General features: G+C 47.5%; 2 protein-coding genes across 5 annotated transcripts; both read left to right on the top strand.

Annotated features, from left to right (window-relative positions):
* Positions 1-1,345: 1,345 nt before the first annotated feature.
* COG8 (component of oligomeric golgi complex 8) lies at positions 1,346-27,925 on the top strand. Of its 3 annotated transcripts, XM_029608306.1 has the most exons (6): positions 1,638-1,770; positions 2,243-2,365; positions 9,128-9,335; positions 11,116-11,943; positions 12,937-13,105; positions 27,306-27,925. In XM_029608306.1, the coding sequence occupies exons 2-6, from the start codon at positions 2,361-2,363 to the stop codon at positions 27,626-27,628; spliced, it is 1,533 nt and encodes a 510-aa protein (XP_029464166.1). In that variant the 5' UTR covers positions 1,638-1,770; positions 2,243-2,360; the 3' UTR covers positions 27,629-27,925. The 3 variants fall into 3 exon arrangements, with proteins under 3 accessions (XP_029464164.1, XP_029464165.1, XP_029464166.1); XM_029608304.1 differs by lacking the exon at positions 2,243-2,365 and having other exon boundaries at positions 1,346-1,770; XM_029608305.1 differs by lacking the exon at positions 2,243-2,365 and having other exon boundaries at positions 1,346-1,770; positions 27,330-27,925.
* Positions 27,926-28,388: 463 nt separating this feature from the next.
* Positions 28,389-100,543, top strand: PDF (peptide deformylase, mitochondrial). 2 transcript variants are annotated; one of them, XM_029608310.1, is made up of 4 exons: positions 28,389-29,967; positions 41,693-41,855; positions 55,100-55,710; positions 100,072-100,543. In XM_029608310.1, the coding sequence occupies exons 3-4, from the start codon at positions 55,113-55,115 to the stop codon at positions 100,227-100,229; spliced, it is 756 nt and encodes a 251-aa protein (XP_029464170.1). In that variant the 5' UTR covers positions 28,389-29,967; positions 41,693-41,855; positions 55,100-55,112; the 3' UTR covers positions 100,230-100,543. The 2 variants fall into 2 exon arrangements, with proteins under 2 accessions (XP_029464170.1, XP_029464171.1); XM_029608311.1 differs by lacking the exon at positions 41,693-41,855.
* Positions 100,544-109,080: the final 8,537 nt, after the last annotated feature.

Consider the following 109,080-nt stretch of genomic DNA (forward strand, 5'->3'; position numbering starts at 1 on the left):
TTCTCTTATGCGCGTGGCCTTCGGAACAGAATTCCTACTAAAACACTGCGCGGGGTGTGATCAAAGCCCCCTCGGTCCGCTTGGGGATGGACCGGCTACTCTTTATCTATTCTTCACTTCTTCTATTGTTCCCATAATACTCGCCTGCAGGGGTCTTCCGATCGTCATGAAAGCCTTCTTCCCGGATCACCAGCCCAAAGGTCTCAGAGGATCTCCGTGGAATGACCCCCTCAGATACCTGATCACTGAACTCAGCGGTGGCCACTCACCAGGCAAGTCTGGGGGATCACTCCGCCACAAAATCCCCTGGACCAACTGGGGGGCTAAAATAGCGTCCCGGGTACCTCCTGGCTGGCTCGCCAAATGTAACCGTCTCATTTAGTCAGTAAGGAGGTCCAGACAACTGATCCGTAAAGATAGACTTTTATTGCCAGCAAGATGCAGCTAAGACAAAGGCTTAGTACAACTGCATGCCCCTCCCCTTCAGGAGCAGACTCTTATGTACTTTACAGTTCTTATCTTTTACACATGCGTTCTAAGCATTGCTGAGCAAGCATATTCCGGCTGAAGGGGCTACTGACCCCCTCCCTAGACACCCTGGAACTTTCGTGAAACTTCTCCCATGTTCTGCAGGAGAGGCTGCTGGGACTTGCAGTTCTGGAAAGGAATTCGCGAGTCTGCAGTAATACAGCCCATCACATAATACATCCATTGTTCTAATCTAGGTTACAGCAGTGAAAGCTTATCAGAGAATAAGAACAGCAAAGCCAAAAAAATGAAAATGTGCAATGTGCTGACAGAGTTTCTCAATGTCCTAATTACAGCTGTATTGCAGACTGTAAGTAAACCCGTCATGAAGCAGGGAATTCTGGTACATGAAGTCCTTTGTCAGGTTGAAGCCTTCAGACTCCTTCAGAGACACCACCCGTGGCACATAGAGGGAAAATCCCCTCTCCCAGGGTAAATAAAGAACCAAAAAGCCTTGAAAGGAGATTCCTTTCTCGCCACCAGCAACAAATCTAGACCCTGGGGAAAAGAGACATTAAAGAGCTAGCCCGGATTGGTTCCAGTTCCAAAGAAATACGCTAATTTCTTTTATGGCCCCATTGGTGTTAGGACTGCACTTGGAGATAGGGTTACAAAGATCTTACACATCTACTGGAGAGCTCTGAGTGTTATTACTATATAATATATATACGCCTTCCTTTAATAGTGTAAAAACAGATGATTTAAAATACACCAAAATAAAGCCGAAAATAAACACTTTATGGACCAGAGGGCAAAAGACCAGATTTAAACACGAGTATGAAGGCGGGGTCACTGCCATTCCCAGCACAGCGGTCTTGCGCGTCTGACATTGATGACGTTAAAGTGCTGTCGCTGCAGCTCCCAGCATGTGTTGGAAGTTTATGACGTTCACTTCCGGTTGCTGCCACTCAGCATGGCGGCGGTGGACGTGGAAGACGAGAGTATCCTGGCGTCCATCTTCCGGGACAGTTTCCCGGAGAGCTGGCGGGAGCGGCCGGACTTCGCTGCCTACCTGCTGGAGCTAAGCTCGTCTGGCCTGTCCAAGCTGCAACGGGAGCCGGATCGCCTGGCCGAGGAGCGGGCGCAGATCCTACAGCAGACCCGGGACTTGGCCTTCTCCAACTACAAGACCTTCATCCGTACGGCCGAGTGTACCGAGGATATCTACCGCCGCTTCGGCCAGGTGCAGGCCAGCCTGGCCCGCCTGCTTGATAAGCTGCCTGGCTTCCAGGAGAGCTGCAGGTGGGAGCCCGGGCCACTGGTATTGCCGGATATGGGCAGCCTGCCTCTCTCTCTCGGCACTTGTAAATCTCTCTCCTCCCTCCCCCAAGACTTCCCTCAGCCTCTAGCATAATAACATAACAAATGACGGCAGATAAAGTCCATCCAGTCTGCCCATCAAGATGTTTGGATTTATAACTACCTCGCCGTGTAGGTTTCCCCCTTGTCTTCTGTGTAGAGTTATAACTGCCATTCTGTAGGTTGCCCCCTTTCCTTCCGTTTATAATTGTAACTGCTGCTCCATGCAGGTTACCTCCTCATTTTCTGTTTAGGATGGTAACTGCCACTATGTGCAGGTTATTCACTCTGCCCACTGCTGCTCTGTGTATGTTACCTTAATGCTTCATTTTTATCCTCTTGCCACTTAATTGCCAAGTCTTCCACCACTCCTCCAGCTTTCTTAGGTCACTTTTCATTCTCTTTGTTCCTTCAGGGGTGTCTGCTGTGTTGCAGATCTTTGCGTTATCTGCAAAAAGACAAACTTTTCCTTCTAACTCTTCCGTTAAATCGCTCACAAAGATATTGAACAGAATTATCCCCAGAACCGATCCATGAGGTACCAAGTTAATTACTATTTTCTCCTCAGAGTGATTTCCATTTATTGCAATTTACTATCAGTCAACACATTTCTATTTCAGTCCACCAACAGAGATCCCACTCTCTGGCTGCTCATTTTATTCATGAGCCTCAAATACAGGACCATATGAAATGCTTTGCTAAAATTTTAGTAAACCAAGCCTAATGCTCACCTTTGCTCTAATTCTGTAGTCAGTCAATTGAAAAAATCGATCAAATTTATTTGACATTTCTCCAGTAAAACCATGTTGCCTCAGATCATCCAACCCACTGAATTGTTATATAGTTCACTATCCTTGCCTTTAACAGAGGCTCTATTAATTTTCTTACCACACCATCCTGCAGTTACTAACCTCCCATCTCTTAAGATTTTTGTAAAGAGGGACCACATCCACCATTCTCCAGTCCTATGGTACCACTCCCATTTCTAAGGATCTATTGAATAGGCTCTTCAGCTGAGCTGGATATACCTCGTCCAGCCCTCTGGCTTAGTCCACGTTCAGTTTAGCTAGCTGCATGTAAACATATTCTTCTGTAGCCTGCATGGTGTCTACTTCATTCTTATGTGTACCCTTACTAACCAGAAGTGATTCTTCTCTAAGATCCTCTTCAGAGAGGAGGAATCTAGACTGGACAGGTTGGTTAGATCAACTGGGTTATCTGCTTGTCATTTAGTATGCTGTTCTGTATTTTGAAGTGTGGGGCAAGTCAGTACAATGGCTTTATTTTAAATCAGGATTGCTGCAGAAGATTGTTTTACTTGTTTGTTAGTAAAGGGGGTAGTTTATATACAGTCGTGCTGGCAGAATTTGTAAGATGTGTAGCATTTTAAGAACTTGTGTGCAAATCTTAGTGGCATCCTTCCATCAGGGATGACTTGACTACATTGCAAGTCCCAACATCAATGTTTCGAAAGGTTTTCATCAGGAGACCTGCACCAGAGACTGACACTGGTATATGAACGGCAATTTTGAACAAGATTTGTTAAGTACCGTTCTTTATTGACTGACATTTGGGGCATCTAAATTCACATTTTAAAATCTTTTACGTTTGCCTCTCAAATTATACAAATGTTTTGAATGTTTGTTTAATTTGCACTCGTGTTTTGCTCATTAGTTATTTACATTATCACGTGTGTTTGCTTCTTGTAACCTACAGTCTGTTCTAGGTTAAAGCAAATTAGACATAGCACTTTAAAAAAAAAAAAAAAAAAAAAGCAGGAAAAGGTTCAGGGTGAAGAAGACATTTGTCGGCCTCCCAGGGGGTTGCCAGGTCCTGAGGGGACTATCCCTCCTGATTTTTGAGGCAGCTGTGGCCAGGGGTCGAGGGCCCTATTGCCATCTTGTTGCAGCGCTGGGCGTGATACCGGGGAGCCCGGCTCACTCACCCCAGGAGGACCAGGGCCCATAGGCTGCTGGGCAAGTTTGCTTTAAAAAAAAAAAAAAAAGAGAGATCTGTTTTGTTTTCTTGGACTCTCCCTTCCCTCATGGTCACTTTCAGGCTTGTGTCGCTGTTTTTCGCCAGTATTTAAAAGATTTAAATTCCAAAAGGGGAAAGCTTTTTTTCCTTAGTGATGCTGCGGAGGTCAGTGTGTTGTGCGTGCGGTGCGCACGCGACTCTCGAGAGACGGCCTGTGCTCGGCCTGTCTCCTGGGAGGGGAGGGAGCCTCCACGGTCCCTGGTGGGGGTCGTAGTTCATGTCCACACAGTCTCCTGGGCGTTTGGAGACCTGCAGCCTCCTTCTCCCGGTCCATTCCTGCTGAGTGCTGGAACGGGCGCCATTTTGAATTCCCTCATGTTGGCAGCAAGGTCGGCAGTGCTTGCGGCGGGGGAGGGGAGTCTCCCGCCGCCTTTGTCTCCTCGACAAATGGCCCCTGAGGGGGGCAAATCAGTGGGGCTTGGCTCAAAAGTAACAGGAAAACCCCGATGGGGATTCAGATTCCTCTTCTTTCGTCCTCTTTTTCTTCAAATGTTTTATTACATAAGGCCTTTAAGGCCAGGAAAGAAGAGGATGGCTGAAAAATCTTTTTTCTCGGAGCTACTGTCCAAGTCCAGAAAGCGGTCCAAGCTGGCTGAAAGCTCTGAGCCCTCTAAGATGAGACATCCATTAAGGTCAGTGGCAACCCAGAATGATACTGATACTTCTTCAGGGTCTTTGGATCTGGATGATCAGGACTTGCTATCCCAGCCTCCGCGGGGGGGTTGAAGGGGATGCGGACCAGCAGCAGGGTGCTGTGCGTGGGTTTCATGTTGTGGAGGGAGATGACCTGAACATAAGAAAATGACATACTGGGTCGGACCAAGGGTCCATCAAGCCCAGCATCCTGTTTCCAACAGTGGCCAATCCAGGCCATAAGAACCTGGCAAGTACCTAAAAACTTAGTCTATTCCATGTAACCATTGCTAATGGCAGTGGCTATTCTGTAAGTGAACTTAATAGCAGGTAATGGACTTCTCCTCCAAGAACTTATCCAATCCTTTTTTAAACACAGCTATACTAACTGCACTAACCACATTCTGTGGCAACAAATTCCAGAGTTTAATTGTGCGTTGAGTAAAAAAGAACTTTCTTTGATTAGTTTTAAATGTGCCCCATGCTAACTTCATGGAGTGCCCCCTAGTCTTTCTACTATCCGAAAGAGTAAATAACCTGAAGGTGGTCCATCTGTTTAGGAAGGAGGAGCTTGGACCTCTTATTCCCGCTATTTTGGGGGAATTGGACATTGAGGCTCCCCAAGAGGAATCCCATTTGGGATCTACGGATCCGGTGTTAGGCCTGCGTGGTCCACCTACTTCCTTTCCTTTTCATTTCTCGGTCACTGACTTGCTTTTCCGGGAATGGGACACCCCTGATTTACACCCCTGAAGGTTACTAGGGCAATGGACAAGCTATATCCTCTGCTGGAGGATGCTTTGGACCTTCTTCGAGTTCCCAAGGTGGATGCAGCAAGGTCAGCAGTCACTAAGAAGACCACCATCCCAGTTACGGGATCGATGGCCCTCAAGGGCTTGCAGGATCGAAAGCTGGAGCTTCAGCTCAAAAAGATTTTTGAGGTTTCAGCACTTGGAGTCCGAGCTGCGATATGTAGCAGTTTTTTTCTTTGAGAGCTGGCCTTCGGTGGGTGCAACAGCTACAGGCCAACGAATTGCTGTCTGAAGGGGAAGCTCTTCAGGCTGGGCGTCTTGAAGCTGCGATCGCTTACTGTGCAGATCCCCGTTATGACCTATTATGGACTTCTGCCAGGTCCATGGTTTCCGCTCTCTCGGCACGTAGACTGTTGTGGTTAAGAAACTGGTCTGCAGATGTTTCTTCTAAATCCCAGCTGGCGTCTCTGCCTTTTAAGGGCAAGTTACTGTTTGGAAAGGAGCTGGAGGACATGATTCAGTCCCTGGGAGAGAATAAGGTTCACTGGCTGCCTGAAGATAGGCCAAGGGGTTCTTTCTCTTTTAGGTCTTGCTTTCGTTGGGGGTTGATGATCTCGTGCGTCACGATCATCCACTTCCTCCTTTCGGCAAAATACTAACAGGCAGCAGTCCTGGTCTCAGTCCTTTCGTGGACAGTGCTTCACCAGACCTGGAAACACCCAGTCTGCGCAGGGCAATAAGCCTCCACAATGATGTACGGCCGGTCCATTCCTTGGTTCCGGTTGTAGGGGGCAGGCTTTTTTTTTTTTTTTTACAAGGAATGGACCAAGGTGACATCGGACCAGTGGGTCCTTTCCGTGATAAGACACTGTTATGCTTTAGATTTTGCACGTCACCTTCGACATCGGTTTCTAGTCTCCCCATGCGCTTATGAGGCAAAGCGTTGGGCGGTACGGGAGACATTGCAGCACCTTCTTGAGCTCGGAGCAATTACGCCCGTTCCTCCTGCGGAGCAACAAAAGGGCTGATACTCCATTTATTTTGTGGTACCAAAGAAAGAGGAAACCTTCCAACCCATTCTCAACTTAAAGCGGGTCAACAGATGTCTTTGGATTCCCTGCTTCCACATGGAGACGTTGCGGTCCATTATTGCTTTAGTTCGAAAGGGAGAGTTCCTAGTGTCGCTAGATCTGACGGAAGCTTATTTACATATTGGAGTTCAGGCCACCCACCAGAAGTTCCTGAGGTTTTCCGTCCTAGGACATCATTACCAGTTTCGAGCTCTGCCTTTTGGCCTTGCCACCACGCTCAGGATCTTCACCAAGATAATGGTGGTAGTAGCGGCACAGCTGCGAAGGGAAGGCCTGTTGGTGCATCCATATCTGGACGACTGGCTGATTCGAGCAAAATAAGAGGTTTTGATACAGGAACACACTACATTCTAGTTATATTAGATCTCTCCACAGCATTCGACACAGTAAATCACAAAATACTACTCAATAGACTGAAATAAATAGGTCTCGTTAATAAAACAATAAAATGGTTTGAGTCATATCTAAACAATAGATGTTTTCAGGTACAAATCAAAAATACACTCTCGGACAAAGTCACACTGCTAACCGGTGTCCCACAGGGATCGGCCCTGTTGGCAACACTCTTTAACATTTATCTTCTCCCAGTATGTCACCTACTAGCGGGACTTGGAATCACACATTACTTATACACAGACGATATACAGCTACTGCTGCCAATTGTAAACACCATTGAAGAAACAATGAAACTTGCCAATATGTATCTTGAGATAATTAAACAGCTCTTAAATCAGATGGAACTGGTAATAAACCTTGACAAAACAGAATTCTTACACCTTGAACGTAAAAACATACACCACATTCAACCAACACTCACACTTAAAAATAACCAAACCGTTGAGCTAGCAACAAAAGTACGAAATCTAGGAGTAATAATTGACCCTGAGCTAAACATGAAACACATCTCATTGAAAATAAAAGGAAGGATATGTGAAACTAATGATCCTGAGAAGACTAAAACCTCTACTAACGTTAAACAATTTCCACACAGTTCTGCAGGCAATGATATTCACAAGTACAGACTACTGTAACTCACTACTTTTAGGACTACCACAATCTACAATTCGGCCACTACAAATATTACAAAACTCAGCTGCTAGAATTTTGACTGGCAAAAAAAAAAAAAGAACACATTACAGGAATGCTCGCTGATTTACACTGGCTCCCAATTGAACAAAGAATTCAATATAAGGCATTATGCATAATACACAAACTAATCCACGATGAAAAAGCTGACTGGCTTAACACTGCACTGCGTGTACATGTCCCGCAAAGAAACCTAAGATCTGCTAATAAAGCTCTACTAACTGTACCCTCTGTCAAAACAGCACGCCTCACGCAAGTTAGGGAGAGAGTACTGTCACTCGCTGGCCCCATGCTATGGAACACCATGCCACTCGAAATAAGGCTGCAGAGAAATTTCAAAATATTAAAAACCAATATGAAAACCTGGCTATTTAAACAAGCTTTTTATAAAGATAAAGAGAAGGAAAAAAGCAGTTAAGGACGCACCAAAACTAGAAGTTGTTACTTGTAAGCTACAAATGCACATTAATGTTAAATTCAATCCGCCTATGTTCCCAACATACAAGCTTAATTTACACACATAGTTTATTGAAATGAATTGTTACCGCACTATGATGGCACATGATTAATTTGTAATCTATACCACTCACAGTTTCATTGTTGTGACGGTTGTCTAACTTATTTTTTATTTTTTTTTTTAGAAATTGCCATGCTGGGTCAGACCAAGGGTCCATCAAGCCCAGCATCCTGTTTCCAACAGAGGCCAAAACCAGGCCACAAGAACCTGGCAATTACCCAAACACTAAGAAGATCCCATGATACTGATGCAATTAATAGCAGTGGCTATTCCCTAAGTAAAATTGATTAATAGCCATTAATGGACTTCTCCTCCAAGAACTTATCCAAACCTTTTTTGAACCCAGCTACACTAACTGCACTAACCACATCCTCTGGCAACAAATTCCAGAGCTTTATTGTGCGTTGAGTGAAAGAATTTTTTCCGATTAGTCTTAAATGTGCTACTTGCTAACTTCATGGAATGCCCCCTAGTCCTTCTATTATTCGAAAGTGAAAATAACCGAGTCACATCTACTCGTTCAAGACCTCTCATGATCTTAAAGACCTCTATCATATCCCCCCTCAGCTGTCTCTTCTCCAAGCTGAACAGCCCTAATCTCTTCAGCCTTTCCTCATAGGGAAGCTGTTCCATCCCCTTTATCATTTTGGTTGCCCTTCTCTGTACCTTCTCCATCGCAACTATATCTTTTTTGAGATGCGGCGACCAGAATTGTACTACTTAACGACGGTATAGAAAAGTTTTTAAATAAATAAATAATAAAAAATAAAGGGCATCATGCACAAATATCACAAAAGACTGCAAGCCGTCATTGATGCAAAAGGGGGCAATACACGGTGTTAAGAACTAAGGGTATGCAAACTTTTGAACGGGCCATTTCATTTCCCTTGTTGCTATGGTTGGTTTAATGACTGTGCTATTGTGTGATGCATAACAGTTTAATTTGAAACACGTTAAAAATAGCAAATATGACTTGTCTCGCTCATGTTTTCTTAAAATGCAACGCATCTTAAAAATTCTGCCAGATGCATGTAAACTTATGAGCACAACTGTATTTGTGTGCATAGGATAGTCTGTATGTGTAGGACAGTGTGTGTGTGTGTGTGTGTGTGTGTGTGTGTGTGTGTGTGTGTGTGTGTGTGTGTGTGAATGTCTGTGTGACCTGTGGTCTGCCCTGTAAACAGGAGCTTTGTGCAGCAGGCAGAGGAGATAGCCTGCAGTCGCCGGAAGAACAGCCTGACTTTGAATCGGCACACTGAGATTCTTGAAGTTTTGGAGATCCCGCAGCTCATGGATACTTGTGTCCGGAATGGCTACTATGAAGAGGCTCTGGAGTTGGCCACGTATGTGCGACGGCTTGAGAAAAAGCATTCCGGTATTGCAGTCATACAGGTATGCACTACGCGCTGCTATGTACGGAGCATGCAGTTGCAGGTATGCGCACCTAGCTGTCCTTAGTGAGTGGGCATTAGTTGCTGGGAGAGGCTGCTGGGTGATGAATTCCTTGTTACAAAAAAGCAGTTAAGTCTTTTAAATCTAAAGAAGACACTAACTCTCACCCTTATCCTGTCAGTTCACAAAAAAGTAAATGTATAGAAATGCTACAGTACAATCAAACTAGCAATATTCCAAGCACACATGGGATGTAAATAATTAAGCTAATAAGCTATTTGTAAGTAATTGCAAAATGAATAAGCTGTTCTTTCGTATAGCATAACTGTTAATAATTGTAAATTCTAACTGGCTACTATTGTATGAATACACCATGATGCATGCAAACTACTGTAATATGCCTCCTAGTTCTTCCTAGCTTAGTATATAATTAATTTTACTAACCATCCACTGTTATCCACTTTGAAGTGGCTGACTAGCCATGAAAGGGGGAATAAAATTAAATTCTAGCCTTCAGAGGGCAATGGAGCCTCTTGCTGTAGGTGAGCACCATACTGGGCTTTCACTGTGGTAGAGCCCTTGTTTCGGGTGGGTTCTGTACCGGGTATGTAGCTGTAGAGAGCACTATGCCAGGTGTGCAGTGGTGGGGACAGCCAGGGCTGTCTTTGGCAGGAGGGGAACAACAAATCCAGGCAGTTGCCCCAGGCCCCTCATGGCAGCCCCATCTCCAGCAGCAGTATTCCACCCCGCGGTAGTAACAGCATGCTCATCCTCCCTCCTGCTGACAGGAGGTGGGTCTCTTACTTGCTGCCACTGCCTCTGCACATTTTTATGTGTCTGAGTCAGCAGAGGTGGCAGCAGTGAATAAGGAGCGCGGAGTGAGAAGGGGGAGAGAGAACCACTAGTGGGAGCATGGGGAGAGGGAGGAAAAGCACAGGAAGGTGGGGAAAGAGGAATCAATAGGGTGGGGGATAGAAGAGAAAGGCATGAATGTTTTTTTTTTGGGGGGGGGGGGGAGAGGAAGGAATGAGTCGTGTGTGTGTGTGTGGAATATTAAGGGGATCCTGCACTGACAGACTTAACCAGGATCAGCAATGCCTTGAGCACCCTGTGTTTGATACTTCCTGGAAGTGAGACTGCAGTGAAGGATGTCTCCCTGTGGATCACTTGTACAGTACAGCGAAGAGAGACATCCTTACCTTGGAAGTGAGCTGGCCTGACTGTTCCTCAGTCCCAGGCAGACAGCGGCAGACAGGCCCCTTAACTTGGGAGACCTCGGACACAGTATTGTGACAGCAAAATTGGGCATCTTGACAACAACAAGATGAGTGGGCGCCTCATGCTAAGCATCATGGATGCTGAGGAGAGACTTTTGTAAAGGATGCAGTTGCTGGGAATGTGGGAGATGCTAAGGTTTATCACCCTGGGATGTAGGGGATGCTTCCGCTTCCACACCACAGAGATGATAGGAATATGGGTGCCCTTCTCCCCCCCCCCCCCTCCCTCAGTATAGGTGTCGCCCCTTGTCCACCATACCATGAAGGCTGGAGTTGTGTGTGGCCCTCCTGTCAGCCCACACTGTAATGGCTGTTGGGTCCTTCCCTTCTCTCGATTCACCCCTTGATGGCTTTAATTGTGGGTGTACCTCTTTCCCTCAAATCATCATAGTGGGGCCTCCTTCCTCTGCTCCTTTGGTGGGGTTGGAATTGTGGGGGATGCTTCCTGGGGAGGCTAGAAGCTTACTATGCATGTATACAGTAAACTTTGGCTTTGATTACAGAGCATTGTTGGGGAAGTTCGTCAGTCAGCGCAGTTGATGTTGGAGCAGCTGGTGCAGCAGCTTCGCACGGGCCTCCAGCTACCTGCCTGCCTGCGTGTCTTGGGCTACCTGCGGAGGATGGATATCTTCACGGAGGTGGAACTACGTGTGAAGTTCTTGCAGGCACGTGATGCCTGGCTTCGTTCTATCCAGAACTCCATTGCCGAGGATGACCCCTATTTTCACATCATCAAAACAATTGAGACATGTCGCGTTCACCTTTTCGACATCATCACAGAATACCGTGCTCTCTTCTCAGATGAGGACCCCTTGCTGGTGCCGTGTGGTGAGCAGACGCTGAGCGAGGCTGCCATATTCCATGGCTGGGTGCTGCAGAAGGTCACACACTTCCTGCAGGTTTTGGAGTGTGACCTGCAGAAGGGGGTTGGAAGTCGCCTGGACTCACTGCTGGGCCAGTGCATGTACTTCGGCCTGTCGTTTAGCCGTGTGGGAGCTGACTTCCGTGGACAGCTGGCACCCATCTTCCAACGGGTTGCCATGGTTACTTTCCAGAGGGCAGTTCAGGAAGCAGTGGATAAATTCCAGGAGGAAATGAATTCCTATACCCTGATATTGGCCCCTGCTGTTCTGGGCAGCAGCACCATTTCCCCTGTCCCTGTGCCTAGCAGCCAGCCTGGAACCCTTCAGCCACCCATGGCCCTGCTGGATTTCCCCCCCCTCGCCTGCTTCCTAAACAGCATCCTGACTGCATTCAACGACCTCCGGCTTTGCTGCCCTGTGGCACTGGCCCAGGATGTGGCTGTCTCCCTGGAGGAGGCCATTAGCCAGGTACAGACCTATCAGCACCGCACCAGCTCCTCTCCTGCATCCATGCGTGCACACTGTATATACGGACACAGTAAAGGAGGAGAGGAGCATTGGACTTCTTTAATACATGTATCATTGTCTGGGATCAACAGATCCAGAATTCACAGATTTTGTTGTTCATTCTTGGGATATTTATGACATCTTTTGCATTGTTCAGATACATTTACGAATACCGTGAAAGAGCAGAATAGCCCTGAGTACTTGGGATGGAAGGTGCTGAGACTTCTCGGATTTCCTTTATCTGTAAGAGGAGAGTCCAGGCTCAGCCTGCTCACTTGTGACACCCTGATCCTTATTCTGTTTTTAATACTGAAATTTGTTGCATTAAGCAGAGCATTTCTTAACTCCCCCGCTGCTCAGGGAACAGCCCTCCCCACCCCTTTTTTCAGGACAACATTTTCACACTGTTTGATTCTCGCATTGGACTTCTGCTCTTTGGGTGGCTGCGGATGCTGTGAAGGCAGTGTTCACAGCCCCTGGGGGGGGGGGGGGGGGGGGAGTGCCAGCCATTGAACTACAGCAACATTTAGTGGCCTATGTGAGCGAGCCACGGCTTGTGTTCCTATCTAAGGATCATCTCTACAATGGCGGGGCTGAGTTGGGAGAGGTATATAAAAATTGGGAAAAACTTCAGGCAGTTGAGAGAGGGAGGCATATGGCACCATAGCCCAAAAGCTGAAAATGAAAGTAGGGAGAAAGTAGGGATATGCATTTGTTGCTCCATTTGTTTGATTTGTTTCAGCGGTAAGCACAATTTCAATGAATGGATAATGCACGCGCAGAAATGAATGGTGTGTGTATGCGCTGAGTACATATGCACACACCATTCATTTCTGTGCGTGCACTATCCCTATCCATGCCGAAATCAAATGAATGGAGCAACGAATGCACTTGCCTAGAAAGGAATAGGATGAAAAAATGTGACCATTATTGAAGTGTCTCTCACTCATGCAGGTGACCAAGATCATCTTGGCCTTTCACCAGGCAGAGGAGGCTGCCTTCAGCAGCAAGGAGCAGGAGCTCTTCGTCCAGTTCTGCACTGCGTTCCTAGAAGACCTTCTGCCATACCTGAACCGCTGCCTACAGCTTCTCTTTCCTCCTTCTCAGATAGCACAAATCCTTGGTAAGAGAGTAACTGAGGGACCTTCTGCTTTTTCACCATCCTTTCTTTCATTGGGTGAGCAGAGAGTTGGACTGGGGAGAGTGCTAGATGTAGTGTACTTGGATTTCCTTATGGATCCTCATAGGTGACATAAATAAACTGAGCAACATAGGTATAGGCCCGACCATGATTGACTAGACTAGAAACTAGTTGAGTGGGAAGCAACACAGGCTAGTAGTAAATGGAGTAAACTTGGAGAAGAGGGGGGTTGCCAGTGGTGTGCCACAGGGATCTGTCCTCTTTAATATTTTCGTTAGTGATACTGAGGAAGGCCTTTTGGGAAAGGATTGTCTTGTTGCAGCAGTGTAACCATGCAGGAAGGAATAGAAGGCATGAGGAGGGGGTCTAGGAACTGTCTAGAGTCTGGTTGCTAAGATTTAATGCTAAAAAATGGGTTGCAAAAACCAATGGGAGCAGTGTACGTTATCAGGGTTAAATTCTTCTGTGCACAAAAGAAGCGCGGGATCTAGGGGTGATCTTATCTGATGAGCTTAAGATGGCCAAACAGACGAGGGAACGACAAAAGCCAGAAGGATGCTTGGCTGTAGAGTGAGAGGAAAGAAAAAAAAAAAAAAGGTAATATTGCTTTCCCTGTACGTACCCGGATCAGTCCAGACTGACTGGGTTGTGCCTCCCTTCCAGCAGATGGAGTAAGAGAAAAAGCTGAAATGCCACCCCCTCTTAGCCCGATGTGCCACCTGCGATCCTTCTGTATTTCTCTGACTCCAGCAGATGAAGGTGGCAGAACCTGCAGTCCTGATCTTTTTAAAAAAAAAAAAAAAAAAAAGGGTCTTGTTACCTTTCTTTGCCTTTGGCTAAATCAATTAGTGGATAAAGACCAGAGTAGTTTTCCCCCTACGATTCAGAAAATGATCACTAAATTGAGAAGTTGGAAATCTCTGCCCTTATCGCTCCAAGGTCGTATTGCTGTTATCAAAATGGTGCTGGCGCCTCAGTTATTGTATAAATTGTTGATGTTGCCTTTCCTGCTCCTCGTGAAGGATCGATGTAGTCTCTATAGAGAGATCCGTCGTTTTTTATGGCAGGACAAGAGGGCGCGCCTTTCCATGGCTACCTTGATGGGGGCCGCCAGTTGATGGTGGGTATGGGCTCCCGAATTTTTACTTTTATTCTTTAGCTGCCAACTGGCGCTTTTTGGGAGACTGGTTGTTCGATTCTGCTGAATATACTGACCCGGTTCTGATACGCATGATGTGTAACCCAATAGAACCAGGGCTGGTGCTTCACCTTTCTGCAGAGGCCTTTCTACGCTTGCCAATGCGATTTATATTGATTACAACTGTGAGGAAGGTGTGGGGTATTCTTCGTAAGATGCTGGGACTGTCTCCGTATGTATCCCCTCAATACCCAATGCGTGATGGTTCATTGATAGCTAAGTCCTTACTCCCCTTGAATCATTCTTTTAAATTGAGCTCCCATTGGTTACTAGGGGAAATGCTGGACTCCAATTCGGGGGCTTGCTACACTTTTGATAAATGCATAACTTTATTTGATTTCACTCCCCAGCACTTTTTATTGTATGGGTCTGTACGGGCACTGGTGAACGAGCTAGTGCGGGGGATGGCGGGGAAGATCAGTAATGTCCATTATTCTGCTCTCATTACTTGTTTTCAATCCCGCAAGGGATCTCTTTCGTGCCTTTATTCCTTTTCCCACGTGATACAGGACTATACTACGTACCAAAAATTGCTTCCCAAATGGTCTCGTGACTGTCAAGAAGAGCTGGAGGTGCAGGTGCTCAAGAACTCTTATATGTCCATCAATCTGATGACTAATAACGTGGGTCTTCGTGAAATGCAGCAGAGAGTTTTTCATAGGATTGTGTATTCTCCAGCTAGAGCAGCTTGTATGGGCATAGTGGACTCTGCAGTGTGCCTCAAATGCTCTTACCCAGTTGCTTCCCTCATTCACTGCTTATGGGATTGTCCTCGTATCCAGACATTTTGGACTTCCATTCGCCAGTATATGTCACAGCTGTTTGCAACTGCTATCCAGTGGTCATGTTCTTTTTGTCTTCTTAATAATGATGTGGGAGAACAAAGTCTTAACATAGATAATGTTGGTTTGATGGCCAAGGCCTGTCTTATGGCTAAGAAATGTGTATTGGTAAAATGGCTGGATGCAGATTCTCCGACTCTTGAGATGAGGTCATCTCTGATGACGGAAATGTACCTGCTGGAATATGGATCGATGTACAAGCGGTTCTCTCCACGGAAAAAAAGAGTGTTTGAGGAGATTTGGGGTCACTACTATAGATTTTTATCACCTCAAGAACGGCAGCTGGCGCCCTTGGGGAGCTCCTAGATCCCTGCCACTTCTCATGCTGGATAGCCCTAAAGGGGGCGCATGCTAGATTATGTATGTATGGGTCGCAATCTGGTTCCTCACACTGTCCGGAGATTCTCTTGGGGAGGGAGGGGGGGGAGGGGAAGGGGGGTGGTGAGGGTCTGGGTGAGGGTAGTAAATTGGAAAAGTATTTTGTGGGTGACGATGTGTTGTATTATTACTTGGTTGTTTAAGTGTGTTGTTCACCCATTAAACATATTTTGAAGAAAAAAAAAGACAGAGTAGTTTAAACAAAAAAAAGGGCGCTTTGAGCTCTCGGGTCTCCGGAGGTATTTTGTAGTGTAGCTGCTTTCCTTGTCACAATGCCGCGCAGATCGCGGTGTTCAGCCTGCGGGGAACCGGCAGCGTGGCTCTCCAGCGATGGCCTCTGCTCCCGATGCATTCCCAGGGAATTGAAGGCCCTTTTAAGTTCTTAGCGACGGCAGGGGAACGTCCCCTGCGCGATGGCATAGTGCAGGGAGACGTTTGCCGGCTCAGAGGCCTCGGCCTGCTCTGTTCCCGATTTAGTGCAGGAACGGTGGCCATTTTACCTCCTCCAGGCTCTGGCGCGTTGCAAGGATCGGGGGAGGGTAATTTCCACCTCAGCTCTCGCATCCGAATTTGAGCCCTGAGAGGCCTCGAGATCCGGTGCCTGACTCCCCCCCCCCCCCCCCCCCCCCCTCCGCAGTTTCAGCACCCTTTTTCCTCCCAATTTGTGCTTTTGTTGCACAAAGCCTATATGGAGGCAGAGGCTGATTTAGATTTACAGGAGCTTCCTCCAGCAGAGGTCCCTAAGCCTGCTGAGGGTCAGGAAGCTCCTAGGGTCCGAGTGGGTCCAGCGATTCCGGACGTGGTGGTAACTCCTCTCACTGATCTCCAGATCTCACGTCCCAGGATCCTCTTTAACGCGGACACGACTGATGATGTGGACAAATCCGCTCCAGTGGAAGGGGATGATCCGCGGGTGCTCAGATTGTTTCGCAGGGAAGAGCTAGACCCTTTGATCCCTCATGTGCTGTCGGAACTGGGTATTCAGGCTCCGCAGCCAATGGCTGAGCCTTCCTCGGGGGATCCTGTTTTGTCGGGTCTTTGGGCTCCCCCTAGAACTTTTCCTTTTCACCCGATGTTCTTACAGCTCATGACCTGGGAGTGGGACGCGCCAGAGGCTAGTCTGCGGCTCAATAGTGCTAGGGAAAAGATTTACCTGCTCCCGGAGGAGTCGTTAGAGCTGCTTAAGATTTCTTTTTTTTTTTTTTTTTTTTTTTTTGTAATATTTTTATTGAGTTTTTTTTAAACAGGAACAATCAACATAAAAAAAAACACAACATCCATTAATGTAAGACATCCACATCTAGAAAACTTCTTCAGAATACAACCATAACTTAAAGCAGATGCATCACACAATGCGTTAAATGCCCTGAGAATTATTGCCCCTTCCCCTTAGTACCTACCCACCCTCCTTCCCCCCTCCCTCCCCCTAGATTGCATGGTCGGCAAGAACCCAGCAAAACTTAGAACATCGCCAAAGCACGTATGAGCTAGGGCATTACACTGGTGTGCTCGGGTTGGTAGACTGAGCAGTAAGAGAATTGAGCGAGCCACAAACAGACAAAAGTTGGGACATCATATAGAAACCCCCAGAGAACCCCAGTTACTTTACTCAGCAGGGAAGGCCGTGAGGAGTAAATACCAGTACAGTGCCAACCCGCCATCCATACTCTGTTACTCCTTATCTGGAGACGTTGGGGACAGTGAGGGTGTCAAATATTCCAGAAACGGGGCCCAGATTACCTCATTCAACTTGCCCCCACTTATAGTTTGATGTTTAAGACAATACATTTCATGGGTACATAGATTCAGCATCTGGGTAAACCATTGATCCTTAGTCGGTACATCCGCAGCGAGCCAATTGGCAAGAATAACTTTCTTGCCAATCAACGCTGCTTTCAAAAGGAAACGCGGCATACCCGACTGTGCGGTTGACCTCGTTATCTGAGAGGCATTCCCAAACAACCATATGCTCGGATCCAGGGGTAACGAGCATTTCCACAGTTGTGTACAAAACTGTAATACCTTTCCCCAAAAAACCTGTATACCTGGGCAGTCCCAAAAAACATGGTAGTAGGATCCTGGGAGTCGTCCACATTTTCTACAAAGTGGTGAGTCGGAAAGGCCAAATCGGAACGCCTGTTCTGGAGTGATATACCCCTGCCATAAAAATTTGAATTGGGTTTCACGTAAGGTTTCATTAACAGTGATCAATGGAATCTCTGAGGAGCCCTTTAAAAAAACTGGGTAGGTGAGAGTGAATCCTGGCCATAGACTCCATTTATCAAACAAAGCTTGCAGTAAATGGGGCTGGTTACCCCTGGATCTGATCGCCTTGTAGTAGGTAGATATCGAAGGCGGTTTTTTAATAGGTCCAGCAAATAAGTCTAAGAGTGACTGGGTTATGTGCGTGTCCCCCCAATGGGTCTTGTGACTATGTAGGAAGTGCCTAACCTGTAAATAAGCATAAAAGTCAGCTCGGGGAATGGCATACTGAAGCTGAAGGTCAGAAAATGAATAGAGTGCCCCTTGAAGTGGGTGTATGAGTTGGTAAATATATTGGAGACCCCCTCTACTCCATCTCAAAAAAGGGGATATACCCTCTCCCGGTGAGAACCATGGGTTATCTACCAATTGGGATAAAGGAGTGACTCCTAGAGGTTGTTGAAATAAGCGGCACACGCGGGACCATGTGGCTCGACACGTTTTTACTAACAGGTGGTCCTTAATAGGGAGTGGGAGGCGAGCTACCGGCATATGGAGAAGGCCATTCAGAGACCCAACCCCATACCACGCTAGGAAAATCGGAGATGGGATATAAACAGAGGTATGAAATATCCAGTCCCTGATCAAACGTAGATTACAGGCTATGTTATAATAGATTAAATCCGGACACCCCAACCCACCGGCGGCCAACGGCTGTTGCAGCCTCCGAAGAGGGATCCGAGCCTTCCTGCCCCCCCAGAGGAACATTCGGAGTGTTTTGGAAAGAAGGCTAGCATCTGTCATAGAGATGCAGAGAGGCAACATTTGAAGTGTGTACAGCCATTTTGGCAAAATTACCATTTGATAAAGATGTATTCTGCCGGAAAGCGAAATTGGCAAGTTATGCCATCTGCGTAAGGTGTCTTGAGTGTATTTAATTTTAGGGGTGATATTTAACTTATAAATATCCGCCAGGCAAGCCGGGATGTGGACTCCCAAATATTTAAGCTCCCTAGAAGCCCATCTAAGTGGGAATGTTCCCTGCCAGTTTTGCTGAACCGTACCGGTAACATCAAGCGCTTCAGATTTTTCTCTATTTATTTTCAGACCGGCAAATAAGCCAAAGTCCTCCTGCAGAGATAACAGGGGAAGCAGGGAATGTGATGGGTTGGTTAGGAAGACTAAGACGTCGTCGGCAAAGGCCGCTATTTTGAGAGAGTGGCCAGCCATATCAAACCCTCGCACCTCCGTGCTGTCTAGTATCTTGTGAAGGAGCGGATCAATCGAAAGTATGTACAGAAGAGGAGAAAGGGGGCATCCTTGGCGTACCCCCCTCTGTATAAGCACTGGCTCAGAGCAGGTATTATTGACTATTATTTTCGAGGTAGGTGTTTCATACAAAAGCCGAATATAATCAACAAATGCCCCGTCAAACCCATATCTAGACAGCACCGAAAACATATATGGCCAGGCCACCCTGTCAAAGGCCTTCTCAGAATCGAAGCCCACGGCTATCGCCGGCCTATCCTGTTGTTGACAAAAAGCCATAGCCGTGAGCAACTTTAATATATGGCCCGTGGCTTTCCGACCCTTAACGAACCCCACCTGGGATGAAGAAATCAGGTTTGGAAGGATTACATTCAATCGTTCTGCCAGAACCTTAGCAAGAATTTTCAAATCACCATTAAGCAGTGAAATAGGCCGGTACGATTCTGGTTTTTCCACATCCTTTCCAGCTTTAGGGAGGACGATAATATGGGCACTGTTAAAATCTTTAGGAAAGGAGTTCTCTGCTAGTCCCTTAGAGTAGAAATCTGTCAATGGAACAGCAATCTGGGCACCCATCATTTTATAGAAATCATAGGCGAACCCTTCAGGTCCTGGAGATTTACCAAAAGGCATAGAGTCAATGATACGGGTGACTTCATACGTTTGGATAGGGCGATTGAGAAACTCCCTATGAGATCCCGAAAGGCTTGGCAGTGAAATGTCAGAGAAAAAATTTTGTTCAATTTCGAAGGGCGGGACTGGGTCAGCCTTATACAGGGAGGCATAAAACGTACGAAACACTTCACATATATCTGATACCGCAGATACTTTTGTCCCCTGCTTGGTACGCATATGGGCAACAACCGTCCTGGGTCTTTGCGCTCGAATCAGGTTTGCTAAGGGCTTGCCTATTTTGTTCCCAAATCTGAAATAGTTATGCCTAGATACCTGCAAGGCTTTGCTGGCTCGGATATGCAGAGCCGTGTTCAATTGGCTAAGGGCACTAAAATATCGTTTTTTGTTATCTTCCTGTGGGAGTCTCAACCATAGCTTTCTGGCCTGCTTGGACAGGGCATCCAGCCGCAGTATGTCCTGATTAAGCCTTTTGGCGCGGGAGGCTGTGTAACTTATAATTTCGCCCCGTAGGACTGCCTTAGCCGCCTCCCAGTATAACACGGAATCCTCCAAGTGTTGACTATTGTGGCCTTTGTACTCAGACCATTTGTCCCTTAAAAACTGTTGAAAGGCCTGATCCCCCCTAAGCTCTGAAGGAAAGCGCCAAATGACAGAACCCGGCCTGCGGAGGTCCAGGGATAATGAGATGGAAATGGGGGAATGATCCGATATCACTGGAGGTTCGATATCAGATTTGTGAATCCTCGAAAACCCCTCCTCGGCCAGGAGGATATAATCTATCCTGGACAGGGAGTCATGAGGGTGTGAATAAAAGGTGTAGTCCCTCTCAGAGGGATGGAGCGTGCGCCATACATCTAGCACTTTCAAATAGTCGCTAAAAGCTGCCACTCCCTCTCCGCGGGGCTTCCCACCCTGTCCTCGAACTGTGGACCTATCTAAAGTACAGTCAGCCACACAGTTAAAATCACCTGCCACTAGTAATAAACCCACTCTATGAGTCATCACTACATTCTGAAATCGATTGAGATAGCTCTGGGGGTTAGTCGTGGGGACATAAACGTTACATATCGTAACGAGAGTACCTTGCCAAGTCCCAATCACCATAACATAATGGCCTTCTGCATCCACAATAGTGTTATGTAAGATAAACCCAGCGGTTTTACTGATAAGTATGGCTACCCCCGCTTTTCTGTTCTTAACCTCTGCATAAAGGCATGTTTCGACCCAATCCCTCTGAAGCTTAAGACTCTCTTTCGCATTCATATGGGTCTCCTGCAAGCAAACAATATCCCCTCTAAGCCTCTTTAAGTGTGTCAAGACCTTCTTACGTTTGATTGGGGAACCCAGCCCATGCACATTCCAGGACACTAATTTAGCCATGAGTGAGTAGGATTAGACATAGAAATGACCGGTTTAAGAGATAATGACTCAGAGGGTGGAGTCCCAGCTGCCCCACCCTTCTGATCCCATTTAGGTGCCCCCACACGGTGCCCCTTCGCCCTGCCCCGTTCAAATACCAAATGCGTCCCTTGTGATACATCCAGGAGTATACATACACACACAACACTATGAGTCCACAACCATGCAATCCCCCTCCCACCCCCCCATCCCACCCCCAACTTCCCATCCTCCCCCCTCCCTCCAACCTGTATACCCAGCTGCCCCTTAGACTAAAGAAAAATGACTTTACTCCCCCCGTGAGAAGAGTCTAGTCCAGAGGTCACGTAGATAGGGCGCTTGGGTGCCCTGCTCCCCATGTACAGCGTAAAATCCTCTAAACGGAGAGTTCCAGCCAACCGCGTCCTCAGTCCATAAACCGACCCCCACTCCGATATGGACGCAAGTCTGGGCGTCTGTTCCAAAGGGCTGCAGCCCCCTGTGGTAGGACCAGCCGTTTCCCAAAGGAGCCAGGGGATGAAAAGTAACAAGCCTTAGTAAAAATTATGCATGATTCCAATGTCTTAGGCACCAAACAGGAAAAACTCAAACCCAGTGAGGGCACTCTCCTTCAAATGGTGGACAGGAAGTGAGCCGCTGTCTCCGAGTCCGAAAAACTATGTTGCTTGCCCTCGTGCCAAATTCGCAGGACCGCAGGATATTGAAGAGCAAATTTGATCTTGCGGTCAAACAAAGTAGAACAGACCGGTGAGAATTTGCGCCTTTGTTGGGTCACTAAGACCGAGTAATCCTGGGTGATACGGATTTTTTGGCCCTGATACAGAAGCTCCGGGGTCTTCTTATAAGCTAACCAAATCCTTTGTTTAACAGCCGAATTTAAAATTTTGGCTATTGCGATCCTGGGTCGGGTGTCCGAGGGTTTGCGAGCACCCAGCCGGTGCGCTCTCTCCACCCGCAGCTCTCCCTTTAGATCGGGCAGACCCACCGCTTCCGGGAGCCACTCCTCCAAAAAGACGCCCAGGCCTTTTTCATCCACCCCGTCCGGCAGGCCCAAAAAACGCAGGTTATCCCGGCGGAGCCGATTTTCTAGATCGTCGATCTTGTCCCTGCATTCTTTTAGGGCAGTAGCATGCGCGGTAGTGCTAGTTGCGATAGCCGTTTCCCTGTCCTCCAGCCCCGATACGCGTTCCTCCAGTAAGTCGATCCGCGGGCCCAAGACCTCCAGAGTCGCTTTTACTTCCGTCAGATTTTGAGCTATGCCCGCAAGTTTGTCATCGAGTGCTGCGTCAAGGGTTTCTTTTAGTATTTCTACCGTCAACGGCGCTCCTGGCGATTGCCCCGAGTCGGCACCCCCCGCCGCCATCTTGGGGTCTGCGGCCTTACCCTTCTCCTTGTCTCTCTCCCCGTTTTCCCCCTCGGGAAGCCATCGGAGGTGAAGGTTTGTTCATGTAGTGGACAATCGACATGAAAAGAAGGCAGCAGTGGTATTTGTGCCACGCTATAAAGCCGGTATGGAACGATGCCGGTAGATATTGGGGCAGGGCACCCAGAGCTGAGAGAAACACGTCTTCCTCAGCGCATCGCCCCACGTGACCCCGCTTAAGATTTCTAAGGTGGATGCGGCCGTCTCCGCAATCGCCAAGTGCACCACGATCCCGGTGACAGGAGCTGCTGTGCTTAAAGATCTCCAGGACACAAAGCTGGAGGTTCTTCTCGAGGATTTTTGAGGTTTCAGTGCTCGGCATCAGAGTGCCTGTTTGCAGTAGTCTCATGCAGAGGGCAACCCTTAGATGGGTGCAGCAATTGCTCACGGTTTAGGAACTGCCTCTGGCAGTATGGAGGCGGCAGTGTCTTATACTGCGGACGCTGTATGATCTTATCCGTACTTCATCACGTACGATGGCCTTGGCAGTGTCGGCCAAGAGGCTTCTTTGGCTCCGCAATTGGTCCACTGATATCTCCTCCAAGTCTCAGTTGGGTTTTTTCCGGTTCAAAGGAGAGCTTTTATTTGGCGATGAGCTGTAACATCTGATTAAGTCCTTGGGGGACAATAAAGTGTACAAGCTTCCGGAGGACAAGCCTAGAACTTCTAGGATCTTTGGTTCCTCTCGGGGTCGTTTTCGGGGACAGCGCCGTTATCGTCCTTTGCCCCTCAGCAGCTGTCTATGAGGTCCCAGGCTTGGGCTCATTCCTTTCGTGGCCGACGGCCTGCTCGGGATGGGGTCTCTCAACGATCCTCCAGCAACAAGTCTTCCCATTGGAGGTCGTCTCTGTTCTTCGAGGAGTGGGTCAAGATCACTTCGGATCAGTGGGTTCTAAACATCAAAGAAAATGGCTACGCTTTAGATTTTGCTTGCCCACTAAGAGATCTTTTTTTGGTGTCCCCTTGCGGATCTCGAGCAAAGCAGCTGGTGGTGGACCAAACCATGTCTCGGTTGAAAGCCCTGGGAGCCATTGTTCCAGTTCCGCCGGCTGAACACCAGACCGGCAGATACTCCATATATTTCGTGGTTCCCAAGGAGGGCTCCTTCAGCCCCATATTAGATCTGAAAAAAGTGAGCAAGGCACTTTGGGTACCTCGTTTTCGTATGGAGACTTTGAGGTCCGTCATTGCAGCCGTCGACAAAGGAGAATTTTTGGCCTCATTGGATCTGACGGAGGCTTACCTTCCACATAGGGATCCAGGAGCATCATCAGGTTTCTGTGGTTCATGATCAGGGGCGAGCATTACCAGTTCCAGGCACTTCCGTTCAGGTTAGCGATGGCCCCCCGCGTCTTTACCAAGGTGATGGTAATGGTGGCAGTGGCTCTCAGGAGAGAATGGATCTTGGTTCATCCCTATTTGGATGACTGGCTCATTCGAGCGAAGACTGAGGAGCTTTGCGAGTTGGCAGTTCGTTTGGTCTTGAAGCCTCTTCATTCGCTCGGATGGGTCGTCAACTTCTCCAAGAGCCAGTTGATCCCGTCACAAGTGTTGGACTTCTTAGGAGGCCGGTTCGACATGGCTATCGGTAAATTTTTCTCCGGCAGGAGCGGATAGACAAGCTGACACCTCAGATCCAGCGGCTGTTGGACCTATCGATGCCCAAAGTGTGGGACTCCTTGCAAGTTCTTGGCTCTATGGCATCTACTCTGGAATTGGTCCCCTGGGCCTTTGCTCATATGAGAGCTTTGCAGAGGGCATAGCTTTCCCGCTGGGATCCCAAATCTGAAGAGTTCTACTTACTCTCACGGTTGATCATCCTTGTGGCCCCCGGAACTTGGCCGTGGACGGCCCTTTGCGTCTGTCATCTTCCGAATCTACTTCGGCAGGGTCCAATATTTTTCGATCAGGCGGCTCGCTTCTGTCTAGTGGCTTGGCTTATGAAAGGAGACAGTTGAGGAAGAAGGGTTACCCGGATTCGGTTATTTCCACTCTCCTACGGGTGCACAAAACTTCCACTTCGCTCACATATGTTCGGGTCTGGAAGGTTTTCGATTCATGGTGTAGCGGGCTGAAAGTTTCGCCACGGCGAGCCACTATTGGGCAAATTCTAGTCGTCTTACAAGAAGGGTTGAGGAAAGGTTTGGCGTACAGCTCTCTTCGGGTGCAAGTAGCGGCTCTGTGTTCTTTAAGGGGGAACGCTGATGGTACATCCCTTGCGACCCATCCGGATGTGGCACGTTTTTTGAGGGGTGCCAAGCATCTGAATCCTTCGGTTCGTCCAGTCTGTCCTTCTTGGAGTCCGACTCTGGTTCTCCGGGGATTGTGCGGTCCTCCGTTCGAACCCTTCAAGCGGGCCACATTGAAGGACTTAACGCTCAAGGTTGTTTTCCTCGTGGCTATCTGTTCGGCCAGGCGGATATCTGAGATTCAAGTGTTGTCATGCAGAGAATCGTCCTTACGGATTTCGGAGTCTGGGGTATCACTTAGGATAGTACCCTCCTTTTTGTCGTAGGTCGTGTCTGTGGAGTTGCTGGCTTTTCGAGATTTAGATTGGAACTCCCCTCAGGCTCTCGATTTGAGGAAATTGAATGTCAGGTGGGTCCTCCTTCGGTATTTGGAGATGACTAATGATTTTCGATTGTCGGACCATCTTTTTGTCTTATGGAGCGGTCCTACGAAAGGAGTCACGCATCCAAAGCTACCATTGCCCATTGGTTGAAGGAAGCTATAGCTTCGGCATACATGTATCATGGGCAGCCAGTGCCAGATGGTCTAAAAGTTCATTCGATCAGACCTCAAGCGGCATCTTGGGCAGAAAGCCAGTGTGTTTCGCCACAGGAGATTTGCCAAGCAGCTGCTTGGAAATCTTTACACACTTTTTTGCTAAGCATTACCGTTTGGACGTCCAAGCCCCGGATGTCAGTTGTTTTGGCAGCAATGTGCTTCGAGCGGGACTCTCTGGGTCCCCACCCCATTTAGGGCAGCTTGGGTACATCCCAGCAGTCTGGACTGATCTGGGTACGTACAGGGAAAGGAAAATTGGTTCTTGCCTGCTAATTTTCGTTCCTGTAGTACCACGGATCAGTCCAGACACCCGCCCGAGGTATTCTGTTCTGGAGAGTCCGCTCGGTTGTTTTTGATTAGATTCTGCAGGATGTATCGAAGAATACGAAGATATAAAAAATACGCAACGCGAAATGTTCAAGTCAGCATTCCATAGTTCTCATAGTTTATTGTTGAAATAAGTTTTTGGTCTAGCCATTGATTGTTAAATTTTTCTTCATTCTGCTTTGATACTGATTATACTGAAAGATCCAGGTGGCACACCGAGCTAAGGGGGAGGGTGCCTTTCAGCTTTTTCTCTGACTCCATCTGCTGGAAGAGAGGCACAACCCAGCGGTCTGGACTGATCCGTGGTACTGTAAGAACGAAAATAAAACAGGTAAGAACCAGTTTTCCTTTTGTATAGGTCCCTGGTGAGACCTCACTTGGAATTCAGTGTACAATTCTGGAGACTACACCTTCAGAAGGATATAAACAGGATGGAGTTAGTCCACTGGGTGGCTACTAAAATGATCTGTGGTCTTCCTTATAAAGCATATGGGGACAGACTTAAAGGTCTAAACATGTATAACCTGGAGAAGAAAAGAAGGGAAAGGGGAGACAGACATTTGCCTCCAAGGAACACATGTACGGAGGTGGGCCTCTTTCAGTGGAATGGAGGCTCTGGACCCAGAAATATTTCTTTGTAGAATGAGTAGTGGACTCATGGACTGGCCTCCCAGTTGAGGTGGCGGTATGGTTGAGTGTCAAAAAAGCCATTTACGTTCGACACTAAGTACTGTTTAAGACTATACAGAATGAATACATGATTTAAACATTGTTTTGGTTGAGCATTACTAAAGAGCCATTTACATCTGATAAGTGCTTTATAAACTTGTTTAATAAAGATGATTAAAGAAAAAAATACATAAAATGGTATAAAGGGAGGATAGTAGGAGAATGGTAGAAGATTAGATGACAGTGCATTTTGAGGATTCTGTCTAAAGCCCATCGGGGCTGATGCAAAAAAAAAAAAAAAAGCGTTGAAAGCAGGCGCTGAGTGTTCAGCGCGTGCTTTCCTAATGCGCCCCCAGGCACCTCTCCTGGGGGTGCCATGCAATATTTAAATTAGGGGGTGCATTGTCAAGGAGGCGCTAGGGTCGATTGCGCACCCCTAGTGCCTCCTTGACAGTGGGAGCCTGCGAGCAGTCGTCTGTCCATTTTTCCTAATCGGCGCACAGCCGTGGGTTCGGGAAACGGAAGCTTGTTAACTGAGCATCTGTTTCCCGAACCTGACCGCCGACACTTTTTTTTTTTTAAGTTTTTTAAGTTGTACAGAAAAGCAGTATTTTCTGCTTTTCTGTACAACTTTTGGGAGTGCTCAGAAATTAATGTTAATTTCTGAGCACAAAACTGCGTTTTAGACTTTTTCTTTTTTTGCATTTTGACTGATTAACTAATAGCCCCATCAGCATGCATTTGCATGTGATGAGTGCTATTAGTTTCGCCGAGTGTTGGGGAGGAGCTAATCCCCTTGTTGCTTAAGGGGATTAGGTTGCGCCTACACAACCCGCATCCAACTGCAGGTTAAATAGTGTGCTCGGCCCGGTTGTGGGCATAAGACAGCAGCTTGCTTTGGAGCATTGCTTGAACTGATAGCATTCTCTTTTCTATCACCTTTTTATTTCAGCCTTTAAAAAATATTTACTCCGGGGAAGGGGGGTTGAAGAAACTAGCTTTAGCATTTTTTCCTATGTAACTTTTTTTTTTCTGTATTTTACCCATGAACAGCTTTTCTCTTCTCTCCCTTCCCAGGAGTTCCTGCCACCCAGCTGCAGCAGTATGGGAACCTTGGCTACATGGATGTGACTGTAGTGCAGGAGGCTCTGGTTTCTCTTCTGCCACAGAAGGAGACTTTGTTTCTGCCAGAGAGCAGTATCAGTGGGGAGCCAGCAGCTGCCACCCAGGAGAGCTTGCTTTCTTTATCAACAACTGATCCTGAACTGCAAGAAGAACCAGTGGAACTGAAGTGCGAGGAGAAGAGGGAGCAGCAGTGCCTTGCTGACAAGGGGGTACCAGAAAAATACACAGAGCCTGCGGAGACTCTGGAGTGAAGCCCAGTATTAGCCATAACACAGTACATGGATGAACATGCCCATGCTTTTTCTGGGTATCTTACACTGGGCAATGCTGCTCGCTGGATGCAGTCTGTTGAGGCCTGTACAGAGGGAGGGATGGGCACAGGGTTGTGCCTGTGTGTGGATCAGGCCTGTGAGATTAGTTTGGTGGTGGGTGGCTGGATTGGAGAAGCAGAGTTTACATGTTTATTAAGGGGCGAAGTTGCTGTTTAATAATCTCTATATACGTCTTCCCTCTGAATAAAATAAAAACCCTTTAAGTTTTGGATCTTTCAGGTAGTAATGTTATGCTTCTCTAAGTGACTCCATCTTTCAGGGCTTGCCCTGGTAAACTTGTCTCACACATCCATTGACTTGGATTGTCCACTATTTTTTATCCTTACCCTGCTGAGAATGACCTGGCCCTTTCTGGTTTTCAATCATTGTCAGTAGACCATGGTAAGTCTTGGGGAGGGGGAGTTTTGAACTAATTGGTGTGTTTTAGCAGACATTGTCGTGTGAGTGGGCAGACAGATGGACTGAACCAATGTATAACTACTTTTGAAAAGTGCTGATTAATAACTATTTTTGTGTGTTGCCAAAGGGGAAAAGTAGAAGAGTTTTAATGTAATGGAGAACAGTTTTATACATGAAACCAAACTAAAAGAACTGATGGCAATTTAATCCTAGCTTGATGGAGTGAAAAGACTGTCACAATAGTCGTGGCCTGACAGTGGCTGAAGGCGTCAGTTCCCTGCACAGGGCAGGAGAAGAAGCAGCTGCATGTGTGCAGTTCATAATGAAAGACCAGAAAAGCAGGGGATAGGGAAAGAAAAGGGGAATGAGTGAAGAGAAAATTTGTTAAAAATAAGTTGGTTGCTGCACGCTTGAGACCATATACAAATGAGCTGTGAGAAGCTCTGGGCTAATGTGGGTTTGAAGGAAGCTTTGGATGAACTTGTTCCAAGATGGAGTCCTGCAGTAGCTTCTTACTTGCTACTGTGCAGTGCTGACAGTGCTAGCGTTCTGGTCTCCTCTCCTGTCACTGGCTTTTTATTACAGAGAAGAGCATTCCTAAAACTAGTTCCAGCAGGCCGATATAGGGTTTCTTTCCTATATTCGAGCACTACATGCATCCATGCCGTATGTGCATAAGCAGTGTTTCTCAAGCTGGTCCTGGACTAGCCAATGAATATGCATGAGATTAGATTTGCATGCAGTGGAGGCAGTGCATAAGAACATGCCATGCTGGGTCAGAGCAAGGGTCCATCAAGCCCAGCATTTTAGTTTCCAACAGTGGCCAATCCAGGCCATAAGAACCTGGCAAGTACATGGTAGAGATCTTAATTGGCTAAGGACGACTCCTTGACTGGCTTGAGCACTGGAGGGCTGAATGTACTTGAACTCTTTATGAGGTTGTTGGTATCTGATTTGACCCTGCAGTGGGAAAATTTATTAGAATTCTGTGACAAGCATAGACTCTGCATCTGTTCTTGGAGTTGTTGAAATTGTGCAATTGTACAAGGAAAAGAAGTTGTTTGGTTCTTTGCTCTCAACTTAATGGACTTATAAGGTCCTGTGTAACTGCATCTAACGATGGATAAAGGCCACAAGGCTCACCCCCTCTCTGCCCTGTCGCTGATCTGTCTTTACCTTCACATAGTCACAACCCAAGAATCCTCTGTGATTATCCTGTGCTTTATTGGATTCTGTTAGTTTTTATCTCCACTAGGAGGCTGCCCCATGTATCCACAATCTGTATCCCTGCCATGGAGAAATGTTTTCTAACGTTACTCTGATCCTCAGTTGATGTCCTTTTTACCTAGCAACCCCTCTTTCCACTGAACAATGTTTGCTGGTTATGCATTATTTGTATACTCATGGGCAAGACCTTTATCTTCAGGTGCAAACTTTGATTGTGAGCCTGCTGGGGTAGGGAGTACCTACAGTGCCTGAAGTGGCTGGCCGGACATGGAAAGCGGAATACTCGCTATTGCAGGGGCAGCCTAACCAGGAGGTGATGAGAGTGGCTAGGGCACTGTTCTCGGTGTGTGGAACACGCAGGTCACCGAAAGCTGCAGAGCTATGACAATGAGAGGAGCCTGCCGGCCTGTGCTGTGCAGTGAGACGCTTCGCGCTAGGGGGCGCTGCAAGCGCAGAACGTTTCCCAGTACGTCCGGCGCATGACGTCACGGAGACTGCCGGCCTGTGCAGTGCAATGAGGCGCTCCCCGCAGGAACGTCATTCAGACCTGTTTCCCGGCGCAATACATTATCTCTGCGAGCCGTGTTCTGCTTCCTGTTTAGTACCTGAAAATCGTGTGCCGGTTGATTTGGGTGAGTGAGGGCTGAGCCGGGTTCCTTATATACCGCCGATCTCTGACGAGTGATATTCAGCTATGCCTAATCCCTTTGAGACTTTAAAGGCCTCGGTGATACTGCTTGAGGGAGTCTCGACTGACCTCTAACTCAGGAGTTACTGAGTCCTAGCTGATCCCTAACCCTCGGAGTTACTGCTAGGATAATTGCCAACTTTTACACAAACTGGACACTTGAGGAGAAGGGGGGGAGAGATTATGTCCCTCATTTGTATAAATTTTAGATCCTGCCAGTGAACAACCTAAACACTGTATCTGTGTATGCATTAAAGGGCAATAATGACTTGATAGGTAGTATAGGGGCAACAATTTCTCTTCCAGCCTCTCAGGGCAATGAAGGGAGGGCCCTGCCACTTAGCTGCTCCTCATTTCTTATCTCGTGGTTTATTAAGGGGTGGTGGTGAGTGGCACAAACGTTTTCCTGTGTCCTTCTCTCATACACTCTCTCTCATACATAGCATTTTATGTTAAGACCGTTCTGTTTATCGTTTACTGTGTTTAAACTGTTATATGTAAAGCTGGTTGCTAATTTATTGTTTCACTGTAAACCGAGGTGATGTATTGCTATACGTACCTCGGTATAAAAGAATCCATAAATAAATAAATACACATTCATTCTGTCGCACACATACACATTCACTCATATGTGTTCCCTCTCACACTTGATCTCAGAAGATCAGAAGCATGCTGGGCAGTGAAGGGGGGAAAGGGGAGAGCCAGGGCTGTCAGAAGAGGCAAGCAATTGCCCAGGATGCCAAGCCCAGGGGGCATTAATGCACCTCATCAGGGGGCTAGTCACTATTGCTGTATACCACCAATGTAGTGGCGCAGTTGGCTAGTCATTTCATCCAAGGAGACACTAACTGCCCATCCTACCAACCAATTTACTTACATTGCCCGGGGCACTGGGTATCCCAGCAATAGGCCTGAGGGAAGCATTGAGATAATGGGCTGGGGGGTTCAGGGCAGGGGAAGCTGGGCAGGGAAAGGGCCAGGAAAAGGGTACAGGCATGAGGAAAGTGGGGAAGGGGGTTGCTGCAGTACATTCTATGTTTTTAACACCAGGCAAATTCCAAATTGCTAAGAGGCAAGGCATAGGTCCAGAGTGAGACCTGAGGGAGGAAGGTACACCCTATAGAGCAATTTCCCAGACAGCTTCCGCTGTTGGCTGGACTGAGCAAGAGACCCTGTGACCCATTTCCTCCCTCCATGCCCCCCCTCTGTTTCTCAACCCTACCATGCTCCCCATGTTCCCTCTCCGCACCATGTACCTCTGTATAATTGTTCTCAACCTTCTCCTCTGTGCCTGTATCTGTCTCAGCTGGCTCACTTCAACCCCTCTCTCGGGTCCTAGCCCAGCATGCTGTGAGAGGGGAGAAGGATTTGAGACTAAGAGGGTCATTGCTACAGAAATCTGTGGAGCCATTGGTTGCTGAGGGCTCTGCTAGTGCCCCATCTCCTCTTCCTATGCTGTCCAGCATAAGAAAAGAGGTGGGGTTAGGAATACAACGCAGGCTCTGACCCTGCCTTTCTCGCCCTGTAACTAGGAGACCATGGGAGAGAGGAGGAACATCCTGCAAAACTGGACTTTTAGTGTCCAGTCGATTCTTCTAACTGGACACCACACAGTATGCCTGAAAACTTGGCTGTCTGGTCCAAAACTGGGCAGCTGGTAACCCTAGTTACTGCGTCCCAGCTAACCCTGGAGACAATGAACCCCAGATGACCCCTAACCCCTGGAGACAATGAACCCCAGTTGATCTCTAATCCTTGTGAGACACTGGACCCTAACTGACCACTGCCATTAGCAATGGTTACATGGAATAGACTTAGTTTTTGGGTACTTGCCAGGTTCTTATGGCCTGGATTGGCCACTGTTGGAAACAGGATGCTGGGCTTGATGGACCCTTGGTCTGACCCAGTATGGCATTTTCTTATGTTCTTATGTTCTATTTTTATTTATTTATTTTTATATACTGATATTTGTGGGACACCATACCGGTTCACATAGTTTACATAAATAGCAAAAATTGGTTAAAATATATCAATTACGAATATAAAATATAATCACATAATACATAAAATACACATCCATAAAATAGAACAGATTCCCAAGAGACTCTGGGCCCCAGTTGACACTTGACTCCAAGGGGTTAATAAACATGTGAATAAAGGTGAGTCAATAAATGTAATGTATTTGGATGTGCAGAAGGTATTTGACAAAGTCCCTCATGAGAGGCTTTGAAAACAATTAATTAAAAATCATGGGATGTGAGGCAATGTACTTTTGTGGCTTGCAAACTGGTAAAAAGACAGAAACAGAGTAGGATTAAATGGTCAGTTTTCTCAGTGGAGAGGAGAAAACAGTGGAGTGCTTCAGAGATCTGTATTTGGACTGGTGGTTTTTAACCCACCAACAACAGACCTCTAACCAAACCAAAACAGAACCTGATCCCCCAAACAGGTAATTTATCACCCAAGAATGCCAAACCAACATTAACACAACATTCATCTACTTACTACCACAACATTAACACATTCATCTACAACATGAATACCTACCTGGACTTTCTCACCTGCTACTATTCAATCTGTCTTTAGCTAATCAGATTTGTAACCTAATCCGTTTTGTTATCAATGAAACACATATGTAAACTGTCATAGATTGTATAAAACATGTAAACTGTTGTGATGGCAATACCGAACGACGGGATATAAAACCCAACAAATAAATAAATAATATATTTATAAATGATCTGGTAAGGGGAATGACAAGTGAGGTGATCAAATTTGCAGACGATATCACAAGTGGATAGTGATAAATTGCAGGAGTACCTTGCGAGACTGGAAGATTGGGCATCCGAATGGCAGATGAAATTTAATGTGGACAAGTGCAAGATGCATTTAGGGAAAAATAACCCATGTTGTAGTTACATGATGTTAGGTTTCATGTTAGGAGTTACCATCCAGGAAAAAGATCTAGGCGTCATAGTGGACAATACATTGAAATCGTCAGCTCAGTGTGCTGCAGTGGTCAGAAAAGCAGAATGTTCCTGTTCATACCCCAGATCAGTCCAGGCAAGTGGGTTTTGCATCCCTACCAGCAGATGGAGGCAGAGAATAAAAACTTTTCAGGCATTGCTACATAACAGAGAATGTCATCTGCAGTATCTCAGTATTGACCTGTACCCAATCCAAGATGATTATTCTAACAAACAACCCCAAATCATCTCTGGGCAAGCAGAGAATACAGTTGGAGTCCCCTGTAACCAGGACCTCTTGTGCAACAGTCAGGAAACTATAAACTTATATATACCATTAACAGAAGCGAGGAAGTCTTTTGCAAAGAGGGGGCGGGTCTCTGGACTGATCTGTGGTACTAGGAATTATTAGGAAGGGAATGGTGAATAAAACAGAGAATGTCATAATGCCTCTTTTCCGTCGATAGCAGGGCTGAATTAGCCATGCTGTCATGGGAGCTGTCTTCAGGTCCCGGGAAGCGGAGCTTCCCCAAAGCAGAGGTTAGAGTTTTCTCCCTCTGTGGTTGTGCGTGGATTCCCGCACAGGAAAGTAACAGATTCTCCTCAGTCTGTTTTTCCGCACATGGGATCGCATGTGGAGCTTCTGTTCTCTTCAGAAGATTTTTTCTTTACAGAATAGGATGTCTAAAAAACAGGGCAGGCAACCAGGGTTCAAACCCTGTATATGTGGCAAAATCATGTCCATAACAGATGGACATGATTTATGCTACAGGTGCCTAGGTCCGGACCATAAACAGAGCGACTGCCCACATTGTGGAAGAATGTCGCCGAGGGCCCAGCGGCAGCGGGCCCAGATGATTCAAGATTTAAAATCGGGAAAAGAGGGCTCTTACGCGCCCCCTCCCCCCCCATCTGACACACATTCCTTGCCAGGACCGGCGAAGAAACATGCCCCATCAACAAAAACAGCGGCCTCGGTGGAACCCAGAATCTCCAGGCCTGGAGAAAAGGTGAGATCCACCAGGAAAGAAAAGGAAGCCCGCTCAAAAATCTTGGGACAGGGCAGAAATATACATCCAAGCCCCTCGGCGCAGAGCGGAGACAAATTAACTCCCACACTTGTGCTGCGACCTTCGAATTAAAAAACGGCCGAAGCAGTGTCGGGAGTATCGACACCAACACAAGAAGTGCGGACGCACTCGGTGCCGAAGCCAGGATCCTCGACTCTGATGCACAAATCAACGAAGCATAGTGTCTCGAAGCAGACGCATGAAGTGTCACTAATGACGCATAAAGAGTCGGGATTGACGCAGGAGCCGAGACTGATGCACAAAGAGTCGAGATCGCATGCGGCAGCCAAGACGACGCATTCGATGTCGACATCGATGCAAGGTATGTCAGTGGACATACACCAGACACCTAAGTCGACTCTTTCGACGCAACAGCCAAAGCACTCATAAAAGAAAACATACGACGCATAGGGTATCTTCACCGATGCAAAGCAACCTTACGACTCCACAGAGTCCACCGGTACCATCAGAACCAAGTTCTAAGCATAGACGGCTTCACGTTTCCCATAAACACAAAGATTCAACGGAGCCTATAGTTGATATACTGACTCGCCCCTTTTATGCACAGAGTCCCATTTCATCGGGAACAAGACAAACTGACACATCCAGCTTGTCTTCAGAGGCGGAAGTGATACATTTGCCAACCTCGCCTACATCATCTTGGAGTCAATCTGACAGTTCATTAAGATCTCATTCCCATTTGGCACCCGCCAACAACCAATCTCTCTAGAGCAGTGGTTCTCAACCTTTCTAATGCCGTGACCCCGCAATACAGTTCCTCATGTTGCGGTGACCCCTCGCCCCGCCCTCGCCCCGTGAGGGTGGGGTGAGGGCGGGGCTTTGGTCATATAGGGGCGGGGTTATGGATGGGGTTGGATTTTAGTGCACACTTATCATTTAATTATGACATTTATAATGTGAATGTAACTCAACTCACCATAGGTTCTCACATGCATGGCACACTGACCCATGATCGTCACGGGGCTAGATGTAAAAGTACAGTTTGTATCCACAGGAACCCCCCTGACCCACAATAATGGATGTAAAGCAGAATTATGACATTCCCCATACAACTCACCCTACAAAAAAGATATTCTGGTTTTAGTGACATCTCAGTAACAGCAACTCAAACTCCTTCTATTTCCAGGCTCAATAGCCCTACTTATGAAAAGACAGCAGTTTACCACCAATGCATGTCCTCTGAGAAAACACAACAAATAAGACCGATACAAACGCTTACATGCTAGCAAAATATCTCATCTCGGTAACAGACACAGAACCGACCTAACATACTCCCAGGATCTGTAGTAATGCACATAAACTAATCCGCACACAGTTACACCTGTATTATGGAATACACTCAAACAGGAGCAACCCTATCTATGAAAAGGCAACACTACAAATATTAAATCAGGTCCTAAAAACCAATACACCTCTTATTAGGAAAACAGAACTAGCAAGCAGCTATAGATCCCCACACAGAAATAATTGTAAAACTATACTAATAAGCAGAATAAATGTTTCAAAACATCTATGAACATCCAACAATTAAAAACGCATAAAAACTATTAAACATTCTCCAAACACCAATAAAATATTTAAAAAAAGCAGACATCACACAATTAAAATGGCAGTCAAGAAATATAAACTTAAAAAGCCACCTTTACTTACCCCCTCCAGCAGCTCTCCTACTCCCCTTCCCTGCAGGCCGTGGCACTCACCAGAAGCAGCAGTAGAAGCTAAGCTCTATACTTATGGTCCTCTTCCTTAGTGCCCATGTCTCTCACACACACACACCATACCAGTCATGCCCCCATGACCAGTTTCTGTCTCTCACACACCAATCATCTCCCAAACAGTCTTTGGCACACACACACCAGTCACCTTCCTGAACAGTTTCTCTCATGCCATACACACACACACACACACACAGGCTTCCCACTCCCGTGTTCTACTTACATATACGGGCTTCTCACTCTCATAATCACTTTCTCACACACACACACACCAGTCACCTTCCTGAACAGTTTCTCTCATGCCATACACACACACACACACACACACACACACAGGCTTCCCACTCCCGTGTTCTACTTACATATATGGGCTTCTCACTCTCATAATCACTTTCTCTGTCTCTCTCTCTCTCACACACACACACACACACTCACTCACTCACCAGTCTCTCACTCCCATGCTTGTTCTCTCCACATGCACAGGCTTCTCATTCCCATAATCACTTTCTCTCTGTTACACACACACCAGTCTCTCTCATTTCCATGCTCACTCTGCACGTGCACAGGCTTCTCATTCCCTGAATCACATTTTCTCTCATTCACACACACACACACCAGTCTTTTTCTCTCACACACACCATCACCTTACCAAGCAGTCTCTCTCTCTCATGCATGCACACTCACCCTGGTTTCTCACTCCCATGCTTTCTTTCACCCCCACAACACCAGGCTTCTTACGCCCATGCTTTCTCACATACCCAGACTTCTCCCTTCCATGCTTTTTCTCTCTCTCACACACACACATCAGTCACCTCCCTGACTGATGTCTCACACTCTCACATACACATCAGTCATCTCCCTGAGCAATCACTTTCATTGTCTCTCACATACACACACACATCAGCTCTCTGACCAGTCAATCACACACAGGCTGGCTGGCTGCTTCTCTCTCTTTCTCTCACTCACTTCCTCTTCTCCCCCGAGCACAAATGGGAGCTGCAGCAGCCTCCACTGGCCAAGAAAGAAGAATCCATCGGCCGCGGGAGGCTCGTGCTGCTCTCTCCTTTCTCCATTACCGGCTGCTTCAACTGCTCGGGGGCCGATGCTGCAGCCGCCGCTGCTACTTTTTCGCGCGGCGCGGCTCTCTCTCCTTCCCGCGCACCACGATTCACTTCCTGTTCCGGGTCACGGGAGGGGCAGGCGCAGGAAGAAGAAAGGCCCAGCCGCGGGTGCAGGGCTTCTTCTAGCGCCGCTGCCGTTCCCGCTGGGCTTGAACGTGCTGACAGCCCGGCGGCAACGGCAGCGGGAGAGACCGGGAGCGCGCGACCCCTGCGTTTTGGGCGTTCGACCCCCGCCGGGGGTGAGTTGTATGGGGAATGTCATAATTCTGCTTTACATCCATTATTGTGGGTCAGGGGGGTTCCTGTGGATACAAACTGTACTTTTACATCTAGCCCCGTGACGATCATGGGTCAGTGTGCCATGCATGTGAGAACCTATGGTGAGTTGAGTTACATTCACATTATAAATGTCATAATTAAATGATAAGTGTGCACTAAAATCCAACCCCATCCATAACCCCGCCCCCATATGACCAAAGCCCCGCCCTCACCCCACCCTCACGGGGCGAGGGGTCACCGCAACATGAGGAACTGTATTGCGGGGTCACGGCATTAGAAAGGTTGAGAACCACTGCTCTATGGGATTTCCATCTGACCTGCCAGATCAACCTCAGGAGCTGTACTCACACCTGAAGACCTATCTTACCCCAGGTTTTTGGACAAGATGGGAGCAATTCTACATTAGAGACCCAAAAAATCCCTGATCCCAGAGCGGAGACTTTGGGTCTCCTAAAAATCTTTGACGCTCCAAACGAACCAATCTCACTTCCTCCACAGGCAGTTCTTGACAAAGTGCGGGAGAAATCTTGGGAAACCCCTTTTTCCATACCAGCTGTGGCCAGAAAAACAGATCTCAAATACAAAATGCAGAAAACATCTTGTTATTTGACACCACAACTACCACACACATCTATTGTGGTAGAGTTGGAGATGCAGTGGGCTAAGAAGTCCAAATTACATGCATCTGCCCCACCTGGTCACAACAATAAGTGCTTAGATGACTTCTCAAAAAAGATATATCAGAACACCATGCTCACTGGTAGATTACAGCACCACCAATTCTATAAAGTGCAATAACTTTATGAGTGTATTCAAGCAACCAAAGGCATGCTGGTGTCTGCAGCAGACTCTGTACCAAGCCCTCTTCAGGACATGGAGGAGTGTACCAGGCATTTGCTTAGTTCCATTTACGAAGGATTCGAGACAACATCGAGGGCTTCTGCTACAGTGATCACAGCCCGACGTATGGCATGGCTTAAAGCCAGCACCATACGGGAAGATCTTCATGAGAAGCTAGCTAATCTCCCATGCACGGACGACAGCCTTTTCAGCGAACGTTTTCAAGAAACAGTAACAAAATTAAAGGATCAGGCAGTTGCTGTTCAATCTCTTACAGGTCCATCTCAATACGTAGCCTCACGGTGCAATTTCGGACCCTCACGTTGGCTCCAATACCCACGCCAACCATATAGATCTTATCAATTGTACAGGGCCATTAATTACCTTCAGCAGCAACAACAACAGTTGAGCAGACGGAGGAAACCAAGAGCTCAACGCCTGCAATCTCAACAGTCAACAACAACAGCAAAAACTTCACAATCTTTTTAAGTTTTGTGCCACCACCTCCACATCAAACGCCCCCCGGAAGAATTACAGCTCGTTTTCAAGCATGAACAGAGATAACATCAGATCGCTGGGTCCTGGACATTGTACAAAGAGGTTACCAATTACAGTTCATAAACCCCCCCCCCCCCCCCCCCCCCCTCTTACTGCCTCACCCATCGGAGCAGACAATCAAAATGTCTCATCCCCAACTCGAACAAGAGATCATCTCGCTCAAACAACAGGGAGCGATCCATCATATTTCAGAAGGAACCCTCATCAAGGGTTTTTACTCTCCATATTTCCTCATTCCAAAGAAATCCGGTGGCCTTCGCCAAATCTTAGATCTTTGCGAGCTCAACAAATGTCTCAGCAAAGAAAAGTTCAAGATGTTACCCCTCAAATCAATCCTGCTTCTCCTGCAACGGAAATACTGGATGTGCTCAATAGATTTGAAGGATGCCTACACACACATTCCTATCCATCCATCTTCTTGGAGATATCTGTGCTTCCAATACAAGAAGCAGAGATATCAATACAAGGTTCTTCCCTTCGGCCTATCGGCAGCCCCGAGAGTTTTCACCAAATGTATGGTGGTGGTGGTGGTGGCATATCTCAGAAAGAAGGACATGCGTATCTTTCCATACCTGGACAACTGGCTTATAGTAGCCTCGACCCTTGCTACACTAACAGATCACCTTCATCAGGTAATCGAATGCTTGGATAAGTTGGGCCTAGTAATAAATTTTCAGAAGTCAATGTTGAATCTGACACAGATTCTACAATTCATAGGAGCGCTATTGGACACTATTCGTTGCAGAGTGTTCCTTCCGGAAGACAGAAAACAAAAGATGCAACGGCTTCTTCATGACCTGCCCACTATGCACAGGCTGACGGCATGACAAATACTCAGAATTTTGGGTCATATGGCGGCAGCCATATATACTGTTCCCAATACCAGACTACACATGCGTCGACTGCAATGGGTTCTAAAACGGCAATGGAAGCAACATTTGCAACCATTAACACGTCTCTTCCTCACCTTCGAGATGATGAAGGATGCATAATGGTGGCTCAAGGACTCCATTCTCTCCGAGGGAATGTTGTTCAGTCTTCCTCCACACAATGCAGTCCTCACCACAGATGCCCCTTGCAAGGATTGGGGGGGCACATCTGGACCTCTTAGAAACGCAAGGACTGTGGTCTACACAAGAACAGAACTTACAAATAAACTTGCTAGAGCTCAGAGCGATCCGACTTGCTCTGAAAACGTTTCAAAATCACCTAAGAGGCCGACAACTGATGATCTACACGGACAATCAAGTAGCCTTGTTTTACATAAACAAACAAGGAGGGTCCGGTTCATGGTCCCTCTGCAAAGAAGCTCTTCAGATATTTCAACACGCACATCAACATTCGATTCAACTACAGGCAACTTACCTTCCCGGAGTGATGAACACCAGGGCAGACAGACTGAGCCGAATATTCCACCCCCACGAGTGGTCGCTCAATCAGGAAGTAGCTCACAACATATTCAGCATATAGGGGCTCCCAACCATGGATCTATTTGCCACAGAAGAAAACACACAAGTTCCATGCTTCTGCTCAATATGGCCCAGCCAAATAAGAATAGCGCAGGATGCGTTTCAGATAAATTGGACAGAACACTTGATGTATGCTTTTCCTCCCATTCCTCTCATCACAAGGACAATAAAGAAATGTATTGCGGACTCAGCTCAACTCATATTTGTAGCTCCAGCCTGGCCCAGACAACCATGGTACAGCTACCTGTTGCAATTCTCAATCGAAGACCTGATAACCTTACCGGACAGACCGGATCTTCTCTTACAGCACGAAGGAACACTCATTCGCCCTCTTCATTCGTCCCTTCATTTAACAGCCTGGAGATTGAACGGTTCCTTTTATCAGAACAAGGAATCTCAATTGCAGCACAGGATGTAATATTACAGTCCAGAAAACCATCGACCAGAAGGAATTACAGTTTTAAATGGAAACGTTACTCATTCTGGTGCACATCCAAGGATATTTCACCTATAGACTGTTCATCGGAGTTATTCTTGGACTATCTTCATACCCTCTATACATCGGGATTAGCGATGTGCATCTTAGTGCCATAGCAGCATGCCACAGACCGCTAAATGGTCAATCGATTTCCACGCACCCTTTACTATCTCGTTTCCTTAAAGGACTTGCTCATATTAGACCTCCAGTCACTAAACCGCCAGTGCCATGGAATCTAAATGCAGTTTTGGAACAGCTCATGCATTCTCCCTTTGAACCTATGGACTCCTCATAAAATACCTCACATGGAAGGTAGTTTTCCTGGTGGCAGTTAACATCAGCTCTCCGAGTTAGTGAGCTACAAGCTTTGGTTCATTACTCGCCGTATCTGCAGTTTTATCACCACAAAGCAGTACTCTGCACACATCCAGCCTTTCTCCCAAAGGTAGTCTCACAGTTCCATTTGAACCAGTCAATAGAACTGCCCACATACTTTCCCAAACCGCATCACAATGATAGAGAACACTTACTTCACACATAGGACTGCAAGAGAGCTCTTGCCTATTATAAGGAGAGGACACAATCGGATACCCGTGCTTCACAGTTTTTATCTTTCAATCCAAATTTCCTGGGTCTTCCGGTAACTAAAAGGACTATATCCAGCTGGATTACCCAATGCATTCAATTCTGCTACGAAAAGCGAAACTTGCCGCTAACTTCTCACCCAAACGCTCACCAAGTAAGAACTGTGGCTACCTCGATTGCGCATCTACGTCAGGTCCAACCTGTGGACATTTGCAAGGCAGCTGCGTGGTCCTCATTACATACTTTCACATCCCACTACTGTCTAGACCAACAGTCAAGTGAGGACGCCAAACTGGTCAGAGCAGTCCTCACATCGTTAACGACAGAACTAGGTAGACAACCACCACATTCAGATCACGCATAACCGACAAATTACTAACAGAGTGTGATCGGGAGCTTGGGACTCCCAATGGAGCATGGCTAATTCAGCCCTGCTGTTGACGGGAAAAAGCAAGTTTGCTTACCGTAAACGGTATTTCCGTAGATAGCAGGATGAATTAGCCATGCTGACCCACCCTCCTCCCTGGTTAGTCGACTTTTCAATTCTAACAAAATGCTTAATTACAGAATGAGAAGAATCTGTTACTTTCCTGCACGGGAACCCACATGCAGCTGCAGAGGGAGAAAACTCTAACCTCTGCTTGGGGAAGCTCCGCCTCCCGGGACCTGAAGACAGCTCCCATGACAGCATAGCTAATTCATCCTGCTATCTACGGAAACACCATTTATGGTAAGCAAACTTGCTTGTATCACTCCATGGTGAGACCTCACCTTGAGTATAGTGTTCAATTCTGATTACTGCATCTCAAAAAATATATAGTTGTAGTAGAGAAGGTACAGAGAAGGGCGGCCAAAATGAGGAAGGGGATGGAATGGCTCCCCTATGAGGAAAGGCTAAAGAGGTTAGGGCTGTTCAACTTGGAGAGGAGATGGCTGAGGGAGGATATGATGAAGGTCTTGAAAATCATGAGAGGACTAGAATGGGTATATGTGTTCACTGTTTCAGATAATAGAAGGACTAGGAGGCACTCCATGAAGTTAGAAAGAAGCACATTTAAAACAAATCAGAGAAACTTCTTTTTCACTGAACACACAATTAAGCTCTGGAATTCTTTGCCAGAGGATGTGGTTAAGGCAGTTAGTTTAGCTGGGTTTAGAAAAGGTTTGGACAAGTTCCTGGGCAGTCAAGTTCCTTCAGTCAACTTGACTAATAGCAATTTATGGAACCATAAATTGCTATTAGTCAAGTTGACTGAAGGAATAGCCATTTTTTTAGCATCCAGTCAGATGAATCCAGAACAAGTGGGTTATGCACCTCTACCAGCAGATGGAGACTGAGCAAGCTGATGTCACAGTATATATATACCCCTTCAGTGACCTCAGCCCGCCAGTATTCTCCGTCTCCAGCAGATGGTGGACATGCATCTCCCCACTGGGGATTGCTTCATTATAAAGAAAGGAGAATTCAGGAAATAAATTTGCTGTGCTCTCCTGCAGTGATACCAAATGGTCCCTCCTCCAGTTCAGAATTCCTGAGATGATTTCCGTGGTCCCTCAAATGAGTGCCTTGGTCCAGTAGCTGGTTTTCAGCCCTTTGGACTTAACTGCTTGAGTAGCTGAAAGGCAGCAGGTGCAGGCAGCCAACCGCGACGGTGACAGCACATGCCCTCTTCCCCTGCAGCCGAAAACTGTCTCTGTACTCAGCCAGGTACGGCTGAGTTCTGGTAAGTTTAAAAAAAAAAAAAAAAAGTAAACTTACAGAGACTTGGTAGGAGGTCTTTTGTAGTGTAGGGCTTCCTCCTCTCTCTGTCTCCGTGTTCAGCACGTCAGTCTGATGTTTGTCGTGCTTCGTGGGCAGCCTGGCAAGTTTAACAGCCTCCTCAGACTAGGCCCCGCTCCGAGGCTTTTCGCTGAGTGGTAGGCTGCAACGGCTTTTCACGTGCTATTTAAGAATGCCCTCTACAATATTGTCGGTCCGGCATGTGTGTGTAGTTGGTGTCCAGATTGTGCACTCTGTTTTTGGGCGCACAGCCAGGCCTTGTAGTCTGTGCATCCATGTTAAGTGCCCTTTCCTTCTGTGCACAAGTAGTACTGTGCGCTTAGCCTTTTCTGTGCTTAATGTTTTGGCGCTTAGGGGTTTGTGCCTAAGTGTTGGTCGCATAAATTTTGAGCACCAAGATGAGCATGTAAAAAATTTTAAAAAACCATCCAGACACACGCTTCCGGCTGTGGCTCAGCTCACTGTCTGCCATAATGGCATCTGTACCTAAGAAGACTAAGCAAGTTTCTCTTTGCAGATTTATGCCAGCGCTGTTTGGAGGCTCAGGGAGAATTGTGTTTCTCTGATTTCACTAAGCCTGGTTCTTCCCAGCCAGATGTGAGTTTGGGTAAAGACAACTCAGGTGGGGCGCCTGATTTTGGAACTCCCCTAACTAGTTCCTCAGCAGGGGAAGTACTCCTCAGGCTCCTGGACTGGATCCCTCTACTCCTTCATGGATAGAATTTTTCCAGGGGCTGCAAATCCTTTTCTTTAGGTGCAGTCCTCAGCCTTGTCCAATGCGCCTCGGGCAGAGGCGCAAGTAGGAATCTTGCCTGAACCTTCTAGTCAGCACTGGAGTACTCCTAGAGCAGCAGCGGAACCTCTCGATATAGTTCCGGATGGCACAGATGATGACACTTATCCTGCCTCACTTGTGGAGGGTGAAGTTCCTCTTGGATTAGAACTGTCTAGAACTATGTTATGGTTCTTTTATAGAGATTATCTGCCAGCTTTGATTCCCAGACCTTGAAAATGCTTGGAGTTCCTGGGTCTGATTCAGTGTCTGAGCCAAAGAGAAATTCCATTTTGGATTCCTTTGCGTAAAGTCTCTTGTTTTTTCCCTGTGATGGAGGCCATTCAAGAATTGATTGATCTTGAGGATCACTTCAAAGGGGCTTAGGTTTTTGGAAGGCCTATACCCTCTGGATCCAGTGGTAAGAGAGTGTCTACATTTTCCGAAGGTAGATGCATTTGTGTGAGCGGTCTCCATGCGGATCTCTATTCCCGTGGAAGGAGTGGCCTTGAAGGATGCTCATGATATAAAATTGAGTCTATCCTTAAGCAAGCATTTGAAGCAGTAGCAATGACTTTGCAGATCGCTTCTTCTTGTTCCTTGGTGGCTCACTCTTGTTTGCTTCTCTCCCAGGAGGTCAATGACTCTGGGGTAAATTCCAGGGTAGTTATGGAACCAGCTGCTGCCTTTTTGACAGATGTGAGATGTGATTTGGTCCGCACTTCAGCCAGAGGGTTGGTTTCAATAGTAGCGGCCAGGTGTCAATTATAGTTGAGAAATTGGTTGGCTGATGTGACCTCCAAAGCTAATTTCACCAAATTTGCCCTTTCACGGCTCACTTTTGTTTGGTAGCAAGTTGGAGAAACTGGCCAGTAAGTGGGGTGAATCTCCGGTTCTTTATTTGCTGGAAGATAAGCAGATGCAGCGCTCCCTTAACAGGAGAGTTCATGCTAAAAGATCCAAGCATTTTTGGCCATATAGAGGAGTGACGTTTCAGAGGACTCGACCTTTCAGTAGGTCTCAGTCTTTTCGTCCCTGACAACCTAGAAGAGTTGTAGGCTTGGGTAGTGGATCCTCCCTATGAAGTTTTGCCGGTCCACCTCTGGGAACAGGAGGTAGGAGAATGCCTCTCTCTCTTTTATCAGAGGTGGATCAAAATCACATCGGATCAATGGGTTCTAGAAGTGATATGAGAAGGATATGCGATGGATTTTCATAGTGTTCCTCGGAACATGTTCATAGAGTCTCCCTGCCACTCCCTGCAGAAGAAGCGGACAGTGGAGAGTACATTGGCAAGGCTCCTCAATCTGAGGGCTGTGGCCCCAGTGCTCACATCTCAAGAAAATATGGGACAATATTCCATTTATTTTGTTGTGCCAAAGAAGGAGGGCTCTTTTTGTCCCATCCTGGACCTCAAAGGTATCAACCATCAGCTCAGTGTGCTGCAGCAGTCAAAAAAGCAAACAATGTTAGGAATTATTAGGAAGGGAATGGTTAATAAAATGAAAAATGTCATAATGCCTCTATATCGCTCCATGGTGAGACCGCACCTGGAATACTGTGTACAATTCTGGTTGCCGCATCTCAAAAAAGATATAGTTGCGATGGAGAAGGTACAAAGGGCAGCTCCGTACCCATGAACATCAACAGAGGCGGCGACCTTGATATGTATAAAATAAAAAGTTCAAGTGGGTCGGACAAGCAGCCAGGGAGAAGGGATTTTAAGAGAAAAGGAAAAGAAAAAGATAGAAAAATTAAAAAAACAAAAAAGTGATTGTTTCCAGAAATAATAAAAGAATAATAGACGGGGGTGAACAAAAAGGATAACTGCAAATCGGTTATCCTTAAACGACACCCTCGTACAAATACCACCGGACAAGGTTTTCCCTTACAATAGAGAACAGTTGGAGTATTAATTGCATCAGTGGCATGGGATGATCTTAGTGTTTGGGTAATTGCCAGGTTCTTGTGGCCTGGTTTGGCCTCTGTTGGAAACAGGATGCTGGGCTTGATGGACGCTTGGTCTGACCCAGCATGGCAATTTCTTATGTTCTTATGTTCTTATTTGTGAGTTAGGCATTTTCGCATGGAAACTTTGCACTCGATGGAAATGGCTGTGCATTCCGGGGAATTTCTGACCTCTCTGGATCTGTCCGAGGCGTATCTTCTCATGCCCATCTGTCTGGAACATCAATGCTACCTGTGTTTCGCAGTTCTGGGATGCCACTTTCAGTTGCATCTCAAAAAAGATATAGTTGCGATGGAGAAGGTACAGAGAAGGGCGACCATAATGATTAATTAATTAATTAATTTAATTAACGTGTTTTGTATACCGTCATTCGGTTTCGCCATCAGAACGGTTTACAGTGGTCGTGACATAAGATTGGTTACAAACTTCGCAGCAAAAATCCTACAGAAAGAGGTTTTAGGGTTTGCGTGTTAGTTTGTTACATATAAAATTATTACTAATTATTAACAATCTTCTATGACAGCAATGTTAATAACATATGATTGTGTTGGTACATATAAGAGAAAAACACTGTTATATATAGGCTGGGGGTAATGAGTGAGGTTAGTTGTACATTATCTTAGGTTTTTCATTTGTGGGAGTTATTGATCAAGGGATGTGGCGTTTTTCTTGTGTTGGGTTGCGTGGTTGATTGGTGGTCTGGTTGATTGAGTGAGTTTGAGTAGGCTTTGGTGAAAAGCCAGGTTTTCAAGTCTTTTTTGAAAGTTTTGATAATTGGTTGATTTCTTATATCAAATGGTATTGAATTCCATATAGTGGGGCTTGCGATGGATAGGGCTCTTTCGTGGGTTGTGTCCAGTTGAGTGGTTCTGGCGTGAGGGATTTTGAGGAAGCATTTGTTTGTTGAGCGCAGGTTCCCTTTTGGAGCATGGATTCCGATGGATTTGCTTAGCCAGTTGTTTTGATGTCCTTGGATTATTTTATGCAGGATGATTAAGGGGATGATAAAGGGGATGGAACAGCTCCCCTATGAGGAAAGACTAAAGAGATTAGGACTGTTCAGCTTGGAGAAGAGACGGCTGAGGGGGGGATATGATAGAGGTGTTTAAAATCATGAGAGATCTAGAACGGGTAAATGTGATTTGGTTATTTACTCTTTCGGATAATAGAAGGACTAGGGGGCACTCCATGAAGTCAGCATGTGGCACATTTAAAACTAATTGGAGAAAGTTCTTTTTCACTCAAGGCACAATTAAACTCTGGAATTTGTTGCCAGGGGATGTGGTTAGTGCACTTAGTGTAGCTGGGTTTAAAAAATGATTGGATAAGTTCTTGGAGGAGAAGTCCATTACATGCTATTAATTAAGTTGACTTAGAAAATAGCCACTGCTATTATTAGCAACAGTAGCATGGAATAGACTTAGTTTTTGGGTACTTGCCAGGTTCTTATGGTCTGGATTGGCCACTGTTGGAAACAGGATGCTGGGCTTGATGGACCCTTGGTCTGACCCAGTATGGCATTGTTATGACCGTGGGCTGCGGCCGTCCACAACCAACCCAACTCATGACATATGCTGCCCTGCTCTCCTCTCCGGGCGAACTCGCAGCTGTAGCTAGCCACTGCTGCTGCATGCCATCTGCCTCCCGAGACTTCCCATGGCGGCTGGGACGCCACCGACCTCCATGCCTCCTCCGGGCCTTCCTAGGCGTGCGCATGCGCCACCGAGTCTCTCTTTAAAGATGCTATGGCGGGAACCTCAGGGGCATCCCCGATTGATGACATCACTAACTGGGATTCATAAGCACCTCCCTTGGCCTACGCTAATCGACTTGGCAACGAGTTCCTTCGCTTACTGGTGCTTGTTCCTGTCTCCTGAGACATTGGTGCCCAACTCGGATTTCTACCTGCGGTTCTGGACTCTGGCTCAGGTACCTGCTCCTCGGGGGCCTGTGTGCGTTTCCTTGGGAAACTTGTCTCCAGACTTCCCTGCTCCTCGTGGTGGTCCTTGCACCTATCCAGAGGTCCTGCCTGTTGGCCTCCGTCTCTTCACCAGCGACTTGCTCTGCACTTCCCCACTCCTCGGGGCAGTGCCTATGTCTCTACACCAGTGACCTGCATACACTTCCCCGCTCCACGGGGCAGTGCCTATGTCTCTACCTGAGTGACTTGCTCCCGCTTCCCCGCTCCTCGGGGCAGCCTACGTCACTATTGCCAAGACTGACTCTGCAATTCCCCGCTCCTTGGGGCAGCCTCTATGTCATCATACCAGAGACTTTGTTATTACGCTGTTCCACCCCTCGGGACAGTCTCTGCATCTTGCCTACAGTAGACCCTGTCGTTGCGCTCCCCCTCCTCGGGGTCTGCTTCACGGCACAGCTCTGGGTTAGTCTGCGATCATGTGGTAGAGAAGCAGGACGTTCTCTCTCTACTGAACTATAGTCATGTTCCCTGCTGCAGCTGACCTTGCCTCCCAATGGTTGGACCTGTGGGGCTCCACCCCTCAGGCTGTAACAACCTTCACCTCGGGCCAAGGGTCCATGAAACTCACAAATCCTAACAGGCATGTTCTTATGTTCTTAGTTTCAATGCTGCTGGGAATGGTGGCCAGACCGGCCACCATTCCCAGAACCTTTTCCAAAGTAATGGTGGTAGATTGCAGCAGAGTTGAGAAAGGATGGGAGTACTAGGCTTCCATCCTATTTGGATGACTGGCTGATTTGCGCCAAGTTGCTGAAGGAGAGCTGCCTGGTGACTCGCAAGGTGATTTCCCTGTGCCCGATCTTACGGTCTTACTTGCAGGTCCTTGGCTTAAATGGCAGCAACTCTGGAAGTGGTACCATGGGTGAGGGTGCATATGCGTCCTCTTCAGCGCTCCCTGCTTTCTCGGTGGAATACACAGTTTCAGGACTGTTGGATTAGGCTCCACCTGCCGATGGAGGTCTCCTCTCAACTGCAGTGGTGGAAGCAGGTGGATTATCTATGGAAAGGAGTTTCCCTATTCCCACCGGACTGACTAGAGCTGACAATGGATGCGAGTCTCCTTGGTTGGGGAGCTCACTTGAGGAGTTGACAGTGCAAGGGCACTGGAGTGCAGAAGAGTCTCTCTGGAACATTAATCGCCTGGAAGCCAGAGCAGGCCAGTTGGCATGTTTACAGTTCGGTGACAGGCTGCAGGGTCGATCGGTCCAAATGTTGGACAGTGCAACAACTGTGGCTTACATCAACGGCAGGGAGGTACCAAGAGCCAACAAGTGTCGTAGGACATAGATCAACTTATGGAATGGGAAGAGGTGCATCTCCAGATGTTCTCACCCTCGCACATTGCAGGCATAGACAACGTAAGACCAGACTTTCTCGGCAGGGAGAGTATGGACCCAGGAGAGTGGGCAATGTCAGATGAGGTGTTTTGGCTGATTTGGGATTGATAGTGTCTCCCATTCATAAATCTGTTGGCGACTGCACAATGCAAAAGTCCTGCGATTCTTCAGCCGCAGAAGAGATCCAAAGTAATTGGGGATCGATGCCCTAGTGCAGGAGTGGCCAGAAGACAAGTTGCTGTATGCCTTTCCTCCATGGCCCATGTTGGGCAGACTGATTTGGAGGATCAATCACCACAGAGGGATGGTACTCTTGGTCGCTCCAGATTGGCCCTGGAGTCTGTGGTATGAGGGGCTTTTTGTGTGTGTGTTGTAGAAGCCCTTGCTCTCTTTAGTAGGCAGGCAGCTAAGTACCATGGTATGCCTGGGGGAAAACAAATCTGTATCAGATCTGCGGAGGCTCCTGGTATATTCATCTCTTCAACTTCCAGCACACAGGCACCTGTTACAGCAGGGACCTCTTCTTCATGACAATTGGTCTTGATTTGTCTTACGGTATGGCCCTTGAAAGGGCTCACTTGCTGAATTGTGGATACCCGGCAGCAGGGATTTCCACCTTGCTAAGAGCTAGAAAGTTCTCCACTTCCTTGGTCTAAGTGCGGGTTTGGTGAGTGTTTGAGGCCTGGTGTGAGGATCGAGGTACTCTTCCTTTCTTGGTCAAGATTCCCTCATTTTGGAATTTTTGCAGGGTGGCTTGAATAAAGGCTTGACTCTTAATACCTTAGCAGCTCTCGCCTGTTTCAAGGGTCAAGTAAATAGTGGATCTTTGTCGGCTCATCGTGATGTGACCCGTTTTCTGAAAGGAGTGAAACATCTTTTCCACGCTGCTGCTGCCATCGGGGAAAGCCTGCGCGTTCGGCGCCGAGCCCCGCCGGGGGAAGGTAAGGAAATAAACACACTCCCCACCAGGCAGTCTCTGCGCCGACAGCACGGCTTCTTTAGCAGCAAGGCAGATTACAAAACAGCTGCCCAAATTCAAAAAACGCGCCGAGAACGCCACGATCGGAAGCCCCGCCCGCCCTCCAATAGGAGCCAGCCCAGAGGGGATTTAAAAAGTCTTCAGCCAAGCGCCGTGCGTCGCGCGCCGAAGGAGCGCGACAAAGGGGCCTGCCCCTTTGTGAGCCCCTTCGTGTAGCCCGAGTGCAGCCAGAGAGACCTCCCTTCTCCAAGGATAAGACCTCACACCCAGAACGTACCCTGTTACAGGCCTACCCCACTTCATTACACCAGCTAATCAACATACAAAAATGCACTGCCTCCATATCCCCACAATCAAGAGAAAACCCAGAAACAATAATCTACCAGACCCCATTCAGATACCCAGACAACAAAGACTCATCTCCATCATGACATCTCCCATAACACAACTTCTAGGCCTCTCATTATTCACTTTAACCTTATTTAATGCACAGTCACTCTCCAAAAAAATGCACCTACTCAATGATTACCTCATTGACAACAACCCTGACATATGTGCAATAACAGAAACTTGGTTAAAACCCACGGACATAACATTAACAAATCAACTACCTACACAATACTTCGACCTCTTCTCAATACCTAGACCGGGAAAAAAAAAAGGAGGAGGAACTCTACTTGCTGCAAAAAAACAACTGGGCATAACCCTACAACAATCATACTCCACCTCAAAACTGGAATGCTCCATATTCAAATCTCAACATCTACAAATATTCCTCATCTACGCCACACCAGGAACTCTAGAGGCTAACCCCTCCCCTTTAATAGAAATGATAGCCAAACACTGCAATTCAGACAAGCCAACCATCATACTGGGAGACTTCAACATCCACGTAGACTCCATCCCTCAATCCTCTAACTGCGAAACCTTCCTTACCTCCCTTAGTCACCTTGGTTTCTCACAAATAATCAGCGGGCCCACACACAAAACAGGTCATACATTAGACCTCATATTTATCAACGACAGCTTTTCCATCCATACCAATCCCACCTGCACACCAGTCCCCTGGTCAGATCACCAGATCATCGATACAACCCTCAAAATGAAAAACACAACTCCTCCAAACATCTCCAAAACTACCATTCATTTCAGGAAACCATGCCCACTTGACATACTCAACGAACAATGCTCCAAAGATCTCAAACAATTAGACCTCTCAGACGCCAACACAGCCACCACCTCATGGATCAAACTCACAAACAAAATAGCAGATCAACTCTGCCCAACCTCCTCAAAAGTAATCCAACCAGCAAGAGACAACAGAAAACCGTGGTTCACCCCAGATCTCAAAGCCCTAAAACAAAAACTACGTAACAAAGAACAAAGCTGGAGAAACAATCCCTCACCCACCTCTAGACTGGACTACAAAGCTACACTTAACACCTACAGAAACGCCATTCACAAAACAAAAAAGGACTTCTACGCAAAAAGAATTCATAATTTCATCTTTGACTCTAAAGCTTTATTCTCTTATGTAGCATCCCTCACCAAACCAACGCCCCCATCCATTCCAGACCAACAAGCACTCAGCAAGGCCAACGAATTAGCCACCTACTTTAAGACAAAAATCTCCAACCTTACTCGCCCTCTTACAACCCATCACACTCTACCAACACCTCCAAGCACATATCAACTCACCCAGAATGCTAGACTAGAGTCATTCGAACCCACATCCGCCATGGAGATCGAAAACTTACTCAAAAAAATTAAACCATCTGCACATCCCTCAGACCCACTTCCTACTAATTTGATCACTGCCATCCGAAGCACAGTTGCAAAACCCATTGCAGATATCATTAATACCTCCTTAGCCCTAGGCACAGTTCCTAACCAGCTAAAACTAGCAATCCTCAAACCACTACTGAAAAAACCAACTGCTTCACCCACGGACCCATCTAACTTCAGACCCATTGCAAACCTGCCACTGATCTCCAAATTGATGGAAAAAGCTGTAAATAAACAACTTTCCGATTATCTCGAGGAACACAACATTCTTTCCCCTGCACAATACGGTTTTCGTAAATCACTAAGCACAGAGTCCCTGTTGCTTTCTCTCACGGACACAATACTTTTGAACCTTGAGAAAAAACAGTCATTCTTACTGGTTCTGTTAGACTTATCCTCAGCGTTCGACACGGTAAATCACTCACAACTCCTAGACCAACTATCAAACATAGGAATAAAAGGCACAGCCCTAAGTTGGTTCAAGTCATTCCTATCAAACAGGTTTTACAAGGTCAGAATTAACAACAAGGAATCTGACCCCATCCTATCAGACCAAGGCGTACCACAAGGTTCATCCCTCTCTCCCACCCTGTTCAACATTTACCTCCTCCCCCTCTGCCATCTGCTTTCACAACTCAAGCTTACTCATTACCTCTATGCAGATGACATCCAGATCCTCATCCCCATCACAGAATCAATCCAAAAAACCTTCACCTTCTGGGAAAACTGTCTACAACCAATTAAACAACTACTTTCCAACCTGAAACTGATCCTAAACTCCAGCAAAACAGAGATGCTTCTTATTTCACATAACCCAAACACCCACACAACTAGCATGGCACAATCTACACCTAGCCTTGCACAATCCACATCTTCAAACAAGAATCTCTCTGCAGACGTCAGGAATCTAGGAGCATGCTTTGACAACCAACTTAACCTAAAAAAATTCATAACCACAACCACCAAGGACTGCTTCTTTAAACTTCAAGTCCTAAAAAAGCTAAAACCACTCCTTCACTTCAATGACTTTCGCCTCGTCCTACAATCCATTATTTTTTCTAAACTCGATTACTGCAACTCAATCCTACTTGGCCTCCCCTCCAATAGCATCAGACCCCTACAGATGGTACAAAATGCCGCAGCAAGAATCCTAACTAACACGAATAGAAGAGACCATATCACCCCCATCTTGAGCAGTCTCCACTGGCTACCCATCAAACAGAGAATCCTATATAAAACCTTAACCATTATCCATAAAGCAATCCATAATGTCGCACCTATATCACTACTAACTCCACTTCGGCCACATTTATCCTCCAGACCCATCAGAAATGCCTACAAAGGCACATTAGTCGCAGCTCCAGTTAAATCAACACTAAGAAAAAGAGCACTCTCATCTGCGGGACCACATCAATGGAATGCTCTCCCACCAGACCTACGCCTCAAACCCAGTCTACCAGAGTTCAAAAAAAGGTTAAAAACCTGGCTCTTCAGGCAGGCTTTCCAATTACCTGAGTGTAACTAAGCACCTCCTCCTGACTTTCAGATCCTTTCATTGCAGCGTATCACTAACATCATAGTCACTTAATTTTACACCTTCTTATTCGCAATTCGATCTTAACAAACATAATTCATATAATATATAACTGTATTCTTGTATAATGTTTGGTAGCCCGGTTGTCGCTACTAAAGTTCTTTGTAAAAAGTTGAACACACGTTCTGTTTAATGTCAAATGTTAATTATTATGGTTATTTTTCAATGTTCCTTGTAATAAGCCCAGGGTGGAACGTCCCAACCAGGGTAACTTATTGTTTAATGTAAACCGGATTGATTTGTATTGTATACAGGAATTCCGGTATATAAAAATTAAAAATAAATAAAATAAATAAAATCTTCAGCCTCCTTTTCGATTTCCGATGCCCCTATGGATTCTTAATTTGGTTTGGAATTTTTGGCAGGCCCTATGTTTAGACCACTACGTATTCTGTCCTTGCGGTTCTGGACCTTGAATACGTTTTCCTTGAGGCAATTTGTTCGGCGCGTAGGATTTCCGAACTGCAGGTCTTATCTTGCTGGGAGGCATTTCTCCAGGTGACTCCAAGAGCAGTACAGCTGCGTACTGTTCCTTACTTTTTACTGAAGGTGGTCTCTGAGTTTCTCTTGATTCGGACCATTTTCCTGCTGTCTCTGGACAGAGAGAGAGGTGTAGAGGACTGTCGTCTGTTGCGACCCTTGAATTATCAAGAGGCATATTGTCAGATATCTGGAAGTTACTGAGCCTTTGCTGAAGTCGGATCGCCTGTTTGTCCTTCTCGGCGGTACTAGACAGAGAGAACAAGCTTTGCGGTCTACGATAGCTCGCTGGATTAAGGAGGTAGTCACGGCATGGATGCTGGGAAGCTGTTTCCTAGTCATGTTGGAGCTTACTCCACTAGGGCTCAGGTAGTGTCATGGGCAGACATTAACTTGCTGTCTCCCGTCGACATTTGCCGAGCTGCAACGTGGTCATCCTTACACACCTTTTCCAGGTATTATTGTCTGGATGTTCTGGCCTGGGAGGACACGGCCTTTGTGCATGCGGTTTTGATTGCACCGTGGGCAGCCTCCCGTCGTATTTGGGAGAAGCTTGGGTACATCCCACTTGTTCTGGATTCATCTGATGGATGCTAAGAAATGAGAAATTACTACTTACCTGATAATTTCCTTTTCTGTAGGACAGTCAGATGAATCAAGCTTCCCTCCCTTGGCTGCCGAATGATTGCATAATCCTCCTGTGTGCCTATGTGTTTCTGGGATTTCTGGTGTTACTCCAGTCCCTGGACTAGTGTTAGTACCTTCTTGTCTGAGCTCAGTGTTGCCTGTTGGCTGAGTATTGAAATGGTTATCTGTTTTTAATCAAGTTTTTTCGCTAGTCTGTCCATAGTTGCTTTTGAAGAGAAAACTGGTGGGCTGAGGTCACTGCAGGGGTGTATATATATCCTGTGACGTCAGTTTGCTCCATCTCCATCTGCTGGTGGGAGTGCATAACCCACTCGTTCTGGATTTATCTGATTGTTCTAAAGAAAAGGAAATTATTAGGCAAGTAGTAATTTCTCATTGCTTATTACCGGCAATAGTAGCGTGGGCTCCGTTTAGTGTTTGGATACTTGCTAAGTACTTGTAATCTGGATTGGCCACTGTTGGAAACAAGATGCTAGGCTTTATGGACCTTGGTCTGCCCCAGTATGGCAATTTCTTATGTTCTTAAACCCTTATGCTACTCTTGTCTGAAAGTCTCTGGAGGCTGCCACACAGGGGTTTAGACTAATGAGGCTGGGTGAATTGCTGCCTGCTGCTTGTCTTCACACTGTCTTTATTCCATCTTTGACAGGTTTTCTGCAGTCATGGCAGCTGGCAGGATTGGGAAACTCTTAGGCCAAAGGCTGTGTAAAGGACCGAAGCCAGGTTGCCTTGGACTGACTGTTGTGAGCCGCCCCAAGTGTTGCACTGGGACACCTGATGTCCCCTGCAGGATCTACAGTGGTACACCTCAGGAGAAGCAGCGCACCTATTGGAAGTACCTGAAGCGTAAAGTAATTGGGTCCCCAGTACCTCCCTACCAGCACATTTGTCAGGCTGGAGACCCTGTTCTTCGGTCCCTTGCCGCACCCGTGGAGCCCTCTCGTATCTTGGGGCCTGAGATACAGACTCTGATACAGACCTTGGTGACAGTGATGAGGGGCGCAGGCTGTGTAGGTCTCAGTGCTCCCCAGGTTGGGGTTCCATTGCAGGTGCTGGCCATGGAGTTCTCAGAGAGGATCTACAGGGAGAGTGCTGTGAGTGTGAGGGAGGGCCGAGAGATGACACCTTTCCCACTCACCATCTTCATTAACCCTGCCATACGCATCCTTGACTCTCACACACTCTCCTTCCCTGAAGGCTGTGAGAGCATCTCTGGCTTCTTGGCATGTGTTCCCAGGTACCGGGCTGTAGAGATCTCTGGTGAGTTCATGGAATTGGCTCTTTGCTAGGCACTTCTGAAATCTCATGTGTAGACTTGAACAGTACGAAAGTCCTTGTCTAGTAGTGCTACTAATAAGGCTCTGTGATGTCCCCTCCACTCTTTTCTCTTTGACTCTTAAGAATTTTGATTCACATCCAGATTTCATCAATATTTTTTCCACTCTAGCTCTACCAGTATGTAAAAACCACAAAAATACTGCAACTATACAAAAGAGGGGGAGACATAAACTAATCCAGTACTCTAAACCTGCCTGCACATCCCCATGTCCAACCTTTTAATTTGCCTCTTAGACTTCTATAGTTATTTATTTATTTCATGGATTTATAGTCCTCAATTTGCAGAGCATCAATGCAGATTACAACCGAAAAAAAGCCTTTGCAGTCAGGGATGAACAGATGACCGGGCATCGCTTGTGCATTAGAGAGAGCTGAGTTGTTATGCACAGGCAGTGTGGAGATGGAATGAGAATAATTTGGAAACATTGTGTAGGTTTGAAGAGGTGTTCAGTTTATGCCAAATATTGATACCTTGTGGAGTAAAATTGGGATTATAGAGTTTGGATCTCTTAACTTTTTTATGCTGAATGTTCTGTTCCTGCTTTAGGCTTTTCTGTAAGTAGAATGAAATTACTGAAACCAATCTAGAATCAAAATGAGTCTCTGCAAATGTGAGACCCAAGGAGAATAATTTTGAAAGCAGCTGGTTTACCTGCACTAATAGGCTTTTTGAAAATTATCCCCCTTCCGTGCGGTGAACGATGCATTGCAAAGGTGGTTCCACGGGTGGGATTATGTCAGTGGATGTGGTAACACAGACACACAGCAACTGCAGAAAAAAACAGGCATAAATCTCCATGGGTTCTGTTTTCTTAGAGGCAATAATCAAAGCAAAACCAGCTTTGATTATTGGCGAAAATCACATGGATAAAAAGTACCAGGAGGTGATTCCACCACCCTAGGCAGTTTGAGTATTGCCACCAAAATGGCTTCCTCTCCATTCAGTAGTTAGGAGTAGAGGTGTGTACCCCAAATAATATAGATAAGTAAGGTGTTGGGTATCACAAAACAAGACTGAATCACTGTAGAATATCCAGTCCAAAGTTTATTATGTAAAAATGTACCAAAGATATCACAATGCAATGAACAAACTTCATATTTCCAAAAGTTGCTAATGCAAAACCTGACCCCAACATAAGCACATTTCACCACAGGGCTGTCTGAAAGGGGAAAATAACAGTCTACAAAAATGAAAGAATAAATTATGAATATAAAGCAAAATATCGAGCGATTCCCATGTAGAAAAATTGAATAAAACATCAAAGTGTTAAAAGGCATATATACCCTTCCATGTATTGTCAGATAGGAGACGTGTATATAATAGAAACAATTTGAGTCACAAAAGGTGGCGGTAATGCAGTTATATCATGCATTTAACCAATTTTGATTGGTTCTTTCTCCAACTTTGTGTTTCTCATTGGTTCTCTTTTCTGGTTTTTTGATTGGTCCCCTCTCATCACATGCTTTTTTGACACTTCTTTTGTCTGTTTAAAACTTGCTCTTTTCGCCTCCTTTCCCCCCACCTCGCTTTCAAAGCTTCTATTCAGAAACTTTCTGTCCTTGTTTATTTGTTTCTTTATATTTCTTAACCCCCCTTTTTATGTTTTTATTTTTCTGTTCTTGCTGCAGTTTCATCTATTTCCCGTCGATAGCAGGGCTGAATTAGCCATGCTGTCATGGGAACTGTCAATCAGGCGCGGGAGGCGGAGCTTCAAAGTGATGTCGGAGCTTTGCTCTGAGGCTGTGCGTGAGTTCCCGCGCTGGAATCGACTCTCCTCAGTCTGTTTTTCCGCGCGCAGGATCGCACGCAGAGCTTCAGACCTCAGCTCTGAAGAGAGAAAAACTACAAGAAACATCCAAAGATGAAAGAACACGGTAGGAGAGATGGAGGACAGCCCTCGGGCATCAAACCGTGTCCCTGTGGCAAAGTCACCACTGTTATCAGTGTCTGGGCCCAGATCACCCGATACAGACTTGTCTGCTGTGCGGCAAAATGTCTCCCAGAGCGCGTCGTCAGCATCACGAAAAGATGACGCTCCACCCTCAGAGGCCAGATCTTCCCCAGGCCGCCCCGACACCCCCGCAGATGCGTCAAGCGTCGTCGTTGGAACCGGCGACATCCAAGTCGGGCACGGAGAGACGGAAAAGGCCCAAGCATGACAGGCCTCGAGGCCGAGACCAAAAATGTGCCGACCATCATGGTCATGACGCGTCAACGGCATCGGTGAGCCGTACAGTCAAGAAGCCCGCCCCGCAAACCGAGGCTTCGGTCAAGCCGCACGGCGCCCATGCGTTGTGAAGTGCCTTACTGGCGCAAACGCATGGCGCATCCTCATCGGTGCAGATGCAGGGCGCACCCTCATCGACGCCGAGACATGGCGCATCTTCATCTGTGCTGACGCACGGCGCCGCCGTATCGATGCCGACGCACGGCGCACCCAGTCCAGCAATACTCAATGCAGCGCCGATGCAGAAGTGAACCTCGAAGACGGCGCCCGTCGCGGAGAAGCATGATAAAAGGAAGCATGCGTCGGCGACACCGACGAAACGATCGACGCACCCGCGGTGCAAATCGACGCAGGAGCAAGTGAGAACACACAGGCCGTCTCCAATATGTCTCATCCCAGCGCCATCGACGCAGGCATCGATGCCGGGACTGAAAGCTGCTTACAGGATGATGCAGTCAGCAGAAAAACAACAAGGGGCGTCGACTAGTGCATATCCAAGCTGCTCCGGGTCGTCGTCCCAATCTGAGAGCAAGGCACGCCCACACGTTACATCGGTGTTCTCGGGATCCTCCTCACCATCCCTGCAAGTTTTCTCAGACCTCTCCTCCACGTCACATCACAGATCCACAGGAGATGTGCTCCAGGAGCCCCTCTCGAAAAAAACAAAAATTACCAAAGATCGCCTGGGCGACCCATAACCTCTCACCACCGCCAAGCTCAGACATCCTCAAAGCGGCGGTACCACCGGGACGCCCCTCGGCATTGCCTCGCCCTCCAATGCCTCCTCAAACAAAGGCTTTCTTTAGTTTGTCCATGCCTCTCTCAGGCTTCTATGAGATCATGCAAGCTTCCTTCCATATGCCTGGTTCCTCGCCGAGCGGGGATGGACAATCTCCACATCCCTCTACTCACAAGTCGCCCTCAAGATCCAGGTCACCATTTCCTCGGGCCCAATCCCTGCCGTCACCAGGGGTACCGCCCGCACCAGAACCCATCGTTCGACCAGTCTCTCCGGTGGTCCCTACAATGTCCTCGGATTCCTCCACGGGCTACCCCTCCGACCTGCGGAACCTTATTCCCCACCGGAGGACTTAACATGTCCAAAGTTTTTGGATAAGATGGGCAAGGCACTCAACATACAAATCCAAAAGGTGCCGGACCCATCCTTGGCCTCTTAAAGATTTTTGATCTACCATCAGAACCCACCGTGCTACCCACACATGAGGTACTCAATTCAGTTCTGGAAAAATCCTGGGAAACACCCTTCACACTCCCAGCGGTGTCTTGAAAGACTGACCTCAAATATAAGATGCAACCTTCCCTGTATTATGCTACCCCCCAATTACCGCATGCTTCCATTGTCGTGGAGTCCGCCATGGCTAGGGCCAAAAAAATCCAAACTTCACTCTGCAGCACCCCCGGGGAGGGACCTGCACTCCTTGGATGAGTTTGCGAAGCGAGCCTTCCAGTCTTCAATGCTGGCAGCCAGAATCAACCATCATCAATTTTATATAGTACAGTACATCTATGAGTTGATCCAACACGTAAAGGACATGTCCCACGTTTCGGAACCCCCTTCCGAAGACCCGGACCTAATCCGAGACATGGAGGAGGCCACCCGGCATCTCTTATGAACAGTTATGAGGGATTTGAAGCCTCCTCGCGCACCTCTGCAGAGTCCATCGCAGCACGACGTATGGCCTGGCTTCGAGCAAGTTCCATCAGGGACGACGTACACGATAAATTGGCTAACTTACCCTGTAAGGGAGACAATTTGTTTGGTACCAGATTCCAGGAGACCGTAGCTCAACTTAAGGAACAGTCAGTGGCAGTCCAATCGCTCACCGCCCCACAACCGTATTCCTCGACACGCAGATATTATGCTCCTCTTAGGAGGCAGAATTTCCAACCGAGAGCATACCGCCTGTATGCGTCATACAGACCTGCTCCTTATCAACCTCAGACTAGGCCACAGAACCAATCTTTGCAAATTTGAAGGGGTTGTCCCCGCCCACAAGCTCAACAGTCGGCGACCTCCAAAAAACTGGCCCAGTCTTTTAACTACACCATCAGAAAAGGTGTTAGCAGGGGGCATACAGGCTCACATCCAACATTGGCGGGACATCACGACGGATCAGTGGATGCTGGACATTGTTCGTCTCGGCTACTGGATCCCCTTTCCCTTCCTACCTCAGCTCCCTCACTTATCATTCAGAGGGACCAAGTCCAATTTCACCCTATTGGAAAGAGAAGTTTCCACCCTGTTACAGCAAAGGGCGATTCAACGCATTCCTCCATCTCATCAGAATACAGGGTTCTACTCCCCCTACTTCCTCATACCCAAGAAATCAGGGGATCTCCGGGACCTCAACAAATACATTGCCAAAGAAAAGTTCAAGATGATATCACTAAAAGCGATCTTATCTCTGATCCAACCCAATGCATGGATGTGTTCGATAGACCTCAAGGATGCATCACTCATATTTCAATGCATCCTTCCTCCTGGCAATACCTATCTTTCCAAGTCAACAGCCAGCACTTTCAATACAAGGTGCTCCCCTTTGGTTTCTCAACAGCACCCGTGTGTTCACCAAGTGCATGGCAGTGGTGGTGGCGTTTCTCAGACAGTAAGGCATAATCATATTCCCTTATCTCGACGATTGGCTAATTGTGGCTTCCACCCAAAGCACACTCTGCCAACACCTCCACGACACAATAACTTGCCTCAACAAATTGAATCTAGTAGTCAACTACCAGAAATCCCACCTGCAACCGTCTCAACGACTTCAATTCATAGGGGCCTGCCTGGACACGGTCAAACACAGAGTGCTCCTGCCACAGGACAGACGGTCCACCATGCGCCACCTTTTTCGATGTCTCAAGCTTACCCCATTCCCATTCACCCGTCAGGTATTAACCGTCCTGGGGCATATGGCAGCATTGATTCACACAGTGTCCAAAACACATCTCCATATGCTGCAGATTCAGTGGGATCTCAAGAGACAATGGAAACAACATTCACAACCGTTGACATACAAACTCCGCTTAATGAAGGGCATGGTCCAAGAACTAGACTGGTGGTTACAACGCTCAACATTCACCAGGGGCACCCCGTTTATCCTGCTCCCGCACAATGCAGTACTCACCATGGATACCTCCCGCAAAGGATGAGGAGCGCATCTCAACCACCTACAAACTTAAGGTCAATGGACCAGACAGGAGCAGTCCTACCAGATCAACTTCCTGGAACTACGAGCGATATGATACGCTCTCAGAACCTTTGTTGCTCACCTCCAAGGACACCGGTTAATGGCGTATACGGACAATCTAGTAGCCATGTTCTACATCAACAAACAAGGAGGATCGGGCTCTTGGATCCTATGCAAAGAGGCCCTCACCATCTTCAAGTGGGCCAACAGTCACTCCATTCAGTTACAAGCAACTTATCTACTTGGCATTGCCAACACTCAAGCGGACAAATTGAGTCGAGTGTTCCACCCACACGAATGGTCCCTCCATCACGATGTGGCGGAAACCCTCTTCCACAAGTGGGGAAGACCCTCGATAGACCTCTTCGCCACCGAATTCAACCGGAAGGTGGCCCGCTTTTGCTCCGTGTGGCCCAGTCCCTGCAGGGACGCCCAGGATGCTTTTCTCATACCATGGACAGAACCGCTGATGTATGCATTTCCACCAATACCGCTCATCACACGTACTCTACAAAAGTGCATGCAGGACGGGGCTCAACTAATTCTGGTGGCACCAGCATGGCCTCGACAGCCATGTTACACACACCTGCTGCAACTATCAGCAGACGCAGCGCTGCAGCTACCGCAACGCAAAGACCTCCTTTCCCAAGAGCAGGGAACTCTGCTCCACCCGCTCCACTCGTCCCTGCATCTAACAGCTTGGAGGTTGAACGGGTCTTTTTCTCTGAGCAAGGTTTCTCCATCACAGTCCAGGACATAATGTTAGAATCCCGGAAGCCATCCATCAGACGCAGTTATCAATTCAAATGGCAGAGATATGCGACATGGTGTGGCTCCAAAGGTTTAGACCCGCTCACCTGTGCACCTGACAAGTTATTAGACTATTTACACACCTTGTATGAACCCTGACCCTCAGTCAGGGTTCACCTAAGTGCCATTGCTGCCTTCCATAGACTCTATGAAGGCCAACCGATTTCACTACACCCGTCTATTTCTAGATTCATGCAAGGTCTAGTTCATCTTCGACTGCCAGTCTCCAAGCCTCCAGTACCCTGGAATCTCAATTTGGTTCTGGAACAACTAATGTTACCACCATTTGAGCCAATGGACTCGGCACATATTAAATACCTTGCTTGGAAAGTAGTATTCTTAACAGCGGTTACGTCGGCCCGATGTGTAAGTGAATTACAGGCCTTGGTACATTATAGCCCGTATCTCCAGTTTTACCACCACAAGGTTCTTCTACAAACTCATCCAACTTTTTTACCGAAAGTTATCTCCCAATTCCACCTCAACCAGACCATTGAGCTCCCTACGTTTTTACCAAAGCCTCATCGCAACGAACGGGAGAAATTACTGCACACCTTGGACTGTAAAAGAGCATTGGCATACTATAAGCAACGAACCAACTCGCAGACCAGACCTTCACAGCTCTTTGTCTCCTTCAACCCCAATGCTCCAGGTCTTTCAGTAGCCAAGCGTATGATCTCTAGCTGGATAACCCAGTGTATATAATTCTGTTACGAAAAGCGACAGTGCAAGTTGTCTTAGCCCACAGCATATCAAACACGTGCAGTGGCAACTTCCCTGGCTCACCTTCGACACGTAGCGCCACTGGACACCTGCAAGGCTGCCACGTGGGCATCTCTTCATACTTTCACTTCCCATTACTGTCTGGATCAACAGACCATGGAAGATGCTAAACTGGGAAGAATTCTTCTACAAGGGAGGTAACACTTGGAGAGACCTCTCGGTGAGAGAGGTTTTGGCCAGGACTTGTGCGCAGGGTTTGCCCCCTCAACGTCGCAGCTGGAGGAGATGATATTTCCTGGTTGTGGATCCGCCCCTGTGATGTCATCGTTGGGGGACGGACTTCCTGCTCTTTAAAATCAAGGCGGCTGCGCCGTTTGAATTGGAGGTAACACTTGGAGAGACCTCTCGGTGAGAGAGGTTTTGGCCGGGACTTGTGCGCAGAGTTTGCCCCCTCAACGTCGCAGCTGGAGGAGATATTATTTCCTGGTTGTGGATCCGCCCCTGTGATGTCATCGTTGGGGGACGGACTTCCCACTCTTTAAAATCAAGGCGGCTACGGCGCGCAGCCGTCGGCGTGCTGCCTAAGCCGCGCGCCCCTTCTGGAAAATGTTTTTCTCTGAATTTCTACCCATATCTTTATGGGTAGAAAGAGGAAAGCGAAAGTTTGGACTTCCTCCCCAGGGGTTTCTTTGAGGGGACCGATGGACCGACATGTTGAAAGAGGGGTAAGTCAAGCTACTCAAAGGAACATTTCGGATATTTCATTTTCTTCAGGATCCCCTGAAGCTCAAGGGCCACCGCAGTCGACTCAACTAAATTCGGAAGATCCCAATTCCACATCCCAAACTAGTGATTTTGGTTTGAGTGATTTAAAGTTATTACTGAATCAATAAAAGTAACATCAAATTTAGATATTGTTCTGGATCAGATGGACCCAGGCATGATGGAAACGGCTGGGGGATCCACTGCTCCAGAGAACATTACCTTACGGGATGTCTGGAAGGCATTAGATAATCTACAGAAAATAATGGCTAACTCTATTGAACAGAATAGAATTACCACTGTTGAATTTAAAAATGTTATAGAGAGGCAAAGTAATCGTTTATCACAGTTAGAAGAACAAAGTAAAAGTTTGTCTACTCAAATAGATGTGCTTAAGGAAGTAAATAATTCCTATATAAAGGATGGTTTAGTAATCCATAGACAGATGGAAAATCTTGAGAATCAAAATCGCGTTCGGAACCTGAGGTTATTAAATTTTCCAGAAACAAGATTAATATCTGCTATGGAATTACTTAAAAAGTATTTGGTTGAGGTACTGTCTATTATGTCAATTGATGAGGCCAGTATATCTAAAATATATTATGTTCCAAAATCTAGATTAAAGACCCAAGTGGGCTTAGAGGATATGGATATTGTTCAACATTCTCCTAATTTAACCTCATTCTTAGAAGCGTCTCAAGATGATATACCACAGAGATCTACTTTGCTAGTGACATTTTGCAGAGAGCGAGATAAGAATCAGGTATTATAAAAATACTTTGAAAAAAAGGATTACAATTTTTGTGGTCAACGTATTCAGATTTTTCCTGATGTGGCCAGGGCAACTCAAGCTAAGCGTAAACAATTTTTGACTTTGAAGTCCAGAGTGTTAGCCCTTGGGGCAACATTCTACTTAAAGTATCCATGCAAGTGCTCTGTGGTACATCAGAAAAATAATTTTATCTTTCAAGAACCCTCCCATTTAGAGTCTTTCCTAGTTGATAAGGAAATGGTTGAGAAATGAACTGCAAAAAATTATATTCTCTCCTTAATCTGTAAGATTGATTACAGTTTGCCTTTTATTATTCTTTGATAAACCTCCCGTAATGTGGACTAAATATGTCTATATGAGTGTGAATTATGTAAAAGTATTTGTTATATGATGATATGTTCATACAGCATATTTTCTTGTGGTTTTTTTACAATGTTAAATTGTTTAAAAAACTTAATAAAAATATAAATTATAAAAAAAAAAAAGAATTCTTCTACAAACCTTATCCACAGAGTAACTGAGTTGACTGTCACTCATTTTTTCATCACACTTTAAGGAAATTGGAGACTAATACATTTTCCTTCAGTGTGATGTGGAGCTTAGGACTCCCATGACAGCATGGCTAATTCAGTCCTGCTATCGACGGGAAAAAAGCAAGTTTGCTTACCGTAAACGGTGTTTCCGTAGATAGCAGGATAAATTAGCCATGCTGACCGCCTTACAACCACGCTTGCTTAATCACAGACTGAGGAGAGTCGATTCCAGCGCAGGAACTCACGCGCAGCCTCAGAGCAAAGCTCTGACATCACTTTGAAGCTCCGCCTCCCGGGCCTGATTGACAGTTCCCATGACAACATGGCTAATTCATCCTGCTATCTACGGAAACACCGTTTACGGTAAGCAAACTCGCTTTTATTCTGTTTTCTGTTACAGATGATATCCGAATTACCGCCACCTTTTGTGATTCAAATTGTCTCTATTACACACACGTCTCCTATCTGACAATACAGGGAAGTGTATATATGCCTTTTAACACTTTGATGTTTTATTCAATTTTTCTATATGGGATCACGCCTTATTTTGTCTTATTTCCACTATTTATTCTTTCATTTTGTAGATGGTTGCTTCCCCCTCTTGAGACAGCCCTGTGGTGAAACATGGCTCATGTCGGGAACAGGTTTTGCGTTAGCAATCTGTAGAAATTTGGACTTTGCTCATTATTTATTTATTTATTTATTTATTTATTTATAGATTTTTCTATACCGGGGTACGTAAATAACATCACCTCGGTTTACATTCAAACAGTAATTCAGCATTGCGCTTTACAATATAACAAGGAAACTAAACGAAAAACAATACAGTATATAACTTTATATTAATAGAATATCAGCAATATATGAGAGATTGTGGCAGTTAGGAAGAGTAGTTGAGGATTCAGATCATTGATAGTAGGCTTTTTTAAATAGCCAGGTTTTAAGGTTTTGTTTAAATTTTTTGTAACAGAGTTCCTGGCGTAATTCAGAGGGCATGGTGTTCCATATTGTTGATCCAGCAATGATGAAAGATCGATCTTTTGTGCTAGAGAGTTTAGTCAGATTGGGTGCTGGGATATTTAGTTTGGCTAAATTCTGGAATCTCGTTGGGCGGGAAGACGTTTTGAATTGTAGTTCATCTGTAAACCAGAGCATTTCTCTGTTTTGAATGGCTTTGTGTATCAGCGACATAGATTTATAAATTATCCTGTAAGCCACAGGTAGCCAGTGCAAAGACTGAAGAGCTGGAGTGATGTGATCATGGCGGCTTGTGTCGGTGATAATGCGGGCAGCTGCATTTTGCAGCATTTGCAAAGGTTGAATGGTGGCTTTGGGTAGACCCAGTAACAGAGCATTGCAGTAATCAATCTTTGATAAAATAGTTGCTTGTAAAACTGTGCGGAAATCATATTGGTATAATAGAGATTTAATCCGTTTAAGCGTAAATAGCTTAAAGAAACCATTTTTTACCGTATCCGCGATGAATTTTTTAAATGTGAGATTGCTGTCAATGATGATACCAAGGCTGCGTACTTGTTGTGAAATAGTGGAGTTGTTTTGAGCAATATCAGAGTTGATCAGTATTGTATTTTTTGGAGGTGAAATTATGATAAGTTCAGTTTTATTGGTATTTATAGCCAATTGGTTGTCTGTGAGGATAGTTTTAATTTCTAATAAAGCTACCTTCCAGGTATTCAGTGCATTTGTGATTGTGCTGGTTATAGGTATGAGTATTTGAACATCATCTGCGTAGATGAAGTGTTGAAGACCCAATTTAGAGAGTAGCTGGCATAGCGGTGTAAGGTAAACATTGAACAATGTGGAGGAGAGAGAAGATCCTTGGGGGACTCCTTGAGAGAGGTTTCTTGGCTTGGATTCACTTCGTCCACATCTAAAGCTATATGTTCTATTGCTCAGGAATGACTGAAACCATAGTAAAGCCGATCCCGAGATACCTATTTCAGAAAGACGGGTAATAAGAGTGTTGTGGTTTACCGTGTCGAAAGCCGCTGATATATCAAGAAGGGCGATGAGGTATGATTTGCAAGCATCTAAAGCTTTTAGTAGCACCTCAGAAAGAGATATCAAAAGTGTTTCCGTGCTGTGGTACTTTCTGAACCCATATTGAGATGGAAAGAGTATTTGATGATCATCTAAATAATCAGATAGTTGTTTGTTGATGACTCTTTCCATAATCTTTGAGAGGAAGGGAAGGTTTGATACTGGACGAAAGTTTGCTGGATCAGATGAATCTAGGTTAGATTTTTTTATCATTGGAGTAATGATAGCATGTTTAAGTATAGAAGGAACTATGCCTGTGGTGATGGATTTGTTAAGAATCTTTGCAATAGGTTTTGCTATTGTAGAACGTATTGTGAGAAGAGTCTTAGTAGGTAATATGTCGGTGGGGTGGAAAGCTGGTTTCATTTTCTTTAGAATTGACTCAACTTCAATACCAGTAGTAATCTCAAGATTAGATAGCTTTGTTTCAAATTTATCTTGAGTGGCTGATGTAGCTTGGTTGGTGTGTAAAGGAGCAGGAAATGAATTAAATCGCGTTAAAATAGAATGTATTTTGTTATAAAAGAATGTAGCTAGTTCCTCACATTTTGAATCATCATTGTTGTTTAGATTGTTGTGAGTTGGAGCAGTAACAAGGCTTTTGACATATTGGAAAAGTGCTTGAGGGTTGAATTGATATTGATGAATTCTGGAAGCATAAAAATCTTTTTTTGTTTTGTCGGTGGCTTGGCGATATTTGTGTAGTAATGATTTGAATTTTAATAAAGTCGTGGAATTTTGGTTTCTGCGCCATTCTTTTTCTGTCTTACGTAGCTCCGTTTTCATAGCTTTAAGTTCGGGAGTATACCAAGGTTTTTTCCTTATTATTTTTTCGGAATTGATTTCCTTGGATTGAATAGGACAGAGTTTCTCTGCTATGTTACTAGTAATTTTAAACCAAGAAGAGGTAGCTGTTTCAGCGTCTGTGAGATCTAAATTTTTGAGATCTTCTGATATCACATTATTAATTTCATCTGTTTGACCTTGTTTTCGGAAGTAGATGGTTTTTTTGCTGTGAACATTAGATGGTAATTGTTTTATTGTACAGCAGGTGTCTATCCGAAAGTGGTCCGACCAAGGAATGGGAGTGCAGAGGGGAGGTTTTGTATCAATATGGGAGTTAGTAAACATGACATCAAGGGTATGACCAGCTTTATGAGTCGGGTTAGTCACAGCTTGTTGAAAGCCTAGAGCATTAAGAGAGGTCAGTAAAGTTTCACAGGCTGGGGTTAGAGGGATGCGATCAAAGTGTAGGTTCAAATCCCCCAGAATAATTGTTGGGAGGTGAATATCAAGGTTTTTGATAATAAATTCAGTTAGTAGAGATGGGTTATTCTCAAGTATGCTGGGGGGGGAGTAGATCAGGCAGATTTGAAGATCCTTAGATTTGAAAAGGCCAGTCTCCATTTTGGAGGAAGGGGAAGTAGTTTGAACTGTAAGGTTAAATTTCTTTTTGGCAGCCAGGAGAATACCTCCACCTTTCTTTTTGATCCTTGGAATGGAGAAAACATTGTAAGTGTCAGTGGGAAGTTGATTTATTATGGCTGTGTCAGTGTCTTTTAGCCATGATTCAGTGATCGCACATATATCTGGCTTTTCATCTGTGAGGATATCGTTTAGTAGGGTGATCTTTTTTAGAAGAGATTGTGTATTTAATAGAAGGATGGAGAAAGTTATTAGACCTAACATTTGAGTGATAGGTGCTACCATAATAGGTGTTAATGTTCTGGTTAATGAGGAGTGTTGGAGAAATCTAGCCGGTTTATAATTCACGTTGAAGTGTTTGATAGTGGGAATGTGGCGAGATAACATTTCTGATTGGTGCATTATTTAATGGTACTGAGTGAATAGGCGAGAAGTAGGGGCAAGCTCTTTTATTGCTGTAGGTCCAGAAATTGAAAGACTTTAGACGAGCAGGAAGTCTTTGATAGCAGCGTGGTCAGATAAGGAAAGCCACTGGAGAAAGGAGGAGAAGAAAAAATAGGAGTCAGTAGGTTAGGGATTTGGGTCAAAGTGAAGCTTGCTGGAGTGTGTCTGTGGTTGAGAGAGGTCTGAGTGAAGCTTGCTGGAGTGTGTCTGTGGTTGAGAGAGGTCCGAGTGAAGCTTGCTGGAGTGTGTTGTGATACCTTTTGGTATACTTTTTAAATAAACTTTAGACTGGATCTTCTACGGTGATTCTATCTTGTGTTGCGATACCCTTCACCTTACTTATCTTCCTCTGCATTCAGGCAGGCCAGTCTACACAAGTGGGTTATGCACTTCAACCAGCAGATGGAGATGGAGACTAACTGACTCACTGACACTTCATATAGTACTGCACTGACATCAGCCTGCCAGTATTCTCAGTTTCCAGTAATGATGGAAAAGATTTCCATGCTGGATGCTGAGGCCTGACTAGGTGGGCAGCTTCTGAGGTAACAGATGGATTCTTCCTCCCTCAGTTGAGCATAGCTCTTGGCGGTTTTTAGCTTGCAAAGATGTAAAATTTGCTGACAGAAGAGATGGCTCCTGAGGTGATAGACTTGTGCTTCCCCCCTCCCTCAGTGGAGCAGGTAGGAACAAGGGACTTCCAGAAGGTTCTGACTCCTTTGGACCTTCTTCATTTGTTTTCCCCTTCTTCCACCCCCGCCCCATCCCCTCCTTACTACTCCTGCTCTCTCTTTGGGTTTGGGTACCTATGTGTGATAAAGTTAAAAAAAAAAAAATGGAGCCATTGCTTGTGTAGTTGTACTTGCTGAACAGCTGAGGACTGTAGCATGTTGAAGGTTGGGTTTAGGTGTGTGAGGGATGCTACACACAGACTGTGCCTGACATAGCCTGGGTGAGCCTCAGGAACGTGATTATCTGCAGGAGGGAGTACCTAGGCAGGCTTAGGTGACAGGTTTTCAACTGGTGCTGAATGGAGTGTTCAGGGAACAGCTCTTGGCGGGGGACTTTCTTGCTGGTGCCCACTGTTATTCAGTGAAATGAGAACCCCTGGGATCCTCTGGAGTGTATGAAAATGGGGTCAGTCGCACCGCTGTTTCCTGCCGCGGGAACAGAAGCCCAGAAAGAACAGCAGTCATCTTCAAGTTGCTAGATTTTAATATCCCGAGGAACCGCGCCAACAGACAGGCAGGGAAGGCGCTCTGTCAGGCAGGTCTATTGTTTGCCCACCAACTTCCAAGAAGTGCATGGCAGCCATGTGCAATGGCGGCAGATAACAGTTCTCATCTTCTGTTGTGAGTTAAGTCACACTCCTAATTTGAGAGCTGTGCTGGACCTGCCCTTTTTTCAGTGCAGCAGCCATCCCTCTCTACCTCCTTGCTACATAGACAGCAATGTTTTTAGCCTGAAGGAAGTGTCCCCTTTTTTTCTTCTGAAATCTCCATTAGGACGAAACAGCGGGGTGGTATGTTTTGTCAGGAGTTAGTATTTTGAGATGGGGTCTGCCGCACTGTGCCTGCCACTAGCGGTTTGAATAGGTGGGAATGGTGGCCATGTTTGTATGTGGGAGAGCAAGAGGCCTCCTCTATTTGGCCTGTGGATGTGGTTTGGCGTGGGCGGTATCTGCCATCCTGTTATGGTTTTGAGGTGTTGGAGTGGATTCTTGGGTACTGCGGTGATGGCCACTCCCACAGGCAGGAGCTCCGTGAGGAACTACAGTACTAGGCTAGACTCGAGACATGCAAACACAGAAGATTTGTCTTTATTATACAGCTGGATGATACCACCAGAGGTAGCAGTAGTGAGGTGATCCAGTAGAAGCAGTCCAGGGGCCCTCTGCAGAGGGGACCCATCCACAATGGTAGATGTTAGCAGCACACGGTAGTATAGAGAGTTCCGGATGCAGGTTCTCAGTGCTGAGCTGTAGATGATACAGACTGACAAATGTTAGATTACTCACTACGTTGGTAGCTGTATAGATGGAGATCCCAGCAGGCAGAAGTAGTTGGATTGCAGGCACCAAGGCAGGGAGAGCAGGCCCTCAAGGAGCGAGTACCTGGTATCCCAGATAGACACCTGAAAGAAAGCAAAGGGCCGCCGAGGAACGGGTACCCAGGTTAGATGAAATACCCTGAAGGCCAGAGAGAGCTTCCAGCGGCAGCACGGAACATAAGAACATAAGAAATTGCCATGCTGGGTCAGACCAAGGGTCCATCAAGCCCAGCATCCTGTTTCCAACAGAGGCCAAACCAGGCCACAAGAACCTGGCAATTACCCAAACACTAAGAAGATCCCATGCCACTGATGCAATTAATAGCAGTGGCTATTCCCTAAATAAATTTGATTAATAGCCGTTAATGGACTTCTCCTCCAAGAACTTATCCAAACCTTTTTTGAACCCAGCTACACTAACTGCACTAACCACATCCTCTTGCAACAAATTCCAGAGCTTTATTGTGGTTGAGTGAAATAGAATTTTCTCCGATTAGTCTTAAATGCTTAGCTTACTTGCTAACTTCATGGAATGCCCCCTAGTCCTTCTATTATTCGAAAGTGTAAATAACCGTTCCCTGTACGTACCAGGATCAGTCCAGGACACCTGGGTTGTGACTCCGCACCAGTAGATGGAGACAGACTAAAACTTGTGGGCGGAGCATATATGCCCCTGTGCCAGTCACAGCCCCTCAGTCTTACTCTGTCTCCAGTAGGTGGTGCAGGTCTGGTCACAGCCCTGTCGGGCCTGATTCTGGTTTTGTTGTCAGGTTCGCTTTTGGTTTTTATTTGCTATTAGCCTATTTGGGTTTTTTTCTGCAAATTGGGGCTTTGTTTATTTTTGTTTAGTTTACTCCCGGTTGCCCTGCCTCCCTGGGGAGTTGAGAGGTCCTGAGGGGACTACCCTCCCCAGGTTGAGGCCGCTGCTAGGGTCGAGGACCCGGCTGGTCTAGTAGCAGCGTCAGGGGTGACACCGGGGAGCCCGGTTCACTCACCCCTGCAGGACATAGGGCTCTTCAGTACCAGGGACAGCGTTTTTTTCTGTTAAAAAAAAAAAAAAGTGTTTTATTTTTATTTTCTGTCGGCTCTCCGTTTCCTGGCGTTGCGCTCCGTTCCGTTCGAGGGGGGGGCTTCGTCGGCAGGGGGGAGGTCGCCGTTTTTTTCAGCGTCCCTCATTGTTTTTCGGCGCTTTCTTTTCCTTCCCGCGGTTTTTGCTATGCCGCGCGGCTCGCAGTGCAGGGCCTGCGGCTCGGCGCGCGCGCGTCTCTCCCGGGACGGCCTTTGCTCAGCCTGCATCCGGGGGACGAGGGATCATCGGGGGCACCTCGGGGGACCCGTTCCCGGGTGGCACGATCGCCGTCGCAGGTAGTCTCGCGCGAGACGGTGGGGGCCTCGGTCTTGCCCCCTGAGCTATCCCCGCAGCGGGGTGCGGCGGGGGAGGACCCCTCGGAGGGGCCCCGGTCCCGGGGGACTTTGGAAAACGATTCCTCGGATTCAGGCGAGTTCTCAGAGGATTTGGCGCTTTTGCTGCGCAAGGTGCTCCGATATAGGCGAAGCAAGCGCAGCCGGGGGGACGCCTCACGCGCGTGGGTCCACCGGTCCCCGCCGAAGAAGAAGCCGGCCAGGAGGGCGTCGAAGGTCACCCAGGGCGCAGACCGGAGCAAGCGGGTGCCGCAGGACTCGGAGTCCGAAGAATCCGCCGGGGCGGACACAGAGGCCTCTGAGGAGCCCCTGCCGGGGGCCGGGACGGCAGCGTCAGATGGCTCCGCGCAGCCCAGTACAGGGAAAGGAGCACAGGCCGTTGACGGGGATGACCCCAAGGTGGTGCGTTTGTTCCGTAGGGAGGAACTGTCGCCGCTTATCCCGGCCATTCTCCAGGAGCTGGGGATTGAAGCCCCTCCGGTGGTGGTCCGCCAGGAGGCAAATATGGATCCCGTTCTGCTCGGGCTCACAGGGCCGGCGGTCGCTTTTCCTTTTCATTTTTCGGCCACGGATATCCTCTTCAAGGAATGGGATACTCCGGAGTTGGGTCTGAAGGTCAGCAAAGCTATGGACAAGCTTTACCCTTTGCCGGAGGACGCGCTGGAGCTCCTCCGGCTTCCAAAGGTGGATTCGGCGGTGTCCGCTGTCACGAAGAGGTCTACCATCCCGGTCACGGGAGCAACAGCCCTCCGGGATATTCAAGACCGGAAGTTGGAGGTTCAACTCAAAAAGATTTTCGAGGTTTCTGCCCTAGGAGTGCGGGCTGCCATTTGCACGAATTTTGCTATGCGGGCTAGTCTGCGCTGGGCTCAAGTCCTTCAGGCGAATGCGGATCTCTCTGCAGAGGAGGCTTCTCAAGCAGACAGGTTGGAGGCGGCCATTGCCTATGGGGCTGATGCTCTCCATGATCTTTTGCGCACCTCAGCTCGCTCCATGGTGGCAGCGGTGTCGGCGCGGCGTCTTCTTTGGCTGCGCAACTGGGCAGCGGATGGCTCTTCCAAGGCTCACCTCGGGGCATTGCCATTTAAGGGGAAATTGCTATTCGGCAAGGAGTTAGACGATTTGATGGTTTCCCTGGGTGAGAATCGAGCGTTTAAACTTCCGGAGGATAGGGCCCGGCCGCGATCTTCCTTCTCAGGAAGAGCCCGGTTCCGGGGGCCCAGGAAGTCCAGACCGCAAAGATCCTCTGGACCCGCGTATAGACCGTCCTCCTCGCGGAATGCTCAGTGGCAGCAGTCCTTTCGGGGCAAACGTTTTGGCCAGCAAGGAGGGGCTCCGTCTGGTGCGGGGTCCAAGCCTTCACAATGAAGTTCGGCCGGCCCATCCCTCCTCGCGTCCTCGACACGTTGTTCCAAACCTGGGGGCGCGTCTCTCCTTCTTCCTAGAGGAATGGGCCAGCATGACGTCGGATCAGTGGGTCCTCGATGTGATAAGACACGGCTACGAGTTAGATTTTGCTCGCATCCCAGCGGACAAATTTCTGGTCTCACCCTGCAAGGATCCCAAGAAGAAGGCGGCGGTTCTAGACACCATCAAAAGACTAGAAAGCTTGGGAGCCATCTCTCCGGTTCCAGCCGATCAGTACGGCAAGGGCCGTTACTCCATTTACTTCATAGTCCCCAAGAAAGACGGCTCTTTCCTCCCCATTCTGGATCTGAAGGGAGTCAACAGATGCCTTCGGGTTCCTCATTTCAAGATGGAAACCATTCGTTCCGTGATCACGTCAGTGCGCCCCGGCGAATTCCTGGCGTCCCTAGATCTCACAGAGGCATACCTTCATGTGGGCATCCATCCAGCGTATCAGCGGTTCCTGCGGTTTTGCATTCTGGGCAGGCACTTCCAGTTCCGGGCGCTCCCGTTCGGCCTGGTGACAGCGCCTCGGACATTCACGAAAGTGATGGTGGTCGTAGCGGCGCAGTTGCGGCAGGAAGGCCTGCTGGTTCACCCTTACCTTGACGATTGGCTGATCCGGGCGAAGTCTCAGAGTCTGTGTCGGCAGGCGGTGGCCAGGGTGTTACAGCTCTTGCAGTCCCTGGGCTGGGTGGTAAACTACAACAAGAGTCATCTCGAACCTTCTCAGTCCTTGGAGTATCTTGGAGCCCTTTTCGACACGAAACGAGGCAAGGTGATTCTCTCTCAGGAACGAATATGCAAACTGCAGTCTCAGGTATTACGTCTTCTGTCGCTACACTGGCCACGAGTCTGCGATTACCTGACGGTTCTGGGATCTATGGCATCCATGCTGGCGTTAGTCCCTTGGGCGTTCGCTCATCTACGGCCGCTGCAGTCCTCAATGCTTTCCCGCTGGTAACCGGTTTCAGAGGAGTTCTATCTACCTCTACCTCTCGAGGGGAAGGCGCGATCCAGCCTGAGCTGGTGGCTGGATTCCACACATCTCTCCTGTGGCGTGTCCCTTATGGTGCCCGACTGGACGTGGTGACCACGGATGCCAGTCTTTCCGGCTGGGGGGCAGTGTGCCAGGGGAAGTCGGTTCAGGGTCTGTGGTCAGAGTCGCAGACCCGATGGTCTATCAACCGGCTGGAAACCAGAGCGGTCCTTCTGGCGCTGCATGCCTTTCTACCCCTAGTACGCGGACGGGCGGTCCGGGTATTGTCGGACAACGCTACCACCGTGGCTTACATCAATCGCCAGGGCGGGACAAGAAGTCCTCTAGTGGCGGAGAAGGCGCGGCTCTTGATGCTCTGGGCAGAGCGGCATCTCAGCCATCTCGCTGCGTCCCACATCGCAGGAGTTGACAACGTACAGGCGGATTTTCTGAGCCGTCACCGCCTGGATCCCGGAGAGTGGGAGCTGGCGGACGAGGCGTTTCTCTTCATCTGCAAGACTTGGGGAACGCCCCACATGGATCTGATGGCCACGTGGCACAACGCAAAGGCTCCGAGATTTTACAGTCGACGTCGCGAAAGGGGCGCAGAGGGAGTCGATGCGTTGGTGCTTCCCTGGCCGGCGGGAGTGCTTCTGTATGTGTTCCCACCGTGGCCCATGATCGGCAAGATTCTGCGGCGCATAGAATTGCACCCGTCCAACGTGATCATGGTGGCGCCGGAGTGGCCGCGCCGTCCCTGGTTTGCGGACTTAGTCCAGTTGTCAGTGGCTGCACCCCTTCGACTTCAGGGGTTCGCGGGGCTTCTTCGGCAGGGCCCCGTCTGTTTGGAGGATGCGGATCACTTCTGTCTCGCGGCATGGCTTTTGAGAGGTATCGGTTGAAAAGAAAAGGCTACTCGGATGCGGTCGGTGCTACGTTGCTGAGATCCAGAAAGCAGTCTACATCCCTAGCTTATGTTTGGGTCTGGGTCGTCTTTGAGGAATGGTGCGTGGAGCGGGGTCTGGATCCCACTTCCGCTTCTATTTCCGATATTTTGGCGTTTCTCCAGGCGGGGCTCGCCAAAGGCTTAGCGTGCAATTCCCTTTGGGTTCAAGTGGCGGCGCTTGGGTGTTTGCGAGGTAAGGTCCGGGGAGTCTCTCTGGCTCTTCATCCGGATATCTCCCATTTTCTTCGGGGGGCTAAACACCTCCGTCCTCCTTTGCGCCTCCCTTGCCCGTCTTGGAACCTTAACTGGGTGCTCTCTGCCTTATGTTCCGCACCGTTTAGCCCTTGAAACGTTCTACGCTCAAGGATCTCACGTTAAAAACTGCATTCCTGGTGGCGATTGCGTCGGCCCATCGTGTTTCGGAATTACAGGCATTGTCCTGTAGGGAGCCCTTCTTGCGCATCTCCGATTCCGGGGTTTCCTTGTGGACGGTTCCTTCCTTTCTTCCTAAGGTCGTGTCGGCTTTCCATTTGAATCAATCGATTGAACTCCCCGCTTTCGCGGTTGGGGAGTCTTCAAACCCGAAAACGAGAGACTTGAGAAAGCTAGATGTGCGGAGGTCCCTTCTTCGCTATCTTGAGGTTACCAACCCGTTTCAGGTGACGGATCATCTGTTTGTGTTGACTTCGGGCTCAAAGAAAGGTTCTGCGGCGTCCCGCACAACCATTTCCCGTTGGCTCAAGGAAGCCATTGGTTCCGCGTACATTCTGCGCGGAAAATCGCCGCCGGTGGGTCTTCGGGCTCATTCGACGCGGTCTCACGCTGCGTCTTGGGCGGAATCTTCTCAGGTGTCGCCTCAAGAGATTTGCAGGGCGGCTACCTGGAAGTCGTTGCATACCTTCATTAAACATTACCGGTTGGATGTTCAAGCTACTGAAGCTGGGGGTTTTGGAGAGAGGGTACTCTGAGCGGGACTCTCTGCTTCCCACCCTCGGTAAGTTGGCTCTGGTACATCCCAGGTGTCCTGGACTGATCCTGGTACGTACAGGGAAAGGAAAATTAGTTTCTTACCTGATAATTTTCGTTCCTGTAGTACCAAGGATCAGTCCAGGATCCCGCCCACAGTGCTGCGCTATAGTAACGGAGAGTCCGCTCGTTATTGTTTTCAGTGCGCTGACCCCTTGTTTATTCGTTCTCCCGGTTGGAGAGTCTGGTTCCTGTAGGGGTGTTGGAATTTTTTTTTTTTCCGTTTAAATAGCAAGTTTTGTATGGTTAGCTATGGTTGCCTTATGGCTTTTCTACTTTGACATTACGTATGACTGAGGGGCTGTGACTGGCACAGGGGCATATATGCTCCGCCCACAAGTTTTAGTCTGTCTCCATCTACTGGTGCGGAGTCACAACCCAGGTGTCCTGGACTGATCCTTGGTACTACAGGAACGAAAATTATCAGGTAAGAAACTAATTTTCCTATTCACATCTACTCGTTCAAGACCTCTCATGATCTTAAAGACCTCTATCATATCCCCCCTCAGCCGTGTCTTCTCCAAGCTGAACAGCCCTAACCTCTTCAGCCTTTCCTCATTGGGGAGCAGTTCCATCCCCTTTATCATTTGGTTGCCCTTCTTTGTATCTTCTCCATCGCAACTATATCTTTTTTGAGATGCGGCGACCAGAATTGTACACAGTATTCCAGGTGCGGTCTCACCATGGAGCGATATAGAGGCATTATGAGTAGCGGCAGAGTAGCTTAGATCGGAGGCATTCCATTCCTTGCTAACTCGAATTGTTAGCAAACGAAGGGCAGGCTAAATACCCGGATGGCGTGACGTCACTCGAGGGGGACGCCCCCAAGGTTCCCGCCATGACGTGGATAAAGACATGGGTGGCCTGCGCGCACCCTAGGAGGCCCTCAGGAGAAACATGGCGGATAGCCTTGCCATTGCCGTTCCGGGGACACCGGAGAGAGCGGCATGAAGACGCGGCGGCAGCCATCTTCCTAATGCTAGTGGAGAGAGCAGGAAGAAAGGTGAGGCACAGAGGTCGAAGCCGTCTGAGACTGACGGACGCAACACATTCCAGTGGAACCGTCTGGCTTTCCATCTTTAGAATGGCATTGATTACACATCTCTGGTACCTTCTGTGAGAATTGTCTCTGGTTCTGGAAATTGCTCCGGTGTTTAGTTTTGGTGCAGAAGTATGAAAAGAGTCCTGGTGGGTATTATCCCTTACAGGAAGTTTTCTCAAAATTGTAGTGTTGGTGTGAGAGCTTCTCCAGAGCGGTGAGATGTTGGCTGCACATCCTCTGGAAGAAGATGTTTTCCATGGTATGCTTCTGACAGGCCTGTTCTGCCAGGAATTTCAGCTATTCCTGGGAAACAGAGCTGAGACTAGTTTACATAAGGGGTGGCTGGTTTTCTTTAGGCATCTTTGGTTGCTCTTGGATATCTTCTCCACTGCCAACGTATGTATGTATGTATGTATGTATGTATTTATTTATTTATTTATTTATTTATTTAGAGTTTTTATATACCGACATTCTTGAATAAAATATCAAATCATATCGGTTTCCATTGAAACAGAACAATCGCGGTTATGGCATTACATTAAAACAAATCATCGAATAACAAGTATAGATAACAGGTATAAATAGAACGGCAAATATAAATGACAATATAAAACAAATATAAGTAACACGTATAATAGAACAGCAAACGGAGCTAATAGGTCGCAAGTCGACAAATAACGAAGATAAATAGAATCGCAAAATAGTGGTGATAGGCGTTGATGGGCGTTGTATGATATAGGGCGTCAAGAGGGTATCACTATGAACCTGAGAATTAGATAGGGCGTGAGCGGGGGCCCTAAAGGATAGCGGGTGGCGGCGAGGAGAGAGGGAAAGGAGGAGCGGGCTGTAGAACAAGGGAGGGAAGAGGAGGAAGAGGGAAGGAGCGGGTGGCATTAAGTCAAGCTAAGGGGAACATGCTGAAGAAGGTAGGGGACAATCATGGGTCTCCCTAATGTTCTGTTATGACCTTTGACCAGTGTCCGAATGTTCTTGAGACTCCGGAAAAGCTTGTCTGAAGAGCCATGTTTTAAGATGTTTCTTGAATGTTTGGTGACATGGTTCTTGTCGAAGCTCCGGAGGCAGCGAATTCCAAATGGTGGGCCCTGCTGTTGAAATTGCGCATTTTCTTAAAGTGGTTTTGAACGGTGGTGCGTATAGTAATCCTTTATAGGCGTTTCTGATTGGTCTGTCGGATGTGTGTGGGCGGAGTGGAGAGCTTAGTTTGAGCTGTGCGATGCTGTGAATGTCCTTGTGAATCATCGTCAGGACTTTGAAGGTGATCCTGGATTTTATGGGAAGCCAATGAAGGCCGGGTAGGATGGGTGTGATGTGAGCTCTTTTATTTGAGTTGGTAAGTATCCTAGCCGCAGCATTTTGGACCATCTGTAGGGGTTTGGTAGTTATCGCAGGGAGGCCTAGGAGAAGAGAATTGCAGTAGTCTAACTTTGTAAGGATGATAGACTGAACTACTAATCGGAAGTCGCTGAAATGCAGGAGAGGTTTCAGATTTTTGAGAACTTGAAGTTTAAAGAAACATTCTTTCGTTGTGTTGAGGACGAACGATTTTAAGTTGAATAGGTTGTCAAGCCAAACCCCTAGGTCTCTGACAGAGGAGGAGTGGTTGATGAATGTTTTTGCAAATTGGGATGCGCTTTGTGAATTTAGGAGATTATGGTTTTCATCTGGGGAGATGATGAGGATTTCAGTCTTATTTGAGTTAAGGATAAGGTTCAGGCTGGTGAGCAGGCTATTGATGGATTGTAGACAGGAGTTCCAGTGTGTCCAGGTTTTTTGCAGGGATTCGGTGATAGGAAGGAGAATTTGAACGTCATCAGCGAATATGTAGTAATTTAGTTTAAGGTTGGAGAGTAGGTGGCAAAGAGGCAGCAGATAAATGTTAAAGAGCGTGGGGGAGAGGGATGATCCTTGCGGGACTCCTAGGTTTGATTTGATTGGGATTGATTCTTTATTATTAATTTTGACTTTGTAGAATCTATTCTCAAGGAACGATTTAAACCAACCAAGGGCCTCACTTTGAATGCCGATATCTGATAGGCGCTCCAGAAGTATAGAATGATTGACCGTATCGAAGGCGGCAGATAGGTCGAGAAGGGCGAGGAGATGGGATTGTTTTCTTTCCAGGTTGAGAAGGATGGAGTCAGATAGTGATGATAGTAAAGCTTCAGTGTTTTGAGATTTTCTGAATCCGAACTGGAAGGGGGAGAGTATGTTGTTCTCCTCGAGGTAGTCGGATAGTTGTTTGTTGACAATTCTTTCCATCACTCTGGAGATCAAAGGAAGATTGGCAATTGGACGGAAGTTGGCAGGGTCCGACGTCGGAAGGTTAGGTTTTTTTAGTAGTGGTTTTAGGATGGCTAGTTTTAGTTGTTCTGGAACCTCTCCTTGAGTTAAGGAGCAGTTGAAGATGTCTGCTAGCGGTTTAGAAATGGTGTTTGGAATGGAGAGGAGAAGATTGGATGGTATTGCGTCCAACGGGTGAGAAGAAGGTTTTAGCTTTTTGAGGATGCTTTCGATTTCCATTGTGGATGGGGTCTCAAAGGATGTAAGGTTAAAACTCCTAGGAGATGTTGAGGTGTGGGAGGGAAGGGTTGTCAGTTGAGTTGTAGAGATGGGCTTGAGGAGGTTGGTTATCTTTTTATCGAAGTAGATAGCTAGTTCTGTGGCTTTGTTGGATGCTTGCTCGTCAGGGATGATGGGGGGCGAGGGTTTTGTAAGAGATGAAACGAAGGAGAATAAGGCTTTGAGGTCGAAAGAGAAGTTGTGGATTTTTTTTGCAAAGAAGTCTTTTTTGGCTTTGAGGATGGCAATCCTATATGCATTAAGGTGGGCTTTATAGTTTGATAGTGTGTTGATGGATGGGGTCTTGCGCCATTTGAGCTCATTGTTACGAAGTTTTTGTTTGAGGCTTTTAAGTTCTGGGGTGTACCACAGATTCCTGTTAGCTTGGGGTGGTCTCAAGGATTTAGTGATTGGGCAGGATTGATCAGCGACCTCGTTTGTTATCTTAATCCATGAGTTGATAGCCGAAGGAGCATCAGAGAGATCAAGTCGATCAAGCTCTATTGAGAGTAGTTTGCTAAGATGGTCTGTGGAGCAAGGTTTCCTGTATTGTATTGTGGTTGAAGGGAAGACGGGCCGAGGATGGTCATTGATTTGAAGCTCAGCAGAGATAATATGATGGTCTGACCACGGGATAGGGACGCAAGTTGGGATGGTGGCGGATGAAAGACCATCGTTGAGGAAGATCATGTCTAAGGTGTGTCCCGCTTTATGTGTGGGGCCTTTAACAATCTGGTTGAAGCCCAGGTGGTTGAGTGCTGTAAGTAGGATGTCGCAGTTGTGGGAAAGAGGGGAGATATCCACATGGAGATTAAAATCTCCCATCAAAATGGCTGGTTTGTCCCTCTTGAGATGTTTAGCTGTGAATTCGATTAATGGAGAGGGATCAGAGTCTAAGGTTCCTGGGGGTGAGTAGACCAGAGCAATTTGGAGATGGTCCGAGTTGAATAGGGCTAACTCAAGGTTACTTAATCTGGTGGATAATTGCAGGGAGAGTCCAAGTCCCTTTTTTGCAGCTAGTAGTAGGCCTCCTCCCCTTTTTTTAATTCTAGGGATAGAGTAGATATCATAAAGTTGGATAGGGAGTTGGTTTAGTAGCACTGTGTCCGTGGGTTTCAGCCACGTTTCAGTAATGGCGCAAAGGTCAGGGTTGTTGTCAATCAGGTGGTCATTGAGGAGGTGAATTTTTTTTGTAATGGATTGGGTGTTGAATAATGTTAAGGTGAATAGAGTGAGACTGAGCATTTGTGAGATAGGGGAAATCATGATGGGAATCAATCTTTGCTGACGTATACCTAGTATTCTGGGTTTGTTGGTCATGTGCTTGGGGGTGTAAGGAATTGTGGGAATGGGGAGTAGGCGCATCTTGAAGGTGTGGGTTGAGACCCTTCTCTTTATAAGGAGTTGCCAAGCTTCCAGTTAGAGGATATTTACTATTTACAACCAAGCTTCCAGTTAGAGGATATTTACTATTTGGGGTCCAGTTGGTGAAGATGGCAAAGATATAAGGGGATTCGAATCCCAGCTTGCTGGAAGACAGGAATCCTGATCCACTCATAATTGGATGATTGGTTGATCCACGCAAAGTCCTTTGAGGGGAGTCAGGTGGTTTCCTGGAGAGTGATACAATTGTTGCAAGAGTTAGGTTGGGTTTTTATCCTGGCCAAGTTTGATCTCCAACCATTGCAACACCTGGTGTACCTGGGTGCTCGATTTGATATATTGGTCAGATGGTTATTTCTCCTGGAACAGTGGATTTGGACAATGCAAGATCAGGTCTGAAGGTTGTGGACAGTTTGGGCCCTGGGTTCCATAGTGACAGCACTGGATTTAGTATCCTGGGCGAGAGCGCACATGTGCCCTTTACAGAGAACCTTGCTAGCTCGCTGGAATCCCCAAAGATTCCACTCAAGATTACTCAGTGAAGTTGCCTCTCCTGGTGGAAGTCATGCAGAGTCTTCAGTGGTGACTAAATTGAGAGCATTTGATCAGGGGGATGGATTTGATGCCTCCCTTTTGGTTGGTAGTGACAACAGACAAGGGCCTCTTTGGATGGGTAGCTCACTGTCACAGCACAAAGCCAGTGATCCAGTGTGGAGATGAAGTGACTCATCAACTGTCTGGAGGCTCACATGATTCATCTGGTACTCCTGGAATTCATGCCCTTTTACCCGAAGGAGCGGTGAGAGTGATGTTTGACAACGCCACGGTAGTAGGAGGGGGAACCCAAAGCCAGTAGATCTCCATGGTGATGTCACGCTTCTTCCTTGGGTGGAAAAGCATCTTCTGGCCTTGTCAGCATCTCCCATAGCGGGAGAAGACAACATGCAAGCTGATTACCTCAGTTGTCTCCATTCTGGATCCGGGAGAGTCGTTTCTCTCCGGGGCTTTCACCCTCATTGGGGTCAGCCATTTCTGGATTTTATGGTGATAGGCGAGAATGCAAATATTCACTGGTTCTTCAGTCACGGGAGAGATCTGAAGTCCTCTGAGATTGATGCTGTAATACAGGATTGGCCGAGAGCAGAAACCTTGGATGTGTTTCCACATTAGCCCAATAAAGGCAAGGTGATTCCAAAGATTGCCAGACATCTGGGCCAAGTCCTCCTGGTGGCTCCAGATTGGCCCTGGTAGCTACGGTATGCGGATCTATCATACCTGTTGTGAGATGGTTCTTTTTGCTTCCCACCACTTGGGAACTTGCTCTGCTCTCATGGTTGAAGAGGGAACTTCTAACCAAGAGAATGGACTTGGCCATCACTGTTTCCATGTGAATCCAGATTGGTTTTGCCTTATGGTTTGGCCCTTGAGAGGGTTAGACTGTTGATATGGGATTATTCTATGGAGGTGGTGAGCACTATGTTGCGAGCTTGAAGATTTTCTACGTCATTGGCGTCCATGCATTTCTGGAGGATTTTTGAGCATTGGTGTCTGGAGTTGCAGTGTGCCCCAGCTGGAACAATACTTCTCTTGATTCTGGAATTTCTGCAGGAAGGTTTGTGTAAGGGGTTGGCTCTTAGTAGCAGCTTTGGCCTATTACAGGGGTCGTGTTCAAGGAAGACTTCTCTCTTCACATCAGATGTGTCCAGATTTTTGAAGGATATTAAGCATATTCAACTGCTACTACAAATACACTATGAATATTTGTACCATTTTAGGACCTAAATCTGGCGCTGACCTTTTTGGAAGGTTCCAAATTCCGACCTCTTCGGCAGTGTTAACCATGAACACTATGTTCAGTGTGCCAGATTTTGGAAGGGCAAGCTCTCTTGTTCAGAGCCCTTTCTAGTGATTACACCAGGCAGGGTACAAATTAGGACTGTACCGTCCTTCTTGCCCAAAGTTGTATCAGATATTCATTTGAATCAGTCCATGTAATCCCTGTCGTTGGATAGAACGGTGGATGAGGATGAAATTCTGAGGTTGTTTCCTTTGGATGTGAGGAGACATCTGTTGCATTATAGGATAATTGGTTCTTACCTGCTAATTTTCGTTCCTGGAATACCACAGATCAGTCCAGACAAGTGGGTTTTGTATCCCTACCAGCAGATGGAGGCAGAGAACCAACAACATTTGAGGTACTGGTACGAGAGTGCCACCTGCAGTCCCTCAGTATTAACCTGTACCTATGCCAAAGTAGAATGAAATCTCAACCCAAATCAAACTTCCTCTCCTAGGGTGAACAAGAGAACCCAGGGTTGGCGTGCCCCCTGAATTGGAGAGCCCACAACGAACAAACTAACTGAATTCCCTCAGGGTAATATATATATACACCGAGAAAGTTCTGCATCATCAACGTATCACAGCAATAACGGTCTTTCGAAACCAATGGGATGAGCTTCTGAACTAATCTGTGGTATTCCAGGAACAAAAATTAGCAGGTAAGAACAAATTTTCCTTTCCTTTTCCTTTCCTTTTCATACTCTAGATCAGTCCAGACAAGTGAGATGTATCCAACTGCTACACTGGGCGGGAACCCGAAAGACCCACTCATAACACTCTCCCCAAACACTGCCTTGTCTGGTGCCCAAACATCCAATCGATAATATTTGGTAGAAGTATGAAGTGAAAAACATTGCTGCCCTACAGATTTCCTGCAGTGACACCAATTGACACTCTCCCCAGGAGGCTGCTTGCACTCTGGTAGAATGTGTACGCAACCCCTCTAGTACCACCCGACCTTTACAAAGATAGCCAGAAAAATAGTTTTCTTCAACCATCTAGCAATCGTGGATTTAGCTGCTTTACTATCCTTCTTTGTACCACTGAACAATACAAACAGATGTTCTGAACATTGTTGCGGTACCTCAAGGTCACTAAGTTTTCAGAGTCCGACACACATCCAATAAGTGAAGCTCCTTTGCATGAGCCATTTCCGATGACAAATCCGGAAACGCTGGAAGCTCCACTATCTGATTGAGATGAAATGAGGAGACAACCTTCAGCAAAAATGAAAGCACCGTACACAGCACCACCCTATCATCTGTAATCTGCCGGAAGAGATTGCAGGCAACGCCTGAAGCTCTGAAATCTGCCTGGCTGAACAAATCACTTCCAGGAAAGCAGCCGTAAGTGTAAGCTCTTTCAAAGATGCCCACTGCAAAGGCTCAAAAGGGGTCCATATAGCACCCGCAGGACCAAATTAAGGTTCCACGATGGACACATTCTATGAATCAGTGACTGTAAATGCTTCATACCTCTGATGAAATGCACAAGGTCCGGATGAGAGGCCATTGCCCGCCTCTGTATCTTACCTCTGAGACAACTTAAGGCTGCCACCTGCACTCGGAGTGAATTGTATGCCAGTTCCTTTGCTAGACCCCTGCTGTAAAAAGGCCAAGGTCTGCGGAATGTTGACCTGCAACGGCTCCAGACCTTCCTCCAAACACCAAGATTCAAACACTCTTCATACCTAAACACATGCCAGAGAAGTGGAAGGTTTCCTGGCCTGAAGCAAAGTAGCAGTAACCGGTTCCAAGTACCCTTTCAGTCTTAATCTCCTCTTCTCAAAAGCCAAGCCGCAAGATAAAAGCAATCTGAAAAGATGGGCCCTTGCCGAAGCAACTCCTACAGATGAATTAATCTGAGGGGGCCAGTCTACTGCGAGATGAACTAGATCCGTGAATTGTGGATGGCGCGGCCACTCTGGACCTACTAGAATCACTTGTCCTGGGCGGCACTGTACACGGCGCAACATTCAACCTATGAGGGGCCATGGGGAAAATACTTATAAAAGGATCTCTGCTGGCCAGGAATGGACAACTGCATCGATCCCCTCTGCTCCGAACTCTCTCCTGCAGCTGAAGAACAGAGTCACTTTGGCATTGGCTCACAACGCCATCAGATCCAGCTGGGGACTGACCCACCTGTCTCGAATGAGGTTGAAGGCCTCTGCGGTCATCTCCCATTCTCCTGGGTCCAACTGTTGTCTGCTGAGAAAGTTTGCCTGCACACTGACTGCTCCAGATACATGGGATACCGCTATACCTGCCAGATATTGTTCTGCCCAGAGAAACAGTTCTTGGGCCTCCAGAGCTACTAGGTGACTCTTTGTCCCACCCTGACGATTGATATATGCTACCGACATCGCATTGTCTTGCTTCGGATCATCGGAAGCAAAGAAGGCAAGACCCTGCGAACAGCCCTTGTTTCTAAATGATTTATAGACTAGGACGCTTCCATGGCTGACCACAGTCCTTGAGAGCTGTCCATCCCTGACAAACAGCTCCCCAACCTTTGAGACTGGAGTTCGTGGTTACTACCACCCAGTCCGGAGTCTCTAGATCCACCCCTCTCTCCAAATTGAGATGAGACAGCCACCAGGTGAGACAGGATCTGGGATCCCCCTGAAGTGGTAAGGGAAGATGAAATTCCTCCAACAGCGGATTCTAGCAGGACAGAAGTGCCCTTTGCAGAGGCTGCATGTGAGAAAATGCCCATGAAACTAAATCCAGCGAAGGCTCCATAGAATCCAGGACTTGCAAATAATCCCAAACTCTGGGTACAAAGAGCCATAGCAGACTAAGCACCTGAGACTATAACTTTGCCACCCTCTCCATGGTATGAAACACCTTGCAAAAGCAAGTATCGAACTGCACCCCCAGATACTCAGACTGGAACAGCACCAAGTGACTCTTGGCTAGGTTGACTACCCATCCGAGAGTCTGCAACATCTCCAACACCAGTTGAACTGACCAATGACACTCCACCTCTGACTTCGCATGTATGAGCCAGTTGTCCAAGTAAGGGTGAACTAGAATCCCTTCCCTTCTCAGTGCCATGGCCACCACCACCATCACCTTTGTGAATGTCTGCAACAACGTCGCTAACCCAAATGGAAGGGCTTAAAACTGAAAATGTTGACCTAGCACCATGAACCGCAGTAACTGCTGTTGCTCTGAAAGCATGGGGATGTGCAGATAAGCTTCCGTTAGATCCAGCGATGCCAGAAACTCCCCTTTGTGGACAGCCGCTATCACTGTTTGCACAGTCTCCACACGAAAACGCAGAACCCGCAGTGTCACATTGACCTTCTGAAGATTCAGAATGGGGCAAAAGGTGCCCTTTTTCTTGGGAACAATGGCTTCTAGGCATCTCAGGTGCTGCAATGTATCTCGAACTGCCTCTTGTTTTTTGCGGGACATCTAATGGGACACCAAGAATGCTTCTCTAATCGGATGAGAAAATTCTAAAGTGTAGCCATCTCTTATCACCTTTAGAACCCATTGATCCAATGTGATCTTAGCCCATTTCTCTTAAAAGAGGGGCAGTCTCCTCCCAACGGCTTGTAAGGCCAGCCTGACCTCATTGCGAGGATTTTCCTCCTCCGGTCCCCTGACTGGCATTATCTTGGGAGGAGGGTCTATGGGTACCACGAAAGGACTTCTGCCTTCCTGGGCCCTGCTTCTACAGCGAAGTTGAAGTGTGCTTTCTGGAGTGAAATCTCCTCATGTCCCTGAAACAGGAACATGAAGGAAACGTCTTCTTGCCATGCTTGTTTTTTTTTTTTGTTTTGTTTTTTAATTTTTATTAAATTTTCAAATAACACAAGAATAATCTTGTATCAGCAATAGAGAGAGATTTTGTAATCAAATAAATAAGAAAAACAATAAAAAGAAACATACAGTGAGCAATACACATGTATATCTTCTCAAAATATCTCCAAATATCAAGAAGTTTGGAAGATCAAGATTATCACAGAACAAAAAAGAAAAGTAAAGGAATGGCTTTCCTAAACACAAACCCCCTAACTTACTACAAGCTGAACATCCTACAAGGAATATTAGGATGGGAATCCAGGAACATCCATAACTGCGTTGGGAATCCAGGAACATCCGTAACTGCGATGGTTCAAAAAAACAAATAATTAGAATTTTGATATTTAAGCAAATATTTACAGGGGTATCTCAAATTAAATTTAGCCCCGCGTGATATCACTTCTGATCTCATTAAAAGAAATTTCCTTCATCATTCTTGAGTTGTCCTTTTAATGTCAGAATATATCCAAACTTTTTGACCATGGAATAATTGCAGCTGATTTCGAAGAAAAAAATCTCAGTTCCCCTTTTTGGATAACCATCTCTTGAGACCACTCCAATATGTCCTACAAGTTTAAGGTGGGGGTCTGGTACATGATCTCCTGATGTTCCTTCCTCAAATGATGGTAAATAGTAAGCCTTACTTATAGAAGGAATAGCTTCAACAGGAAATTTAAGAATTTGAGTAAGATAGTTTTTAAACAGATCCTTTGGGTAAATCAGTTTAACAAATGGAAAGTTTAGAACTCTCAAATTCAGAATTCTTAAGGAATTCTCCACATTTTCCAATTGTTTTGAATAAATCATATCAGATTGAACCAACTTATGCTGCACAGTCTCCACAGTTGAAATCTGCGATTCCGGATCCCCCAACTTTAACCCATATGTAGCAACTTGACCATCTGTAGCCAAAACCACAGCGGTTGGTATCCAAGGATATAGCGGTTAAAGAAGAAATAGCAGTTTCCAGAGACACCAAAGCATTCCAGAATCTAAAGTTATCATTGGGGGTTTTTCAAGAATAGGTTTAAATGTCAGGCGTACCTTGGAATTTCTATCACCTTCACTCACTGGATCGTTATTGCCGCCTTCTTCTCCAAGCATTATCGAGACATCGGGGAGGCCCGTGGAATCCTTCTCACGTGGATTCTCCGAAGGTAATAACAGCACGGCATCCCTTCTCGGGGTCTCAGTTCTAACCTCTGCTCCTTGTCTCGTGTCTTGGAATGCTGACCGAGCTGCAAAAGTGTTAGAAAATGCAGCATATGGAGATAAAGGCACCGTCGGTGCACCGGGGCTGAGTGACATGTCTTCAGCCATCGGAGCTGGAGTTCGCTCAGCGTTGGACTCTGAAGCGGCTCTCCCTTCCCGTGCAACATCCAGGGGGGAGGCAAAGAAAGACTCAATCCAGGGCTGAAGTTGTTCAGGTAAAGGAGATGAACTCAAAATCTCCCTTAATCTCCCTTTCTCTTAGTATGAGGCATTTTAATTTAGGAAAATAAAGACTAAGGAAATCACAAGAGAGCGCTTTTGTAGCATGCGATTCAGGGAGCGGCCATCTTGGTCCTTCTTGCCACTCTTCTTATCTTCTGGTATCTTATTCCAGTTTGACTCCCCCAGATCCTTTATCAGCTGTTCCAAATCTTTCCCAAACAACAGTTTCCCTTAAAAGGAAAATTGTACAGTTGTGACTTGGACCACACATTCGCAGACCAATTACATAATCACAGAAGTCTCCATGCTGCCACTGCTGAGACCATGTTCCTGGTGGACATCTGCAACAAGTCATACAATGCGTCCACCACACAGGCCACCCCGGCTTCCAACCAGGCCACCTGCTTGGAATCAGTTAATGGGACAGGCTTCTTTCCCTGCACTTTCTGCACCCAGCGCAAACAGGCCCTTTGCATGAAGCTAGCATAGATCGCTGCCCTCGGGCTCAAAGCCGAGACCTCAGACATCCTTTTTAACTGAAGCTTAAGTTTTCTGTCCTGGGCATCTCTCAATGTGGCTGACCCCACGACAGGAATAGTCATCGTCTTGGTCACCACTGACAAAGCAGCATCCACCTTAGGTAACATCAAAGCTTCAAGGTTTCTTCCACTCAAGGGATATAACATCGCCATTGCCCTGCCTATCTTGAAACCCACCTCAGGAGTATATCACTCTCCCTGCTCATCAGCTTTTTCACCTTTTTAGGCAAAGGAAAGACTTTTAGAGGTCCCCACAGCCCATCCAGGACTGGGTCTACTCCTTCATTATCCGACTCATTTAATCTCCAGCTCTCGAAAAACCTGGGAAATAAGAGGATGCAACTCTTCCAGAACAAGCGGACAACCCTAGGGTCATTTCCCTCTGTGACTGGAACCTCCTCTGGCTTGTTCGGATCCGGATCGGCAATCACAGGGACATCCCTGGAATCATTACCAGGATTCTCCCCAAGATCCTCATCCGAACAATTTGAATCCATGAAGGTCATATCATCATTCTCGGAATGGCAGTCAAGCCCCAGCCGGTGGAGAAGACCCCCAACCTTTCTTGCGGAGCCACCTTAGCCCTCTTTGAGGGGCACTGAAACTCCTGGACCGGAGGCCACTTTCTTCCTGCTTTCTTCTTAGCAAGTAAGCCTTGTGGAGATGTTCTCAGTCATCTGACCCTTCCTCCTCAACAGGCTCTCTCCCACCCTTCTGGTCCTCCCCTGAGGTCTGGACTATCGGAGGCAGCGGGGGAGGGGACTCTCTGAGCTCTCCTTCTGCTGCCTGCTTTCTGTCATGCAGATCTAAAATGGCTGCCACTGCCTTAGCCCCCCACCAGGCGCCTTGCTGACCGGCCCTGCTGACTAGGTGACTCTTCTTGTTCCAGCAGCCCCTGTGAAGGAGCCCTCTCCCCTTGAGGTACAATTGGAGATTGCAGCTGAATTGAGATGCATGCGTCCCTTGCTGCAGGCCGGTGCGGACTCTCCCGCCCTCCTCTGCCGGTGCCATGAGTAGTATGTGCACACTGAATTCTGCTCCCTGTACCACTTGAGCCTAATGAAAAGCCCTGCCACCAGCACCTGTCACTTCCTCGGACCTCCGAAGTGCTCAGGACGATGCTGGCGATTCCTCTCACTTGCTCACTGCTGCTCGCATGGCTTCAATGCTTCTCTTGTTTTGTTGTTTTTTTTTAAAAGAACAGTACTCCCAAAGAACAGGAAAATACTTCCCTGCTGCTGGCTGTCAAATGTGGCTGAGATCTGGATGAGAGGACCTCAGTAGGGAATGAGGGAGCCAGGACCTTTGGCTTTCAGCTCCTCTGGATGTTGCGGGTCAAACCAAACCAGGGATCGCCAACTCGCCGGTCACCCAGCTCTACCTGAAGGATGGCCCATGAAGGAACCTAGCACCTCAGGGAGCACCTCTTCTACAAATTTCTCTTTACTTTTTTTTTTTAATACACTATCTTCCAGACTGTAGGTTTGCACCTCCACCATCTGCTGGAGACAGAAAAACACTGAGGGACTGCAGGTGGCACTCTTGGTTATGTAGAAAAGTTGTTTGTTCTTTGCCTCCATCTGCTGGTAGGGATGCAAAACCCACTTGTCTGGACTGCTCTGGGGTATGAACAGTAACTTTAGATTACCAAGACCTTGCGGAAACTGGATCATCTCTTCGTACTTTGTCCCTTCATACTTCATCTGGGAGTAAAAGGAGAAGCAGCTTCTCGTGCTACAGTGGCATGTTGCGTTAAGGATGTGGTCACATTGGATAGGTAGACGCAGATAAGTTATTGCACAAATTGGAGCTCATTCAATGAGAGAGCAGGCAGTGTCTTGGATGGAGTTAGTTTCTATCTCTGTCAGAGAGCTGTAGAACGACAATTTGGTCTTCATTGCATACCTGCTCCAATTTTTATCCTTTGGATATTAGGGTTCAGCAAGACGCCTTTTGCCAGGACTGTGATGTGGGGTGCACCGGCAGCCTCCCACCCGACAAGGAAGTAGCTTTGGTACATCCTACTTGTATGGACTGGCCTGGCAGGCCAGTCTACACTCCCACCCTGGACTGCCTGTACTGTACTGAAATGCCTTTGTCTTTCTCAGGGACATTCTCAAGAAGCAGAAATTGAAGGCCTGTACGGATCTAAGTGTGTGCCACCTTTACCTGTTATGGTTATTTGTATTTTCTTCTCACGAGTCCAGTGCTCTTCTTCACTGAAAGTTTAAAAAAAAAAAACCCCAAAAAAACAGTAAATAGTTGGGGGAGGAAATGTATAATGTTGAAGTTAAATTTTGAATTTTGTTCAGTTGTCCAGTTAACTTTTATAGAATTTACTGGCAGGCTGATGTCAGTGCACTGCTAGATGAGGTGTCGTCAGCAAGTCAAGTTGATCTGTCTCCATTTGCTGCTTGGCATGCATAACCCACTTGTGTGGACTGGCCTACCTGTCCTAGAGGAAAAGAAAATATCAGGCAAGAAGTAATTTCACTTTCTTATAATTTCTTACTCCATATCTGTTATGTTTCATAAAGGCTGTATGGGAAGGACAGCTACAAATGTTTTGCTGGCTCTGCAGTGATGTTCAATAGCGCAGCATCTGCTGCAGGCATTTGATCTTACAGTAAGCGCAGTTGCTTACCTGTAACAGGTATTCTAGTAGGACAGCAGGATGTTAGTCCTCACATGTGGGTGACATCCGATGGAACCTGGCATGGAAAACTTTTGTCAAAGTAACTTTGACTGGCAGACTGAGCATGCCCAGCCTACTGCTATTGGCGCGTCCACACAAGGTCCTCTTCAGTCTCGTAACATAGCAAAAAAATACGAGCGAAAAAAATAACACAAACCAAAGGTGAACCCAACATTGTGGGGAAGCGGGAGGGATTCCTGAGAACTAATATCCTGCTGTCCTAGGAGAACATCTGTTACAGGTAAATAACTGCGCTTTCTCCTAGGACAAGCAGGTTGGTGGTGATTACAGAGCTCCAGACCGCTCCACTCGACCACAGAGACCCACAGTGGCCAAACAAGGTGCCAACGGGCACAACTGTGGCACTGTGGGACAAAACAGGGGCGGTCTGGTCCCACAGAGAGCACAATGAGAGATATTTGAGTTCAGGACTGGAATAGATTGCGCAGGACAGACTGGCCAAAAGCGCTGTCCTGGCAACTATCCCTGTCAAGGCAGTAGTGCACCGCGAACATGTGGAGAGAACTCCAGGTCTTGGCCCTACAAATTTCGGTGACTGGGACCGCACGCAGATGGGCCACTGATGCCGCCATAGCCCGCCCAGAGTGAGCTTTCACTCTGCCTGCCAGCTGAAGGCCTGCCTGCTCATAACAGAAGGCGATGCAATCCGTTAACCAGTTTGACAAGGTTTGCTTCCCCACCTCTGCTCCCAGCCTATTGGGATCAAACGACACGAAGAGCTGGGTGGACTCCCTATGGGCCGCTGTCCGATCCAGATAGAAAGCGAGCACCTGCTTGCAGTCTAGGGTGTGGAGAGCACGGTCCCCCGGGTGGGAATGAGGCCGTGGGAAGAACATGGAAAGGATAATTGGTTGATGTGGAAAGCAGTCACCACCTTAGGCAGAAATTTTGGATGCGTATGCAGCACCACACAATCATGGAAGTATTTTGTGTAGGGAGTATGTAACAAGGGCCTGGATCTCACTGACCCTGCGAGTGGAAGTGATCGCCACCAGGAACATGACCTTCCAGGTGAGGAACTTTAGGTCACAGGACTTGAGAGGCTTGAATGGATGCCGCATTACCCTAGCCAGGACAACGTTGAGATCCCATGGGGTTGCTGGCGGTCAAAGCAAGGGGCTTCAGCTGAACGAGGCCCCGCATGAAGGGTCCAACAAGAGGCTGGACTGAAATGAGCGCACCAGTGATACCCTGGTGGTGGGCGCTGAGGTGTACGCAGACCGAGCTGGTTTGGAGGCCAGACTTGGACAGATGCCAGAGGTAATCCAGCAGGAGGGGGAGCGGACAGGAGAACGGGTTCAGTCCATGACCACCGCACCATATGGAAAAACGCTTCCACTTCGAACTGTAGGGTTTCTGGGTGGAAGGTTCCCGGGACTCAATCAAGACCCTGGAGACACCATCCGAGAGCTGCATAGGCTGGAGGATCATGCGCTCAACATTCACGCCGTGAGGGCCAGGGCCCAGAGGTTTGGGTGGCTCAGGGTGCCCTGGTTCTGCGATATGAGGTCGGGAGCCTTCCCCAGCGGGACACGTGCACTCACTGACAGGTCCTGGAGAAGAGGAACCACACCTACCTTGGCCAGGAAGGCACCACCAGCATCATGGTCCCCCCATCCTCTTGCAGTTTTGTCAGACTCCTCGAGAGGAGCGGGATAGGGGGGTATGCGTACATGAGACCCTGCCCCCAGTGAAGGGAGAAGGCGTCGCAGGCCAGATGGCCATTCCCTGAAATCAAGGAGCAGAACGTGCTCACCTTGTGATTGTGAGGAGAAGCGAACAAGTTCATGTCTGGCGTGCCCGTGACGGAACAAGTCGGCTGCCATCACAGGGTTCAGGCACCACTTGTGTGACTGGAAGGACCGGCTGAGGCGGACCTCCAGTGTGTTCAGGTAACCCGGCAGGAAGGTGGCGTGTAGATACATCCCTCTGGAAAGAGCCAAGAGGAGGAAGGGCCCGTGCTGCCCTGCTTGTTGATGTACCACATCGCCACCTGGTTGTCCATTCTGATAAGGATGACCTTGGCGGACAGCCTGTCCTGGAAGGGCCCCCAAGGTGTACCGGCTCACCCAAAGCTCCAGGAAGTTTATCTGGCAATGGGTTTTGGCCGCAGTCCAGGGACTCTGGGTAATCAGGTTGTCCGTGTGGGCCCCCCACCCCTGAGGTGAGGCATCGGTGGTGAGGGTCATCTGGGGTGGTGCGGGCTGAAATGGGAGCCAGTTTCCAAATTGGGAAGGGCTTCCCACCAGATCAGGGAGAAGTGGAGAGGATCCGTGACCGTAACTGGCGCCTCCAGATCCTGGGATGCCTGCCGCCACTGGGACCGCAAGGCCCACTGAGGGTTCCTCATGCAGAGGTGGGCCAAGGGGGTCATGTGGCCCAGCAGAAAGAGCAGTAGATGGGCCGGCACCTTCTTGCTGTTACAAACGAGGGCGGCCAGCAAGGAGAGGGCAACTGCCCGGACCTTGGGCAGGAAAGCCTTTGTTTGGGCCGGGTCCAGCCTAACCGTGGAGACAGAGATGCAACTTGGGGAAGTTGATGACAAATCCCAGTGTCTGCAAAGTCTGACCCGTCAGGGCCAGCACGTTCAAGGCCCCCGGAGTGGGAGTCGCTCCGGATCAGCCAATCGTCCAGGTATGGAAAGACATGGACCGAGCAACGCCCGAGGTAGGCAGCTACTACCGCCAAGCATTTGGTGAAAATGTGTGGGGGCTGATGCCAGCCCAAATAGCAGCACTTTGTACTGAAAATGTGCCGCCCCCACCACAAAGCAGAAGTACATCCTGTGGTTGGGGACAATTGCAATTATGGGTGTAAGCTTCCTTTTAAGTCGAGGGAGCAAAGCTTGTAGGAGCAGGATCAGTGTGCCCAGAGAGACCATTTTGAATTTTTCTCTAATGAGAAACCTGTTTAACACCCTGAGGTCAAGAATGGGGCGCAAGCTGCCATTCCTCTTCGGAATGAGGAAGTACCTTGAGTAGAAGCCATGGCCCCATTGCTTGCGGGGGACCGGTTCTACTGTGCCCTCTGCTAGAAGGGCGGAAAGTTCCGATTGAAGGACAACCTGATGGGTGGGTGAACCCTATGATGGACATGGGGGAGTGGTCTCTAGGAGCCTGCTGAAGTTCAGGCAGTAACCCTGGCGGACAATGGAGAGGACCCTTTGGTCTGAAGTAATTGCCTCCCAATGGCGGGCAAAGCAAAGGAGCCTGCCAATGACTAGGGAATCGACTGCCCCTTTGCCGCCACTCAAAAGCCTGTAGAGGGCTGCTTGGGTTTTCGGAACCTACTGCTGTTGGCCACGATCTCTGAGACTGGTCTGAAGTGGGTGGGCACAGGTGGCTGGAGGATAGTATTTCCTCGGGCGGTAAAAGGGCTTGTGAGAGCCCGGCCTGGAGGACTTCCTGGCGGAGGAAGGGCCTTCGGAGGGGCTGGTGGAGAGTTGCTGAAGAGTATCATGCTGATCTTTCAGCTGCACCATGCCCTCTTTCACCTTATCCCCAAATAGGTTCTCACCTGTACAGGGGAGATCCGCGAGCCTGTCTTGAACCTCTGCCCATAGTCCTGAGGCTTGGAGCCAAGCCAACTGTCTGGTGCTGATGCCCCTGGCGGCCAGGCGGGCTGTGGCCTCGAACACATCGTAGGTAGACCTAAGAACATAAGAAAATGCCATACTGGGTCAGACCAAGGGTCCATCAAGCCCAGCATCCTGTTTCCAACAGTGGCCAATCCAGGCCATAAGAACCTGGCAAGTACCCAAAAACTAAGTCTATTCCATGTAACCATTGCTAATGGCAGTGGCTATTCTCTAAGTGAACTTAATAGCAGGTAATAGACTTCTCCTCCAAGAACTTATCCAATCCTTTTTTAAACACAGCTATATTAACTGCACTAACCACATCCTCCGGCAACAAATTCCAGAGTCTAATTGTGCGTTGAGTAAAAAAGAACTTTCTCCGATTAGTTTTAAATGTGCCCCATGCTAACTTCATGGAGTGCCCCCTAGTCTTTCTACTATCTGAAAGAGTAAATAACCGATTCACATCTACCCGTTCTAGACCTCTCATGATTTTAAACACCTCTATCATATCCCCCCTCAGTCGTCTCTTCTCCAAGCTAAAAAGTCCTAACCTCTTTAGTCTTTCCTCATAGGAGAGTTGTTCCATTCCCCTTATCATTTTGGTAGCCCTTCTCTGTACCTTCTCCATCGCAATTATATCTTTTTTGAGATGTGGCGACCAGAATTGTACACAGTATTCAAGGTGTGGTCTCACCATGGAGCGATACAGAGGCATTATGACATTTTCCGTTTTATTCACCATTCCCTTTCTAATAATTCCCAACATTCTGTTTGCTTTTTTGACTGCCGCAGCACACTGTACCGACGATTTCAATGTGTTATCCACTATGACACCTAGATCTCTTTCTTGGGTTGTAGCACCTAATATGGAACCCAACATTGTGTAATTATAGCATGGGTTATTTTTCCCTATATGCATCACCTTGCACTTATCCACATTAAATTTCATCTGCCATTTGGATGCCCAATTTTCCAGTCTCACAAGGTCTTCCTGCAATTTATCACAATCTGCTTGTGATTTAACTACTCTGAACAATTTTGTGTCATCTGCAAATTTGATTATCTCACTCGTCGTATTTCTTTCCAGGTCATTTATAAATATATTGAAAAGTAAGGGTCCCAATACAGATCCCTGAGGCACTCCACTGTCCACTCCCTTCCACTGAGAAAATTGCCCATTTAATCCTACTCTCTGTTTCCTGTCTTTTAGCCAGTTTGCAATCCACGAAAGGACATCGCCACCTATCCCATGACTTTTTACTTTTCCTAGAAGCCTCTCATGAGGAACTTTGTCAAACACCTTCTGAAAATCCAAGTATACTATATCTACCGGTTCACCTTTATCCACATGTTTATTAACTCCTTCAAAAAAGTGAAGCAGATTTGTGAGGCAAGACTTGCCCTGGGTAAAGCCATGCTGACTTTGTTCCATTAAACCATGTCTTTCTATATGTTCTGTGATTTTGATGTTTAGAACACTTTCCACTATTTTTCCTGGCACTGAAGTCAGGCTAACCGGTCTGTAGTTTCCCGGATCGCCCCTGGAGCCCTTTTTAAATATTGGGGTTACATTTGCTATCCTCCAGTCTTCAGGTACAATGGATGATTTTAATGATAAGTTACAAATTTTTACTAATAGGTCTGAAATTTCATTTTTTAGTTCCTTCAGAACTCTGGGGTGTATGCCATCCCGTCCAGGTGATTTACTACTCTTCAGTTTGTCAATCAGGCCTACCACATCTTCTAGGTTCACCGTGATTTGATTCAGTCCATCTGAATCATTACCCATGAAAACCTTCTCCATTACGGGTACCTCCCCAACATCCTCTTCAGTAAACACCGAAGCAAAGAAATCATTTAATCTTTCCGCGATGGCCTTATCTTCTCTAAGTGCCCCTTTAACCCCTCGATCATCTAACGTGTCTACCTCGTGTCTACCTGCCTCAAGGCCCAGTGTAGCAATGGCTGCTAGAGATTCCTGCTGTTGCTGGGAAAGGCCCTCCGCAAAGTCTTGGACATGTTTCTACAGATTGCGGTTGTATTGGGTCATGTATAGCTGGTAGGCCACAATGCGGGCCACCAGTATGGCCCCCCTGGAACATTTTCCTTCCTATTCCATTGAGCTCCCTGTATTCACGCCCCGGAGGGGCAGAAGTGTGTGTGCAGGAGCATCTAGCCTTCTTGAGTGTGGACTCTACAACTGCCGACTGGTGAGGGAGCCCATGGCCTGTTGCACTAGATAGGTAGCATTGGCCGTCCTGTTAACCAGGGACACTGACACCAGGTGTTCTTACATAGAGAGGAGGAGCTCCTTTAAGATGTCGTGGACTGGCACCACCATGATTTCCTTGGGAGCATTGATGAACTGGAGGACTTCCAGCAACTTGTGATGGGTATCCTCCTCCACCAGGGGCTGGAAGGGGGATGGCCTCTGCCATCACCCTTGCAAAGCTGGCAAATGACAGGTCTTCAGGCGGAGCCTGCCATTTCACTGGCGGGGATGGCGCCGAGGGGGTCGTTGGAGAACTCAGAGGATGAGTCTGAAGAGTCATTTCCCCACGGTTCATAAGGATACTCCTCACTGGGGCCTAGACGCCTAGGGCAGGTGCGGGGAGGGGCAGCGGGCCTGGGCCCTAAGGGCACCAGAGGCTGCGGTGGCACCAATGGCATCCCTGCATTGAGGGGGGGGGCATGGTACGCTGGGGGGAACCGTGGGCAAGGGTACCTGGTCCCTGAGGCCTTATCCTCCTCGGAGGCCCAGGGAATCGGGATCCCTCCAGTGGAGGGCATCGGCCTCTCGGGCACCGCTTGCATCGGTAGGGCGCCAAGGACATTCAGATGCTCCAGCAAGCGTGCGAGCATCGCTGGCAGAGGCTTGGGCACTGGTATGGGGGCTGGTGGCGCCAGCAGCTCAATGCTGCGCAGTGCTGTCAGCACCCTGCAATCCAACTCCTCCTGAATGTCCTGGGTGATGGGGATGAGGTGTCACTGGCACATCCTCGGAAGGATCACAAGATGGTACTGCACCCTACACCATTGCCTCTGGAGGGCACCGAGGATGGGGCCGCTGGTGCCGCTTTGATGGAGGCTCAACAGCTGCCGATGCTGCTCCAGAACTGTGACGAGACCGTGACCGGTGTTGATGCTTCCTGCATTTCTGGCACTCGGTCCGGTCTTTCCCCGGCACAGAGGACGAGGACCCCAAGGTTAGCGGGAGGGGAGAGACCACCAAAGATCGATCTCCCTCTCCCCGATCCTTAGGGGTACTGGATAGTGGGACCACCAGGGGAAGAGATGGAGACCGTTCCCTGCGGTCCTTGGGTGTCAAGGATGCTGAAGTGGAAGGTTTAAGAGACCCGAAGAGCTTCTCCATTTTATCCAGGCGCACTTGATGCCCTGTGGGTCATTTGGTCACACAAATGACACCCTTGGACGTTGTGCGAGGCCCCCAGGCAGAGGATACATACCTCAGGCAGATCTGTGATGGACATGGTCCGCAGCCACCAGCGAATACCTGACAATGTCATCGAAAAAAGAGGCCACCGTGTATGGTTGATGACAGATGAGAACCACAGTGCTCGTCTGTCAGTGCAGAAGTTGGGAATAGACTGCGAAGAACGAAAGGCAAAAACAAGGGTACCTACTGAACGGAGGAACCAAACATGAAGGGGAACCTGCCAGAAAAAACCCTGAAAAGTTGAAAAACAATTTCAAGGAGTTGGAGCTCCACCACTGTGAGGCTACTGCACCACGTAAAAGACTGTAGGGGGACCTCGCATGGACGTGTGGATAGCAGCAGGCTGGGCATGCTCAGTCTTCCAGTCAGAGTTTCCCATGCTGGGCTCCATCCGATGATGTCATCCAGATGTGAGGACTACCACCCTGCTTGTCCTAGGAGAATGTAACGGAGATTAAGGGTGGCAGAAAATCCCTCCCCGGCCAGGGGCTATCCATCAGAGGATTAAGCCTGTACTTGGAAATTATTTCTGTGTCAGGTGTATTGGAAACAATTAGAAAGCAGCAGTTCCTTATACAGCTGCTGCCTTACATGACTGACCATGAGTCCTAATACCACCATGCAGGTTTTAAGGGTCTGTATTTTCCATATGGTTGAGTAGTAATAGCTGTTGCTGAGACATATACATGTTTTGAATGTTGGGTTCCCCTCCTTTCTAAGGCAGCATGCCTATTCTTTTTGCCTATTGTATTATGAATGTATAGAGGTGGACATGTGTCATCTGCATTTCGTAGGGAAATAAACTACAACCAGGTGGTTTCATATTGTCACCCTCCAGAGCAGGGGTTCTCAACCTTGTCCTTGGACAGTCAGGTTTTTCAGGAAATTGTATAAGATAATTTGCTTGCACTGCCTCCATTAAATACAAATTTAGCTTATGTATATTCAATGTGAATATCCTGAAAACATGACTGGCTAGGTGCATCCTGAACCCTGCTCCAGAGGGAAGTGGGTGGCAGATGATCCATCGGTGTAAATGTGCTCTATTAGTGCAGAATTTTCATTCAGAGAGTTACTATAACTTCTGCATCTATACCTACAGGACTGAATGAGAAGGGGGAAGCTGCCTGCTGGCAGGCTCAGGGCTGGCCAGCCAGGATCATCCAACATGAGGTGGACCATCTGCGTGGGCTCTTGTACATCGATAAAATGGACAGCAGGACTTTTGTGAACGTACACTGGATGGAAGCTAATGAATAGTATTCCATTGTTTGTTTTTAGGACTGGCACAGAGGCAACAACAGATGCTGCATAAAGCTGTGATCCATACTATTAATGACAATCTTTATTACAGTAAAGGCCAAAAAAAAAAAAGAGGATTTAGCACATTTTCATCTCCCTCAGCACATCGTTTCCTAAGCCTTGGACAAGATCACAGATGTGCTTTAGCTTGAAAGCATCACTCCATCATGAACATAGGGGGTGTTTCTTCCTGCTCACATTGCTGCCATGACAGGAAATGGTCAAGCCTATGACGAGTAGGGCATTGCAGCTGAATAAACTATATGAATAAGGTCTTGTGGGAGGGGGAGAAACTGCTCAGGTGTTTGATTACAATTGTTTTTCTCACGTCACATGGATTAATCCAGCAGCAGAAGCAAGAATATAGCTTAGTTTTCACAATCCACTTTCACTTAGCAGTAATCACAAGAATAGATCTGAGCAGGAAACTTCCCCCTCTCACTTTCACAAAGTGAGAACACAGCACATTGCTAATGGACAGGGGGGTATTAAAGTAGGAGTACGTTTCCCTTCTTCCTCAGCACCCTAGTGGAGCAACGTGCTTGGACATGCCCCAGCAGCTCCTTACCATGGATTTTATAAAAGCAGGACATGGGGCCAGCCGTCACAGGGTCAGGCTAGGCAAAGGGGTTTTACATCCATTATAAGCCCTGACCAGCCAAACAAGTCAATCCACACACACCTAAGAGCCCCAGGCTCATGAAAGGGCAGGAGGGCAGTGGTGGGAGCACCTTGATAGGGAACATACACTGCACAAACTATTGCAGAGGTACAGAGTTTATAGCTTATAATAGATCTTCCTGTGCACAGCCCCTGCTTGATGATTACCAGGTTTTAAAAGCAAAAAAAAAAGTGCCTGGCCTCCAGTGTAATAATTCCAAGAGCTCAGCACTGGCCTTAAACCCTACAGGCAGAATATCTGTCATTGCTCAGCCGCAGAGGGGGCATTACACTGCATGGGAAGCTAATGAATAGTATTCCATTGTTTTTAGGACTGGCACAGAGGCAAAAACAGATGCTGTATAAAGTTGTGATCCATACCATTAATGACAATCTTTATTACAGTAAACGCAAGAAAACAAAATTATCAGGTAAGTAATTTCTCCATTTCCTAGCATGTAACCAGATGTACATCCCACTGGTCTGAGTCCAAAAGCTACTCCCGGACAGGGCAGGAGGCTGCCCACTTAGTACTGCCCTTGCAAAGGCTGCGTCTTCTCGGGCCTGAACATCCAGGTAGAACCTAGAGGAGGTGTGTAGGGAGGACCATGTCGCCACCCAATAGATCTCATCAGGCGATAGTTTGCACATCGGTTCCAATCTTTACAGATATTGCACTAGGATTCTACAGACATTTAGGTGGCGAAGAAGGTGTGATTCTTCAGAGTCCTTATGTTCATCAGGGGATGGTAGGGAGAATGCTTGGTTCAGGTGAAAATCGGAAACCACTTTCAGTAGGAAGGAGGGAATGGTGCGCAGCCTTATGTTTCCAGGAGTTGAACCGAAGAAAGGGTTCCCGACCAGATAGTACCTGTAGTTCGGAGATACAACAAGCTGAACATATTGCAACCAGGAATACAGTCTTCATTGTTAAGAGGCGTAGGGACAGACCACGTGTTGGTCTGAAAGAAGCCCCTGCTAGGAAGTCTAATATGAGATTAAGGTTCCATAGAGGCAACAGCCACTTTAGGGGTAGCCGAAGTTGCCTAACCTCTTTTAATAAACAGATCAAAACGAGATGAGCTGCTAGACTGATACCGTTCACTTTGGCTCTGAAGCAGGAGAGGGCGGCTACTTGGACCTTGAATGAGTTGAGAGACAGCCCCTTCATCATACCATCCTGTAGGAACTCCAGGATCATGGGGATTTTGGCTGTCCGCGGGAGAGTCCAGCGGTCTTCGCACCAGACTTCAAATATTCTCCAGATCCGTATGTAGGTCAGGGATATGGAGAACTTGCATGCTCAGAGCAGGGTGTCAATCACGGATTTCGAGTAACCACGCTTCTTCAGGCAAGTCCTCTCAAGGGCAAAACCATAAGAGAGAATCGAGATGGATCTTTGTGAAGAATTGGGCCCTGCCGGAGAAGGTCCCTCTGTGGAGGTAGGGACAGAGGGCTCCCCACAAGGCGTCTTTGCAAGTCTGCGTACAATGGGCGTCTTAGCCAATCGGGGGCTACTAGTAGAACTAGTCCCCTGTGGTGTTCTATCTTGCAGATGACCTTGCCCAGTAGTGGCCATGGGGACAAGGCTTACAGTAAGACTTCCTCTGGTCAGGGCTGGACGAAGTCGTCGATCCCTTGGGAGTGTGGTTCTCATCTACGGCTGAAGAACCTGGGGACTTGGGCACTGAGGTAGGTGGCTAGTAGATCCGTGGCTGTTAGGCCCCAGCGATTCACTATCAGTTGGAAGGCTGTGGTCAACAGTGTCCATTCCCCCGGGTCCAGGCTCTCTCTGCTGAGGAAATCTGCTGAGACATTGTCTTTTCCTGCGATGTGGGAGGCCGAGATACCTTGTAGGTTTATCTCTGCCCATACTATGAAAGGATCTATCTCCAGGGACACCTGATGGCTCCTGGTTCCTCCCTGGCGGTTGTGGCGTTGTCCAACATTACTTGAATCGCTTTGTCTCGGAGTCTGTGGCTGAATTGCAGACAAGCTAGTCTGAATGCTCAAGCTTCCAGGCAGTTTATGTTCCAGCCTGCCTCTTCCTCGCTCCATTGTCCCTGGGCTGTCAGTTCCTGACAGTGGGCTCCCCTCCGTCACAGGCTCACATCCTTGGCGAGCAAGATCCAGTTCGGTGGGGATAGGTTTACTCCTCTGCTTAGGTAGTCTTCCTGTAGCCACCACGGAAGCTGATAACGTACTGCTGCTGGAAGTTGGAGGCGAATTGAGTAGTCCTGGGCAGTGGGTTCCATCGTGAGAGCAAGGATCGCTGGAGTGGTTGCATGTGGGCCTTGTCCATGGAAAGACTTCCAGGGTTGATGCCATGAGGCCTAGGACTTGAAGATAGTCCCATACTCTGGGGCATGCATTGGTCATCAATCATCGTAACTGTTCCATCAACTTCCTTCTCCTCGGGGGAGGAAGAAAGACTTTGTTCTGTTTGGTGTCGAAACGGGCCCCCAGGTACTCTAGAAACTGGGAGGGCTGCAGACTGCTCTTGCCCGTGTTCACGACCCAATCGAGCTCCTGCAGTAGGTTCTTGACTCTGCTGGACACATGCCGGCTCTCTTTCAAAGACTTTGCCCTGATCAGTCAGTCGTTCAGGTAAGGGTGTACCAAGATCCCTTCCTTCCTCAGTGTGGCCGCCACGACCACCATAATTTTGGAGAATGTTCTGGGGGCAGTTGCCAGACCGAAGGGTGGTGCTCAGAACTGGTAATTGTGACCCAGTATCGCAAAGAGTAGAAAACACTGGTGTTCTTGATGGACTAGAATGTGAAGGTAGGCTTCGGAGAGGTCCAAGGAGGTCAGGAACTCCCCTGGTTGTACTGCCATTATTACAGAGGGAAGGGTCTACATGAAGAAGTGTAGTATCCGCAGATGACGGTTGATGTTCTTGAGGTCCAAGATGGGCCGAAATGACCCTTACTTCTTGGGAACAATAAAATAGATGGAATAGCACCATTTTGTTGGGGCGCAGGAACCGGAGTTATTGCCTTCAGGCTGAGTAATCTTGTTAGAGTGGCTTCCACTGCTAGTCTTTTGGTGTGGGAGTGGCATAATAAATTTGTCCCAAGGAATGCTGCGGATCTCCAGAGAGTAACCTCGAATGATTGGCACCCATTTGTCCAACGTGATCTCGACCCATCTTTGATAAAAGAGGGAAAGTCGACTTCCTATTTCCTCATCCCGTGGATGAGGAAATAGGAAGCCGTGCCCCCCCTTCTCATTGGGGGGGGGGGGGCACGGCTGGAGCCTGCCCCTGGGCCTGTTCCTCTCTTGGTCTGTTGGTTCCGAAAGGACTGGGGCCTTCTGGAAGGATGGGGTGCTTGGAACTATGAGTTCCTGTAGAGTCTAAAGCATTGAGAACCTCTACCCCTGGCTCTTCTGGATGAGGGGTGCTGGGATCTTTTACCCCTGTCTTCCAGTAGCTGAGGCAATGGTGATTTGCCCCACTTACTGGCTAACCTTTCCAGTTCGCTTCCAAACAGGAGAGATCCTTTAAAGGGCATTTTCATGAGATTTGCTTTAGAAGTCGCGTCAGCAGACCAATTTCACAGCCATAACTGTCTTCTGGCTGCCACTACCGAGGCTACTCCTCTGGTTGAGGTACGCACTAGGTCTGAGCTTGTATCTGTCAGGAAGGCTGCTGCAGGTTCTATCGTCTCGCCAGTAAACGTTTCGGAGTTGTTTGCCTCTATCGAGAGGAGCAAACAGAAACGTGCCACCAGTGCGCAGTAGGAGGCAATCTGCAGTGTCATTGCTGTTGCATCCAAGGCCTGTTTAAGGATGGATTCCAATCTTCTGTCCTGAGTGTCCATCAATGCAGCCCCTCCCTCAACGGGAATGGTTGTTCGCTTTGAGATGGCACAGACCATGGCGTCCACTTTTGGAAAGCGCAGGCGTTCCTTAGCCGCTGGTTCCAGAGGGTCCAAGGCTTCCAAGGCCCGATCTTTAAAGCTGGCCTCCGGATCATCCCACTCCAGGTCAATCAGTTCCTGGATGGCTTCCATCAGCAGAAAGTAGCACGAGGCTTTACGAAGGGACACCAAGATGGGGGCTCTTCTTTGGTTCCGCCATGGGGTCCGTGCCTGGAATACCTAGAATCTTCAGAGTCTGGGAAACAAGGGCTGGTAATTCATCCTTGTGGAAGAAATGAAGCATAGTTCGGTATGGTTCCAGGTCTGGAGGGATTTCTCCTTCTTCTAGGGAGCAGTCATTATCATCTGAGGTATCCGGGTCCCTGTCAGGGAGACTCTTAGTTAGGCGAGGCATTCGAGTAAGGCCAGGAGGATTTTGTGCTTCCAGCAGGGGTTGAGCCTGTGTTGCAGCCTGGGCTGATTGTGCCTGTACAAAGGTTTGCAGCCCCTGGAAAAATTCCAAATAGGAGAAGGTCCCTGGGTCCATGTTAATCCCAGGGGGAGTCAGAGTAGGGGCCCCTGAGGTGCCCTCCTGTGGAGAAGTCATCTCGGAGTTGCATAGGTCCGGGGAGCTATCGTATGTAGTGGTTCCAAACCCGTCCTCAGACAGTGAAGGACCAGGCTTTGGTCCCCCCGCCCCCCGGTTTTCTTCACAAAGCTGACACAGGCAGGACTCCTATTCAGGCTGGTCTGAGTCCATCTGGCTCCACGCTAGGAAAAAGGATTTGGCACATTTTCATCTCCCTCCTTCCTCAGCACCTTTCCCTAAGCCTTGGGCAGGATCACAGATGTGCTTTAGCTTGAAAGCATCACTCTATCAACAACATAGGGGGTGTTTCTTCCTGCTCCCACTGCTGCAATGGCAGGAAATGGTCAAGCCTGTGACGAGTAGGGCAATGCAGCTGAATAAACTATACGAATAAGGCCTTGTGGGAGGGGGAGAAACTGCTCAGGTTTTTGATTACAATTGTTTTTCTAACTTCACATCAACTAGTCCATCAGCAGAAGCAAGAACATAGTTTTCACAATCCACTTTCACTTAGCAGTAATCACAAGAATAGATCTGAGCAGGAAACTTCCCCCTCTCACTTTCACAAAGTGACAACGCAGCACATTGCTAATGGACAGGGGGTTATTAAAGTAGCAGTACGTTTCCCTTCTCCCTCAGCACCCTAGTGGAGAAACGTGCTTGGACCTGCCCCAGCAGCTCCTTGCCATGGATTTTATAAAAGCGGGACATGGGGCCAGCGGTCAAAGGGTCAGGCTAGGCAAAGGAGTTTTACATCCATTCCCTGTACGTACCCGGATCAGTCCAGACTCCTGGGTTTTGCCTCCCCTCTAGCAGATGGAGACAGAGAAGTTTTAACAGACTTTGCCCTAATCCACGAGGTGCCACCTACAGTCTGTCAGTATTTCTCTGTCTCCAGCAGATGGTGGAGGTGCAAAACCTACAGTCTGGTATTAGTCAGTGAGAGGTCTTTTTTAAAAAATTAAAAAAAAAAAGCAGAGTTTAGCTAGTTTTTTATCTGGAAAGCTGCTTAGCCTGTTTTTTCTTTAAGAAGTTAAAAAAAAAAAAAAAAAAAAAGGAAAGTTTACCTTTCGCCTCCTAGGGGGTCGTGAGGTCCTGAGGGGACCATCGCCCCTGGTGTTACAGGCTGACCAGGCAGGGGTTGAGGGCCCTATTGCTTAGTGTGTGCTGAGAACGGGGTGATACAGGGGAGGCCCGGCTCACTCACCCCGGGAGGATCAGAGCTTCAGTTTAGCCCTTTGGACAGGTTTGCCAAAATAATTAGAGTATTTTAATATTCACTGCTCAATGGTCGGGCTCTCCCTTCCCTTGCGTTCTCGCTGCCTTCGCGATTCTCTTGTCACCGGCTGTCTTTTTTTTTTCTTAGTTCTCATTTTATTCTTTGGTTTGTCAGCATTTTCGGCTATGATACCACAGAGAGCGAGTTGCAGGGCCTGTGGCTTGGCGCAACGGCCTGTGCTCCTCCTGCCTCCCCGGGGGAGAAGGTCCCTCCATTTCGGCTGGGGAGGTGAGGGGGAGTATTCGCACAGCTTCTGATGTGTTTCTGAGACCGTGGGCATTTTCAGCTGATCTGTACCCGTTCAGCGCGGGAATGGACACCATTTTGGGCTCCTTCCCTTCTGCCACATGGGCCATGGAGGGGAGGGAATTCTTCTACTGCCACTTTCCCCGCAACAAATGGATGTAGTGCAGGATAGCCCCAAAGGGGCAGATGATTCTTCCTCCTCATCATTTTCTTCGGATTTTATATTGAGGCTTCCCAAGGCCTATAAGGCCAGGAAATCAGCGAAAAGGCAAGCGGATGATAAGATTTCTGCTGATCCTCCCATTCCCAAGGCACGGAATCGGTCCAAAACTGCGGGTGCAGCTGACACCTTAAAGGTAAAGCACACCTTAAGGTCTGTGGCTCCTCGACCAGGCACAGACTCCTCCTCTGATTTGTCGGACCAGGATGATCATGCTATGCCATCCAAGCCTCTGGTGGGGGTGGATGTAGCTACAGATCTGCAGTAGAATGTCCTCCGGAGTCCCCATGCAGTTGAAGGGGATGATCCAAAGGTAGTTTGCCTTTTTAGGAAGGAGGAACTGGGTCCCCTTATTCCTGCAATTTTGGAGGAATTATGTATTGAGGTACCACCAGCGGAATTCAGGTTGGGGGCTCTCGATCCGGTAGTGTTGGGCCTACGGGGTCCGACCACTTCTTTTCCCTTTCATTTTTCACCTACTGATTTGCTATTCAGAGAATGGGACACTCCGGATCTCGGCTTGAAGGTTAGTAAAGCCATGGATAAGCTGTATCCTCTGCCAGAGGAGGCGTTAGATCTTCTTCGGTCCCGAAGGTGGATGGGGCGGTTGCTACAGTTACCAAAAAGACCACCATTCACAGGGACTACAGCTCTGAAGGACCTGCAGGACCGGATGTTGGAGCTGAAGCTTAAGAAGATTTTTGAGGTATCAGCACTTGGAGTGCGGGCCGCTATGTACAGCAATTTTTCTTTGAGAGCTGGCCTATGCTGGGTGCAGCAGCTGCAGGCCAATGAGGGTCTTTCTGCCGATGAGGCTCTTCAGGCCGGCCATCTGGAAGCGGCTATTGCATATAGTGCTGATGCTCTTTAAGATCTGTTGCGGACTTCTGCCAGATCTATGGTCCTCTGCTGTCTTGGCGCACAGGCTCTTATGGCAAAGAAATTGATCTGCAGATGTCTCTTCCAAAGCTCAGCTGGGTTCCCTAACCTTTCAGAGGCAAATTGCTCTTTGGCAAGGACTTAGAGGACCATGATTCAGTCCCTGGGTGAAACAAGTGCTATAGATTTGCCAGAGGATAGGCCACAGATCTTTTCCCGCCCGGTCCTCCGCTTCCGGGTAAATCGGAGATTCCATTCCTCCCGGGCTACTGGTTCATCCTTTCGGCAGATTGCGAACAGTCTTGGTCTCAGTCTTTTCGAGGAACACGTTTCGGTAGGCCCAACAAACCCCAGTCTGCTGCCAGTGTTAAGCCCTCACAATGAAATGCGACCGGCCCCTTCCTCGGTGCCTGTTATGGGGGCAGACTGTCACTCTTTTACCAGGAATAGGCCAAAATATCGTCGAACCAGTGGGTCCTTACCGTGTTAAGTCAAGGTTACACTTTAGATTTGTTCGGCGACATCGGGACACGTTTTTGGGGTCTCCATGCGCTTACGTGGAAAAGCGGCAGGCGGTACACGATACATTACAATGCCGACTGGGAGCCATATGACCTGTTCCTCCTGCGGAGCGAAGAAGGGGCAGATACTCCATTTACTTTGTAGTCCCCAAGAAAGAAGGCACCTTCATTTTTTTGAAGAGGTTAATAAACATGTGGATAAAGGTGAACCGGTAGATGTAGTGTATTTGGATTTTCAGAAGGCGTTTGACAAAGTCCCTCATGAGAGGCTTCTAAGAAAACTAAAAAGTCATGGGTTAGGAGGAGATGTCCTTTTGTGAATTACAAACTGGTTAAAAGACAGGAAACAGAGAGTAGGATTAAATGGTCAATTTTCTCAGTGGAAAAAGGTAAACAGTGGAGTGCCTCAGGGATCTGTACTTGGACCAGTGCTTATATATATATATATATATATATATATATATATATATATATATATATAAATGATCTGGAAAGGAATACGAGTGAGGTTATCAAATTTGCAGATGATACAAAATTATTCAGAGTAGTTAA

Source organism: Rhinatrema bivittatum, chromosome 7, assembly GCF_901001135.1.
Source record: "Rhinatrema bivittatum chromosome 7, aRhiBiv1.1, whole genome shotgun sequence".
Lineage (NCBI taxonomy): Eukaryota > Metazoa > Chordata > Amphibia > Gymnophiona > Rhinatrematidae > Rhinatrema > Rhinatrema bivittatum.

Coding starts and splice junctions, on each gene's coding strand:
- PDF (XM_029608310.1), top strand. CDS start 55,113: ATGGCAGCTGGCAGGATTGGGAAACTCTTAGGCCAAAGGCTGTGTAAA. Junction 55,711..100,071: donor CCGGGCTGTAGAGATCTCTG/GTGAGTTCATGG, acceptor CTATACCTACAG/GACTGAATGAGAAGGGGGAA.
- COG8 (XM_029608304.1), top strand. CDS start 1,361: ATGACGTTAAAGTGCTGTCGCTGCAGCTCCCAGCATGTGTTGGAAGTT. Junction 1,771..9,127: donor GGCTTCCAGGAGAGCTGCAG/GTGGGAGCCCGG, acceptor CCCTGTAAACAG/GAGCTTTGTGCAGCAGGCAG. Junction 11,944..12,936: donor TGGAGGAGGCCATTAGCCAG/GTACAGACCTAT, acceptor TCACTCATGCAG/GTGACCAAGATCATCTTGGC.